At 50.9% G+C, this 140,183-nt stretch overlaps 5 protein-coding genes across 31 annotated transcripts in view; 3 read left to right on the top strand and 2 right to left on the bottom strand.

The window, feature by feature from the left end:
- ARID5A (AT-rich interaction domain 5A) overlaps positions 1-3,433 on the top strand; it is a 12,612-nt gene extending 9,179 nt beyond the window's left edge. For 2 of the 4 annotated variants that reach the window (XM_027967099.2, XM_060413971.1), the window contains 5 exons: positions 1-46; positions 353-405; positions 854-951; positions 1,360-1,519; positions 1,862-3,433. The exon at positions 1-46 is cut by the window's left edge and continues 87 nt beyond it. In XM_027967099.2, coding sequence (XP_027822900.1) covers positions 1-46; positions 353-405; positions 854-951; positions 1,360-1,519; positions 1,862-3,079 — 1,575 coding nt within the window. In that variant the 3' untranslated portion in view covers positions 3,080-3,433. Of the gene's footprint in view, positions 47-352; positions 406-853; positions 952-1,019; positions 1,087-1,359; positions 1,520-1,861 lie in introns of those variants that run through there. The other 2 variants (XM_060413973.1, XM_060413974.1) reach the window with 2 other exon arrangements.
- Positions 3,434-12,847: 9,414 nt separating this feature from the next.
- On the bottom strand, positions 12,848-57,649 carry KANSL3 (KAT8 regulatory NSL complex subunit 3). 13 transcript variants are annotated; one of them, XR_006059250.1, is made up of 23 exons: positions 57,608-57,649; positions 56,318-56,582; positions 51,323-51,493; positions 42,963-43,053; positions 42,627-42,812; positions 35,755-35,886; positions 35,397-35,513; positions 35,045-35,146; positions 34,879-34,950; positions 33,499-33,573; positions 33,163-33,320; positions 31,164-31,227; positions 30,530-30,730; positions 30,195-30,351; positions 28,776-28,853; positions 27,240-27,431; positions 26,701-26,785; positions 26,185-26,315; positions 25,094-25,203; positions 24,507-24,729; positions 24,049-24,182; positions 19,226-23,800; positions 16,812-19,138 (listed from the first exon to the last, which is right to left on the bottom strand). XR_006059250.1 is itself a non-coding variant. In XM_042246482.2 (22 exons), the coding sequence occupies exons 2-22, from the start codon at positions 56,530-56,532 to the stop codon at positions 13,699-13,701; spliced, it is 2,721 nt and encodes a 906-aa protein (XP_042102416.1). In that variant the 5' UTR covers positions 56,533-56,582; positions 57,608-57,649; the 3' UTR covers positions 12,848-13,698. The 13 variants fall into 13 exon arrangements, 10 of the variants coding, with proteins under 10 accessions (XP_042102416.1, XP_042102413.1, XP_042102415.1 ...); XR_006059251.1 differs by having other exon boundaries at positions 19,226-19,296; XM_042246482.2 differs by lacking the exons at positions 16,812-19,138; positions 19,226-23,800 and adding an exon at positions 12,848-13,725.
- Positions 57,650-62,595: 4,946 nt separating this feature from the next.
- Positions 62,596-116,560, top strand: FER1L5 (fer-1 like family member 5). The gene is made up of 53 exons (XM_042247289.1): positions 62,596-62,807; positions 63,876-63,928; positions 64,539-64,630; positions 65,322-65,430; positions 67,933-67,987; positions 68,389-68,498; positions 70,017-70,145; positions 71,928-71,990; positions 72,738-72,788; positions 75,581-75,611; positions 76,154-76,269; positions 76,488-76,611; positions 77,019-77,071; positions 78,283-78,351; positions 81,676-81,719; positions 81,813-81,895; positions 81,974-82,068; positions 83,281-83,409; positions 86,373-86,550; positions 93,608-93,732; positions 94,819-94,919; positions 95,721-95,898; positions 95,977-96,132; positions 97,242-97,373; positions 98,585-98,748; positions 99,049-99,163; positions 101,458-101,560; positions 102,319-102,482; positions 102,588-102,827; positions 102,995-103,139; positions 103,263-103,340; positions 104,402-104,583; positions 105,173-105,334; positions 105,658-105,759; positions 106,996-107,142; positions 107,223-107,385; positions 107,494-107,519; positions 108,359-108,409; positions 108,529-108,633; positions 108,956-109,075; positions 109,619-109,780; positions 110,005-110,096; positions 110,687-110,857; positions 111,086-111,234; positions 111,634-111,773; positions 113,099-113,187; positions 113,427-113,522; positions 114,121-114,262; positions 114,716-114,815; positions 114,892-115,085; positions 115,483-115,592; positions 115,897-116,044; positions 116,154-116,560. Exons 1-53 carry the CDS (start codon positions 62,714-62,716, stop codon positions 116,379-116,381), a joined length of 6,258 nt encoding a protein of 2,085 aa, XP_042103223.1. The 5' UTR covers positions 62,596-62,713; the 3' UTR covers positions 116,382-116,560.
- A 971-nt stretch (positions 116,561-117,531) lies between these two features.
- Positions 117,532-137,145, bottom strand: LMAN2L (lectin, mannose binding 2 like). 12 transcript variants are annotated; one of them, XM_004006158.4, is made up of 9 exons: positions 136,935-137,145; positions 135,638-135,756; positions 132,650-132,767; positions 131,763-131,845; positions 124,744-124,776; positions 123,174-123,335; positions 122,960-123,074; positions 119,295-119,414; positions 117,532-118,978 (listed from the first exon to the last, which is right to left on the bottom strand). In XM_004006158.4, the coding sequence occupies exons 1-9, from the start codon at positions 137,119-137,121 to the stop codon at positions 118,836-118,838; spliced, it is 1,080 nt and encodes a 359-aa protein (XP_004006207.2). In that variant the 5' UTR covers positions 137,122-137,145; the 3' UTR covers positions 117,532-118,835. The 12 variants fall into 12 exon arrangements, with proteins under 12 accessions (XP_004006207.2, XP_060269949.1, XP_027822895.1 ...); XM_060413966.1 differs by lacking the exon at positions 136,935-137,145 and adding an exon at positions 132,982-135,145 and having other exon boundaries at positions 135,638-136,874; XM_027967094.3 differs by lacking the exon at positions 136,935-137,145 and adding an exon at positions 135,065-135,145 and having other exon boundaries at positions 132,650-133,132; positions 135,638-136,874.
- On the top strand, positions 120,194-120,781 carry LOC106991069 (large ribosomal subunit protein uL22). The gene is given in 2 exon segments (XM_015094515.4): positions 120,194-120,608; positions 120,610-120,781. Coding segments are annotated over 2 exon segments (537 nt in total). The 5' UTR covers positions 120,194-120,228; the 3' UTR covers positions 120,767-120,781.
- Positions 137,146-140,183: the final 3,038 nt, after the last annotated feature.

Here is a 140,183-nt window from a genome sequence, read left to right as displayed (position 1 = left end):
CGACGCACGCCCATCGAGAGGGTGCCCCATCTCGGCTTCAAGCAGAGTGCGTCCCCGGGGTGCAGGCACGGGGGGGGCCGGCAGGGGACCTCCATCCGGGGCGACCCCGACGTGCCACAGGGGTTGCACACAGAAAGGTTGCCCCCTCCAGGCACCGGCCTGGCAGTGGGTGCGGCCAGATGTCCATCCTTACTGGCCCCCAGCACACAGGGTGCGGTCTGCCCAGCCATCCCGGTGGCCCTGTCTGGGTATGTGCTGGTTCTGTGCCAGCCTGACGGGGCCACGGGGACAGGCGGCTGGCTGCCCCCTCCTCCCACCAAGACTGACGGGGGCCGCGCCCTCTTGTCCCCAGTTAACCTGTGGAAGATCTACAAGGCCGTGGAGAAGCTAGGCGCCTATGAACTGGTAAGGATGGCTCCTCTGAGTCCTCACCCTGCTGCGTCTCCCGGCACATCAGCTGTGCCCCCGGGACCTCGGGAAAAGAGGGAGCCCAGCAGACCTGCCCTTTTCTGTCGGCGGGAGGATGAGGCAGTGTCCGAACCCTAGCCTTTCCTCAGCTCCCTGTGCGCCGCAGGGAGGAGGGACCTGCCCTACCCGCCCGTTCTTTGCTGTTCCAAGCAAGATCGTCACCCTTTTCATCTGTCCTGTCCTTGCACTCACAAAGGGCCAGTGCTCAGGCAGCCCCTGGGAGGGGGACTTGGCTGGCTGCTGGCCAGGGGAGCCCCCTCCAACCTCCCTGCCCCTGCTGGCGGAGAAGCAATTAGAAACAGCCTCTGAGTGGGGACCCCGAGCTGCAAGGACCCTGTGGGCAGGGGGCGCCCACCAGCTATACCCTGACGTGGCACCCTTGCAGGTGACTGGCCGCCGCCTCTGGAAGAACGTGTACGATGAGCTGGGAGGCAGCCCGGGCAGCACCAGTGCGGCCACATGCACGCGCCGCCACTACGAGAGGTGCGGGCCCTGGGCTGCCCCCCGGCAACTCCGACGGGCGGTGGGGTGGGGGCCGCCACTACGAGAGGTGCGGGGCCCTGGGCTGCCCCCCGGCAACTCCGACGGGCGGTGGGGTGGGGGCCGCCACTACGAGAGGTGCGGGGCCCTGGGCTGCCCCCCCGGCAACTCTGATGGGCGGTGGGGTGGGGGCCGCCACTACAAGAGGTGCGGGCCCCTGGGCTGCCCCCCGGCAACTCTGATGGGCGGTGGGCTGGGGGCGGGCGGCAGCCCCCACAGCTGGGGGGTGTCTGTGTGCTGGTCGGGCAGGGGTGTTGGCGGTCTGGGCCGGGGGGAAGCCGGGGTGGGCCTAGAAGGGTGGGAGCCTCCTGCTAGCCTGGCCCCCTGGCGACATGCCCGGCTCCTCCCCAGGCTGGTCCTCCCATACGTGCGGCACCTGAAGGGGGAGGATGACAAGCCCCTGCCCCCCTCCAAGCCCAGGAAGCAGTACAAGATGGCCAAGGAGCCTCGGGGGGATGATGGGGCCACTGAGAGACCAAAGAAGGTCAAGGAGGAGAAGCGGGTGGACCAGGTGAGCTCCAAGCCCCGTGCCATACCTCTCAAAGCGCCCCCTACCAGCTCACTGTGGCTGCAGAGCTCCCTGCCTGGAACCCCCAGAACACCTCTCTCCCCCAAGGGCAGCACCGGGGCGGGGGGGCAAGGGTCATGGAGTGGTTCATTACTTGAGGGCCCTCAAGTTGGGAGTGCACGTGGGGTCTGAGTCCTAGTCTGCACCCCATTTCACCAGGCCCCATGTCCTGACACCAAGCTGTGTCTGTTCAGCGGATGGGACGCCTTTTGACAGTTTTACACGAACGTGCTGGAAGAGCTGGCTCCCTCCTGTCCCCTGAGGCTTGGCCTTTTCTCATTCTAGCTGATGCCAGCAAAGACCAAAGCAGATGCCCCTGACCTGGCAAGGCTTCCTAGCCAGGAGACACCCAGGGATGGCATGGAGCAGCGAGGCCCAGCCGTGGGGCCCTCTCTGCCCTTTTTGGGTGCCAGTGGCTGCCCTGAGGCCTACAAACGGCTCCTGTCTAGCTTCTACTGCAGAGGGACACATGGTATCATGTCACCGCTGGCCAAAAAGAAGCTCCTGGCCCAGGTGAGCAAGGCAGAGGCCTTGCAGTGTCAGGAGGAGGGCTGTCGCCACGGGGCAGGTGGGGAGCCCCAGGGACCCCCAGCTGCCCCGCCCGTGGAGAGTCCCCAGAGCCCAGGAGGGCCGGCCGAGGACTCCAGGGACCGGCTGACACCCCTGGAAGGAAGGCAGGCCCCCGGGGGCGGCCTCTGGCGGGAGACACAGGCAGGCCCTCGCCCGTCGGCCCCCGTTGTCACCGGCTGCTTCCACGCCTACCCCAGCGAAGTGCTGAAGCCTGTCAGCCAGCGTCCCAGGGACCTTTTCCCCAGTCTTAAAGATAGGGTGTTGTTGGGGCCCCCTGCCAAGGAGGAGGGGCTGCCAGCCAAAGAGCCCCCGCTGGTGTGGGGTGGGGATGCCGGCCGCCCTTCTGCATTCCACAAGGGCAGCTCCAGAAAGGGCAGCCTCTACCCCAAACCCAAAGCCTGCTGGGTGTCCCCCATGACCAAGGTCCCTGCTGAGAGCCCCATGCCCCTGCCAACCTTCCCGAGCAGCCCAGGCCTGGGCCACAAGCGCAGCCTGGCGGAAGAGGGCTCGGTCCACGGTGGCAAAAAACTGCGGGCAGTGTCTCCCTTTCTGAAGGAGGCGAATGCCCAGGAGTGTGGGACCAAGCCCGGGGGCCCTGACTTGGCCGTCTCCTGCCTGCTGGGCCCCGCCCTCCCGGAGGCCTACAGGGGTACCATGCTGCACTGTCCACTGAACCTCGCTGGCACCCTGGGCCCCTTAAAGGGCCAGGCCACCCTCCCCTTCAGCCCCCTGGTCATCCCTGCCTTCCCAGCCCACCTGCTGGCCGCCACAGCGCCCTCGCCCATGACCGCTGGCCTGATGCACCTCCCACCGGCATCCTTTGATGGTGCCCTGTGCCACAGACTCTGCCCGGCCTCGTCTCCATGGCACGTGCCTCCTGCCACGGCCTACACGGCACCCCACTTCTCTTTCCACCTCAACACCAAGCTGTAGGTCTGGGCCTGCTGTGCTGTGCGCAGTCAGGGTCTGGCCTCAGCCTGGGGTGGGTGGGCACTGCCGGGAGCTCTGGCTCGGAGCCCCTCAGGAGAGCTCGCCTGTGCCTGACAGGGATGGGCCCCCGGCTGGGAAGCCTGGCCCAGAAGGCTCTGGGCAGACTGGGTTTCTCTCTCAAGATGGCAGCCTGAGCCCAGGGGCTGGGGCCCAGTGATGGCATGCCTCAGGAGAAGACATCGAGAGGTGGACAGCCCCCAGCCCGGGCCCCAGAGCAGGGATCGGGGCGGGTGAAGGGCCACGGGGCTGTCCATGCTGCCTGTGGAAAATCCAATAAAACACCAGTGAATCCACGCAGCCCTGAGGTGTGTGTGGTGTGGACCTTTGCAGGAGCAGTGAGGCGGGGGTGTTCTCATGGGCAGCGCCACCCATAGGGTGATGGGGAGCCAAGGAGAGGGACCTGCCCAGCACCCACTCCTGCCTGGGACGCTGTCACTGGACTAACGAGCAGGGCCAGGGCAAACCCAGCCTCCCGCTCATACTTCTGCACGCTGTGCCCTTCGTCCTGTGCCTTCAGCCCACTGGGCTGGTTGAGTCTGGGGACAGCCAGCTGTTACCTTCCTCATGGTGCAGATCGGAGTCTGAGGCTCAGAGAGGCTGGGACTTGCCCCGTTCCCCCGTGGGTACGTGGGGGAGCAGAGCTGTGCACTGGGCGTGATCCAGCACCCTGAGCTAAACCACGTGGGTGCCCTGCAGCTGTCGGCAGTGCTCCTGGGGCTGAGGGTGCAAGCAGGACGCTGGCGTCGCTTGCCCTGGTGCTGGATGCCGACTTGGGGGCTGCTGCCGAGTCTTCTTGGCGAGCCCTTCTACTAGCCTGCCACATGTGTGGGGTGGGAGAGCAGGTGGTTCCCACCGGGGGCACCTGGAGGGAAAAGGGGATGAAGGAGATCAGAATCTTCACCTGGGCATCTGCCTTTTTCCTGATGCGGTTGTTCCCAGGGCTCAGACCCTGCAGCCTAACGCCCTCCTTCCTGTGGGCTCTGCCTGTGAACAGTGTGCTCTCTCACCTGTCGCTGTGGGAGGGGTGCCCCGTCAGAGGCATTGCTCCCCTCCCCTCAGGCTGCCTGTTCTTAGAACCTGGGCACAGCCGCCGGCCAAGCTCCATACAGGTTTCTGGAAAGGCAGTGCCACTACTGGCCCCGGGTCCGGACTTCCGTTCTCAGATTATCAGCTGATGATGGGTGAACACGCAGGCTCTGAAGGGATTCCCCTGCTCCCTGCTGTGGGGAGACGCCAGCCCAAGTAGCCGCATGATCTCCAGCCCTGAGCTCCTCACCCCTGCAGGCAGCCACGTGCTCCCATCTCTGAGCGTATGGGGTCTCCGTGGTTGACAAGGAGTCAGGAAAGGACAGAACTCCCACCACCCTCCCTGCAAGTGTCCTGGGTGCTGGGCTGCAGGTCTTTTAGAGTCAGATCCCCTGGATATGGGCATCTGCTGTGTGCGGGGCCCTGCCTGATGTGGGGCAGGGTGGCTGGGGTCCCCTTCATTTGCAAAGCCACAGCGGCCTTTTGCCAGCACAGAAGTGGGCCGTTGGCCTGGCAACAGAATTTGAGCTCGGGCTGCACAGAGCTGCGACGCTGGCGCCCTCTGGAGGCTGCGCTGGGAACTACTCTGCACGGGCGTCTTCTGTCCTGAACTGGTACCCGGGAGTCGCGCTACGGCTCTGCTCCGGAATCAGCAAACGCTGCAGGCGAATGTGGACCTACTTCCTGGAAGACTTCTGTGCCCTGCAGCTCTGGCATGCCACCTTTCTGCGGTTTTTCTCACGCCCCGAGATTCCGAGGGGTGGGACCATCCTGAACCAGCAGCTCTGAGAGATTCTGCAGCTAAGACGCCAGGCTGGGCTGCGCGGAGCGCCGGCTCGCTGGCAGGGCACCCTGCACATTTCCTGGCGCTGCCACCCTAGGTGGACGGGTCACCCACGTCACTTTGCTTTTTACACTCGTTCCCTTGTGTTACCTGCCATGTCCCCTAACAGTCCCTGACTCTGCCTTGGGGACTTACAGGCCAGCATCTGCCTTTGAGGCATAAACTGTTTCAGGGTCATTTTTAGGAACCCCTCCAAATCATCTGTGGCGTTTGCACGGTTTTTGGTGGTGAGTGGAGGCAACTCTGGCAGGCCTGTCCCTACAGTCCTGGCCCTTTTCCTGGTGACAGTCTTTAAGTACAGGCCATTTGACAAATACTGAATGTCTATTTCCAGTGGGCGCCAGACACTGTTCTGGGTGTTGGATAGACATGTCAGTGGGCAAAACTTTCAAGTTTCTACCCTCGTGGAGCTGACATCTAACCATCTCATCCTCTGCCGCCCCTTTATCCTTTTGCCTTCAGTCTTTCCCAGCATCAGGGTCTTTTCCAGTGAGTCGGCTCTTCCCATCAGGTGGCCAAAGTATTGGAGCTGCAGCTTCAGCATCAGTCCTTCCAGTGCATATTCAGGGTTGATTTCCTTTAGGATTGACTGGTTGGATCTCCTTGCAGTCTAAAGGACTCTCAAGAGTCTTTCTTCAGCACCACAATTTGAAAGCATCAATTCTTCGGTGCTCAGTCTTCTTTATGGTCCAACTCTCACATCTATACATGACTACTGGAAAACCATAACTATATGGACCTTTGTTGGCAAAGTGATGTCTACTTTTAAAAACGCTGTCTAGGTTTGTCATAGCTTTTCTTCCAAGGAGCAAGTATCTTTTACTTTGATGTCTGCAGTCACTGTCCACAGTGATTCTGGAGCCCTAGAAAATAAAGTCTGTCACTGTTTCCACTTTTTCCCCTTCTATTTGCCATGAAGTGATGGGATCGGGTGCCATGGTCTTAGTTTTTTGAATGATGAGTTTTGAAGCCAGCTTTTTCAGTTCCCTCTTCCGTTCACCCTCATCAAGAAACTCTTTAGTTCCTCTTCACTTTCTGTCATTAGAGAGGTATCATCCACATATACCAGGTCGTTGATATTTCTCCTGGCAGTCTTGTGGCTGCCCTGAAATCAGCACAGATGGGATAGCAGCAGTTTGGGGCGAGGACTGTTGTCTGCAAGGACTGGGAGGAGGACTCGAGGGTCTGTGGGTGACTGCAGCAAGGACACGGTGGAGAAGGGATGTCTGTTTTCCTGGTGTGACCTTCAAAAGGGGGAGCCACAGGGTCTGGAAGCAGGGAGGTCTCTCAGTCCACTGTGGGTAGAGTAGGAGGGGGCCACCGGGGAGTGGGCTCTGGGTGGGCACAGACGCAGGCTGGCAGTTGCCAGGAAGGAGGTATTAGAAGGGGAGGCTGGGAAGACCCCACAGGTAAGGGAGTGATTTCCACGTAGGCTCAAAACTAGACACTGCAGACGATGGCCTGAAGGTGTGTTTCATTTGACTCATCCACGCGACTTTTTCCTAAATGTTTCTATAACTAGTTGCTAGCATTTAAAAATCAAGAAATTTTACATAAAAATGTGGGTACTGGGCTGCTCTTTAAAAATCAGAATTTCTGGACACATGGGGGCCACTGCTTGGCACTCAGTGGCGGCGGCTGCACCTCGGGCAGGATATACCCGCCTATCCACTATAGCCCTACTCGTCCCGGCCCGAGGGGCTTGGCCTGCCGGCCTCCAGGTCTCCCAGGCGGTTCAGCGCTCAGCCCTTCAGCAGGTCAGACACTAGGCGGCGCTTTTCGTCCAGCTGTCATCAGACCAGCCAGGCCAGCTTCCTAAGCAGGTGACTCCAGGAACGCCCTGCTGGGAAACAAGGTCTCCAGACAGGCAAGCAGGGCAGAAGTGGGTCATGGCAGTCGCCTTGCAGTGTCCCTGGCCACAGGGACGGGGGTGGGCTCCCCCGCCCAGCTCCTCAGGCATCAGAAGCCTCTGCCCCGTCCTGGGCTTCGTCTGCACATCTAGGAAATGAGTGCGGTCCCTTCCAGGTTCTGCGCTGTGGTCCAGTGTGAGGCCCAGACAGACAGGTCTAGTGACTGGAGAAGGGCAGGTCCCTTCCTCCCTGCCCACTGAACATACCCTGGTCCTGAGAGGACCATGCCTGCTCCCCTGGGCCCCTGGCCCTTCCTGGAGAACCAATACCACCTGCGACCAGCAAGTGGAGTCCCTGCCCAGCCCTGTCTGTGAGGCCGCCTGGGCAGCAAGGGGCCACTGGGGAAGAGCAGGGACGGGCGCCTCCCTGCCTCCGCCTGACTGTGAGGGTGCCGCCTTGGTTTGATCCCTACCACTTGCCTGGTCTGGTCACCTCTCTCTCTTGAGGGAGCAGGGGGCAGGGAGGGAAGATCCCCAGTCCTGAGACCGACTCCTCCATGGGTTCAGGGAGGAGTCTCAAGCCCTTTACTTGCCAACAACAGAAGCGAATCCCCACTCAGGCAACAAAGAGCCTGCGCAGCTCAGGGGACTGCAGGGAGAGCTCACCATCCAGGGTGTGGGCCCTGCCCTGGGGGAGCTGCAGCTGGCTGCCCCTGGCTCCGCTCTCCCAACCCTGCATGCAGTATTACACTGGCAGCCGGAACGAGGCCAAAGCGAGAGGACTGCGCCCTCCGGGAGCTGGTACTCCGGCAATCGTCAGCATGCCGCTGCCCTCTGGCTCAGCTCTGCTGCCCTCCCTCCTGGGGGTCTCAGTGCAAGGACAGACTTTTCAGGAAAAAGCCTGGTCTGAAAAAGCGTGGGCCTGTCACCTCACAGGAAGTGCTGTCAGGCAGACCAAAGCCGTAGCTGCCACACCGGCGGCGCTGGGAACAGGCACCCCTGGGCCTCCACTGCCTCTTCTCTAACACGGAAGCAATTTCCACCTTGGGATTCATGGGGGTTTGGCGAAAGTGCTTCGTGGACTGAGGTTCTGGGTGAAGGGGAATCATCAGCTCCTTCCCTGAATTTTGCTTGGCCAGCCCGACCATGCCCTGCCCTGCCTTTACCGCAGGGCTTTGAAATCCCTGGCATGCTGACCACTGCCCTCCGCCGTGGCTTCTGACTCAGAGTCACCCTGACCTTTGCATCCTGTCTGGTCTGGGACAAGGATGGCAGATCGGCAGGTACCAGCTCTGATTGATGGTTTGTCTGCAGCTGACTCAGTGTGAAGGTGACGTAATGGATTAGTAATGTCTGCCAAGGGCCGGGGAAGGCTTACCTGCCACAGAGCTGCTGTGTATACACATGAGGACTAGCTGGTGACCACCTGGTGAGGACTGCCTCACTTAAACGCAGGTCCCTGAGCTCACTGCCGCGTCTCAGCCGCAGGTCCTGTGCAGAGCTGTCTGGTTCCCCTCCCACATGAGCAAGGGTTGTGGGGGAGCAGGGTTTGGGCCAGGGAGCCAAAGCCTAGAAACCAGGGCTGGACATCACTTGCTCATGGGCTACTGAGTTCAACGCCTGGGTAGTGATCAGCAGGCAGCTTCTGGGGAGAAATCTAGGCAGGCTGCCTTCCACTCTGGGGAATAAAAAGGTCTACAAGGGCTGCATGCAGAAGGGTTAGCTATAGTCAGCATCAAGAGTAGGGGGCTTCCCCGGTGGCTCAGTGGTAAAGACTCTGCCTGCCAGTGCAGGAGACAGGGGTTCGATCCCTGATTAGGGAAGATCCCACCAGCTGCAGAGCAACTAAGCCCATGTGCCACAACTGCCAAGCCTGTGCCCTAGAGCCCGGGAACCGCAACTACGGAAGCCCGAGCACCCGAGAGCACTGCTCTGCAGCAAGGGAAGCCACCGCAACCAGAAGCCGGTGTGCTGCAATAGAGAAGCCCAGGTGCAGCAGTGAGGACCCAGCACAGCCAGAGATGAAAGCTCAGATGAAAACACCGAGGCTGGAGTGGAGGGACCGTAGCGCCTCTTGCAAAGTAGCTGCAGCGCATTTGAGATGGCCTTGTGTATTGAGGAAGTCAGACGGCAAATTAGGAGACTCATGCCCATCCCAGCTCTGCATAAACCTGGCCAATGCCCCCACCGCCCTCAAGTTAAACCTCAAATGTCTTAGTGTGAAAGGCTCCTTACTGGCCCTGCTTCCTCCGTTTCCTGACTCCACACCCCCATGGCATCCCCCTCCCCACCATGATGTCCCCACCCTCACAGCCTGTCTGGGCTGAGTCCCGAGGCCCCACTTCAGTTCCCCAGCTGCCTGGCCCTTCCTCGGACCGGGAAGCACAGAAAACACTGGCCTGGAACGCAATCCCTCCACGGCTCTGGCTCTTCCTCCAGCCCCTCAGAAGAATCTGGGGAAGCCTGACTGGCTCGGGCACCCCTCCCACGCGCCTTCAGGCACCCAGTGCCTCGCCCATCCTGCCACTGCCAGACCCATTCTCTATCTTCGCCCCAGAACGTAGGCTCCCTCAGGGCAGTCAGTGTTTCCTGCTCACCACCAATCCCCAGTTCTACCTGTCTCCACAGACAGTGGGCTTCCCTGCTGGCTCAGACGGTAAACAATCTGCCTGCAATGCTGGAGACCTGGGTTCAACCCCTGGGTCAGGAAGAGCCCCTGGAGAAGGGAATGGCAAACTACTCCAGTATTCTTGCCCAGAGAAACCCATGGGCAGAGGAGCCTGGCGGGCTATGCCCATGGGGTCACAGAGAGTTGGGCACAACTGAGAGACTATAGGCAGGCCATAGGACAGGTGTCCGGGACCCACCCAAATTCTTTTCCACCTCAATTATTACAGTGTTTGTACATATTAGTCAGCATCAGAACCCCCCTCCTGCCGGGGTCCAGCCCCCGCAGGATCCAGGGGAACCCTCGGGAGAAACGGCGTTGGTGAATGAATGAATGAATGAATGAGAGAGGAAAGAACAGAAGCTGACACTCCTTGGTTTACACAGAAAGCTAACGAAGCCCCAAGACAAGGGACTTGCTCTGTTTACGGAGGCCACAGGCGCCCTCCCGGTCTCCCGGGGGAGTGAAGACGCAGAGCGTCTTCCTGTTCAGGTCTTAGAAGCCCAGGCAGATACGTGAACGGAGAGAGCCTCTATGCTCCAAGGGATCAGCCTGAAAAGAGAGTAAGAGAGAGAAAAAACGAAAGAAAGACACGGGGTGACCAAGCTTCTTCGGTGAGCGAGGCCCATAACTTTATTTTCAAAAGGGACTTTTATACCTTGACTTGTACTTAGAGGGAAATGAAAGATGCAAGTTCATGAGGAATCAGCCCAAACACTCCAGCAGTTTTGCCCTTATCAAAACCAGGATTTTTTCTGCATACCTTTCCCACAAATGATGTTGTGTACATTATCTTCTGGCCTTGGAGGCCTGTGGACATTTTATGACCCTCTTTTGATAAAGGCTGCTCAACCAGAAAACTTACTTTCCCTTGAAGTGTTTTTTCTTTATATTTCTAATCTATGTCAGCCTCAGAAAGTATTAAACAGGGTTACATTTCTCACGGAGCAAAGGTGCAGTGAGTTACAAGAAAGAACCAATTAGCTCAAAGGTCTGATGTGGTTAATTTCAAGGCTACACTTGTTTTTCTTACTTTCCAACTATGTTAACTAATGTACTCCCAGGTGCACAGTGGATAAGAGATATGGGAACTTGGCAGCAAGCATTGGCTCAACAGTGAAATCCTACACCAGCGCTACTCTAATAACTTTTAACTCTTTGAAGGGCTCTATGTTTTAGGCTTCCCGTGCCTCTCACAGTTGGGAGGCTGTGAACAATCACATGCGTAGCTGCAAGAGTCTGGATAAACCTGCCAAGCAAGCGAGAATGCTAACAGAGGGGGTTTGATTTGAAATACTCCTCTCATGTCCAGGAGACTTATTAGCTAGAGCCCCAGTGGCAGCCCACTCCAGTACTCTTGCCTGGAAAATCCCATGGACAGAAAAGCCTGGTAGGCTGCAGTCCATGGGGTCGCTGAGGGTCGGACATAACTGAGCGACTTCACTTTCACTTTTCACTTTCATGCATTGGAGAAGGAAATGGCAACCCACTCCAGTGTTCTTGCCTGGAGAATCCCAGGGACGGGGGAGCCTGGTGGGCTGCCGTCTATGGGGTCGCACAGAGTTGGACACGACTGAAGTGACTTAGCAGCAGCAGTAATGTTGCTATTCTCCAGAGAAAGGTGGTCGGGGACAGCCCCCTGTTAATGTCAGGAGAGTTGGTGAAAGGCGCAAAATAGTAAGACAGACAGATTCTGGTTTTGGGGTAGATGCTCAAGCTGGTCCAGGGAGTCCCTCGAATTCTGATCTGCCTTTGCCCGTCAGATCTTCTCCGCATGACCTTTGTCATGGGTGGGATCTCCCGTGGTGGCTCCTGGCACCCTCCCCCTCAGAATTCCCCACCTGCCTCTGAGTGGCTCCCAGAGGGCTCTGACCCACACAGGAGCCATGCCCAGGTTCATTCTGGAGAAGTGGTTATCCCATCAGCCCCAGACGCTGGTGGGCCTGCAGAAGAGCAGCTCTTCCCGCCAGTGACCTGGGCCAATTTCCCACCCCACTTTGGAGAAGGGATAGAATCCACTCTTGACTACCAGGGCAGAGATATGGGCCAAGCCCATCTGCTTCCCCCTGCACACACACACACACACACACACACACACGCACACACTCCTGAGACTAAGCAAGGAGAGAAACAAAACTCTGTTAGGAAAAACAAAAGGGAGACACCACAGATACAAATCATAACTGCCTCTCGAAGCTGCTACTCAACGCCACCCATGTGGCAGGTGCCAGCCCTGGTTCCTGACATGGGTCTGTCAGAATCCAGACCTCTGTCACCATTCAGAGCTCTATCCAGGGGTTTAGCCAAACTCACTCACCATCTCAGAGAGGAGAGGAAGCCTTGCTTTCACCTTCTTCGGAGGCTTATGTCTCCAAACCCTCATTTCCCGTCCCAGAGTCAACCTCCGCTCCCAGACCCAGTGGTTAAGACTTTTGCAACTGGTAGTGGCGGGGACTTTGGGCAAGGATAAGGGAATAAAAGCCAGAGACAGACTCTGAGGACGCCCTGGCCATGCTGAGCCCCCTGCCCAGCCAGGGGCTCCGTGAGGGGTCTGCCACGGTCTCACGTCATGGCCTCCCAGCCCAACCCCAGTGTGACGGCGCAACGGGGGCAGGGCCTCCAGGAGGCGGTCAGGCCACGAGGGGAGAGCCCGTGTGGATGGGGTCAGTGCCCTGATGAAGGAGGCCGAGAAAGCTCCCTTGCCCCATTCTGCCAAGAGAGGTTACAGCTCAGGGACAGCCTAGGAAGGGCCCTCACCAGACGCTGAATTTGTAGGCATCTTGGTCTTAGAACTGCTAACCTCCAGAACTGTGAGAAATAAATTTCTCACTTACAAGCCTCCTAATTTGTGGCATTTTATTATAGCAGGCCAAACAGAATAAGACAAAACCTAGGAGTAAACTGGTGCGGGCACAAATGCTATTACTCATGTGTGATGTGCTTGTGAGGGTGTGAGGCACGGACGCCTGTACACACGTGTAATGTTCATGTGTGTGAGTTGAGTGCAGGTGTGAGTTCATGTATGTAAGCAGCTATGACATCAAATAAAAGATTACCCATTTCTCCATCTCCCTTCTTACCACATTCCCGTATGTCCCAAATTAGAACTTGGGATATGTGGTTCCTTCGACAGGAAATTTCTAATTTCAGAACTGAGCTGCAGAAAGAAAAAGGAAACATTTCCCACTGTTCCATTGTTCTAAATTAAACATATAAAGTGAGGTGAAGTTAAAAACAAACAAGCAGAATTATGCATTGCTGGTGAGGGCGTAATTTATCACAAGCTGCTTAGACAACAGTAAGTCACAAAAATTACTCACACCATTTGACTGTCTTATTTCTGGGAATTTATTGTAGAAAATAACTGGAGATGTTTAGCAATAGAAGAAAGGGTACAAAAAAGATAATCACGGGACTTCCCAGGTGGTCCAGGGATTAAGAATCTGCCTGTCAACACAGAAGACACGGATTCGACCTCTGGTCTAGAAGATCCCACATTCCACGGGGCAAATAAGCCCATGAGCCCCAGCTGCTGAAGTGCACGTGCCCTGGAGCCGGCACTCCACAGCAAGAAGCCACCGCAGTGAGAAGCCGTGCACTGCAGCACAGCCTCCCGAGCGTGCCACGACTACAGAAGGCCCACGCGCGGCGACGGCGGCCCAGGGCAGCCGAAAATAATGAAAGACAATTCTTAAAGCATAAAAAAACACCAAAACCAGAAACGGAATCAGATGTGACATGTGAATGTCTGTCAGAGAAAAGTAAACTTCAGGGCAAGGAAAATAACCAGGTACAGAGAGACATTCAATTCAGTTCAGTCGCTCAGTCTTGTCTATCTCTGCAACCCCATGGACCGTGACACGCCAGGCCTCCCTGTCCATCACCAACGCCTGCAATTTACTAACTCGTGTCCATTGAGTCGGTGATGCCATCCAACCATCTTATCCTGTCGTCCCCTTCTCCTGCCTTCAGTCTTTCCCAGCATCAGGGTCTTTCCAAATGAGTCAGTTCTTCACATCAGGTGGCCAAAGTATTGAGTTTCAGCTTCAGCATCAATCCTTCTGATGAATATTCAGGACTGATTTCCTTCAGGATGGACTGGCTGGATCTCCTTGCAGTCCGAGGGACATTACATAATGATAAAAAGGTCAATCCACCAAAGAGACACAGAAATCCTAAGTGGTATGCGCCAGATAACAGAACTGCAAAATATTTGAAGCAAAAACTTAAAGGAGACAGAGACAATTCCACAATTATTGTTGGAAATTTCAACAGCACTCTCTCAACCAACAGAACGTGACGAAAATCAGCAAGGGTATAAGCTATAAGAACTCAATACCATCAAGCAACAGAATTTTATCACCATTTACCCTCCACCCAACAGTATAATCTTTCAAGCACCTACAGAAAATATACCAAGAGGACAGAACCACCAGATCCTAGACCATATAAACCTCAACAAATTTTAAACAACATGAAATATCACCATATACCTAGAATGGCTCAAACAAAAAACAGACAGTATAAGGATGCAGGGAAAATGGATCTCTCCTACATTACTGTCCTGGGTGTTCACTGGAGCGACTGATGTTGAAGCTGAAACTCCAATACTCTGGGCATCTGATGTGGAGAGCTGACTCATTTGAAAAGACCCTGATGCTGGGAAAGATTGAGGGCAGGAGAAGAAGGGGACAACAGAGGATGAGATGGTTGGATGGCATCACTGACTCAATGGTCTTGGGTTTGGGTGGACTCCGGGAGTTGGTGATGGACAGAGAGGCCTGGCGTGCTGCGGTTCATGGGGTTGCAAAGAGTCGGACACGACTGAGCGACTGACTACATTACCGGTGGGACCATAAAATGGAAGAGCTACTTAGGAAAATGTTTGACAGTTTCTTCAAAAGGTAAAAATTTACCATACGACCTGACAATCACACTGCTGGGCATTTATGCCAGAGACATGAAAACGGAAGTTTATACAAACACCCCCTTAGAAATGCTCACAGCAGCCCTATCTGCAATAGTCCCAAACTGGAAACAGTCAAGATGCCACTCAACAGGGGAGCAGTTAACAAAAACCACGGTGCATTCAGCCCACACAACATTCATTTCTGCTGCTGTGGTACAGCTGCTCAGTCATGTCTGATTCTTTGCGACCTCACGGACTGTAGCCCGCCAGGCTTCTGTGTCCATGGGATTTCCCAGGCAAGAATACTGGAGTGGGTTGCCATTTCCTGCTCCAGGGGATCTTCCTGACCCACGGATAGAACCTACATCTCCTGCATTGGCAGGCGGGTTCTTTATTACTGAGCCACCTGGATATTAAAAGTAATATGTAGTCATAGCAAAAACTTGGAGCAACCCATTTGATGCTCCCACCAGTTATGTAGAAGAGATACATTTTCCCTGCATCCTTATTCTGTTTTTTGTTTTAGCCTTTCTCCTAGGTGTATTGTGATGCTTCAATATGTTGTTTAACATTTGTTGGGGTTTGTATATAGATATCTCTTTCCCTAATCCTTTTATCCTCTGCAGATTATCTGCCAACAGGTAGATATGTATATTTCCATTCTTTTCTGTTTTCTTTCACACACACACATACACAATTTATTTCACACTTTTAAAAAAGGTGTTTTTTTTTAAACCACAGCTTTAAATTTCTATGTAGTCAAATGTGTCAGTCTTTACTGACTCAGACTGAACTATGTTATGGGAACTTTAAGTACTGGAGGAAACTGGATGAAATGAACATGGGATGTCCCTATGCTCTCAATGTAAGTTAAACACACACACACACACACACACACACACACACCCGAAATAGCTCACACACACACACACACACACCCGAAATAGCTCAGGTAGTTTTGTTTTTTAATCCCTTAGGAAGGCAAAAACATGGGCCATATGACTTCATCCTCCGGATGTTACCAAACTGGGGTGAGAAAGGATATGAGAAGAACCAGCCTGCACGTGGGATTGAGCCAACCAGACTCACTGTGCTCAGAATATGGATGAAAGACAGACTGGCCACTCACAAAGGGATGGAAAACCCCGTGACGAGAGTCAAAACTGGCTCCTGGCCATGCCAGCTCAGTGGGCATCCTCAGGCGAGCAGCGGAGACTGGCAGGCTGCCTGTCAGTGAAGGCACCTTGTGAGAGTATCGCCTTTTAGAACTAATTTGGGTAGTGAAGAGTTTCCTGCTTCTTGCAGCCATCAACCCTAACTAAAACATAGGCTTTGGAAAGGGAGATGAAAAGGCAACAGAATTTCTTCTGCATCCTCATCTGCTATGGCCCTGTCCTTATTCTGCTCAAGTTTAAGACAGCTATCATTTAAACAACCTAATCTTCACTTCCCCTTCATCTGACACACCCAAGTCGGTGAGACTGGGGCTGAAGTGAGATGAGGTCTCTAGTAAGGAAGGGAACGAGAAGAGCTCGCATGTGAAGGCCTTTTCAGCGGTATACCAGAACCACAGTTTCCACCACGGGGGCTCCAAGGTTGAAGGCAGGCACCTGGGATTTAAGGGACTCCCTGGCGGCTCAGACAGCAAAGCATCTGCCTGCAGTGCAGGTGACCCAGGTGGGATCCCTGGGTTGGGAAGATCCCCTGGAGGAGGAAATGGCAACCCACTCCAGTATTCTTGTCTGGAGAGTCCCATGGACAGAGAAGTTGCAAAGTCCATGGGGCTGCAAAGAGTCGGACACGACTGAGCAACTAACACTTTCACTTTCCTTTCAGGAAGGTCCTCTTAGATACAAGTTCACAGATAACGCGGAGGTTGGAATTCTTTCATTCATCACTAAGTCGTTAATTACTGGAGGGCAGCAGAGGGATACGATATGAGAAGAGGTTTCCATCTCAGGATCAAGGGTGAGGGACCCCACCTACTGACTCAGGCCCAACCAAGAGCCCACCAGGGCAGCAGCAGTCACTCTAGGCCTGGTGGGCCTAGGGTCTAAACTGAAAGGAGTCACATGGAGGCCAAGCCACCATCCCCTCACCTCCTGCGCTAACTTCCACTTGCGGTCTCCCACTGCAGAATCCCAGCACAGGGCCGAGAACAGATACTGGTAGCAGCCTGTCCGGTTCAGTCCTGCTGTGTGGCTTCTCTGTGCCTCAGTCTCCTCATCTGTAAAAGGGGAGTTACAGCGCCCACCTCGTGGGTACTGCGGGCATCAGGAGGATGGGCAGCGGAATTACCCTAATACTGTAGCTTTTGTTTTCTGTGCCATTCCACTGGGTGGTCACCAGAATAAAAGGAAGAAGTTGACTGAAGACATGTTGAAGCAATCCAAAATCTGTTTTTATTTTTAATTGTTTTGCCTAATGGAAAAACAGAACTGTCACAGCAGCTCAGCTCGATACCCCATCCAGCCCAGGACTGTCCCAGCGCTGGAGCTGAGGACAGGTCTTCCTCCATCAGCGACCTCCTCTTCAAAGACTGTTTTCACAGGGCATCAACATGTACCTGTCACCCAAGAACTCAGCTAAAGCCCTCTGGATCCTCCTACACTTTTGGCCAGTAGTGTCACCTTCCGAGGTCAGGGACTCTAGGTCTGTTACGTGATTGGCAGAGGAAAGCTCCTTCTCCACTTCGAGAAATGTGGCTAGAGAAGTATGGAATTGGGGAGCATGATTCTAGGGACTTCAACTACTTCCCCCTTTAGCCCGTCCCTCCACAGTGCAGCAGAACCAAGGTTCTGACTATTCCCCTTCTCCAGCTTTGGCATCCTTCCCGGTGTATAAGCCAAGCCTCAGGAAATCATTCGTGGGAAGCTTACTAGGACTGAGACAAACGCGGGATGTTTTTTCAGCTTCTCCTTTGGCCCCAGCCCATGGGGGGTCAGCATCTTTCAGAGCAGCCCCCTAGTGCTGACTATAATGTACGCCTAAGTTGTGAATGGGCTGTTCAGGAACCTGCGCTGAGTGACTGCTAAAAGCTTCACACAGGCCTCACGGCCTCACTGTCCTCAGTTCCTCTTGGTATGTTATGATCTTACCTGTAAAGTCACCACACCCCTGACCCCAGATGTCTTCACATTTCATATCTTCCTCCAACTTACTGAATGCTGCCTGAATTTTAGAAAGCAGTTACCTGCCCATTCATGCAAGGATGCAGGCTAATTCTGTGTGAATCACTTCGGAGATAAGCTCGGCAGGAGGTCGGGGAGGGTACAGTGTATAACCTGCCCACTCCATGCCTGGGGTGTGCACTGCCCCGGGCCCTGCCTGGATCCCCAGTCTGCCTTGTCTGAGATTCCTCTATACCACAGGCTCCCTCCAGGCTGCCACTCAGACTGGACTGAGGCTCCTGGACTGAACATAGGTGGCTTGCTTTGGATACGCACTGCCCAGGTCAGGACCCTCATCACAGGTGCAGCCACGGTATGCTGTGGGTCCTCCCTGCCTACAGGTAACTGAAGAGTCATATGTGGGATGCCTTACACCTGGGTTGGAAACTTTCTAGAGTACAACAGGGAAAGAAGCCTGCTCTGGAGGATAGATTCTCAACCAAATCTAAAAATACTTTTGCACACAAGTGTCATGAGGAGGTAATGAAGGGCTCAGGGCTCCATCCTCAGTAATCGCTTCTCCAGGGACCTCCACCTCCAGGACTCAGGCTGGTACTGAGCGCCCTGCACAGGAGAGTCAATGCCGCTCATCCTCCCACGTCTGAGCAAGACGACGAGAATCACACAGAGCTGAAACGGGAACACCGAGGAACGGGATCTGTCGTCCTGCTGTCCAAGTTTCACGGGACGAACGGCCAAGATGTTCACTTAGCAGCTGTCCCTGCTCCACCACTGAGCACAGAAATTTCAGGGGCTGGGGCTTCTTTCCTCTAGCCCGGCAAATTCTCATCTCCGGTCGCATCCACAGTTCCTTAGGTGCCAGATGCAAAGCCTCAAGCCCACAACGTCTTCATCACTGACGGGCCCTCCAGGCCACTCTGTCTGCTGTCCCCTTCGTCCTCTTCAGCCTTTCGGAATACAAGAACTGCCCGAACACGATGGAAAAAAGAAAAGCTGGCTCTCTCCTCCCGGCAGCTGCTGTCCCCAGGTCTGGAAGCAGCCAAAGGGACTCAGAGAGGACAGTCGGCTCTCTGTGCCCTCTCACGGGTTGGGGGTGGAGTCCCCAGGCCTCCGCAGGCACCAGGTACCCAGTGGGACTCCCACAGTGAGTGCCGCCTGGAAAGACCTCTCCCACGACTGTTCGGTGGACAATGACGGACAGAGCAAGCCCCCTGGCACTGAGCCGCCAGCTGGGGGCCGGGATCATCCTTGCCCTCAGCACAGGGATCTTGACCTCAACTCCTACAGCCCCAGACCACAGAGATGCCTCCTCCTAACTTGGCGCGGGGAGGCACTGACTTCCAAGAGGTGCTCCTTTATCACGATGCAGTAAGCAGTCTGACACCGCTTCCTGGGTCAAGTGACAGCTACTGACGGGGAAGCAGTGCCTCAGATTCGTGCCCAGCCATGTCTGCTGAGGACCTGGAGATTCTGGGAATCAGATCTGTAGTGACTGGGGTACAGGGTCCTGTTGCTGGTGCTGTATCACCTTGCCTCATGATTACACAAGACCCGGAGGCCCAGCCCTGAAGACAGCTGACAGAGAGGCAAGAATGACTGTGTTAAAGAGGTCTCTGGACAAGTGGACAGCTCAGCAGGACCGCACCGCCGCCCAGGCCTCACCATGCAGCAGCCGTCACCAGCCTGGCAGAGGAAGACGTGGCACAGTGTCCTCAGGGGGCTGGAGGCAGACGCTGTGGCGGGAGAGGCAGTGAACAAGGTCAACAGCTTGCCAGGTTAGCACAACCGACCCTCTTCCTAAGCCAGTTACCCCGCCCTGAGAACTTATTCCAAAGCAATAATGCTCGGTGGGGGAAGGCAGAGGTACAAGGATGGGTGTTCCGGCAGCCACAGACTGCAGCCAGAGAGCCGCCGCCACCACTTCTCAGGGCCGTGGCCTCCGCGTTCTGGGGCCCCTTTCCCTCCTCTGTGAGCCAGACACCAGGGCACCCGCTCCCCAGGGCTGCTGCGAGGCTACACACGCCGACCTGCACAAAGCGCCTGTGTGTCAACCATAACCACTGGCTCCTATCATTATGTAAAAAAAAAGGGAAAGAATGCAGGAAAAAGGAAACAGGTGACTTGTTAAGGGTGATAGAGTTGAAGATAAGTTTTCCATGACTGCTCTGGCAGTATCATTGCTCTAGGTCATGTTCATTTTTTAAGTGCTGTGGAGGATGCCGTGAACTGTTGAGCCCTGCAGCTTGGGAAGAAGGAAGTAGAGGGAGCTGGCCTTTTTCCACAAAGGTTCTCCCTATTTCTCTAGTTCTGCCGTTGGAAAACTCCTAAGAGGTCTCTGAGGATGCGGTAAAGGCGGGGGCGGGGGGTGGGGGGCGGGGGGCGGGGAGGACACAGGTGAGGAGGAATCAAAACCTGAAAGGTTCCGTGGCCCACACGCTGGCCCGGCCCCAGGGCGGGCTGGAATGCACACAGATGAGCTCTGTCCAGACCAGGAGTGCTGGGAGCACGGACCCCGCTGGGGGGACAGCGGGAGGCTGCCTGCCAGCCTGACGAGGGCACTGTGATCACAGTCAAGGAGTCCATTCCCAGGACCCACACTGTCTCCCCTTTCTCCTGCAGCTTCCCAGCTGTAGGGCCGCATCATGGCCCAGTTTCATAAGGAAACACACAGGAAGTGTTCATCTCCACCGGGAACAGCAGAGATAAATAAGGGCGCAGACCTTAGAGAAGTCTATCCGTGTTCACAAGCTTTTCTTTTTTAAATTCGTTCTCTCCATAAATATTGTAGTCTATAACCTCCAAATTTAAAAGATTATTTTTCAAACTTAAAACTATTATCACACCTTAAAAAGATTAGCAATTTCTTAATAAACAATGATCCAGTCAGTGTTCAAATCTCCAACTGCCATATAAGCATCAGAAATGGGCAGCTGTTTCTCAGCTTTTAGAAATCCATCTTCCCAGAGCCAGAAGAGCTTTCTGAGACAGCCCCCACTAAGCCCACCACCACAACAGTCACTGACTTCTGCCAACCTCCTTGCTAGACCAGATGAGAAAATGCAGAGAGGCCAGGCAATCTGCCCAGGGTCACACAGCTAACTGAAGAGAGAAGGCCTGAGCTTTCCCTGAGGTCATTCTGTCTGGCAGTCTCAACACTGGAATAACTGGTAAACACTTTGGAATCAGCAAGCCTTAACCTAGAAACACCTCCTTTGTCTAAAAGAAAACAATCACCACTAGAACCCTCCTAGTAACTGACACACCCATTTTACTCAGCTAAAAAGTGAGCTTTCAAGTAAATACCATCAAGTAGAAGTCCTTCAATTTAGCCATGGAAAAGGATTCTTGCTGACCTCTGCTCTCTTCTCAACTCTAACTGGATCCCCCCACCTGCCCCCAGCCAGAGCAAGCTGGAGAGGACCATCTAAAAGAAAAGGAACATAACTGGTGATGTCTTCTAGTTGGACATCAACGTGTCATCAACAAAGGCTAAGACTGCCTGAAAACAGGCCCAAATGGCCTACAGGTCATTTCCATCCAACCATCAACAACTGGTAATTTTTGTGCTATATAAATGTTTTAGAATATGAGAAAGAAAATGTTTCCCATATTCTAAAACTGGACAAGCAAAGGACATACATCAAAAAGCAAGAGCAGAGAGGAAGAAAACCGTAGGCCAATCTTACTAATAGACATAGGCATCAAAACCCTGAGGAAAAGAAAAGTAAATCAAGACTAGACTTGCGTTACCTCTGAAGTTCTCGTTTCTTATATGTGTACAATAAAATTTAGGAATGTGCAAAAAATAAAAACAGAACAGGACATACTGAACAAATACCGAATCTGGAATTCAGACAGTTTGATATTAGGAAATGTTTGAAAGTAATTAATCATTTTAACTGACTTAAAAGAAATAGTTGTGCTCATTCAGTTCATTTGATTCCAAAATGGCAATGAACAAATCTTAAAACTCATTATTCATAAAAAGAAAAGAGTAAAGATGATCTTAGGGAACTAGAAACATAATTGATACTTAAGAACATGCATTATCAAACAATAATCCAGGAGTACAGAAACAGGTCAAGGGTACTAACAGGTCCCGTGTGGGCAGTAAGTAATAGAGAATGTGAGAGCAGCTCCCTCCAAATGAATGGAAGGTGAACGGATCAGTAAGTCAGATCCTTACCTCACTCAGAGTGAAAAATAAATTCCAAATGGCTGAAGGTAAGCAAATGAACACAAGCAATGTAAGAGAACAAAACAGAGTCGCAGCAAGGGATGATGGGCCAGTTCTGGAGGCGCATGGTGGTGACGGCTGTACAGCAACATGGCTATGGCATGGAACCGTCAGTTTAAAAAGGGTAAAATGGTAAACTGTCTGTAAGCAAATTTTACCACAGTTTTAGGCATTAAAATTTTAAAAACATAAAAAGATTATATCCTTACAATGGGAAGAGCTTTCTTAAGACACAAAACTTTAGAGTCATAAAGGGAAGAATTTGAAGATTTAACTACATAAACAATTTTTAATGTCTGTTTGATAAAAGACCCAGAAACAAAAATTAAAAGACAAGCAACTTAATACTTCAACAGAAAAAAAATATATATATATATAAAAGTAACTGACCGGAATAAAGCATATACAATTTGTATAATATATTTGCATATTTGTAAAAAGGATAAATATCTGCATATATAAAGTTTCTATGAATTGAGTAGATACAGAATATGGCAAGTAATTCATTAAAGACACAACCTCATAAGTAATCAGGAAAATGCACATTAAAAATTTTTTTTCATCTATCAAATTAGTAAAATTAAAAATACTGATTTTCATAATCAACAAGGTGGAGGAAAAGAGGTATTCTCATCTCTGTGGCTTGAACTGTAAATGAACAAACCCTTCTGAAGGACAATTAGTCAGCAGCTAGCCAGATGTTCTGGGAAGTCCCATGCAGAGAGGAGTCTGGCAGGCTACAGTCCATGGGGCCATGAGAAGGTCGGACACGATTTACCGACTACACAACAACAGCCACATGTTAGATGTGCAGGCCCCAGCTTACCGTCTCCAGCCTGTAGGAATCTCCCAGAGGTACACAGAAATTGTGAGCAAGGGGTAGTCACCATACCAATGTTTGCGCTACTGAGAAACAAAACATAGTTCTCTAACAGGAACTGGTGAGATGCACTTTAGTCCATCAGCCCAGGGAAGCAAGAGACAGCCACTGACAGGAAATAGACAAGTCCCCATGGAAAGGACAGGGAAAGAGTCCATGTGTTTCACAAACCAAGGTTAGCTACAAAATAGCCATATTCTGTGGTCCAATTTCTGTCAAAAGAGTAAAATAATGAATTTTGTAGAAAGAATAATCTAGAAAAATGCATATCAAGCTACCAACAGGGGCTATCATCCCTGGGAGTGGTATCATGGGAAATTTTCACTTTATAAATTATTTTATTTCTATAACTTTTGGATTATTTAAAGTAACTGCAATCACTTTCGTAATTAAAAAGAATATAGAATAAAATAAATCACCTGCACCTCTCTGCATGAAGCCAGGGTAACCACCTCTGAGTAGTACTTTCCCCTGGGGAGGCTCAGGTGGGAGGGCACCGGTACCCAGTCCCAGGGTGGGGCTGGCCTGGCAGCAGTCAGGGGACCGGCTAGGCCTCAGCTGTGGAAGCTGCACCCCAGGGCCCGCACAGGAGGCCTTGGCTGAAAACCGGACGCTCGAGGAGCGCGCGTGCCCTGCTGGAGTCAGGACTTTCTGTTGTTAACCTCTGATCTTTGGGTGGCCCTCAGATCGCAATTTGAAGTTAGAAACATTTTACTTGAAAAGGTCATAATGGAAATCAGGTCAGCTAAGAGAAACTAATGGTGTTTTCCTGTGTAAGAGCTATAAAAACCTAACTGTGCCCTGAAAAGACAACAACGAACACAAAGATCTGGGATGGCCCAAGGCTGACAGTCAAAGAAAGAACATTACCACTTTGCTCCTACGTAACCTCTGAACGGTGAAGCCAAGAGCAGAGCAGAAAAAGGCGGAGAGGGGAAGAAGACGAGCACTGACCCGGCGCCGAACACAGCTCATGTTTAATCCTCACCCAATCCAGGGGAGCTACAGAGAGGAAGCCGCCAAGAGGCCCACGACTCCCTCAGCCTCAGAGCTACAAGCTCCGACCAGCAAGGACCCACTGTACAGCACAGGGGACTGTGCTCAACAGTTTCATAACAACCTAAAAGGGAAAAGGATCTGAAAAAGGGTACAACTGAGTGCGCTGTACGCCTGAAACGAACACACTGTACATCAACTATACTTCTAAAACACAAAACCCAAAACCCAACCGCAGTAACAAAGCCACAAACTCCGAGAGTGGAGGTGCAGCGGGCCTGCCAACCAGCCCAGCTCCCCCAGCCAGCCAGCCAGCTGGGCCCCGCCACCCAAAGCTGGGCCCGTGTCCTCGGTCTCCCCAGACAGACTCACCTGTGAGTTGGAGGGCAGCACCTGGGAGGCGGGCTCCTCTGACGGGGCTGCTCCTGTGCCCACGGGGCTCAGCGTGGTGATCCGGCTGGGCTGGCCACGCAGGGTCAAAGTGATGGTGGTGGGGACCTTCAAGCCTGAGAGAGACAGAGAGTGGTAGGCTGTTTTGTCCCAGCCTCCACGTCCCTTTCCTGGAGCGTGCCCCTGACCTCCCATGTGACACTCCCCCACCCGGCCTCCCGCCGCGGTCCCCTCCCCAGCTGGGTCACCTAGGCCCTGTCAGTCAGTCCAAAAGCAGCAGGAACAGCCTGTGTACTCTCCCGTTCCCTGGGATTGGAACCACAGAGCTGAATCCCGAGAGGGCAAGGCCAGGACCCCGTGGGGCTGGGTTCAGCACCATACTTTGCCCATGCAAGGTGGGATGGTCTTGGGGGAAGATCCCCACAGTTCTCATGACTTACCTGATGCTTGGTTAGAGATCTGAGCCAGGCCAGGGAGGCTGCTTGCTAACTTAGCGAGACCCCCATTGGCCAGCAGCTGGTGGATGGCTGTGGGCTTCCCACCGGGAGTGGCGCCCAAGGAGGAGAGGGCGGTGGCCACAGGGACAGCGCGGACAATGCTGCCAGTGCCCGTGGTGACGGCGCCCAGGCTCTGTGCGGGGGTGGGCAGCTTCACACTGGCGGCCTGCAGGCACAAGCCCCGCCAGTCAGAAGCTGCAACAGTCCAGCGTGGCGGGCCCACGTGCGTGATACCTCCCCGGGCACTGAGCGCCTACCCCACGCAAGGTACTCTGCCAGGCATTTCCACATATTCTCTTATTTAATCCCCACATCAGCTCTGTGAGGGAGGTACTATCATTATCCTCATTTTACAAACAAGAAAGCAAAGATACAAAGAGATTTAGAAACCTGTCACTAGCCTCTGGTAGTGCCCCGCTGTGGAGTCAGAGGCTACCTGTCCCTGGCCCAGTGTCCCTGCCAGAACCAGCTAAGCTGAGGAGGCCTCCTCCCTTCCCGCCCTGTCCCGCCCAGGGGAGGCAGATGTGCACCTGCGGGGCTGGCCCAGGGGCGGGGCTGGCCGGGAGGCCAGGGGCCTTGCTGCTGATGTCCTGCAGGCTGAAGCTGAGGCCCTGGAGAAGGCTGCTGGCTGACGCGGTCCCTAAGGGAGGACACGGGGCGTCAGCGCGGGCTGGGGCACCTGCTCACGAGCAGCTGCGCCCGCCATCCTCAGGGACCAGCTGAGGCACCGGCACTCTTTCCCCTGGACAGTTCCGGTGCCACAGAGATGCCAGACGCCCACTGTTCCTGACACACTGTCTCGGATTCACTCTGCACATGCCAGCCAGCTCCAAACCACCTGGCCTGCAATTTGAATGGGTTCAGTAACACCAAGGAAAACATGGACCCACTTGCAAGCCAGAAGAATCCCCAATACCTGACTTAGACTTCACGCTGCACACAGTCCAGTGGCCCGAGAGCAAAGAGGAAGGTCCTCTGGAAGAACGGGGCACCCTGCTGGGCTCAAGCAACTAGCCTTTCAATGCAGGGTGAGGGGACCACGTCTCAGAAACATGTCTCATTCTGCTGATGCCCTATACAGTACCATTTCCAGCTTTATTCATCCAGACATGCTGAAAAACACCAGCACAGCTGGAAACCTACCTGCTATTTCTCCTCATAGTAGCAGTCCTCAACCTTTTTGGCGCCAGGGACTTTTCGTGGAAGACAACTGGAGCGGGGGCAGTGGGGATGGTTCAGGCAGTAATGTAAGCAATGGGAAGTGGCAGATGAAACTTGGGTCGCTAGCCAATAGCTCACCTCCTGCTGCGGGGCCCAGTTCCTACCAGGTCACTGACCAGGACTGCCAAGGCCTGTGGGTTAGGGACCCCTTCCTTACAGTACAACAGACATCACCTGCAAACTAGGACATTTACTCCCTGCAGATGTTAAGGCCCCAAACTCCCCCACCTCAAAGTTAATTCCCGCTCCATGCCAAGTCTCTACAATACGCCTGAGACCCAGAGGCGCACCCCGAGACCTGGCTCCACAGTGCTTTCCCAGGGCCACCCTCCAGCAGCAGACAGAGAGACTTGGCTGGGAGGTGAGGGTGGGGTGTTGGGGGTGCTGAGTTAGCAGGTACCTGGGAGGGAGCCGCCAGAAGACGGGGCCACCAGGCGGCTCTGGAGTGTGTGCAAGGCACTGGGCGAGGCGCTGCTGGAGACCACTGAGGACGCCTGGCTGGCTGAGACACCCCCTTCAGAAGCACTTGACCTGGAGACAAAGACAGGAGCTCCGTCACCTAAAGGTCCCTGGCAGTACCAGGAAGGTCCAGCAGGGGCCCAGCAAGGCTTTCAGCAATGGACGCAAGGCTAGAACTTCGGTGTCTTGTCTCACCTTCTCAATCCAGCCTCCAGTCCTTCAAAGTCAGGCCTAAAGGAAAGACTTCAGGTCTTGAAGCAAGAGCTACAGGACACTTTGTAAACTTTAAGTAAAAGTCAACTCTGAGTTGACCCAAAGGAAAAACACCCGACTCAGAAAGAAGTCACGTTCACAGGACAGACAGACTCCAGAATCCACTATCTTCCAAAGCACTCACTGGACCCTGAGAAGAGGTGAAGGGAAAGAAGGGGACAGACAGACCAGCAGACAGACTCACTTGGCTGTGGCGAGAAGCCCGGTGAGTTCTGTGGCCCCTGTGGACGCCTGTCCCAATGTCATGGTGAGGGGCTTCCCTCCTGTGGCTGCAAAACAGAAAACCCCAAGGCCGCCGGTCAGTCCAGACTGGTGCTGACCTTTCAGGGTCCCAGAGTCCAGGCTGAATGCAAAATATTATAGAAAAGACTGAAAGTCGAAAAAGGAAGGGTAACTCTACATTAGGGTGGGGAAGAGTTGGAGGTTATCTTTTCCTTCTGTTTTCTAAACTTCCTGGAATATTTTATCATCTTTAATTGAAAGCAAAAGGAAACAAAGAGTACGATGCTGTGAATGACCCCCAGCTCCCTCTGATCCCTGTCCTGCCTCCCTGATCCTAGCTCACTGCCCACTCTCCCCCACATGCAACCCGTGCTGTCTTTCTCTGGGCGCCTGCTGCGCCGAGGGAGAGGAGGAGCTACCCAGCAAGTAGCCACCAAGAGGGCAACACTGTGTCTCCGGGACGGTCCCGTCGGTTATTTAAGCAGGCGAAGAGACACGCACCTTCAGGAGCGGCCCCTGAGGAAGGGGTGCAAGGCCCTCCAGCTGCATCCCCTTGGGAGATGAGGGACACCTTGATCTTCGGCCGCTTGCAGGTCTTACTGCCAGCAAGAGGACTGGAGGGATGGTGCCGCTTCAGCTGGACCCTGAGCTCCTCTTTCTCAGCTTCCTCGGTTTGTTCTGATGAAATAGGAACTAAGACATGGAGCTGTGGTGAAGTTCTCCACGATCCAGAGAAGCCCGACAGACACTGATGAGCGGGACCAGCATCGGCATGGCCGCGTGGGAAGAACCGGCCCAGCGTGTCCACAAAGCAGGCCACTCCTTCAGGCCCACCTATGCTCATATCCACAATGGCCCTCTCCGGGGACAGTCCCCTCCCCTCCCCTGTCCTGGGCTTGGAAGGAAGGCGCTCTGAGTCGGTGGAAACAGAAAGGAAGGAGATGCCATCCCGACTCTGCTGAACAAATGGGACTCACCGCAGTGGACCTCAACAGGGCTTCCCGGACTCAGAATGTGGCAAGCCTCCCGCCCTCCCCCCTTGGCTGGAGGCCAGCCAATGTGTTCTGCACAAGCAATAGAGGAGCAGGCTATTCCATCCTCCCTACAAGGCAGATGTCCCCAGAGCTCTGAGTCCCCTCAAGGGCCCAAGGCTGAGGGTCTGCCTGTCAAACGCTGACCATGGGAAGGATTATCACCAGGACTCCAGGCTGGCTTTGAGTAACTACTAGGCACGGGGGCATCAGAGCTGAGAGGACTTTACAGTTCTGACCCTGAAGTAACAGGGCAACAGGGGCCCACGGCACAAGCTCGTCCCCAGGTCAGTGGTAACAGGACTAAGAAAGGCCACCCTGTCCACCAAATCCAACAGACACATCCTGCACAGAGCAAAGCCTCCCAGACGCTTAAGTTATCCTTCAGCCTTGCTCACAGGTCCCCTCCTCTTTCCACTCAGAAGCACGCCCCGTCCTTCTCAGCACAGGCAATCAGGGGCGGAAAGGCAGGAGGAAGGAGACAGAGGGCTGGACTCACACAAAAAACGGGAGGTGGGAGTGACAGGGGGAGGCTGGGGTGGGGCCACAGGGAACCAATCCAGACCACAGTGAGGCCACAATCAGCTGAAAGGAAGCACTGCTTAGGGGACGGACGCATTGACCAAAATCAGCACAGGAAGGAGGGCCAAGGGGAAAGGAGACACAGGGACGCTGCTCAGTGCTTGCAGAGGCCAGGACGGAAGCAGGAGATGAGGGGCAAGGGGAAAAACACAGGGAGACACAGGCGCGTAGGGAATGGCCCACAGGCACACACGGGAGAGGCAGAGCCAAGCACCACAGTGAGACCCAGAAGGGGAGAACCACCATGAAGGGCAGAGTGGACGGCGGAAAAGCAAAGACTATGGAGTGAGCCAAAGGACAGCAAAGAAAACAGGAAAATGCGGAGAGAAGGGAACAGGGGAATCAGAGACGAAAGAGAAGCAGGGCTGGGAGGAGGAGAGAAGCCGAGCGCGGAGGGTGCAGGCGCGGAGAGAGCGATACTCACCAAAGAGACAGGAGGAGGTGCCGGGAGGAAGAGCTTTCCTCACCAGCATATTTTGTTTCAGAAAAGCAGCAAACTGAGCTGGAATGAATCAGAAAGAATTACAGAATCACAGCCAGCCAGAGAAAGGAGAAAAGAGAGAGGGAGTAAGAAAAGGTATGAAAATGTTCTGAAAAATGGTCAACAGAGGCTTTTCCTGGGGTTACTGATGAATTTGAAACCTGATTCTGCCACTTACAGCTCCTTGGAGTCATCCATAAACTGAAAATAATGCATGTACCTGCCTCATGGGGCCACTGCCCGGATTCCATGAGCAACAGCAAGTCAAGTGCCAAGAGGAAGGCGAGGCGCCCGGCGAGGGCCCAGGAACCCCCGCTGTCCTCACCCACTGCCTGCGGGCTCTGCCCGTGCCCGGCGGCCGTGCTGCGGCTCTCCTCCGCGCCACTCTGGACCCTGTTCTGCACCCAGCTCCCAGTCAGCCTTGCAGAAGGCTTCCGGCCTTGACTAGTTGTTGCCTCCAGAAACACCACAAACTGCTGTCTCTCTCTTCATCAAAAGCCGAGGGGACAGCGCCCACGTGACTCTGGCCACCACTGGGGACAGTGCAGGTCACAGAGAATCCGTGTGGACCTCAGTGGGCTGGCCTCTTCTTGTGTCTCCGTCGATCCACTCACACTCACAGCTACCTCTGGGCAACCTTGGACGAGGCCTGGGTCCAAGTCTTGACCCTGTGGCTCCACTACAAGAAACGCAGCCGAAGAGTCTGGCTGCCGCCTCCTCCCCAGCCGGAGACTCTCGGATGATACCCGCTCCTGGCCCAGGCCTAAGAGGCGTCACCTCAGGACTGCTGACTGGATCAAAGTGGGCCAGGGCAGCATCTTACATCACGGTCACTGCTTTCTTAATTTTAACTGAACAAGTATTTCCCAGACTAATTGAAAACCTATCTCCAGAGATTCCTGAAAAACACCACTGGAAGTCCCACTGTAGGCAATCTTAACTCTCCAAGGGCAGGCACGAGGCTTTGGAGCTGCCCTGGTATCTGATGAGCACGGCCAGCCCCGTCTGCAGGACCCGGAGAGCTCCCAGACAGCAGGAAAGGCTGGGCCTGAAGAGAAGACACAGCTTCCCCAACTGGGAGTCAGAAAAAACATTTGAGGCCAGGACACATGGACCGGCTCATGAAGGAGAACTTGCCGAGCGCCAAGACGGGGCTATAATTAGTGGAGCACACAGTCACACCAGCACAGACCTTGTGTCATAGTTTATCCTTGAAAGCAGCCCTCAGTATTTATTCCAACCTAATTCTGCATGGACAGATACGTCTGGAAAAAGCGGCAGGTGCCAATACTTCCCAACTGCCACATGACGTCAACTGAGAAGGCAGAAGCCAAGAGAGGCCCCTGGGCCAGGCGGCCGCACCTTGGGCTTGTCTGTGGGTCAGCACAGCCTCTGTCCGCTGCACGTGTCTCTTCAGCAGCTGGGTGCCTCCAATCTGACTGGACTTCTGGGAAGAGGCCACCGTGCTCACTTTCGTCTTGGGACTGGAGGTGGGGCTGCTGGACACACTGGAGAGATCCTGAGTAGATTGAGAGGACAAGGGCCAAGCCAAGGTCACTTGGATGGAGTGTCAATCATCAAGTCCCCTTGGAGGCCCCCGGTCAGGGATCCCCCTGCAGGAACTCCGAGGCCTGGCAAGCACAGGAACCCACCCTGCTGACTCCCCAGCAACAGCGCCCCCTCTCTGCCTGCATTACCTCTGAGCCCGAGGGGGAGGCAGGCAGCTTGGCAGCTGGTGACGCAGGTCGACTGCCCCGCTCCGAGACCTCGAAGGCCAGGTCTCTGCGGGCCACGTCTCGGGGCTTCTTCTTCTTCTCGGCATCCTGATCCCGAGGCTCGGAGCCCACGTGCCCCTCGGTACGAGTAAGTACCCCGGTCAAGAAGTCTACGATCTCGTCCTGGGGAAAGGAGGAGCCCAGACCTCAGGAAGCTCCCCAGCAGTCCCTACTAAAATGGAGTCACCCCAGCTCTGAAACCAGTGTGCTGTCCCTCCTACCTCGCAAAGCCCGGCACAAGCCCTACACTCAGCCAGGGACCTGCAGGAGCCCAGGCCCTGTGCCCAGGGTGTGGGGTGGCATTCTGGGTGGCCACACTTCACCACTCCTCAGTGAACCCTTCCTCCCCACCCGCTGTGCTCACATCTTCGATCATTACTCTCCTCCCTCCCCTCCCTCTTTCCCCCTTTTCTTTGCCTATGACTCAGGTCCCCGAAAGGCCCCAGGGGATACCCAATCCTCCACAGAGTCGGGAGGATGCTGCCAAGGAGACCAAGCCTAAAGGGTCACAGACAGACAAGCCCAGCTGAGAGGCCCACGGAAAGCAGCTGTGTACCTGAATGCATCTGTCCACCATGCTCTGCGTCAACCCTTCCGATTTCTTCTTTGCTTTGCTTATTCTAAGAGACAAAAAAGAGAAATCTTTACTTTCCAAACATTTCACAGGAACAAATGTAAATAAGAACGGCTTTCTCTTCTGTGTTGGTTCTTTTCTAAGCCGAAGAAGGAAGATGATGGTAGCCCACAGGCAGGTCTGCAGCCTCTCTGAGCCTCAGTTTCCACATCTGCAAAATAAGGCACCCTCGTACCTCCCTCATGGAGCGGTGGGGAGGACACAAAGCAACATAGGTAACAAACCAGAGAAAACATGGAAGGTACTTGGGACTGTTCACTCCAGAAGTCCTACACCTACGGCTTCACAGGTGAACTCTATCTGATTGCTAAGACCTCATCTTGAGGTACCCCAATACAGTTCCAAACCCTGAGACTTCTAGGAGCTGTGAAATGGTATTACCAGGAAAGGTGGCCACAGGTTAGTTCTAAAGCCATCAGAGAAACCGACCACCGCTGGCTGCATTCTCCTCTTTGAAAGCCAGACTTAAATGCCCTGGCTTCTGCCTGGGGTCTCAGCAGGGACAGAAACAGAGGCAAGTGACAAGGCGGAGAGCGACACTTCGAGCCTCCACATCCCGAGGCCCCAGTTCACTACTGTTCGGCCTCTAGCCCTGTCGGGTAACCTGCTCCTATCACAGAAGAGGACACCAAGCCCCAGAAGTTAAGCAATTTACCCAAGCAAAGGAGCCAGGAGGTAAACTGAGGTCTCCTGACTCTCAGTCCAACGCCCTCAGCGCCGTGCAAATATGTCTCACAAGCAGCCTCATGATGCGACTCGAACGGAAGGCATGTTCACCCCTCCCACTCCCTCGCCACGACTCAACAGCCTATTCCCCTATAGGCAAGAATGACTGAATTAATAAGAAAGAATGTATTCACAAGCAAGCGTTGCCCTGAGCATCCAAGGATTAGACTCTAGGTCCACAAGAAGCTGTCAGATGACAAAGGCCAGGAAGGCTTCTCTCCAAAGGATCTGTGGGTGAGAAAGTGACAAGACAGGTGGGAACAGGCACTCACTCTAAGCTCTCCTGTAAAAACACTGATAGGAAGCTGATACATAAGACTGAGCATGTGAGAAAGGAGGCCGATAAAGGACACAATCCCTTTCCCAGTACATTTCATGAAAATGCAACTGAAGGCCCCGCTGGCAGACCCTGAAAGGGAAGAATGGCCATCTCAATGACTAAAGATGCCCCCTTAAAATCGCTTCCAAACTCTGGTGGCTTATACTCCAAATATAAAAGGATGCCTGTGACAAATAAAATCTTTGTTCAAATTCATCCTCAGTATTACTAGGAAGAAAATGTAAAGAAATGCCTACCCCAGTGAAAGCCCAATGGCAAAGACTATGATTACAGCATCTCGAGATATCTTCTCCCCACAAGAAGACTACTAACTACAAAGGGAAAAACAGTAACTGAAGAGAAGCCTGGCAGATACTACCCTAACGACGTGATCAACGGTGACCTTGCCGGTAACAGGACACAGCAACATCATGCAGCCCCGAGGCTGCACGCAGGGCACATGAGCTCCGTGGCATTCCTGCCAAAGGTGTGCCCGCAACCTAATCACGAGACAACGTCAAACCCTAAACTGAGGAACAGTCTACAGAACAGCACTCTTAGGAAGCGTCAAGGTCACGACAGATAGGCTGAGGAACAGCGTCACATTAAGAGGAGGCTGAGGAGACACAGCAACCGGCAGCCCTGCGCGGCCTGGACTCGGCCCGGGACTAGACGAGCGCAGAGACGACACAGTGCCGTCTGCGAGTCTGCAGACCAGGTTACAGTGTCACACCCACGTCAGCTTCCCAGCTTTGACAATTACTTTTGGTTACGCAAGATGTTAACACTTGGGAAATCTGGGTGAACAGTATATAGAATTTTTTGGTACAATCTTTCCAACATGGCACTCTGGCAGCACCCAGGGACCCTACCCACCTGAGATTGTCATCAGCTCCCCCAACCACCACCAAGCTGTTCTCCGCCCGAATCTTCTCCCGGAAGTCCTCCATGGCTTCGGGGTGGCACTGCAGGGAGTTCTGACCGATGACAAAGAGGACTGGAGTCTTCATATCCAAGAGGGGATCGTCTACATCCTGAGCAGGTCCGGTTTTACAGTCAGCCAATTGATGCTTGCTCAACACTGCCTGGCAAGCCCACTCAACAGAGCCCCCCGGGTAGCCGCGGCCTCCGAGCAGCAGCACGGGAGGGGCAGGCTGCTACTCCGGTCCTCCCACTGGCCAGTGGCCCGGCACCCACAGGCCCCACGCTTACCCCTCTGGGGCCGTCCACGGTAAGCAGAGGAAACCCAAGGCAGACGACAGCAGTGACGTATTCCATCACCGACACCTGCAAATAAGGGCATGGCCTGCCTCAAGGCCAACTGACCTCCCCACAGCTACAGCCTACCCAGAAGCCACCGGCCGGTCCCACCTCCTCCTCCTCAGTTGTAACTCCCAGGTGATGACACGACCCCGAGGTGATGACACAGGTGTACCAGCCACACAGTAGGGCAGTAAGAGGACAGACACAGGACGTCTGCTTACACCAGCAGCCCCCACCAAGAGAACCGGGGCCCTCAGGGGACCCCACCTAAACCTCTGCGAGGATGGGAAGTTTAATGCTTCCATCATGGGAATGTGCAAGGCTTGAGTCCTTTCTTTTTCCTCCACCAAGAACAAATGCAACCAAGAGAACACAAATGCTGCTCTTGTCCCTTATGTGAAGAAAACCTCTCCCTTTCGAAATTAATAGACAGTGCCCAGTTCAGTTCAGTTCAGTCGCTCAGTCGTGTCTGACTCTGCAACCCCATGGACTGCAGCACACCAGGCCTCCCTGTCCATCACCAGCTCCCGGAGTTTACTCAAACTCATGTCCATTGAGTCAGTGATGCCATTCAACCATCTCATCTGCTGTCATCCCCTTCTCCTCCCGCCTTCAATCTTTCCCAGCATCGGGGTCTTTTCTAATGAGTCAGTTCCTCACATCAGGTGGCCAAAGTATTGGAGTTTCAGCTTTAACATCAATCCTTCCAATGAATATTCAGGGCTGATTTCCTTTAGCATAGACTGGTTGGATCTCCTTGCAGTCCAAGGGACTCTCAAGAGTCTTCTCCAACACCACAGTTCAAAAGCATCAATTCTTTGGCGCTCAGCTTTCTTTATAGTCCAGCTCTCACATCCATACATGATTACTGGGAAAACCATAGCCTTGACTAGACGGACCTTTGTTGTCAAAGTAATGTCTGCTTTTTAACATGCTGTCTAGCTTGGTCATAACTTTTCTTCCAAGGAGTAACTGTCTTTTAACTACACACTAAAATATATAAACAAAATACCTGGTGTTTTTTTCCAAAGTAACTGGAGGGAGCTGAACGTGGGCAGAGGTAAGATGAAAAAGACTTTGGCTCTGAGCCGATTACTGGTAGGGCTTAATGAGGAGCCCAAGGGGTTTATTACACTAGTCTATCCTCCCTTTAAATTTCTGCTTAACATTTTCCACAATAAAGTTAAAAAACAAAGCTTGCTTCCCACAGTTTAAAATCCAAGTACGGAGGCAAAGCATTCGGCACAGTGCCTGGCTCAACAGTAGCCCTCTGCAGCAGCAGCACCAGCTGATCCCCAGACAACCTCCGAAAAAGACGGGGTTACTTACGTGACAGGCCACCAGAGCTCCTGTATTCCAGCCAATCAAGACGATGGGCTTGTGGGGGAAATGGCTGTGAATCTTTGCGGGGAGAGAAAGCAGACAGTGAGCCAGCAGGCCGCAGACGGGTGCGGATGCGGGAAGAGCGGCGGTGGGTGACAGGGGGCAGCCTCACCTCCAGCACTTTGCTCCTCAGAGCCCCGACCATGTGCTCCAGGCACTGCAGCACTCCCGCTCCACTCCCACCGGGCAGCAGGTGGGTGGCGACGGGGACGACCTGGAGGAGACAGGGGCTGCCGTGCCGTGAGCTCAGTCCCCGCTCTTCTCTCCAGTCCGCCTGGCCTCCCCCGACCCCTCCAGCCCCGGATGAGCACCTTCAGCAGTCCAGAGACTTGGAGGGTGCACCACGTTCAAGTCCACCCATCTCGCATCTCGGCCCCCGCCTCTCGAACACAAGGGAGTGTGCTAAGTGCACTGAGCACTGAGCATCTGTCTGCCTCTCGAGCCGGCCCCCGCCCCCCACATACCTTGCCTAAGCAGGACAGCTGAGACTGCCAGAAGCGGTGGCGGCGTGAGGTGGGGAACACGGAGCTGGAAGGCCCGGAGGAGGCGATGAGGATGAGAGGAGAGCCGGGGAGTTTGCTCTACAGAGTAAGACCCCATCAGGAAGCCAGTGAGGGAGGGAGGCTCCCCCACGGAACCTCATGTACCCCATGACCTATCTTATCCTCACCAATGCTGCTTTGCTCAGGAAACTATGTTAAGCATGACACACAGCCAGTTATTAGTGAACACAGGTAAACACGCCATTTATTATCCTCTTGCCAAGGTTCTGAGACTGGAATCTAAATTAAACTTTACGGGTCATAGTGAAGTCCGACTTACTGGTTTGTTATGAGAAAGCACCCCCACGGCAGGGTCCCAGGGCCTCTTCAGTAATAGGGACAAGGCCTCAGCTCCTGCAGCCCCAGTCTTTGTGTTGGAGGACACAAGCATCCGGTCAATCAACGTGGGGATCTAGAAGCAAGGGAGAGTGAAGACGCTTCCAGAGTGAGGCAGGAGACTGCACTGCCAGGGCCAGGCGGGAGGACACAGCCCCACCGTGAGCCAAGAGCAGATTCCAATGACGCCTCTCAGACTCTCCTCGCAAGAAAAAGTACAAACAAGTGGATGGCCAAAAATACATCCTCCATCATTAAAGGGAAATGGATACAGTCCTTTGGAAACCAATCTGGTGATATGCATCAAGAGACTTAAACTTATTCCTATCCCTTTCCTAAAACTGTATCAGAAACACACATGCACGCACGTACACACACTCACACACTCACACACACTCACACACACACTCACACACACATACTCACACACACACACTCACACACACACACTCACACACTCACACACACTCACACACACTCTCACACACACACTCACACACACTCACACACACTCTCACACACTCACACACACTCACACACCTCACTCACACACACACTCACACACACACTCACACACACTCACAGCGGGTAGGGGGTAGGCAAAAGATAAATTCATTCTCAGTAACAGTCGAAGAGTAGAAGCAACATCGAGGCACGCACAAGTGGCTAAGCACATTATCTACATAATCAGATCTTATGGACTAAGTTAAAATGCTTAAAACAGTTTGCAATAATATAGGAAAGTCCCCTGCTAAAATGTTAAAGGTAAAAGAGAAAAAATAAAAATCATCTCTAATTAAGAAAAATATAATAAGAGAATATGCGAAAATTGTTATAATAAACTTTATGGAGATATGAAGAAGCTTTTTCCTTTCCTTCTATATTTTCTAAATTTTCTCAACAAACTTCAGTTGATTTTGTAAGTTAAAACAAAATAAAATTCTGCATTTTCTTCTAGTACACTGCCTTCAAGCTCTGCAATGTTAAAGAAATTTGTTACTATGCTCCAAGTAATATAGCCTACTATACAGTGTATACAGTTGACCCTTGAAAAACATGGGCCTGGGACTCTAACCACCCCCAATGAAGCTGAAAAATCTGAGTAATTTTAGTTTGCTCTCCGTATCAGTGGTTCCACATTATACCATTACAATTTACCAAAAATGTGACCTCAAAGATATGTAAATACAGATTACAGACTTGCTGATGCTTCCACTGAAAAGAAACGTCTGTGTGAACCTCATACTGCCCGCAGAAAGTCAAAATGTCCACAATTAAGAGAAGGCCCCGCTCACCACAACTACAGAAAAGCCCACGCAGCGAGAGAGACCCGGCACTGCCGGAAACCGGGAAAGTTTTGAGAAATAAGAATAAAGACTCTATGGTGATGCAGGTGGGGAAAGTTCAGTCCATAGCTAACATCAAACGCAACGGTGAAAGCTGAAAGCTTTTCCTCTAGGATGAGAACAAGACAAGGATGCCCACTCTCACCATTTTTATTCAACACAGTACTGAAAGTCCCAGCTAGAGCAATCAGGCAAGAAACAGAACTGAAAGGCATTCAAATTAGAGAGGAAGAAGTGAGACTACAGATTCGCAGGTGACATCATAGCACACACAGCAAACCCCAGACACCAGAAGAACATCAGAATGCATGAATGCAGAGAATCTGCAGGATGCAAAATCAATATGCAAAAATCTGTTGCATTTCTAAATAATAATGGAGAACATGCTCATTTACAATGCATCAAAAAGAATTAAATAGCTAGGAATAAATTTAACTAGGGCTTCCCAGGTTAAATTTAACTAAGGAGGTAAAAGGAATGGGAACATCTTACCTGAAAACTCTAAGACATTAACTGAAGAAACTGAGTAAGACACAAACAAATGGAGATACTCTATGCTCACAGATTGGAAGAATTAATATTGTTAAAATGTCCATTCTACCCAAGGAGCAATATACTGTACAAATTCAATGCAATCTCTATCAAAATTCCAAAGGCATTTTTCACAGAAATAGAACAAATTATCCTAACATTTGTATGGACCCACAAAAGGCCCTAAATAGCCAAAACAATCTTAAGAAAAAGGAACAAAGCTAGAGGCATCATGCTTCTTGATTTCTAACTATCTGACAAAGTTACAGTAATCAAAACAGTACGGTACCAGCACAAGAACAGACGCACAGAAGAATGGAAGAGAACAGTGAGCCCAGAACTAAACCCACGCATGTACGGTCAATCAACTTACGGCCAAGGAGCCAAGCAAACACAGCAAGGGAAGGACAGTCTCTCCAATAAATGTACTGAGAAAACTGGATAGCTACATGCAGAAGAAGGAACGGGACCATCGTATTACCTTATACACAAGAATTAACTCAGAATGGATTAAAGATTCTGAATGAAGATCTGAAACCATAAAACTTCTACAGGAAAACACAGGCAGTAAGCTCCTTGATGTCAGTCTGACACCAAAAGCAAAGGCAGCAACAGCAAAAATAAACAAGTGGAACTATAAACTAAAAAGCTCCTGCAAAACAAAGGAAAACATCAACAGAAGGGACAGGCAACTTACTGAAGGGAGAAAACACTTTCAGGTCATGTATCTGATAACAGGTTAATATCTAAGACACACAAAGAACTCATGCAACTCAACACCAGTAAGACAATCTGATTAAAAAGTGGGAGATTTGAATAGACATTTTTCCAAAGAAGATATACAGATCTTATACACTGTACATGAAAAGACGCTCAACATTACTAATCATCAGGGAAATACAAACCAAAACCACAAGGAGATATCATCTCAAACCTGTTAGAGCAGCTATTATCGAAAAAGACAGGCATTAACAAATGCTGGCAAGGATGTGGAGAAAAGGAAATCCTTGTACATTTTGGTGAGAAGGTAAATTGGTACAACTTTTATGAAAAACACTAATAGACATTTGTCCTAAAATTAAAAAGAGAACTACCACATAATCCAGGAATTCCAATTCTGGGTATTTACCTGAAGAAAAAAACCCCACTAACTCAAAAAGATATATGCACCCCCATATTCACTGGATTATTTACAATAGGCAAGATAGGAAGACAACGCAAGTGCCCACTGATGGATGAATGGATAAAGAAATTGTGGAATATTATGCAGCCACAAAAAGGAAATCTTGCCACGTGCAAAAGCATGGATGGACCCTGAGGGCACTGTGCTAAATGAAGTAAGTCAGATGGAAGAAGACAAATATCGAATCATCTAATGTGTATCTGGAATATGGAAAAACAAAACAAAACAAAAACCAAACTCATAGATACAAACAGACTGGTGGTTGTCAGAGGGATGGGATGGGAGATTAGTTAAATCGGTAAAAGGGATCAAAAAGTATGAAACAAATAAAGTCAAGGGATGTAACATACAGCACGATGACTATAGTTAACAATACTATACTCCATATGTAAAAGCTGCTACAAGAATAAATCTTAAAAATTCTCATCAAAAGAAAAAAAAATTCTTTAACTATGTACAGTGACAGGTGTCAACTAGGCTTACTGTGGTAATCATTTTACCATAATACACATTTGAAACATATTGTATACTTGTCAATAAATGTCAATTGTATGTGTGCACGTGTGTTAGTCACTCAGTTGTGTCCGACTCTGAGATTTCATGGACTGTAGCCCGCCAGGCTCCTCTGCCCATAGAATTCTCCAGGCAAGAATACTGGAGTGTGCTGCCATTTCCTTCTCCAAGGGATCTTCCTGACCCAGGGATCGAACACTGCATTGCAGGCAGGCTCTTTACCATCTGAGCCAACAGGGAAATCCTATATGTCAATTATATTTCAATTAAAACTAAAAGTTCGAAGATAGCACAAGAAGATAAGTTATTCCTGGAAATGACAAGAAAGGACAGTGTTCTTAATTTTAAAAGAGCAAGACTAAAAAAGAGCTCTGCACAAAAAATGAGGGGAGTATCTTAACCATGAGGCTGTCTCGGTTTAACTCAGGAAACAAACATTTATGCAACACTGCTGTTACAAGGCACCAGGCTAGTGCTGACTACAAAGGAATTTAATCTACAATCTATGAAGGCAAGCACACAAATAACCAGAGAGGAGCGGCTGGGAAGTACCATAAAGAAACGGAAGCCTCACTGCTGGGATCTGAGCCATCCAACAGAGAAGAGGGAAGTGAAGACACAGCATGCGAAGGGAGACGCACTCTGAAGAATCCCAACAGAAGACACCAGATAGAGACAAGAACGTCCAGGGCTCACTCTAGGCACAGATGGCCTGGAGTCAAGAATTCAAGCAAGGAAATAGGAGGATATAAGGCTAGTAACAAAGGACAGTGTCAAACTGCAAAGGATCGTCACCCTCAACTGGCTGTTTCTTCAAAAGTAATTGATGTTTTGTCACTGTGAGCCACTCGACACCTAGAGGTAGAGGATCTGACTGAATATTAGATTTTAAAACCTTTTATCTGGCAGTTTCCCCAGTGGCTCGGTGGTAGAGCATCCACCTGCCACTGCAAGAGACGCAGGGTCAGCCCCTGGGTCGGGAAGATCCCTGGAGGAGGAAATGCAACCCACTCCAGTGCTCCTGCCTGGAGAATCCCATGGACAGAGGAGCCTGGCGGGCCACAGCCCGTGGGATGGCAGAGTCAGACGCGACTGAGCACACAGCCTGCGTGCGTGCACGCGCACACACGCACACACGCTGTTCTCTCCAGCACAGGATCACTCTCAGCAGACAGTGAAGAGGATGGGGCCCATACCTTCTCTGCTCCCTTTACAACAGTTCTGATGGTGAAAGTCACTGGGCCTAGAGCATGACCCCATTCACTGACAATTCCGTCCAGCTGGTACACTGGAAGTTTTGGGAACAGCTTAAATATTGGCTGTGAATCTGACAGTCATGGGAAAACAAGAGCCTGATGGGAGAGATGCCACTGAGGGCAGAACAGCACCTGGCGGTCTGGGCCCTTGCTAGCTGCGCTCCCTCTGCCATCCCAGCCAGCCCACACTGTGACTCAGCTGCACGCACCGGGCACACCTGCAGGGTGCCACCAGCGGTCCGTGACACTCAGTCAATCTGAACACTCCTTCACTCACTCGAGAACACCCAGACAATAGCTTCAGTTGGAAAGCAGTGCCAACTTCATTGAGGGAAATGACCTCCAAGGCATACTGGGCATGCAAAGAAAAGCCGAGAAGCGGACTCTGGGCACCACTACTGGGCCCCCAGAGCAGACTCACCAGCGCCATTGTCTTCCCACAGGCGGAACGCTGCAGAGGGCAGCGGAGACGCCTGGCTACAAGCCACTGCTCTCTGGCAGGGGCCGGTCTCGGCCCCATATCCACTCTGTGCCCTCGCTGCCCCCTATTCGCACTTGAGCCAGGGGGACCACTGCAGAGGAGCAGCACAGGGGGGCGTCTGGGGCCATCTTTTCATTTGTCTCTTTCTCCACTAGAAAATCAGCTCCATCAGAGGACAGAGAATTTGTTTTGCTCATCCCAACACCCGGCATACTGGAGACACAAAACACGTATTTGTTGGGAACATCCAGACAGTAACTTCAGTTGGAAAGCAGTGCCAACTTCATTATGAGGAGAAAGACCTCCAAGGCCTACTGGGCACACAGAGAGAAGCAGGGATGTGGACTCGGGGCATGACCACACTGGTCCCCTAGGGTAGATCACTAATGCCATTCTCTTTCCAAAGGCAGAATGTATAAATTAATGTCAAATTCCTACCATGCATTTCATTAATACATCTAGTCCTGAGTTTTATTTCCAGAAGCTAAACCAGTCTTCTTTTGCTTTCAAACAAACTCAGCATCCTTCAACCTACAAACAGATAGGAAACAGTAAGTCTGGAAATTTGGGGAATATGGCTGGGGAAAGTTGCTGGCCAGCTGCTTGCAAAGGAGAAAAAAACCCCACAAAAGTAAAAAACTGAATTAATCCAAGTTATCTGAGGCCATGCTGGAGCAAAACACACTAAATATAATGGTACCACTTATAAATCACTAACAGTTACCCTGGGTTTCCTACGTGCCAAACTTTGTGCCAAGCATTCTATCCAGATTAACAAATTATCACAAAAATCCTAGGCAGGTATTGTTATAATCAGCCATTTTTTAGAGATGAGTAAACTGAGGTGTTAACCCAAGACTACACAGCTAATTAGTGATGAAAGGATCAGCCAGGCAGTCTGCGTCCAGAACCAGAACTCTATCACACTGAACACAGTCCAGTGCAGTACCTACGACCGCAGTGAACTCCAGCCACAAAGGGCAACAGCGTGGCTGCAAGACTACGTCAGGAAGCGGGGAAGTGCAGCGGCGCTCTGCTAGCACGATCACAGCCAGAGCGCTGCCACTGAAGGCGTGTCATCATGAGCAGGGGCTGAGGCGTCGGCCCTGCGCGCCCTGCTCCGGACACCTCCCGTGCCCCACCCCACTCTCAGCTCCGTGAGTGTCTGCTTCTTACTCCTCTCTCAACACTCCTCCCTGGTAAACCCTTCATCTATCTTCTCCCTTCTCACCTCACCTCAAACCACAAGTGGCAGGGCTGTAGAGGCTAAACATGTTCTCTGGTTTGGGGGCGCCACACCTCATCCTAGAGACAGGAGGGCTGAAGACATTTATGCCGAATGAGAACGTGAAATGACACCATGTCTCCTATTTTTACTAGTAAGCACATTAGCTTCAGTCACGTCCTCCAGACTGACCAGGCAATGACCCGGTCCAGTCCCGTTTCCTGAACCCACAGCAGAGGCTGGCTACTCCAGGACAGGGCAGACACGCATCCCAGCCTTACCTTCCCTTTCAGCGTCTGCAGAGCATCCAGGTAGGCTGCCAGCATGGGCAGACTCAGGGTCTCCACCAGGGTGGTGTGCAGCCACTGGATCAGCTTGGTGTCCCAGCTCACACTTGCCAGAGCCTGCCGCACTCTCCTCGCACACTTGTCCACGGCAACACGACGCAGCACGGGCTCATTACAAGCCTGAACGGAGGAAGTAGAGGGAAAAGTCTGAGGGTCACCTTGTTAGCAACTGGGGCTGGGGGATGGTGGAGGATAGCACCCAACAAGTGAGTCAGTCAGAGAGGCCTGAGCTAGCGAGGGTCCGCTGGGGGCAGATTTCTGGAGTCTTACCCCTTCATTGGCCAAGCGGGCAAGCCGGTCAGACTGCAGGGCTTTGAGGATCTTGTTGAATAGCTTGTTCTGGGCCAGGGTCCAGCCAGTCCTGTAAGAGACACTCTGAGGAATTAGAGTCAAACTCTGGGGACACTCCCCGCACCAGTACACTGCAAAGAAGATTATGTCATGATTTCTGTTCCCACTGTGAAACAGTGTAACTCCAAGTAGCTGAGTGCCAAGCTAAAGCACAACACCCAGATTCCGGCCCCAGTCCTGCCAGCGAAGCACCTCAGCACGTGTGTCAACACACACACACACGTCTTGGTGGGGCTTTGCTGTTCGTTGTCTAGTTGCCCAGTCACGTCCACTCTGTAGCCTGTCAGGCTCCTCTGTCCATAGGGTTTTCCAGTTAAGAATACTGGAGTGGATTGCCATTTCCTTCTCCAGGGGCTCTTCCCACCCCAGGGACTGAACCTGTGTCTCCTGCATTGGCAGAAAGATTCTGTACTGCTGAGCCACAGGAATTACGCCCCTGTGGTGCTAGCAGAGCTCAGTCATTACCCAGCAGCTAAAATAACCCATTAGTGAGCAGAAGCAAGGCAGCACTGCACAGGCGCATCTGAATTTCACAAGCCACTCGAAAAAGGTAGACAGGGTGAGGAAGCACTCAGTGCACTAAAGCCTCACGCTGAGACAAGAGGCCTGCTTACCCAGTGTCAGGGGCAAAAACACAACAGCAGCAAGCGCTGGTCTCCCACGCCTAAATAATCCACCCCTCATTAACCTGCCTTCTTTCTCCATGTTTTTTCTGTATATCCCACAATTGACAAATTTACTTTGTAAAATGTTTAAATAGGTTATGTATTTCTAATTCATCTTTAATCGGAGGATAACTGCTTTACAGTGTGCCCGTTTCCGCCATACAACTGTCCCATGTAAGTCAGCTCTGTGCATCCAGTCTATGACCCTGGTTGACACACTTTGACCTTGCTTATGGGAGGCTTTATGGCTCTTCCTCCAACTCAGCTATAAATTCCCTGCTATTAGAAAACTACCCTATTGCTCGTCCCAACCTCATGAAAGGCCGCACAGCAGTGTGGAGCTGACTAAAGCTTTACCCTCTCCACCCAACTCCTGACAACCTTAGTTACTCTGAGACTCCGACTCTGGCCAGTAATCTTCCTACAGATACCAAGAAAAAGGTAACAGAAGATGCCCAATTTATTTCAGTATTTGTTTACCAGCTCTCCCTGCCATAAAAATAAACTGGTGATTAAATCTCATTTTAAAAACTTAGGTGGATGCCAGACCCAAATGAGAGCCTGGAATGACATCAAGGTAGCACTCCACATCAGTTGGGACAAAGTGAGTAGGACTGTGACAACTGCGAGCCAAGCCCATTTAAGTCAGTTGAGAGTCAAAGTCCTCGCCATGGGCTGTGTGGACCCCTGGCTCTCCAACCTCACCCTCCATGGCAGCCCCCAGCTTACTATGCTGCCCTGCATCGCCCCTTCCCTTATCTCCCATACAGCCTGCCTGCTCCCGCCGCACAGACTGGGCCCTAGCCACCTGCTCCCTCTGCCTGAAACGATGGCGCCCTCTCCAACCGCCAGGTTCTTGCTCAGATGTCGCCTTCTACTGAGGGTTCCCCGACACACCCCTGCTTAAAACTGCCAACACAAAGACTCTCACCTCGGGACTCCCTACCCCCCCTCACCTCCCATCCATTTCATTTACGTCTGGTTTGTCTCCCTCTGCTAGGATGGAAAGGCCAAGACAGCAAAGATTTGTCTGTTTTAAAAGTATCTGACACAGAGCAGGGACTTCAACCATCTGCTGGATAAGGACATGGAGGAGCTGTGCACACACTGCATTCTGAACCCGGTGGACAGTGGAGGACAAATTCAAACCCTCGCACTCCCTTCCACAGCAGGCGCTCAGGTCCTGAGGAGCAGCGCAACAGACACATCCCGGGGGGGCAACTGTAAACAGAGCCCTTCGCCAGATCAGGGTGCCTGGACCACAAGGACATTGCTTCCAACCTCAAGCATCATCTCACTGTCCTTGAAATGAGTAAATACCCTCCAGAAAGGAGGAAAATAACAGTCCAACTTCCTTTCCTTCTGTAAAATACAATCTCCACCTACCACGTTACAGCTCTAGTTTTACAACTTACCACGGTCACAAAGTCCAGGGAAACACTAGCTATGAGCCGGGAGCTGGCGGTGTACCTTTAGTCTCCTTGACTACAGAACAGATGGGCAAGATGATCTATGAAACTCAGGCTAGCCGCGACTACTGATGGGAGCAAAAGTTCTATGACAGCAGCCCAAGTCCCCGGTCACAGAACTTTTTCTTTACAAGTGCCCTCTGTCTTTAGTAGCTTTTGCTGCCACAGCTAATGCCTATCTCAACCTCCAAAGCCGCTCATCCTTTTATAAACCTCTTGTGGGGTTCCAGCAGCCATCTCAGGTTTCTTGACATTTTCTTATCTTCCCACAGCTCTCCTGGCTTAATTTCTGCTACCGCATCAGGATCTAGTCAGTTTTTGTTGTGGTTTGATATTCAGAGAGACTTTGGACTTGGAAGATGGGGGAGTAGAAGCTTTAACTCAAGGCTGGGGCTCAAGACATCTCGGGACAAGGCAGGCTTGTGGGAACTAGCATCACCAGTCCACTGGTTCACAATCTTGCCTTCCTTTACGTTATTTAAAGTATCACACTCCAACATGAGTAGCACTTCTCCTACGTACAGTGATTCTTCGGTGGGCTTGAGTTTTGGTGGTGGTGGTAGGAGAAAAAGGATGTCCACAAGTACTTATAAAAAGCTCTCTGGAGATACATGGATATTTCCTTATTAATAAACTTCCTTGCTTTTAATGGCTGGTTCCACCCTACTGGTGGACACTGAGGTTCTGTCCCTTTTATTACTATTATAAACAGTCGCAGTGACAACCCCACCTCTCCCAGTACACTCATATACATATCCCTCTGCATCTTCACATGGTCATGCAAATCTCTCTGCAGGATAAATCTCTTGAAGTGGAAATGAAAGATCTGTGTTAAAATTTTAGAATTTCCAGTTCTGTGTGAATAATATGCATAAAGAACCTGTAAAATCTTGAAAGCAGTATTACACTGCAGCCTTAACCCCAGCCCCTGGAGGTGCACATGGCAACCCACTCCAGTATTCTTGCCTGGAAAATCCCATGGACATAGCAGCCTGGCGGGCTACAGTCCATGGGGTCGCAAAGAGTCAGACAAGACAGAGCGACTGAGCGCTTAACCCCAGCAATAATGCTCAGTGATAATCAAACAGGTTAAACAACGAATACAATTTCCTTATGTTCAAGATCTCTTGAGCTTTCTCAAAGCCTATCAATCAGGTTGCAAACCCTAATCCCAAGGAAAGAGAATGAGGTGTATATAATTTTTACTTATGAGGTACTGACAGCATTTCCAAAATTATCTTGTTCTTTATCATACAACAGGATGTTTTCTCTATTTGTTTTTCTTACCCTGTATTTATTCTGAAACCCAAAATGATGGGAGCAAGGAAAATGATGTGAACAAAACGGGAGGGGGACTAGAAAGCTATTTAGAAATTACTATCATACACCACTGACAGCTGAAATTAAACTGAAAAACCACGAGTCTAAAACCCCCAGAAAAAGTTCTTAGGATTCTTGCTGGATATATAACAAAATGATTCCAAGAACTGAAACATATTCTCTGTATTTTGTGTGCTTCATGGGAGGCTAGAAAATTAAATGGGCAGAAAAAAATGATCTAACCGAAGATTAAGAGTATGCAAAAGATATAATTAAGGAAAAATTTAAAAACAGGAGACAGAATTTTAGATACAAGTCTAAACAGTCAAACAGCTGATGGGAACTGTGGTGAGTCAATACACTCCCCCATCTAAACCTATTCAATTTTCATGGGTATAAAAATGTCTTCTCTCCATTGCTTAGATGAGATCAGACAATTTTATGTTCTCCACACTCCCACTGAAACCGAATGACATTCTGGCTGCTGGCTTCTCTTATTCAAAGCAGCCAAGAAGTCACACCAATTCTAGACGAGCCTGATATTTTCAAAGATAATTCTTTCTCTGACACTAATTCAATATTAAAATGTCTAAAGGGTTTTTTTTTCTCTTTAACCAGAAGTCAAGCAGAGAGAAACAAAGAACATCAGAGAGAAGAAAAAGGTCACACTTACTTTTTCAGATCATAAAATTCTTTGCTTAAACACCAGGAGAAAGGAAGAGAAATGACGGGGAAAGAGGGAGGGAAAATAAACAACTCAAAGGTCTTGAATCGAAATTTCAAACATCTGTCTGAGATTAACACATAGATATTATACGTACAATACTGAGAGATACAGTTAGAGCAAATTCAGAGAATATTTTTTAATTGAATTCAGAAGTTCTGATTTCTAAGACAGACAATCTGCTGTAGGACACTAGATGCTTTTACTGAAATACTGGCAATGTCCTCGAATCCATTTGAGCAAGGCCCTGAAGTGCCATAAGTCAGGAGTGTTTTGTTACATGTCTTTGAACAGCTGTGCATCTAATTAAATTTGGTATCTGACAAACATCTGGGGAAAAAAGCTGGTCCAACTTCTTTGGGAAACATTACCATACCTGCAAATATATATCATTTTCAAAAGTTCACCAAGCCGCACAATTTTGGCATGCAGACACAAATCTAGACCAGGAGTCAGCAAACTTTTTCTATAAATGGACTGGATACTAAATATTTTAGAGTTTCCGTCACAACTATTTCACTCCACAATTGTAGTGCAAAAGCAGCCACAGACAATACCTAAATGAGTGGGCATGACTGTGTTCCAATAACACTGTGTTTACGTACCCTGAATTTTGATTTTCTTGTGTCTTCTTGTGATTTTTTTTCAACCACTCAAAAATGTAAAATCCATTCTTAGCTCATGGGTCATAGAAAAACAAGCAATGGGCCGGATTTGGCGCACAGGCCATAGTTTGCCAACCCCCGATCCAGACAATTAAATCGAGAAGAGAGCGATATTTAAAATCATGTTTCATGGAATATGAGGCATTACTAGAGAAACCCAGAATCAGCTGGGGTCGGGGATGCATTTTCTAAATACAGCAAGTTATCTGGGGACTTCCCTGGTGGCCTAGTAGCTAGGACTCCGTGCTCCCAGCGCAGGGGGCATGAGCTTGGTCCCTGGTTAGGGAACTAAGATCCTGATGTTGCGTGGCTCAGACAAAAAAAAAAAGAAGAAGTGATCTGAAGCTATCTGCTACTGAAATAATTCAGGAGGGCAAAATGGGGCACTAAAAAAGAAAAGTAAGTTTCTGACTCCCTGATAGATCAGTCATCTCTCTGAGGAAAAATACGTTTCTAGGGAGCTGTCCTATATGAGTTCTTGATGTAGCAAACTGTAATTTTACATGATTTTATACATGGAAGAAAAGAAGCAGCAATTTAACAATAAAATCAAGTGAAAGAATGGCAACAGATGATTATAATCAGAGCAGAGAGAACTAACTACAACCTCCAAACAGGCTACAGATTCAGAATTTGGGGACGCGGTCATAAAAATGGTGACCTCTGAGACTGAAGCCAGTAAGTATCATCAAATAATGAAATTAGCTGTGTGCAATAATGACGTACCTGAAGATGTAAGCCTGTTGCTAATGAGAGAAGGACGCCTCCAAATCTCATCAGACACTAAAAAACAAATAATCTGAGATCAACTGAGAGCTAATTAATCATATCAATCTGTGGCAATGGCATAGCACAGGTGTGGAGGGCCACCTGGAGAAAGAGGAGCAAAGAGTAGAGCCTGTCAGTGTTCCCTGCAGGACTGGGCAGGTGTGCCTTGGCCTCTCTGCCATCCAGCTGCCATGTTGGAGGAGGGCACCCCCTGTGCAGATGGTCTGCTAGCCACCCACTTCTGGAAGAGAACAGCGTCCAAAACTCTTCTGCTGAGCATCGCGGCTCGGGGCCAGGCTGCCCCAATATCTCGTCTGCCCTGCAGCTGTACCTCTCCTTGTACATGAAGAAACTTGCCTTCATGCGTATTATTAAGTCTCTGATGACTTTGGTAAGCATGACGAGTGCACCCAAAACCCTTTGTCCAAGACCAAGGGTGAACTGACAGAAAAATTCATGCAATTCTTCTATGCGCTTTCTGAAACTGCAGAAAAGGCAACGAATAACACAATGGGGACACATATCTGCGAGAAGTCACCTGGTCCAGCCATCACTGGCCTCTTTCCACTGCCCTTAAAGAAAAGGTACAGCCGCCGACAACACTGGGCTCCAGGGTCAGACTGTGTGCTCTGAACAAACCCCTGCTCCACGACTTCCTAAGCTTTCTTCAACTTCCGAGTTTAGTTTCTTCATTTTTAAAACAGAGATAAAGAAGGGGCATGCCTAGGAGAGTTGTGAGGTTTAAAAGAGACAGTGCATGGGAAGCTCTTGGTACAATGCCTGGCACCCAGAATGCACTCAACAAATGGGAGTCCTTTTTTGTTGCTACCACTGTCAGTATTTTCAGTGTTATTACCTTTAACAAGGGTGATAAACAATTTTGCTGAACTCACTGACCCCAGCAATATTCTAGTAGTTGATCTTCATTCACAGCAATTTTCCTCTTTATCTGAAGCTCTAGAGAGCATTTCCCCTTCTTAGGGCACAAGACTAATTCCAATTCAAGACCCCGAAGAACTTCTCCACAAGATCTTCAACCAGGGTGCAGAACTGCTCCACCTTCACCAGCCACCACCTGATCACACAAGCACACCAGCTCGATCTCATTCCCTGCTTCCAACCACACTCATGAGCCATTCCAACGAGCCTCGAACTTTCCTGCCCTTCTTCCTACCAAATTACTTCTTTCTCCTCCGTTATCATTAAGTTAGAACCCTCCAACATTACGGAAGTTTACCACTTTCCAACTCCTGATGTAAAGACCTTAACATTCCCTTAGGAGATAAATACATATGGAGAGAGCCACGAGGGAAATGTAAATTAAAACCACAATGAGATGTCATTTCACACTCACTAGAATGGTCATAATAAGAAAAAGACAGATGAAAAACAAATGTTGGCAAAGATGTGGAGAAACGGGAACCCTCATACGCTGCCGGGGGGAATGCAAAATGATGCAGTCCTTTCGGAGAAGAACCTGAAGATTCTGCACAAGTTTATCATATGACACAGCAATTCCACTCTTAGGTATATATTCAAGAGAAATGAGAATGTATGCCCACACAAAAACACGTAAATGAATATTCATAGTGATATTATTCATATGCAGTAGCCAAAAAGCATCAGCAACCAAATATCCATCGACAGATCAATGGATAAACAAAATGTGGCACTTCCGTACTGTGGAATATTATTTAGCGCTAAAAAGGAATGGACTACTGACACACGCTTCAGCATGGATAAACCCTGAAGACATTATGCTGTGTGAAAGAATCCAGTCACAGAAGACCATGTTCTGGATGAGCCTATGAAATGTTTCGAGAAGGTAAGTTTAGAGAGACAGAAAGTAGACTGGTTGCCAGGGGTTGGAGGGGTTGGCAGGAGATGGGAAGTGACCATTAGTGAGTAAGGAGTTCCTTTTGGGGGTAAGGAAAACGTTCACCAAATTGATTGCAGTGATGAATATACTAAAAATCACTGGTTGTACGTATTATATAAGTGAATTGTACGCTATGTAAATTTTACTTTCATAAAGTTTTACGCAACAAATAAAGATAAATAAACGTTTGCCAAATAAACAACAACGAATGACCTAAAGAGTCCCCAGGTCAGTAGGATATGAGAGAGCAAAACCAGCCAGCAAACTCATGAGAACAGGCTGAGGTGCTCCCCCAAAACCACAGACTACAGATCTACCTTTAAAAGCCACTCAAGTCAAACATCTGTTAGCCTTTCATACGACTCCAAAACATTTTCACTACCCTAGTTATAGACACTACAAGCACAGTATCGTACAAACGGACATTTAATTTTTTTGGTAGTCTGGCTAACTCCTGTATCCTAACGTGTACTATCTACACTACAGAGCAAGTCACACCTATCAAATTTGACTCATTTACGCATTCAGCTAACACTTACTACTTGCCTACTATGTGCCAGGCAATGTCCGAGGTGTCAGGGATGCAAAGATGGCTGAGACACAAGCTCTCCTCCCAGGGAGCCCACTGCAGAATGAGCTGAGACTTACAAAGACAGGAGAGCATTCTGACTCCTATGGCTGCAAATGAAATAAACTCCTAAAAATATGTTTCAATGACAACGATCTAAGATATTCACAACGCACTGACCATGAACCCTGTGGTGCCCAGGCCTCTCAGAAGCAACCTACCTGTTGACATGCTCCTCCCAGTCCTCTGGAGGGGGAGGGGCATCCGCATCGGTCCTGGCGAAGATGACGTGCCGTTCACACTCATTCATCACACTGCGTGCCTTCTGATTGTCATAGAGCGGCACAGGGGTGGATATGACTGTCTCCACATCTATTGGGACATCTGATTCACTGTAAAAGTGAAAACATAGGATCAGCCACACATACTTCACACAACATAAGTATTTAATGATTGTTCCATTGCCAAAAATGTCTCTCTACTATAATCAGCTTTTTATGTATTTTTTGTGGCTGTACCATGCAGCTTGTGGGATCTTAACTCCCTGACCAGGGATAGAACTTGTGGCCCCTGCACTGGGTGGGCAGAGTCTTAACCACTGGACTGCCTGGTAGGTCCTTAATCAGCTTTAAAGTATACATAAGCACACTATGTCCACAGAAAATTATGGTCCAAAGTTGCCTTTCCCACACGTATCTAGATCTCTGTGACATGCTGGTATATGAAGGGGAAACACAAAGTTGTTTTAAATGAGCTTATGTAAAACTGACACAGAGCTATTTTTTAAAAAGACAAGTATATTCCATAAGCATACAGTTGATTGCCTAAAGGTGCTTTTCAATACCGTAGCTATAAGCCATATGCAAATGTTTAACTTAATAGCAACTAAATAAAATAAAAAATTCATTTCCTCAGTCACACAAGCCATATTTCAAGAGCTCAAAAGACATGTCTGCCTCAGTTCAGTTCAGGTGCTAAGCCGTGTCCGACTCTTTGCGAACCCATGGACTGTAGCACCAGGCCTCCCTGTCCATCACCAACTCCTGGAGTTGACTCAAACTCATGTCCACTGAGTTGGTGATGCCATCCAACCATCTCATTCTCTGTCATCCTCTTCTCCTCTGCCTTCAATCTTTCCCAGCATGAGGGTCTTTTCAAACGAGTCAGTTCTTTGCATCAGATGGCCAAAGTAATGGAGCTTCAGCTTCAGTATCAGATCCTCCAAAGAATATTCAGGACTGATTTCCTTTAGGATTGACTAGTTGGATCTTCGTGCAGTCCAAGGGACTCTGAAGAGCTTTCTCCAACACCACAGTCCAAAAGCATCAATTTTTCGGTGCTCAGCTTTCTTTATAGTCCAACTTTCACATCCATACATGACTACTGGAAAAACCGTAACTTTGATTAGACAGACCTTTGTTGGCAAAGTATAGTCTCTGCTTTTCAATACATTGTCTATGTTGGTCATAACTTTTCTTCCAGGGAGCAAGCATCTTTTAATTTCATGCCTACAGTCACCATGATCTGCAGTGACTTTGGAGACCAAGAAAATAAAGTCTCTCACTGTTCCCAGTTTCCCCATCTACTGGCCATGAAGTGATGGGACCAGATGCCATGATCTTAGTTTTCCGAATGTTGAGCTTTAAGCCAACATTTTCACTCTCCTCTTTCACTTTCATCAAGAGGTTCTTTAGTTTTTCTTCGCTTTCTGCCAGAAGGGTAGTGTCATCTGCATATTTGAGGTTATTGATATTTCTCCTGGCAATCTTGTTTCCAGCTTGTGCTTCATCCAGCCCTGGAACTTTGCATGATGTACTCTGCACATAAGTTAAATAAGTAGGATGACAACATACAGCCTTGACGTACTCCTTTCCCAATTTGGAACCAGTCTATTGTTCCATGTCCAGTTCTAACTGTTGCTTCTTGACCTGCATACAGGTTTCTCAGGAGACAGATCAGGTGGTCTGGTATTCCCATCTCTTGAAGAATTTTCCAGTTTGTTGTGATCCACACAGTCAAAGGCTCTGGCATAGTCAATAAAGCAGCAGCAGATGTTTCTCTGGAACTCTCTTGCTTTTTCGATGATCCAACGGATGCTTGCAATTTGATCTCTGGTTCCTCTGTCTTTTCTGAATCCAGCTTGAACATCTGGAAGTTCATAGTTCATGTACTGTTGAAGCCTGGCTTGGAGAATTTTGAGCATTGCTTTGCTAGCATGTGAGATGAGTGCAATTGTGGGGTAGTTTGAGCATTCTTTGGCATTGCCTTTCTTTGGGATTGGAATGAGAACTGACCTTTTCCAGTCCTGTGGCAACTGCTGAGTTTTCCAAATTTGCTGGCACACTGAGTGAAGCACTTTCAAAGCATCATCTTTCAGGATTTGAAATAGCTCTACTGGAATTCCATCACCTCCACTAGCTTTGTTCATAGTGATGCTTCCTAAGGCCCATTTGACTTCACATTCCAGGATGTCTGGCTCTAGGTGGGTGATCACACCATCGTGATTATCTGGGTCATGAAGATCTTTTTTGTACAGTTCTGCTGTGTATTCTTGCCACCTCTTCTTGATATCTTCTGCTTCTGTTAGGTCCATACCATTTCTGTCGTTTATTGTGCCCATCTTTGCATGAAATGTTCCCTTGGTATTTCTAATTTTCTTGAAGAGATTTCTAGTCTTTTCCCATTCTATTGTTTTCCTCTATTTCTTTGCACTGATCGCTGAGGAAGGCTTTCTTATCTCCTCTTGCTATTCTTTGGAACTCTGCATTCAAATGGGTATATCTTTCCTTTTCTCCTTTGCCTTCAGATTCTCTTCTTTTCACAGCTATTTGTAAGGCCTCCTCAGATAACCATTTTGCCTTTTTGCATTTCTTTTTCTCTCCAAGAAAAAAAAAAAGAGATGTCTGCCTAAGGCTACCATATTCGAGGAAGCAGGTACTGAACATTTCTGTTACCACAGAGAGTCTATCAGGCAATGTTGGTCTAAAGTTCTAAATTATTCATACAAATTTTCCTTTCCTTACCAAGTCAACTGATAGCTAATGATATGCTGTAAAAGCCCATGACTGTCTAAGACAGATCGCTAGGAATGCAGACAGACACCTTAGCTTACTCACTCTGTAAGGAGCCCACAACAGAAACAAACACAAGTGGATACCTGAAAGGTCTTTCGTATTTTAAAACATTAATGAAAAAAATAAATAAAATGTTAATGAAATCCTAGTGCTGTGTTTTTCAGTTCAATAACTCTGTCACCCAAAATATGATGTCAATCACACTGGTCTACTGGCTATCCAGCAAATGGCACTTTAACTTTTTGACCTTAATGATGCTACTGTATACACTCCCAATGGCTAGAATAATTACACCATTATAAAATGAAGTGAAATAATGTGCAGCTGGATTTGGTGGTGGGTGAAAGAGCTGACTATCTTTTGTGGACCAGACTTTGGGCAAGGTACTTAGACTTGGATGCCTGAAAAAGAAGTCCTGATGTCACAATTCCAATCCTATCTTCCCAGGGTCCCTCCCAACTAATGGCACTACTGAGCCAGAAACATGAGAGTCATCCTCCTTTCCTTTCCCCTTAATCCTGGCCACTCTTGCCAACTCACCACAGCAGGTCATGTTGGATCTACCCAAGAAGTACACCTCAAGGCCATCCCTTTTTCCCCACTTATAATATGCCTGTCCCATCAAGGCTCATGATCTCTGACCCTGACCACTCTGCAATGGTGTCCTAGCCAGGTCTTATCTATTCTACTTCAGCACTATCATCTATTAAACAAAAATTCAAAGTGATCTTTTTAAATATAAATTTAATCTCTAGCTTAAAATCCTTCAATGACTTCTTACCAACTCTGAGAATCAAATTCCTACATGAGGTAGCCCCTGCCAGCTTCTCCCCTAGCTCCCACTTACACTCCCATTGCAACCACCTTCCAGATCCAGTGGCCTAAAAAGAGCTCCTAAAATACGCCAAACTCCCACTTATAGGGCTCATATATGGAGCCAGTCTATAAGAGGAAGTAATTTTCTGAGTGCTGAAATGACCAAGTCCACAAAATCTCACTTTAAGAAAATAATCATGAGATTTAAATACAGGAGTTTCAATGCTTGCAAGAAGCTATTACATAACTAAAAGAGAGACTTGCAATTCTATTCAAAAGAGCTCTTCAGTGATGCCCTTGATCAGAAGCATCAGGATTATGCTCAATTATTCTCTAAAATCACAGATCCTGTGACCTGTACATCCAAAATAGGCCAACAAAATGAGGCTCTCGCTGGGAAATGAAATAAAAACCACTATTCTACATGTGTTACACACACATGTCATGGCACTTATAGCTCATTAAGGCTCACTGGTGGATCTAAAGAAGCAAAGCACAAGATCTCTGTTTTCCAGCAAACCTAAAACCTGTGCTAGAGATTAAACATCAGGTCAGATTGAGACAAACAAAAACAAACTCCTCCCCCAAAAAGTTTATAAAATTATTAAGGGCATGATTTTATCATCAAAATAGAATATATCACTAAATCTTGAAATACCTTGTGTTCCAACGTAATCAGAATGCCTTAAAGTTCCAAAGAATTGCTAAACAAGTTTGCACAGACCAAATGTAACTGTATCACATATTACATGGTAAGTTTATGAAAAAATTCCCGACCCTATTACGTAGGCAAGCTGAAAATACAACCAGATCTCAGAAGGATTAAGATCAACCCATGGTGACAGTTCCATAACAAGTTAAGAGGGAAAGAAAAGTCGTGGGCATGTGCTCCTAAGCTTTGCAGGTGAATGGAGAAAAAACAAACCAAATTACCATGAAAAGGTTATTCCCCAGTGTTGGAGCCAGAACACTGGGCTATTTTAGGAATGAGTCTAATCCTATGTGACAATTTTTAAAAGTCAACTCTTCCATCTTTTTCTTCCGTTTAAATAATCATCTTCAATTCCTCTTTCCACACAAGTCCTCTTATCCTAAATGTAATCAGCTGTTCGCTTTCCTTTGAACATCCTGCCTTCCTAACTCATTAGATGTCTTGAATCCAGATGTTCACCAAGAGGCCTGACATCCTCAGGATGGTTAACAAGGATGCTAAATTAAACATCCCACCCCATCCCTAATCTCCCACAATAAAATACACTCTAATCCCCAACTGATTACTGCCCAGTTAGGGTGACAGCAGCCCATAGGAGAGAAGGCCAAACTCACATGGTACTTTCGTGCTGCCTCCGAGGAGTAACAAAGAGCATGCGGGTGGGGCGGGCACTACTGGCATCGGGGTGGGCACTCCACGGCTTAGCATAGCTGTGATCCAGAAACACCAGGTCCAGTTCCCGCTCATGCACCGAGAGCTGGAAGAGCAAAGAGGTGCCCATGCGCCGCGCTGAAGTCTGGAAGTCCCTGTCCCCACCGCGGTGGGCCATGTCAGAAGAGGGGCAGCAGGTCAGAGAACGGTTATCTGCATGCTAGTCACCTGCGGCGAAAAGTTTCAGTTCAAGTCAATTCAAATGCTCTGAATTTCTTCCAACCTAGAACATCTTAATAGGCTTATGTTAGTGACTTTCTACCATTGGCAGTTGCGTATTACATAATTACATAATATCTGTCACACTGCAGACCCTTGCCCGCGTCGGGAGGGTTCCTGAGTTCCCACTCCACCACCCAAAATGGCTATGGCGCCCCCTCCATCCTCAGTCTCTACAATTCGGTCCATTGGGAAGCTGGAGGACTGCCTCACGTGGACAGATACTAGACTTGCTTGGCCAGCGCCACAGTTTCCCAGGTGGGCGCAACGGGTTTTGGCAAACGAGGAATCACAAATAGTACTAATTCCACAGCTAAGGGTCTCGACGGCTGCGAACCATTCTCACTGAGCCGTCTCCGGCCGGAGCGTGAGCATTGCTGAAACAGTTGCGCAACGTGGGCCTCGGGGAAGCCCTGACCTCTCTCCTTTGTGTTAAACAAGTTTTGTAACTACTTCATAATGCTCTGGAGTTTTAAAAATCTACAGATGAGCGGTCCTTCCCAAAGCCTGTAACAAAATGCTACGCCCGGAAGGCCCCTCTCCCTCACCCAAGGCCCGGGTGGTCCCCGGGGAACCGCCCTCTACCGCAGGTACCCTCGGGGGTCCCGCCCCCGAGCCTCAAAACCGCTCCAGCAGGCAGGCAGGGCTCATAATTCGCACTTCACAGACGCAGGCGCCGGCTCAAGGGGATGGAGTGACTTGGCCAAGGTCACAGAGAGTTCGCGACAAGAAGGAGCCGCCTCGCACCCGCCTCCCGCCCGCCCCGGCCAGGCTGAGCGCCCGCGTCACGGCGGCCCGAGCCCGCCCCCGGCCCTACACGATCGTCCGACCCAGATCGCCAGGACCCGGGCTCTAGCGCCCGGCCCCCGCATGCCCCGGGAGCCAGGAGATCCTAGCCGAGACCCCCCGCCCGCTCCGACCCGAACCACGACCCCTCAGGCCCGCCATCCCGGCCAGGGCCGACTCTCCCTCACCCGCAATCGTCCGGCCGCGCGCTCGGCCCGGGCCGGATCCCTGTGCGCGTGCGCGCTACCGCCTCCACGCCCCGGCGCCCAGGGCACGGAGCAAAGTGCGGAAGTGGATTCCAGCTGGGAAGGGAGGGGCGGTGAGCCGCAAAACCCGGAAACGATGCAGCTGCAAGGGAGCCCGTGCTGCTGCCGCTGCTGCCAAGTCGCTTCAGTCGTGCCCGACTCTGTGAGACCCCACAGACGGCAGCCCACCAGGCTCCCCCGTCCCTGGGATTCTCCAGGCAAGAACACTGGAGTGGGTTGCCATTTCCTTCTCCAGTGCATGAAAGTGAGGAGTGAAAGTGAAGTCGCTCAGTCGTGTCCGACTCTTCATGACCCCATGGACTGCAACCCACCAGGCTCCTCCGCCCATGGGATTTTCCAGGCAAGAGTACTGGAGTGGGTTGTCATTGCCTTCTCCAAGGGAACCTCTACTTCCGCTTTATTGACTACGCCAAAGCCTTTGACTGTGGAAAATTCTTCAAAAGATGGGAATTACCAGACCACCTTACCGCCCTCCTGAGAAATCTGTATTCAGATCAAGAAGCAACAGTTAGAACTGGACATGGAACAACAGACTGGTTCCAAATCAGGAAAGGAGTACGTCAAGTATGTTGTCACCCTACTTATTTAACTTATATGCAGAGTACATCATGCAAAATGCCGGGCTGGATAAAGCACAAGCTGGAATCAAGATAGCCAGGAGAAATATCAATAACCTCAAATATGCAGATGACACCACCCTTTTGGCAGAAAGCTAAGAAAAGCTAAAGAGCCTCTTGATGGAAGTGAAAGAGGAGAGTGAAAATGTTGGCTTAAAACTCAACACTCAGAAAACTAAGATCATGGCATTTGGTCCCATCACTTCATGGCAAATAGATGGGAAAACAATGGAAACAGTGAGAGACTTTTTCTTGGGCTCCAAAATCACTGCAGACGGTGACTGTAGCCATGAAATTAAAAGACGCTTCTTGGAAGAAAAGTTATGTCCAACCTAGACAGCATATTAAAAAGCAGAGACATTACTTTGCCAACAAAGGTCTGTCTAATCAAAGTTATGTTTTTTAAGTAGCCATGTATGGATGTGAGAGTTGGACTGTAAAGGAGGCTGAGCGCCGAAGAATTGATGCTTTTGGACTGTGTTGGAGAAGACGCTTGAGAGTCCCTTAGACTGCAAGGAGATCCATCTAGCCAATCAGGAGGAGAAGGGGAGGACAGAGGATGAGATGGTTGGATGGCATCACCGACTCAATGGACATGCGTTTGAGTAAGCTCCAGGAGTTGGTAATGGACAGGGAAGGCTGATGTGCTGCAGTTCATGGGATCGCATGACTGAGCTACTGAACTGAACTGAATTGAGAAAGCACATGGCTTTGCTTGCAGACAGCACGGGGTCTGGTGTATGGGTTCTTGCATCTTCAGCAAGAAAAGTGAGGGTGAGGGAGGAGGCTGGCTCCTGCAGCCCCTATTCTTGCTGTCCCCCACTGTTGCTTTGTAGGTTGTCTGGCCAGGGCCGGGAGGCAGGGCAACCTACTTTCCACTCCGCAAAGCTCATCCCTTACCTACCAGGTTGTGTTCCTTAGGAATTTACTTCTTATGCTGCATGCCTGAAACTAACACAATACTGTTAAGCAACAATACTTAAATTAAAAAAAAAAAAAGAATTTACTTGAGAAACAGCCACAATAAAAATACATGTAAAAATTAAAAGTTGCTGTGAGCCTAAAACTGCTCTGAAAAAAAAAACTGTTAAAAATAAATAATTTGTGCAGTGCTGCTTTCTGGTCTCTGCAAAGATGTGTCAAGATGGCCCTACCCTTAAGAAGTTAAAGCGAGACAGTGCCGCCCTCAAGGCAGTGATTAGACTTCGTGGTTGTACTTAGTTGCTTCAGTGGTGTCCATCTCTTTGCAACCCCACGGACTGTAGCCTGCCAGGTTCCTCTGTCCATGGAATTCTCCCGGCAAGAACACTGGAGTGAGTTGCCGTGCCCTCCTCCAGGGGAGCTTCCCCACCCAGGGATTGAACCTGCATCTGTTGAGTCTCCTGCATTGGCAGGCAGATTCTTTACCTCTGAGTCACCTGGGAAGCCCGGTGAAAAAAATTCATTATCATAAAAATAAAATACTGAATACAGTATAGATTTAGCCTCCAAATGAGATATGAATGAAAACAGGTTGCAGAAAAGGCAGGTGTACTAAACCTGTCATCGTGTGTGATAAACAACAGTTCAGTTCAGCAGCTCAGTCGTGTCTGACACTTTGCAACCCCATGGAAAGTCACTTCTTCACATCAGGTGGCCAAAGTATTGGATTTTCAGCTTCAGCAACCAATGAATATTCAGGACTGATTTCCTTTAGGATAGACTGGTTGGACCTCCTTGCTGTCCAAGGGACTCTCGAAACTCTTCTCCAACACCACAGTTCAAAAGCATCAATTCTTCAGTGCTCAGCTTTCTTTATGGTCCAACTTTCACATCCATACATGATTACTGGAAAAACCATAGCTTTGACTAGACAGACCTTTGTTGGCAAAGTAATGTCTCTGCTTTTTAATGTGCTGTCTAGGTTGGTCATAACTTTTCTTCCAGGGAGCAAGCGTTTTTTAATTTCACGGCTACAGTCATTGTGATCTGCAGTGATTTTGGAGCCCCCCAAAATAAAAAGTCTGTCACTGTTTCCCCATCTATTTGCCATGAAGTGATGGGACCAAATGCCATGATCTTAGTTTTCTGAATGTTGAGTTTTAAGCCAACATTTTCACTCTCCTCTTCCACTTTCACCAAGAAGCTCTTCAGTTCTTCACTTTCTGCCATAAGAGTGGTGTCATCTGCATATCTGAGGTTATTGATATTTCTCCTGGCAATCTTGATTCCAGCTTGTGTTTCTTCACCCAGTCCAGTGTTTTTCATGGTGTACTCTGCATATAAGTTAAATATGCAGATAAACAACGGTGCCTGCCTGGCAAGTCAGTTGTTTCTGACTCTTTGTGACCCCATAGGCTGTATGTTAGCCCGCTAGGCTTCTCTGTTTATGAAATTCTCCAGGCAAGAATACTGGAGTGGGTTGCCATGCCCTCCTCCAGGGTAGATAAGGTCTAAAAGTGATGAGTTGGAAAGTTTGGAAGAGAAAAGCTGGGAGATGGGAAAGGAGTGAAAAATGATGTAAAAGAACTGACTTGGTAGATAATCTCTTAGAGTGAAAAATTCAAGAGATGTTATTTAAATATACTATTTAGAGGTATAGAGGTTAATATTATTAGGATGACAGGAAAAGAGCAGCCTTTGGTTCATCTTTCACCACCCTTAATTCTCCTGCCCTGGCACTTATTTTCCTCCAGCATTCTGCTGCTTTTTTCTCTTTATGTCTGATCAGCACAGTGTATGAACTGGTATGTTTTCTCTGCCCTTCCTTCCTTAGCACACCAAGTTAATCATTTTTTTTTCAATCTTTGCCAATCAGGGAGGTGATACATGGTATCTTATTGTATTTCTTTGCTTATTAATGAGCTTGAATTTTTTTTTTACATATTTTTCTTGTTTGGGGGGCTTCTGAGTCCACTTTGGCAAAATGACAAACAGTATCTCATTGCATTTCTTTGATTAGTAAATAGGTTGAATTTGTTTTGCATCTTTTTAAAAAAATCTGTTTGGGCAATGTTCCCTCTGGAGTATTCATCCTTTTCTTATTGAATTCTAAGAACTGTTGCAGATGTTTCCTGCCTTGATACTTGTCTTTTAAGGTACATTTTTCTATACAAGCATCTTAAATTTTATGTGACCAAATCTATCAACCTCTTCCTTTACTGAGTTTGCCTTTTGTGTCATGATTAGTTTGGAAAATCTTTCACAAAGCAACAAGCATTGTGTCATTGTTAGATTTCAAGAAAAACTGTCAGGAAGACTAAAAGAATCGTAGCACCATAATCACACATCCAGTTTATTTTTTTTTAATTGTTGTTCTTTGAATGCTATGCATGTTTTAGAATGCGCAGTAAGCTTAGTGCTAAATTGTTTCATCAATTAATACACATTTTTAAAACATTCATTAATTTTTATGCTAATGGGACTTCCCTGGGGGTCCAGTGGCTAAGACTCCCCATTCCCAATGCAAAGGGTGCAGGTTCCATCCCCGATCAGGAAACTAAGACCCCACACGCCCTGTGGCCAGAAAACCGAAACATAAAACAAATTCAGTGAAGACTTTAAAAATGGTCCACATCAAAAAATAACCAAAAAAGTCTTGATAAGTTCACATGCCGCAACTAAGACCCGGCACAGCCAAATAAATTGACAAAAAAATTTTTTCATGCTAACTCTTGGATGTAGTTAGATGTAGGTTATATAATGATCAACCTTCTAAAGTAGAAAAGGCTTAGGGACAACAAGAGCAATGACCTGCTCCATTCTCATTCTGAGAGGTCTTGAGAGCAAGCAAGATACCACAAGATTATATTGTCAGTGAGATTTTTCTTTCGAGAGCTTCTTTAACCTTACAAACCCAGCTGGCTGGCATAGGAATTTGTTAATGAGTAAGCTTCTTTGGTTAAAGAAAGACTCATTATCTAAACTCATGTCGTCTTTAGAAAAAGGGAGGCCTTGATGTTTGCTTCCACGTTAGGAAGGACTTCTGAAACACCACTGAAATCATCTTTGAGTTCCCTATTCCTTTCCTCAGCTCACTTCCCTTCTCTATTTTCTTATGGAAACAGTGTGACTTTGGCAAGGATTCAGTCCAGATATCTTGCTTGTATAAAGAGAACGTATTCCCCTTTTTCCTGATCTTGAAATTAGGAGAACAGTAAAAACAAGAGAGCAAAGAAATTGGGAAGGGGAAATGAACTTTAGCCAAGCTGTTTTGCTTCTACAGCCCGGGTCACCTCAAGCCACTGGCTCCATCATGCCCTATGACTTCTTCCTCTTTCCATTCTCTTCCTTCCTCTCCAGAATCAAGAACCACCGGCCTTTGTGACATCACCTCTGTTGCTAAGCAACAGACTTTACTCACCCTAGGAGAAGCCCTGGACTAAGGTGCTCCAAGCAGGAAGTTTTGCCTGAGAAGGACATTGAGAAGTAGATGGGGAAGATGCTGCGGCTTATCGTGCAGTCGGCCAAGATTAGCCCACCCCTAAGCCCCCCACCCAGACCCTGCGTGTCCGTGTACTTCAGAGGTAAGAGCCAGGACCCCCCAAGAGGCAACACGTGTCCAGTGCTAACTAGACCCATTGGTGCCCTACTATGTAAAAGATGCCGTGTGACCAAAAGGCGAGGTAGACGTCATCCGGGTCTTTCAAATTTATCATCCTCATTGCTGTGATTTCTCTTAGTATGACTCCTCTGCCTTCATTTTTTCCGTTGAACAGCTACATGTCCAACTCTTTGCAACCCCATGAACTGTAGGCCGCCAAGCTCCTCTGCCCATGGAATTCTCCAGGCAAGCATGCTGGAGTGGGCTGCCGTGCCCTCACACGCGTATTCATCCCCTGGGAAGAATCTCAGAGTTACCAATTTAGGGGTTCTTTGCGGGGCTATGGACTGTTCTTTGTTAAAGATGTTTCTGGAGAAGACAAATTGTAGTGGATAAAGACCTTTCAACCCATTAGAGATGTTTTAGGATGTCTCAGGGTACACTGGCTTTACCGTTGGTTGTTACCCAACGGTAACAACAGAACCCTTAAATCCCGGTGCCTTAACACAGCAGAAGTTCACCTCTTGCTTACAACCAAGTCTAACGTTGACGGTACAGATCAGGCAGCAAACCTGAATGACTCCTCCAAACAGTAGACTGGGGACCAGCTGCCTGTTGCTGGTGGCTGCAGAGTCTCCAGGCATTGCTCTGCCCGCAGACGGTGAGAGTGGACACGGGAGTGGGGAGGGGAATGGACACTCTCGTGGGAAGCTTCGGGAGCCAATCCAGGCAGCAGTTAAGTATCGCTCCCACACTCCATTGGCCAGGACGAGTTACCCGGCCCCAACCTGGTGTGAGATGACTGGGAACTGTGTACCCAGGAGGAAAATGAAATGAACACATAACGTTATTTGTCACATGGGGGTGATGTCACTCTTAACAAAAGGTGAGAAGTTTAGAAAACTCCAAAGTTAGAAAGAATCAGTGCCACATCGCACCTGCCAATGTAGACTGGATGTTTTCTTAGAGAGTCTGACCTCTCTTTGCTCACTCGAACCTAGACTTTGAAACATGTCGTATCGCATATGCTGGCCCCTTGGTGTCTTTTCAGATGTCAAGAGGACAACTCGTGAGGTGGAAGGCAATCACCCCGTGTGGAATGAGGTAAGACACATTAGGACAAGCCCAGATGAGACCATGACAAGCCCAGCCTTTCAGGCTGGGTCCAGGCTGACTGTGCTCAGAAGTCTAGGGAGGGGACAGAGGCCTCCTCAGCCTTCCCATGGCTGGAGCATCTTGCCCTGTGAGCAGCCTCTGTGCTGAGAAGGCTGTGTGGGGTCTCAGGGCCACTGTAACCACAGCTGCTTAGAGCTCTTGGCCTTCCACCTCACCCTAGCGAGGGACTCAGCTTGTCCAACCAGCCATCCTGCTGTTCCCAGAGACAGGGCTCCCTCTGCAGGATCCCCTCTCATCTCCCATCCATCCTTGTCCCACCACCTGATTCCTAAGCCCCTTAACTACTAACAAGCCCCCAGTACTGCAGCTAAGCTCTAGGAGCTCAGGTGGGATGCCCAGCTCCTGGGTGAAGGTAACAAATGCCTCCTCTTAGGAAACTGGACTTGAGGGAGAGTCCTCAGTTCAAGTCCTCACTTCAAGTCCTCAAGTCCTCAGTTCAACAGTGCCAGAGCTTTACCTGCCTCTTTTCTCGTTTCCTAGAGGGATGGGAAGGGGGCGGGGTAGAGGGAGGGTACTGACTTCTCCGTGGCTCCCCCAGACGCTCATCTGGCACCTCTGGAACCACCCCCTGCAGAAGGACTCTTTCCTGCAAATCGCCCTTCGAGACATGGGCTCAATGAAGAAGGAAAGGTAAGGCTCCCCCAGAGAGAGAGGCAGGAGGAGCCTGATTCTCTTACCAAATCTACAGCAGATGCTGTGTCTCCAGTCTCTCATCCATAACTCACTCAGATGCAAGGACTAGAACCCACTCTAGACAGCTAATACCAAAAAAAAAAAAAAAAAAAAGGTATCAAGGCTAGAATTATAGATAGACAGATCAAACAGAATTAGGAAACTGGGGACTCAGGAGCTTTCTGTCTCTTTCGAAGACACAGGATCTCAAACCTGTTTCTTTCTGCCCAACACTGGTTTCTCATCACAGCCCCATGCTGAAACTGAGCTATGGCATCCCAGGTCAAAATTCCTAGGACAGAGAATTTGATTGGCCCAGCTTTGGTCAGATGCCCACCTCCTGGTCCAATCAGCTGTTCCTTAGCACAGGTCCTGTTCCAGAGGAGCGTGGGAGCAGAGCTTCTAGAAAGGGGCTGGGCACAGCAGGGCAGAGCCAGTAACTAGAGTGCCCACTGGCAAGGAAGCCCCCAAGCCAGTTCCCAGAGAGTTGAGAGTCCTGCGCCCTCTAGTGGATGCTCTGCATCACCGCATCCTTCCTTCTGTCTGGACAGCACAGCCTCCAGGAGGGAAAAGACATCCCTGGATAAAGCTCTGCCTGAGACAGAGGACACCTGGCTCAGGATCTCACACCTGCTCCCTGTCTCCCCAGGTTCATTGGCATGGCCACAGTACTGCTCAAGCCCTTGGTGAAAAAACCAAGAAAGATCCTTTTTGTGAATGACCTAACCCTGCTCAACCATTCCATGATGCCCACAGAGGTGAGTCAGGCCCCAGGGAGGGGGGCTGCAGGAGTGGGGGGCCGCTGATGAAGCTGGGCCATGCACTGCAGCAGTGTCTCAGGGGCCCCCCTAACCCAGAGAACATTTTCTACCCTGGGGGACCCCATCACACTTGTCATCATCTCCCCAAGTTCCATGACGCTCTCCATCTACTGACTCACCCCTCTACCCTTCACCCACCCATTGAGATCAGAACTCAGTCAATTGTCTGCTGGTGTCAGCAACTGCGCTAGGCCTGGGATACAAACTGGAACAAAGCCCACATCTATCGTCACTCACCTGGCAAGCACTCCCGCACATGTGTACTGGGGTCTGTAAAGCTACTTCACTGAGGTCAGGGGGGAATGAATGGCTTCACTTGAGAGAAAATGAAAGGCTTCACAGAGGAGGTGATGAGGACCAACCAGATGAGAAAAAGCAAAGGCAATTTATTCAGAGCTTGCTATTAATATATAACAAGGGGCTTCCCTGGTGGCTCAGTGGTAACAAATCTGCCTACAATGGAGGAGACACGGATTCGATCCTTGGGTCAGGAAGATCCCCTAGAGAAAGAAATGGCAATCCACTCCAGTATTCTTGCCTGGGAAATCCCATGGACAGAGGAGCCTGGGTGGGCTACAATCCATGGGGTCGCAAAAGAGTCGGACGTGTCTTCGCGACTAAACAACAACAGATATAACAAGGGAGTCAGCCACCACCACTTGGATCTGACAGAGACGCAAAGGTAGGCAGAGGAGTGAGAAAACTCAATGGTAGAAAAAAGGGAAGACTTCAGGTAAGTCCTGATGGGAGGCTGTTGATGTGAGGGGAGCTGTAAGTGGACCAACCAGAAGCTGAGCACCCTATGTGATTGCTTGCTGCTGCTGCTGCTGCTAAGTCGCTTCAGTCGTGTCCGACTCTGTGCAATCCCTTAGACGGCAGCCCACCAGGCTCCTCTGTCCCCGGGATTCTCCAGGCAAGAATACTGGAGTGGGTTGCCATTTCCTTCTCCATGTGATTGCTTAAGGGTATATATTTGGCTTTCTCCCGTTGGCCCTGAGCTAAAAGTGGGAACAAAATTAAGGGATTCATCAGTTATTAATCAAGTCCTGGCTGTTTGTCGCCAGAGCTGGCGGTCTGACTTTCTATAGGTCGGACTCACAGCAAACTGACTTCCTGGGCTGGTGACTGTAAGTATCAGGTTCATTTCCCGAGCTGATTGCTACAGAGGGTAGGTCAGAGTTCCACTTTTATAGATTAAAAAACATTTTTTTATGTGGTTTTATTCCTGGCTGTTCTGGGTCTTGGCTGCTATGCAGGCTTTTTCTCTACCTGTGGCAAGCAAGGGCTGCTCTAGTTGCAGCGTGCAGGCTTCTCATTGCAATGGCTCCGTAGTTGCAGAGCAGCAGCTCTAGGCCACGCGCATTTCAGCAGTTGCAGCTCCCGCCTCTGGAGCACAGGCTCAATAGCTGTGGCGCACTGGCTTAGTTGCTTTTTGGCATGTGGGATCTTCCTGGACCAGGGGTCAAACCTGTGTCTCCTGCTTTGGCAGGAGGATTCTTAACCACTGACCCACCAGGGAAGCCCTATAGATGGTTTTTAAGGAGAGGCGGGGTGGCTCAGATGGTGAAGAATCCGCCTGAAATTCAGGAGACACAAGTTCAATCCCCGGGTTGGGAAGATCCCCTGAAAGAGGGCGTGGCAACCCGCTCCGATATTCTTGCCTGGAAAATCCCCGCGGACAGAGGAGCCCGGCGGGCTATATAGTCCATGCAGTCGCAAAGAGTCGGACATGATGGAGCGACGAAGCACAGCAGCACATGAGTTTGCCCAACGGATAGGAAAGAAAGACAGCCCCTGGCAGGAATATAAGGTGCTTGTGTGGAGGCTGCAGGGACAAAAGGCGGCCCTGCATGTTCAGGAGGGTGGGCTGCCTGCTCTGCCAGCACTGGGGGAGGGGCGGGGAGGGCTTGACTATGGGAGGGCCGAGATTGGGCAGTGGCCAGGGGCCAGAAGGGAAGGGCCTTGCGGGGTCTACGCAGATACGCTGATAGTTTAGGGCACTTAGGGAGTTCAGTGGTCAATTCTGACGATGGCTGAGCAGTGAGGGCGCTTGGAGGCAAGAGGTCAGTTGGTGTTTGCTGGAGTTCCCACAGGGCGTCATGAGATGTTGGGCGAGGAGCTTAGCATCAGTGGTTCTAGACTGGTCCCAAGTCACCTCTCTCTCCTCCCCACCCTGCGGCGTTCTATTCTGTCGCCACCATGGCCACGCGCCTCCTCTGTTCTTCAGCCCTGTCCGCAGTGACCCGTTGCTCTCTCCCCATCAGTTCATAGCCCCCTCCACCCCAGACTGCACAGTCCCCCCAGTGGGGCCCTGTGCTGTGGCCAGCATCACTCCACCCAGGAGGGCTGGGTGCGACTCCTGCCACGATGGGCCAGGTGCCAGTGCCACGATCTTGCCGGGATTGCCGGATCTTACAGCCCCCTGCCTTTGCCTTGCAGTGCACTGTCACGTTACAGGCGGCCCTTATGACCTACAAGGACATCGAGAAGATCGGTATGTACTTCCATGGGGCTGAGCCCTGCCCTTCTCCAGCCATAGCTGGAACGGCTCTTGGGGCTCTTGGAGACCCAACCCTTGAGGCCTATAGGATTGTGAGCTCTCCAGACACCTCCCCGTAGACGTAAGACTCAGCCTGCAATGGGCTGCAGAGGGAGGCAAGGATGACCGTTCCCCAGAGCGTGCCCCGCCCATGTATAGAGAGTGAGGCCCAGGGGTACCGAGGGTAGGTGGGGACCATGGAGGGTTCTGGGAGGACATGTGCCCTTACCAGGGCCTCTTGGCTGTGATTTTAGTTAGCACTGGGGTCACTGGGGGACAGAACGATGAAATGGGGGATGTGCCCCCAAGTATCCTGCTCTCCCCCCACGAGAGCCGACCCTGGGCTGTTTCCCCAGGCGATGAAGACCTCCTGGCCATAACAGCTCAAGAGGTGGCCAAGCAGAAGCTGATGTTTCCCAGTGCCACAGTGCACAAGGCTCTGTCCCCAAAGCCTCAGCACTTCCAGGTGAGGCCCTTTACTGAGTCTCAGGAGAGCAGAAGAAACACAGATCATAGATTCAACTGCACAGAAGCTTAAAATGTTCAGTTCCTACCAACACAGCATTGTAAAGCAACTATACTCCAATAAACACTGAAAAAGTAACATAAATTAATACCATTATGGTTAAAAAAAAAGCAAACCATAACCTGAATGATTATTTTTTAATTTATTGAAGCATGTTTTATGTACCAGAATATGGTGTTTCTTGGTAAATATTCTGTGCACACTTAACAATAATTTGCATTCTGCCACTGTTGGATCAAATAGGCTATAAATGTCCATCAGGTCACGTTGATTGATTGTTGTTGTTTAGTCTCTAAGTCATGTCCAATTCTTTTGCAACCCCATGGACTGTAGCCCACCAGCCTCCTCTGTTCATGGGATTCTCTAGGCAAGAACACTGGAGTGGGTTGCCACACCTTCTCCAGGGGATCTTCCCAACCCAGGGATGGAACCCAGTCTCCTGCCCTTGTCTGGTGGGTTCTTTACCGCTGAGCCACTGGGAAAGCCAAGTTGATTGATAGTGCTATTCAAATGTATTATGCCATGATGATTTTCTGCCTACCTGTTATGTCAATGGGGAGAAGAGTTTTTCTTTCTTTTTCTTTATACTTCTTGCCTGGAAAATCCCATGGATGGAGGAGCCTGGTAGGCTGCAGTCCATGGGGTCGCGAAGAGTCGTACATGACTGAGCGACTTCATTTTCACTTTTCACTTTCCTGCATTGGAGAAGGAAATGGCAACCCACTCCAGTGTTCTTGCCTGGAGAATCCCAGGGACGGGGGAGCCTGGTGGGCTGCCGTCTCTGGGGTCACACAGAATCAGACACGATTAAAGTGACTTAGCAGCAGCAGCATTGTGAAGATCTGTTGTCAAGGTATAAACAAAAATGTTTATAATCTTTATATGTCCTCTTCATTAACTGGTCCTTTTATCACTATGAAATAAACTTCTTTATCTCTGGTAAAAAATAAATAATTAGATAACAATGAATAAAGTGTTCAATTCCGTAAACAGATTCACGAGTAGAAAAGACAATATACTGGGACTTCCCTGGTGGTCCAGTGGCTAAGACTCCGCACTCCCAGTGCAGGGGTCCCAGGCTCAATCCCTGGTCGGGGAACTAGACCCGCATGCTGCAAGTAAAGATCCCACATGCCGTGACTGAGCCTGGATGCTGTCAAATAACTATTTAAAGCAAACAAACAACACAACAGCAACTGAGAAATGGTGGGCCCTCTTCTGTAACAAGTCCCCCCACTCAGTAAACCCTGTGTGCACCCGAAATGAAAAGGCAAAGCGGGGGCGACAGTCGCACAGGAAGAATCAGAAGGAGCCAGGGCCTGCTCAGGGCTTTGGGGCCACTTTCTATCGGCAGTAGATGCTTCTTACCAGAACATATTGTTCTTTCAGAGAAGAGTCCTCTTGACAAAGAGGAGCCTGGACCCCCAAAGGCAGTTTCCCCTGGTCTCTCCCCTGCAGGTCCGCGTGCAGCTGTTTGAAGCCCGGCAGCTGATGGGCAACGACATCAAGCCAGTGGTGAAGGTGGTCATTGGGGGCCACCAGCACCACTCACGGATCAAGATGGGGAACAACCCTTTCTTCAATGAGGTGGGCGGCCTGTGCCCTTCGGAGCTGACTGGGGGCACTTGGGTCACAGGGGCCAGCTGAGGGCTAGGCATCTCCTGCTGGTAGACGGTAAGCTTACTCCCCGACTCTGCTGCTTTCATCTGTTCGTTCCACAAAACTGGGCACAGATGGTCAAACACCATGGAGACCAGAGCATGTGAACACATACGTGATGACGATGGGGCAAGACTGCAGTGGGCAGGAGTGGGAGGGGACAGAGATCTGGGGAAACGGCAATCTGGGGGGACAGGGCTGGGATGAAGATCTGGGAGGGCCGCTGATACAGCCAGAAAGTGCAGGCCCCGTGTAGAATGATAGCAATCCGGCCCTATCACTTCACAGCAAATAGGAGGGGAAAAGTGGCCGCAGTGACAGACTTTCTTTTCTTGGGCTCCAGAATCACTGCTGATGGTGTCTACCGCCATTAAATTAAAAGACACTTGTTCCTTGGAAGAAGAGCTATGACAAACCCAGACAACTTCATTGTCTCTGTATTAAAAAGCAGAGGCATCACTTTGCTGACAAAAGTTTGCCTAGCTGAAAGCTATGGTTTTTCTAGTAGTCAGGTATGGATATGAGAGTTGGACCATAAAGAAAGCTGAGTGCTGAAGAATTGATGCTTCCAAACTATGGTGCTGGAGAAGACTCTCGAGAATCCTTTGGACTGCAAGAGGATCAAACCAGTCAGTCGTAAAGGAGATGAGTCCTGAATATTCATTGGAAGGGTTGATGCTGAAGCTGAAGCTCCGATACTTTGGCCATCTGATGCAAAGAACTGACTCATTGGAAAAGACCCCGATGCTGGGAAAGATTGAAGGCAGGAGGAGAAGGGGACAACAGAGGATGAGATGGTTGGATGACATCACCAACTCCATGGACGGGTTTGAGCAAGCTCTGGGAGTTGGTGAGGGACAGGGAAGCCTGGCGTGCTGCTGTCCATGGGGTCACAAAAAGTCGGACACGACCGAGCGACTGAACAATGCTGACTTTGCCACCGCTGGGGCCTCCCCTCCTGGCATCATGACTGATGCAGTAAGAACTCCACAAATAGGCACTGAATTAATTTGTGACTAGACCACCAAAGAAAAGAGAGAAGCACAGTGGGGACAGGAAACAGAGGGTGGAGAGGGCTCAGAAAAGTCTCCTGCAACCTTGAAGGAGGAGTCTACCAAGGAAAGAGGGACAAGATGGAGAAAGATAATTCAGGAAAAAGGCATTGTGTTCTCAGAGACCTGGAAGGAAGAAACAGTAGGGCCGGTTGGCAAAACTAGACGTGGGTGGAGCTGGGACGGGCGTGGCCGTAGGTAAGCCTGCAAAATGTGCTGGGCCCTCATCTTGGATGGGACTTGAGAGCCATGGAGGGACTCAAGCAGGAGAGTGACAGGGCCAGGTCCGCTCTGAGGGGAGGAGGTTCTGGCTGCAGCAGGGAGTGGGGGTGTGGTGGACAGACAGGGCAATCTAGAAAGAGGCGGACACTTTCGTCTCCATCCCAGGGCAGTTTGATAGGCTCTGAGCTGCTCCCAGGCCCTCCAGGGATCCCCTACACCACCCTTTTCTGGATAAAAAATCGTTTAGGACCTGGCGGGCCTCTGCTTCTGCAAGCAGAGCATGCGGGTGGTAAGGAGCTGAAGGTCACCGAAATGGACAAATGACAGGCAGAAGCCTCTTAGTTGGAGGCTTCAGGCTTGCTCAGTCCCTGGGGGATGGGATGGAGACACATTTCCTACCCTCACCCCCGCCCCCCTCCCATTCTCTCTACTTCAGCTCTTCTTCCAGAATTTTTTTGAGGCTCCCATGAAGTTCTTCGATGAGATTATCTTAATCCAGGTGAGGAGCCAGGCAAGACAGCTTCGCCTTTCTTGCCCCGCCTCAGTTCTGAAAAGTGCGTCCCTCCCCTCCAGCCCCATCCGTAGAGCTAGAGTCACGTCCGATGGTTTTTCTGACCCCAAGGCAGCACCTCTGCCACCTTCCTCACCCTAGCAGCCAGACACCGCCCGATCCATCCATCCATCCATCCATTTATTCGTTCATTCAATGAATGTTATGAAATGCCAAGTGATAGGCCCTGAGCTTAGCTCCAAGGTGAACAAAGCAACCCTTTCCCATGTGCCAGGATTTTCATGCCACCAAAGGACCCCCCAAATGTCCCCTCCAAATGAGACATTCCATTCTCCGACCACAGGGAGCCCAGTAACAATGGGGAACTTGTGTTTATCAAATGCCTCCTCTGTGCTCAGCACAGGGCTAGTGAGAGCAAGGCTTCTCCCTTGGAGAGGTCTTAGGAGACAGCCAAGGCAGGATGCAGAGGAGAAAGCTGAGAGCAAGTGTGCTTTGTGGAGACCGAGGGAATTGACCTCTCGGATCAATTTCCTCATCCTGAAAGTGGGACTGAAAATCTGAACTTCTCAGGGCTCCTCTGAGAATTAAATGAGGAATGCTGCTTGGAAGTGTCCGTCATTAGGAAGTTGAGTCAGTCCCGGAGAGCCCACATGTACCCTGCCGATTCCTCCCATGGGGTTGGGGAAATCAGGGTTAGGGTTGTGAATAACAAATCTTTCTGGGAACTCCCTGCAGGTGATGAATTCCTCAGTGATGAGATTCAATGCAGAGATCGGGAGATTCCAAGTGAGCACTGGATGGAGGAGGAGGTTTGGTGAAATAGTTAGAGACCCACCCAGGGCTACTTGCCCCAGGCTAGGGAAAAGGACTTGGATTTCCAGCTGTGGATCCACCTACCCACTGGGTGATTTAGACAAGTTATTCGGACCCTTACTTCCTTATCTGTAAAATGGGGATAATAACATACTCAACCCACAGGATTTTTGTGAGGATTAACGTAGGTAACATTTATGAGAGTGCTGGGTGCCACCTTAACTCCCCCGCACTTAGCATATTTATGGACACAGCTCACATCTCTGTCTCCAGAAATGGAAACAGAGGATCCAAAAGGTCAACCAGGTTGTTGGAAAACCTGGAGAAAGACTGCCCCTGAAGACAGAGTGAAAAGATTTGCTTTGGGAAAGACCCAGGTTGAGAAATGAGGAACGTTCACACAATCATGAAGGGCTAACCAAAAGGTAGGGTTGCCAGGTTAAATCCAGGAGGCCCTGGAAATTTTTAATCTTAAACAACAGGTACTTTTTAAATGTAAATATGTCCCCAATATTTCATGGCTCTTCATGAAATATTGCTGGGGACCTACGTTTACTAAAAAAAAAGGTCATTATTTATCTGTAATCCTAATTTAAACTGGCATCTGTATTTATATTTGCTAAATCTGGCAACTCTTGGGAAAGGGCCCTACCCTTGGGAAAGGCAAATTTAGGACAAGTCAAAGGAAGGTTTCTTTCTCACAACTTGTAATAAGCATGTGAGTGTTCATAACCTGCCCCTCCCCCAACTAACTCTCAAAGAAGCTGCACAGGCTTAGGAATTAAGAGATTCTGGAATGGTAGGGGATCTCTGAGTTGGGCAGATCTCCTGGAGTAGAAAATGGCCACCCACTCCAGTGCTCTTGCCTGGAGACTCTCTTGAACAACAGAGCCTGGTGGGCTACGGTCCATGGGGTTGCAAAGAGTCTGACATGACTGATTTAACATGGAAGGTCCGAAACGGCAATTGCTTTGTACCAACCTAAACATTTTGAATCAAATCTCAGACATATCATTATACTTTAAAATATTTCATTACCTATTTCAAAAACATTCAGACTTTATTATGCATAATTGAATACTATGACAACATCTAAACACCTTTATAATTCTTGGCCAGCACTAAATATCTAGTCAGTGTTCAAACATCCCTAATTGTCTCATGAATCCCTTCTACAGTTTATTCTGATTTGAATAATTATAAATATTCTGATTTGGATCCAAACCAAGTGCACATATTGCAGTTGATTAAGATGTCTTTTTAGGTGTATTTTATTCAGTTGGTCCTGCACCCTAGTTTTCTTTGCATTTCTTTTTCTTTTTTTAATATTTATTTGTTTAGCCGCCTTAGGTCTCAGTTTTGGCACTCAGGATGTTCACTGTGTCGTGCAAGCACTTCCAGAGTAGCTTGCAGACTCTCACTGTGATACGAGGGCTCAGTAGTTGTGGCTCATGGGCTCGGTTGCCCCACGGCACATGAGATCTTAGTTCCCCAACCAGAGATCAAACCCGTGTTCCCTGTATTGTAAGGCGGATTCTTCAGCACTGGATCACTAGGGAAGTCTGGCCGTTTATTTCTTGAAGCAACTGTATAGTTTGTCCTGCAGAGTTTTCCCTCAGTCTGGATTTTGCTGACTGTACCTCCAGCGGCTCACATCTCATGATCCTCCGCCCAGGTATTTGCTATCTAGAGGCTGGATCAGACTTAGGTCAATTATTTGGCAAGATGACATCACCTACAGGCACAGAATGACTGCCGGTCTCTTTCTTTGTTGTTAACAGCTATTGATGATCACTGCCTAGATCTATTGCCCGTTAGAGGTGAATAAGTTTTGTTTCGGTTTGTTTTCTTCCAGCTTTATTGAGATATAATTGACATACAATAATATATAAACATTTTAAATGTATAATTTGATACATTTTTGAAACCATTGTATTTGAAACCATTATCACCATCAAGGTGATGAACATAGTGACTTTCCTGGCGGTCCACTGGTTAAGACTCTGCACTTCCATTGCAGGGAATGCAGGTTAGACCCCTAGTTGGAGAGCTAGGATTCCACAGGCTTCACTGTCAAAAAACCAAACCCAAAACTGAAGCAGTGTTGTTGCAAATTCAGTAAAGACCTTAAAAGTGGTCCACATCAAAACAAACAAACAGAACATCTATCTCCCAGGGAAAGAGGAAAACCCCTAGTCAGTTGGCCAGCTCCTCAACTGTCCTCTTCCCCAGGATGGGATGAACACTTTCCTCCACACAGGCATAGGGAAGAACAAGGCTGTGTCTGTTAGCAGTGCTGGTGGTGATCAAGGGTCCTTTCAATCCAAACCTTACTTACTAGTTGTTAAGATTTGGGGCTCTTGGCTCAAATTCAACATTTGCCTCTGTAGAGTAGAGATTACAATGGGCCAACTTCCAGGTTGCTGTAAAGATGGAAGGAGCTAGGGCGGGACAAGTCCATGAGAGCCGACTCATTGGAAAAGACCCTGATGCTGGGAAAGACTGAGGGCAAGAGGAGAAGGGGGCAGCAGAGGCTGAGATGATTAGATAGCTTCATTGCCTCAATGGACATAAGTTTGAGCAAACTTTGGGCGATAGTGAAGGACCCGGAAGCCTGGCATGCTGCAGTTTCATGGGGTCACAAACAGTCAGACACGACTTAGCAATGCAACAACAAAGTACATGAATTGTCATCAAGTTGGTTGGTCATTACAGATCTTGGCTGGAGGCCCTAACGAATCCTTTCTCTACTCCTGTGTTTTCAGACAGATATTGGGTTCATCTACAACTGTCCAGGTAGGTAACCGTTGTTGGAACTGTGAGTGTCTTCCGGGAAAAACCAGTCAGCTGCTGAAATCATCTCACAATTCCTGTGTATTCAACACACGGTGGGGGGGTAGGGTGTGAGTTAGTTTCTGTACTTGACAACATTTCACTGTACTTCACGGCTTTTGCTTAATGATACTGTGCTTTACGGGTTCCCCAACGGTTCCTCGGGTAAAGAATCCGCCTGCCAGTGCAGGAGGTGCAGTTTTGATCCCTGGGTTGGGAAGATTCCCTGGAGTAGGAAATGGCTTCCCACTCCAGTATTCTTGCCTGGAAAATTGCATGGACAGAGGAGCCTGGCGGGCTACAGTCCAAAGGGTTGCAAAGAGTCGGACACAACTGAATGGCTAAGCACAAAGAAGTGAGTCCCATTTCCCTCTGCCCCTGGGTGGAAACCAGAATATATGAGAGACTTTCCCACACACCTGCGCCCACTGCAGAAGCAAAGACTGGTTCCAGGGAAGACAGGGGGAACTGGAGGCTCGTCTCCCACAGGCCCTCTGCCTCTCCAGGTCACACACTCCTGAGGAAATGGCTTGGCCTCTGCCAGCCAAACGAACCCAACAGTGGTGTGAGAGGCTACCTGAAAGTCACCATCTGTGCCCTCGGTGTGGGAGACCAGGCCCCGGTGAGGCTGCCCCCCGACACCTCAGGAACACTTCTTACCCTGGCTGCTTCCGTGGGTGACCGCCCCCCAGCCCGCAAGCAGCCGCTGCTCTTCACATGCTTTCCTCTGTCCACTGTGTCACTCCCAGGCTGCCCACCCCCACCCCAACCAGCCAGCCAAATCTGGTGGCCTGTGACCTCCTTGTGACTCTAACCCTATCAGCTCTCTGGTCTCTCCAGGTCGATAAAAAACTGATCTATAGGGTTGAGGACACGGACACCCGGATCTTCAAGTCGTCGGTGGTGCCCATCAGCATAGCCTACTTACAGTTCTTCATCTACTGTGCCGAGGACCTCCACCTCAGTCAGTCGGGGCGGGGGAGGGAGTGGGCCTGAGTTTCCCTACCGGGGACCACCTTGGTTTCTCACTGGGCTCCCCAGTTCCATTTTGACCTGAAGATTTGGGGTGGGGAGAGGGGAAGACTGAAACCCACTGAGAATGGTTTTATGAAGGCGCCTTTAAAATGGGCCACGTGCCCCTGACCTGTCCTTAATGCCCATAGTCCAGGTTCCTTGTGCCAGCCCCCACCCCCGTTGTGTGCCAGGGCACACGGTGGCTCAGGGGAACAGAGTGAAAGTGGGAGGGGTCTGCCCAGGGGGCACGAAACAATTATGAGGGAGGGTCTTCATTAGGAGGTCCTGTCTCTTCTCCATCTCTTCCTCCTGAAAAAATAATGCTGCCGCAGAAATCTTGTAACTTCTTATTCTTAGAGAAACACTACTCTGTGAGTCCTGCGTTGGAGGTGGAACTAATTGGGGAAAAGGTAAGCATAACAACGATCTGAAGCTTAGAGACATTGGCACCTAGAAAAAAATAGCAAGGAGGAAACGACTGGGTCGGAGGCCAGGATGCCAGGAGTCACGTCCCATTTATGAGCGATGAGATCTCGTGGGACCAGGGAGGGTCTCTGTGAAGGTGGAGGCTGTGGCTTAGTCGGCCCGTGTCCCAGAGCTGTACCCAGTGCCTTGAGGGGAGAAGACGCCCACCGAAAACCAAACATCGAAATGCACGGATGAGTGGACCAGTGAACGAGACGAGTCCCCAAGTGCCCCCATTGAAACTGGCACTGAGCCCCTTGAACCTCAGTCTCTGCATCTAGACATGGGAGGTTCTGGGCCAGGGCAACATTCCCTGAAGCTCTCCGAACACACAGTAGCATTTTCCAAAGTGTGCTGATGGATGTCATGGGCAAAAGAAAAAATAAAGGACCCTGTCTTCAAATTTGGGGAATTCTGGGCTGAAATGAAGTAGATTTGTCTCAAGATTCATCGAGCATCGTTTCTACCATATCTTACCTGTTAGAAGAAGTCATTAAATCTAGCCCAGACAAATGGGGAGGGAGATTAGTGTCCACCTTTTGAAGGGGAGCATACCAAAGAGTGTGTGGACGTATTTTAAGAGCACCATACTGAGTACCTATTTCCCAGTGAGTGGTTTGGTACTCTGGAAATAGGTGAGATACTGTTGGGTGGGAGAGGCACACAGATTTTCAGAAATGTTAATATTTCTATATTTTTCTTAGAGTGTATGAAAAAGTTTAACCAGTCCAATTAACCCTTGATTTTACCGACATGATTGCTCAGAATAAGGCTAGGGTTAAAAATTAAGTCAAGTGATACTTTGAAAAGGAGTATGCCATCAATATCATTGTTGCTGACTTTTTGTTGGGATTTTAGAATTTCTCTAACAAAAGCAACATGTTTGCACTCATAATAGAGTTAGTAACCCTCTATTTCAAAGTTAAATCAATTGAAAGCTGATTTGAGGGAAAATGTGAAGGAGTCTGGATCTAGATAGCTACTCAAAGGACTGAAGTTGTAGCTGATGAGAAGTTGTCAAAGTGTCTTTGGACCAGGGACTCCCATGACCAGCTCTGTGCTGCAATCAGGGTCCACCCATGGGCTGGACCAGAAGGGCTGGGAGGTGAGGCCAGTGGAGGGAGGCTGGACTGATATTTCTTTGGGATATTCCCAGCTCAAGACAAATGTGCAGACCCAAACCGAGAGCCCGATATGGAACCAGATCCTGACCTTCCGGATTCAGGTATTGCTTTTTCATCACGCTTTCTCTTCCTCACCCCCCCCACAAACTGAAGGGGTCTTTGTAAAGGGCATGAGATGGAAGTTAGGGGTGGGAGGGGCAAGGGGTTCTGCTTTATAGGGGCACGAGGAAGCCCAGGACATATGAGAGTGAACCTTACTTGAAATGAATGGGGGACTTCCCTGGTGGTCCAGTGGTTAGGACTCCACGCTTTCACTGCTGATGGTCTGGGTTCGATTCCTCATCAGGGAAGGAAGATCCTGCAAGTGCAAGCTGTGCTGTGAAGCCAAAAATAAAGGGAAACCAATAAATGACCCAGATTTCAACTAGTGATCAAGTTCAGGTTAGAAAAAAAGTGAAATGAATGGGCCCTAAGACTAAATTTTCCAGAGAGCTTAAACATGCCCTTTCAGTTAAAAAAAAAAAAAACTTTCAAGACTCATTCTAAATTGTACTATGCATTTTCTTATCTTCTAAGCAAAGTGCCCTGAATATAATTATATCTCTTTGTTGATGGCTTTAGAGGCACTACAAGAGCATAGTTATGTACTGGGATATGTGCAGTGTGGGGCTGTTTGTTACTATATAAATGATCTCAACATGGTGGGGCTTTTAGTCTGATTTCTACAGCTTTTTAGCCCTTCTCAGTCACCTGTCAGCAGTGTGGATGCCAGTTTTCTCCAAGCCCTGAGAGAGCTTTGACTGACTTTTGACTCCATGCCAGGCTTGTAAAAACTGTGTGTGAAATAAGAGTCAGCAATCTGAGAGAGGACTCGAGCACCCTGGTGTGAGTGTGTAGAACTTTGTGTGGCACTCGCTTGGCCACCCAGAGAGTGTTTCGCTGCCCTTAAACCTTACATTGGAAAAGCCCCTGATGCTGGGAAAGACTGAAGGCAGGAGAGAGGGTGGCAGAGGGAACCCGGCGCGCTGCGGTCCCTGGGGTCACAAAGAGCTGGACGCCGCTCAGCGACTCAACACCACCGCCACCACCAACTTACCTTACGTTTGTGTGATGTGGCGTTAGCAAAGGAGATTCCCCTCTGCCTTTCTGTGGCTCCTTCGCCCTGCTTCTCCCAGAAGCGTCTCCATCTACCTCTCTGTGAGTCAGCATTTTTAACCATTTCTCTCCATCCCTAGCTTCTTGGGTGATTCTCTAGACTCTTAAAGAAGGACCTAGTCCTTCCTGTGCCCTTGCTCTCTCCCCCTGTGCTGGCTGTGATGAGGCTCAGGACAGGAATCCTCGGATGCTCTGTGGATGCTCAGGCCTTGGACGTCCTCTCTCATGTTCAGCTTCCTCCGGGCTCAGAAAACAGTGGGGAAGGGGCAGGCCTCCCCATCCCTGAAAAAGGCCTTCCCATGTTTGAAGATGTCCAAATACCCCCAGACTCTCACCCATTTCCTGTAGATGCAGTCTCTCTCTAGAGCTGGGGCTGTTTGGGGGGCGGCCTGACCATTGCAGGCAGTTCAGTCACTAAGTCATGTCCAACTCTTTGCAGCCCCATAGCCTGTAGCCCACCAGGCTCCTCTCTCCATGGGTTCTCCAGGCAAGAATACTGGAGTGGGCTGCCATGCCCCTCCTCCAGGAGATCTTCCTGACCCAGGGATCGAACCTGGGTCTCCTGCATTGCAGGCAGTCTCCTGCATGGCAGGCGAATTCTTTACCAACTGGACCACCAGAGAAGCCCTTGTGCCTGTCGCCAGGCTTCTGGACCTCCCTGTGAAGTGGCAAGATGACCACCTGCACAGTCAGTGGCATCTGAGACCAGCTGGTCAGGGCCCGAGCAAGGCAGGCTGCAGGGGGCACTGCTGACAATGGTCTGTTCCAGTTAGCAGTTCCGGGGCCCGCAGACAGAAGGGGAATCAAAACAAAGAACTGGGAAAGGGGAAGAGAATTCTCAAAGATGGATGAAAATATGGTTCCATCAATTTGTAGGGTTGGGTGCTTTGGAAGACCTGGGTGCCCAAGGGCCCCCCTCTCTCCACTTCCAGTGTCCTTCCTTAAGCAGGGTGATCTCATGGCTTACTAAGCAGCTGCTCAGTGGGAAAGCCCTTTCTCTTTATATGTATTTTAAAATATTTGTTTATTTGTCCACACTGGATCTTAGTTGTGGCATGCGGGATCTAGTACCCTGACCAGGGGTTGAGCCCGGGCCCCCTGCATCAGGAGCATGGAGTCCTAGCCACTGGGCCACCAGGGAAGTCCCTGGAAAGGCCTTTATTTCCCCTGCTCCCCTGACCCTCAGCCTCCACGGCAAGGGGCAAAGGACAAGGGGAGTGGAGAACAGAGGACCCCCCAGCCACGCCCCAAGAACAAGGGATGTGCAAGGATGCAGGGCCCACTCAGGCCTCAACCCCAACAGCTGTGTTTTCTACATCGACTTTTTGTTTTTATAATTGAGGACAGAGCAGAGATAAGACTCAGAAGCTTGGGTTCCATCCTGATTCTGTCCCTCTCTGGGCCTCAGTCCCCCTCAGTCAAGGACAGTCATACCTTGCTGGGTTATGGCAGAGTGGGCAGGGCTCTGCACAGCACACAGGAACTTCAGGGATGTGGCCTCTCTGTGCCTCGGCGTTCCTGGCTGAAAATGGGAATGATTACAGCTCCTGGCTTCTGGAGTTGTTGGGGCTGGGGGTAAGGGTCACTGAGGTGATCCGCAGAGACTTTCAGGACAGTCTGGGGACAATGGAAACCCTCCCCAGAGTGGCAGCTATTGTTACTCCCTGAAGAGACAGATGTCCTGCTGTTTAGAGATGAATTGCCGGGGAATTCTGTGGTGGTCCAGCAGTTGGGACTCTGTGCTGTCACTGCTTCGGGCCCTGGGTTCAATCCCTGGTTGGGGAACTAAGATCTGACAAGCCACCCTGAGTGGCCAAAAAAAATTTTTTTTGATTTAAATAGTAAATAAAGGTTAACTGCTAAATGTGAGGAAGTCTTTCAAGGCCCACAATGTCCCCATGAGATGGCTTGGTAAACCTGCCTCCAGACTGAAGGGCCATGTAAGGACCGCAGTCATGGACTCCACAGTTGGGTAGACCCACACCTTGCAGACCCTGGAGCTGATACAATGAGGGACCATGTTTAAGAATGAGAATATAAAATGATTGTGGGACACAGTTCAAGGCCTTCCCCAGGCCCTTGCAAAGGGCCTATACAGTGGGGAGCCCCCAGCTAAAGGTCTGTAAGCCTCAGTGGTCAGTCCCTCTGGGCTCCCTGGTAACAAAGCCAAACCTTGACCCAGACTCAGGACTTCCCAACTGCTCCCAGTCTCAGCAAAGACCAGGCCATCTGGGCAGGCACCCACTGCCCCTCTCACTTGCCCTTTGCAGCTTCCCTGCCTCTCCAGCTACGTCAAGTTCAGAGTCTTGGACTGGTGAGCAACTGGGTGGAGACCGGAAAACCCAGCAGGGGGGAGGACATTAGAACCGGGCTGGGGACTCCACCTGCAGGGTGTGTTTCTCTCCAGCCCCAGGAACAGGTGCAATGATGAGATCGGGACGGTCAGCCTGTCCCTCAACCAGATCTCGTCCACTGGAGCTGAAATAGAAGGCAAGCAAGCCCCCCATGCCCTGCCTTCTGCATCGCTCCCACCCAGGCCCGCCCTCTCTCACCCCTTTCCCCTTGCAGGAATGTACTCTGGTTTCCTACCCTGCTTTGGCCCCAGCTTCTTGACTCTCCATGGGGGTAAAAAGGCCCCTTTCAGGATGAAGGAAGAAGACCCTGTAAGCTTCTTATGTCGGCTCTAGGGAATAGTGGAGGTGAAATCAACCACGTGTCAGGCACCAGGGCCTGGGAGATGCCGGGGGAGGGCCAGGCCCTGGTTTCTGTCCATGACGCTCCAGTAGAGGACTCGAAGCCTGTACACAAAGGGCCACATAAGCCCGGGGCATGTGCTGTGACCCAAGAAAGGAGCAGATGGAGTGCTCTGGGCATTCACTAAGGAAGGGGCATTGAGATGAGACCTCAGGTAAGAGATTGGGCAGGTGGAAAGGCCATGGGCAGCAAAAGAAGCAGCGCAGGTAAGTGTGGAAAAGCACTGGGTTACTCAACGCTGGTGATAAGGGGGGCGGGATGGATTGGGATTTTGAGATTGGTGTATCTACACTGCCGTGTATGAGTTAGGTAACTAATGAGACCCTACTGTATAGCACAGGGAACTCTACCCAGTGCTTTGTGGTAACCTAATTGGGGAGGAAAGCCAGAAAAGAGGGGATATATAGTTTGCCTACAGCATAAAATAATACGATATTGTAAAGCAACCATCCTCCAGTAAAAATTTTTAAAAAAGGGAGAGGATGGCACTAAACACCAGAAAGCCAATTGGCAAAAGAAGAGAATGGGGCTGGGAAGGCCTCTGAGTGAGGAAGAGCCTCGGAAACCAGGACCTCAGTGCCTTTAGGAGCCTCTCCCACACTCACTCCATCTCTCATCTCTGCTGCTCTTTCCTGGGCCTCATTCATTTCTACCACAGTCTGGCCTCCCTGATGGGGACAGGGCCATGGTAGCCTCTAACTGGGAAGGCCAAGCAAGCATTCTGATTGGCCTTCCTGGGTCATGTGTGCTCCCCTTGGACCAATCACTGTTGCCAAGGGGGCAGGGCCTCTCCTGATTGGCCAGCCTGGGATAATTTAATAGTTACCACAGGCCCCTCCAAGCTAAAAGAGTTTACAGGACCAGGGCACTTTTGGTGGGCCTGGAGATAGAATGAATGAAGAGGAAGAGGAGGCCTCAGGTATGGAAGAGGGCTCAGGGCCCAGAGGTTTCCAGGCATGGCCGTGACTGGAGTTTCTGGAATTCCTCCCTGGGACTGTGGTCAGCCCAAGGCAGAAAGTTACAGAACAACCCTGTCTTTGCCACAAAGGTTTCAGAAAAGACTTTTCCTGCCTTTTCTTCTCTCATTCCTTTTCCTACTGTTTTCCTTCCTGTTACCCTAGAATATTCCCAACATTGTCAAGGACGGTTTAGCTTATCGAGGCCGGGTCTTCCTGGAGTTAATCACCCATGTCAAATCCCGTCAAGAAGCTAAGATGAAGGATCTTTCCCTAGATGTGATCAGCGTAGAGGTAACCACAGGAGACAGGTAACCCAGGAAGAAAGACCCCTTGTACCTGCCTCTAGTCTCCTGTGGGTCCCATCTCTGACATTGCAAGAAGCCCTTGGTCAGGAGTGGAATGCACTTTTTGGATGTATGGGATGTTTCCTCAATCCAGCTGAGTCTTTTTTTAAAGAATTTTTTGATGTGGACCATTTTTAAAGTGTTTATTGAATTTGTATAATATTACTTCTGTTTCACATTTTGATGTTTTGGCCACAGAGCATGTGGGATCTTAGCTCCCACTCAGGGGTTGAACCCACACCCCCTGCATGGGAAAGTGAGGTCTTAACCACTGGACCACCAGGGAAGCCCCTCTACCTGAGTCTTTACTAAGCCCCAGTGGGGGCTTCCTGCTGTGCCAAATCCCAGGAGGTCAAGGGACCCAGTAAAGAAAAGGTTTAGATTTAAGAGATATGCAATCTAGTTAAGGAGAAATGATGTTCTAAGGAGTCTGCATTTCTTCCTGAAGGCCAAGGAGGACCACTGAGGCAGGAAGGGACAGGAGGAGCCATGTCAGAAATAGATATATTGTTGTTCAGTCGCTAAGTTGTATCTGACTCTTTGTGACCCCATGGACTGCAGCACGCCAGGCTTCCCTGTCCATCACTATCTTCTGGAGTTTGCTCAGACTCATGTCCATTGAATTGGTGATGCCACCCAACCTTCTCATCCTCTGTCGCCCCCTTCTCCTCCTGCCCTCAGTCTTTCCCAGCATCAGAGTCTTTTCCAGTGAGCTGGCTCTTCCCATCAGGTGGCCAAAGTATTGGAGCTTCAGCTTCAGCATCAGTCCTTTCAATGAATATTCAGGGTTGATTTCCTTTAGAATTGATTGGTCTGATCTTTTTGTAGTCCAACAGACTCTTGAGAGTCTTCTCCAGCACCACATTTCAAAAGCATCAGTTCTTTGGAGCTCAGCCTTGTTTATGATCCAACTCTCACATCTGTACATGACTACTGGGAAAACCATAGCTTTAAATGAAAGTAAAATTGGGCCACCCACTTACTCAGGAGAAATGGGGACACAGTCACAGGGGAGCTGGAGAGGAGAGAGCTGTCACCAGAGACCCTTTGGAAACAATGATCAAAGTCACTGACCAACAGGACAAAAGAAGTGAGGCCAGTACCCATCTTCTGCCTCAGGTGGGGAGGTGGGGTTGGACATCAACATGGGCTCCCTGAAGGAAAAGAAGGTCTGGGGAGATGATTGTGGACTTAAAAAAATATTCACAATCTAAAAGTTGAGAGTTATATTTTATTCAGGGGAATGTTTAGGACTTCAGGCCCTGGAGGCAGCATCTCAACCCTGAGAGAACAGCTCTGAGGAGGCAAGAGGGGAGCCAGGTCATGTAGGACTATTACAACAAAGAGCAGGTGGTCTGAACCTCGAAAGATCATTGTTAAAGGAAAACCAGACATCTCAAGTTAAGGACTTTAGGTACTTTCTGTGTATGGGAAGATGCAAGAGTCTGGCCTCATTCCTTTGATATGCACCTCACCTGTCTGGGGCCGGTGTGTCAGTGTTTTCACATCCTGAGTTTCCTCAGGGTTCACCATCGGGAGTGGCTGCAGTCTGGTAGGCGCTAGATGGCAGATAGCCTTTCCTTCCTGAGTTCCCTCAGGGCTCACCAGCTCACCATCAGGGGTGGCTGCAATTACTGATGACTGTGATGTGTTTTGTTTATCAGTATGGCTGGAAATATTCCATTTATCATGATGAATCCCACCTTTGACCTGTGCTTGTGAGACACCCACGAGGACCGGTCCCTAAGCCTGCTAGACATAGACATTTGTCATCAGCACACCAGGATCTACCCAAGATTATGGAGGAATTGCCCTGGGGGAGTAGATGAAATGAAAGGAGAAGGGACCTGAGGTTGGATCCCGTTGAGAATCACAGCCTATGAGATTGCAGGGAGAAGCGGTGGGTGGAGGCGGGGTCGGTGTTGCAGGGAGATGAAGGAGCTAGCAAAGGGGAGCACTGGGGCAGCCTCTGGAGGGGAGAGTTGCAGAAAGGAGAGAGCAGAGCAGTCCGAATGTGGCAGACAGAAATGCTGAGGACCCAAAAGTGTGTGCTGGTAATGAGGAAGGCACCAGCAGCCTTGGGTCAGGAGAGAAGCTGAAGGCGGGAGGGAGCAGTTATTTATGGTGCGTAGAGGCAAGGCTATAGAAAGCTGGCTGCAGGGACTTTCCTGGCAGTCCAGTGGTTAGGACTCCGTGCTTCCACTGCAGGGGGCATGGTTCGATTTCTGGTCCTGATCGGGGACCTAAAATCTTGCGTGCCATGCAGCACCACCAAAAAAATAAAACTTGGCTGTAAAGTTAAAGGAGACAAGATCAGGTCCTAGATAAATAGGGGCTCAGAGGAGAGAGGGAGGGTTATTTATTAAGGCAGGAGAGATTTGAGTTAGTGAACAGAATGGGAGAATGCAAAGGTAGGGCAGAGGTTGGCAACAGAAATGAGAGCGGGGCTCACGTTACGGACAGAGGACCTGAGGAGGTGGGCTCCTGGTGGGGGGACGGGGCTTGAGAAAAGCCAAGAGCAGGTGTGTGCGTGTACGCACCCTCTACCACACAGTCCCGCCCACTCAGTCTCATCCAAGGCAGGCGTTTAGACCAGAAGAAGAGGGGTGGGGCGGGCCAATTCAGAGCCTAGACGGACCAGGAGAAGACCTTCCTGCCTGGCTTCAGGAAGAGAAGACCAGGGCTGGTTGGGTGGAGGGGCCAGGTGATGGAGGTCATGGGAGGAACTTCCCTTGATCAGCCACCTGAGTGGGAGTCAAGGCAGAATTTCGAGAGGGACAGGAGTTCAGGGATGGCCTGGCTCACACTGAATGAAAGAAACAGGGCTCCTTATGCTTGCCTCCCTGCCTGTCTCTATAGCTTTGTTCATCTCTTGACTCATGCTGGGGATGTTGGGGGTTATTGTTTTAGAAACACCAGAACCGACAGAAGTATGGGCTGTGCGTCATCTTCCTTTCCTGTACCATGATGCCTGACTTTAAGGACCTGATCCAATTTGAAGTCAGCATTGGTCACTATGGAAACAAGACGGACCTGAGTTACAAGCCTCTCGTCTCAACCACACAGTACAGCCCAGCGATATACGATGGTAAGAGTCAGATCCAGCTGAAGGGTAGGGAGAAATCACCGCGTGTCGGGCTCTGGGTTGGCCCGTTTAAGGTTTTTAGCCCAAGGGACATTCGTAGACATTGTTAACCCACATTAGATGTGAGGAAAGTGAGCCTCAGGGAGGTAAAGTCACCTGTCAAACAGCTAGTAGGTGGTGAGTCCATACCAAGAGCTGTGACTAGGTTTTGATTTCAAGTCCTTCTCTACCATGCTTTCCACACCACAGCTTCTCAGTCCCATCTTCTTTCCTGCTACTCTGAACCACCCTCATCCAGCCACGCATGGATTAGTTGCATGGTGTGTGAATTGTATTTCCCCCAAAAGAGCTGCCCGCCTTCTATCTATCCATGAATCCACTTATCCATGCATTCATCCATTCAACTGCCAACCATCCACTGTCCCGAACACCCAACCAACCACCCATCCACCCACCCATCTTTTCATCTAATATATGCTCACTGGACACTTTTACTGGACACTGTAAGGTTCCCAAAGTGCGGTCCCTGGGCCAGCAGCATCACCTGGGAACTGATAGAAATGCACATTCTTGGCCTCGCCCCAGATCTACAGAATCTGAAAACAGAACAGCAATCTGTGTTTCAACAAGTTGTCCAGGGAAGGGGCGGCATGCTGAAGTTTGAGGACCATGGCTCTAGACGCTATCTCTTCTCTGTCAGCTTCACCTCTCATCACTCGAGAGCTTTTCTGTGCATCCCACTTGTCTGCCTGTTTTTTTAAGAACAGCTATTTTGGGGAAAATACAATTCACACACCATACAATTAATCCACGAAAAGTATACAATTCAATAGTTTTTAGTATATTCACAGAATTGTGCCATTATCACTGTGATTAGTTTTATATTTTCATCAGTCCAAAAAAGAAACCCTGTACCCACTAGCAGTCATCTGCTATTTCTTCTCTAATTCCCCAACCTTCAGTTCAGTTCAGTTCAGTTGCTCAGTCGTGTCCGACTCTGCGACCCCATGAATCGCAGCATGCCAGGCCTCCCTGTCCATCACCAACTCCCGGGAGTTCACTCAAACTCATGTCCATTGAGTCGGTGATGCCATCCAGCCATCTCATCCTCGGTCGTCCCCTTCTCCTCCTGCCCCCAATCCCTCCCAGCATCAGAGTCTTTTCCAATGAGTCAGCTCTTTGCATGAGGTGGCCAAAGTATTGGAGTTTCAGCTTTAGCATCAGACTTTGAATGAACACCCAGGACTGATCTCCTTCAGAATGGACTGGTTGGATCTCCTTGCAGTCCAAGGGACTCTCAAGAGTCTTCTCCAACACCACAGTTCAAGAGCATCAATTCTTCGGCGCTCAGCCTTCTTCACAGTCCAACTCTCAATCCATACATGACCACAGGAAAAACCATAGCCTTGACTAGACGGACTTTAGTCGGCAAAGTAACGTCTCTGCTTTTGAATATGCTATCTAGGTTGGTCATAAAGAGTAGTTCAAAACAAATAATAAAATATGAACTCATGAGGTCATACCCAGATTAAAAGGCAGAACATTTTTTTAGAAAGGAAGAAAATTATCTCAGCATCTTAGAAGCTCTCTGTATGCTCTTCCCAGATCCACTTACCCAAGAAATAACCACAACCCTGAGTCTCATGTTAATCGCATCCTTGCTTCTCTTCGTTATTTTTACCACCTATGCATGCTACCTGAAAGAGCATACTATTTTTGCATTTTTATATAAATGGAAACTTTCAGTCTATATTCATCTGTTCTGCATTTCTTCTCAATATTAAATTTTTAATTGGTATGTATAACTGAAGATCATTTTCATATCTGCATATATTCCATTGTATGATTATGCCACAAGTTAAGTGGTATATGTAGACATTGAGGTTTTATCTTTTATCTACAATAATAATGTTGCTGTGAACATTCTTGTACATATCTGTTGGTCACAAGTGTAAGACTTCCTCTAAATTATATACCCAGGAGTGGAAGAGAAATTCAAAGCAAAAGTAATTATATCCAATTACACTCTAATCAGCGTGGCATGAGAGTTCTGATTACTCTGTGTTCTCACCAGTACTTGACCTTGCCTAGCCTTTTCATTCCTGCCAGTCTGGTGGGTATGTTATAAGATCGTGGTCTACAATTTCCTGATTATAAGTGGAGGTTGAGCAGCTTTTCATATGTTTACAAACATCTGTCTTTCCTCATCTGCAAAAAGTCCATTGATATCTTTTATCTATTATCCTCAGTTGTCTAACTCTTTGTGACCCCATGGACTATATATAATCCATGGAATTCTCTAGACCAGAATCCTGTAGTGGGTAGCCTTTCCCTTCTCCAGGGGACCTTCCCAACCCAGGGATCGAACCCAGGTGTCCCGCATTGCAGGCTGACTCTTTACCAGCTGAGCCACGAGGGAAGCCCAACTATTAACTATTGGCTCTATTTTTTCGTATTGATTTGTACGTTATTTTTTCTGGGAATAATCTTTTGTCTGATGTGAGTATGTTCTAAATATCTTCTCTAGGTTTGAAGCTTTTCATTCTCTTAGTGGTGGCTTTACATTTTTAATTGAGGTATTGTGAAATATAAAATGCACAGACTTTCGGTGAGTTGGATGAATTTTGGCTCAATCAAGTTCATTTGGGTTTTTCTGTAACATCTTATGGAAAACCTCAAACTTTTTGACCAGCCCAATGCATCCACATTCGCATCATGGACAGAAATTTCCATCATCCCACAGAACTGCCACGTGCCTTCTTTCAGGTAATCTCCCCAGCCGCTGGGGGCAATCAATGCTTCGTTTTCTATCACTATAGATCTGTTCCGCTTGTTCTGCAGCTTCATGTAAAGGAGATCATACACACGGTACCCTTTCTTTTCTTATAGCTTCTTTAGCTCAGCCTAGTGTTTTAGGTGGTGGCTCAGAGGGAAAGAATCCGCCTGCCAACGCAGGAGATGCAGGTTCCAGCCCTAGTCTAGGAGGATCTCCTGGAAGAGGAAATGGCTACGCATTCCAGTATTCTTGCCTGAGAAATCCCGTGGACAGAGAGCCTAGCGGCTACAGTCCATGGGGTCACAAGAGAGTCGGACATTACTCAGCGACTAAAAAACAGCAACAAGTGTTTTAAATATTCATCTGTGTGGTTGCATATATCATATTTGGCTCTATTTTATATCTGATAGCATTCTGTTATATGACTATGACAGTTTATCCATTCTCCTGTTTATGGACATTTGGATTGATTCAAGTTTTGGAGTATTATGAGCAAAGCTGCTGTAAACATTCTGGTACAAGTCTTTTGGTGGAAATGAGCTTGCACTTCTCTCGGGTAAATAGCAATGGAATTGGTTTTAAAATACCTAACATTTTCCCCAGGTGGTTGTAGCACTTTACATGCTCACAGCAATGTGTTCCCTTGTTCAAAGTCCTTGTCAACTTTTGGTATGGTCAGCCTTTACCATTTGAAACATTCTGATGGGTGTGAAATTGTACCTAATCATAATTTTTGTTTTTTTGGCCACTCTAAGTGGCTTGTGGGATCTTAGTTTTCTGACCAGGGGCGGGACTTGGCCCCTGCAAGTGAAAGCACCAAATCCTAACCACTGGAGCACCAGGGAATTCCCCTTCATTTTAATTTCCATTTCTTTAATCACTAATAATACTGAGCATCTTTTCATGCTCACATATCTTTCTTTAGTGAAGGGGCTGTTCAGGTTTTTGCCTATCTTTCATCCTTTGTCTTTTTATATTATTACATTGCAGGAGTTCTTTTACAAGGATACAATTCCTTTATCAGATAGGTTCTGCTAATATTTTCTTCCTCTCTGTGGTTTATTTATTTATTTATTATTATGGCCAGGTATCTTACTGTGGCTTTAATTTGAATTTCCTTAACATCAAATGACACTGAGCATCTTTTCATATGCTCTTAGCCATTCATGTGTCTTCTTTGTTTATATGTTTAATTCAAGTCTTTGCCCATTTTTTCCATTGGGTTGTTTGTCTTATTATTGAGTTGTAAGAGTCCTTTATATGTTCTGGATACAAATACTTATCAGATATAGGATTTGCAAATAGTCTGTGGCTTGTCTTTTCATTTTTTTAATGGTATCTTTTGAACAGCAAACATTTTCAACTGACGGAAGTTCAGTTTTTTTTTTCTTTCATGGTGTCATGTCTAAGAACTCTGCCCAACTCAAGGTCATAAAGATTTTCTACTTTTTCTTCTAAAAATTTTACAGGTTTCATTCTTACGTTGAGCTGTATGGTTCTTATTTTGGCCCTGGCACAGCATATGGGATCTTAGTTCCCTGATCAGGGATCGAACTCTGACTCCTGCAGTGGAATTGCAGAGTCTTAAGCACTGGACCTCCAGGGAAGGTCCCTATGTTTCCTTCTGAATTATCAATAATTTTCATATGAGTACTCAGTTTTTCAATCATTTGTTAAGAAGATTATCCTTTTTCCAGGTGGGTTTTCTTAAATTGCGTTTTTAAATACTGTTCCATCGTTCAGGGTTTCTACTACTGGGGTCCCATTTATGGGCTTAATTCTCCTTACTTTCTTCTGCATCCGTCTTGTTCTTCTGCATCCGTCATTTTCTCCCTGATCCTTTTTGGCTCTTTATTTCTATCTTATTTTGGCCATTTTCCTTTTTTTTTCTATGTCTACTTTTGTTTATTTGGCTGCACTGGGTTTTAGTTGCAGCATATGGGATTTTCAGTCTTCACTGAGGTATGCTGAATGTTTAATTGTGGCATGTGGGATCTAGTTCCCTGATCAGGGGTTGAATCCTGGGCCCCCAACATCAGGAGCACAGAGTATTAGCCGCTGGGCCACCAGGGAGGTCCCCTGGGTGCCCTTCTTATTTCTTTGCCTCCCGCTGGATTGTCTGCTGAGTCTAACCCCTGTTGGGCTTCCTTTCATGCCGTCTTCCTTCCTGTAATGGTTTGGTTTTCTCTTCGATTCCTGTTGTGAGTTTTGCCAGCTCGCGCACCCTCGTCTGAGTCCTGGCTTCGTTCCGGGGGTGTTTCTTAGCTGCGCTCTGCCCCCATCCAGCCGTGGCTCCCGCTGTCTGTCTTGCCGTTCAGCCCCACCCCCAGGTGACTTCTGTCACCCTTCAACCCTCACAGCTCCGCAGGCACCCACAGCTGGTTCTGGCAGCCCTTATGTATATTTTGAGCCTGCAGACTGTATCTGCCTCCTTGTTTTGCTGAAAATGGAGTTCTTTCCCTTCTCCTTGTTGCTTTTGTCTGCTGTCCAGGAGCAGCAGAAGGAAATTGCCATTGAGAGCCCCAGTCCTAGATCTGTTTATTCATCATCCCTGTGATTCACGCAGTGCGAGGGTCTGAAACTGGCGTCCTTCCAACAATTCAGGAAAATTATAAGATGCTTTCCCTTTGAAAATGACCTCTTACCCTTCTCTCTTCTAGCTCCTTCTCAAATTTACTCTGTCCTCTGTGGAACTTCTCATGCTGTTCCACACATTTGTAAGTCTTCCTTCTGTATTTTTCATCTCTCTGGGCTGCATTCTGCGTAATTTCTTCCAGATCTTCTAGGAAAAGCCGTAGGTAACTATTCTATTAAAAACTTCTGGCAGCTCCCTCGCTCTCTCCCACATCATCCTTCTCCATAGCATTTTCCACCACTGACACACTGTATTTTATGTATTTTGTCTTTTTTGATCCCAGTGTTGTTTCTTTTTTATAATTCTTGAATAGACTTTTGATTCAAACATAACACATCTATGGAAAAGTACACAAGCCAAAGTATTCAGCTCAATGAATTATTGCAAAGCAAACATAGCCACATAAAAGCATTCAGACTGTGAAACAAAATCCCAACATCCCAGGGGCCCCTTGAACCTGCCAGCCCCCACCCACACCAAGGGCTGCTGTCCTCCTAACTGACAATTAGTTTTGTCTGGTTTTTAACTTTTTATTTTTTAACCTTTCTTTCGTTTTCTTTTGATTTCTGGATTTAAAAAGATATTTATTTATTTGGCTGTGTCGGGTCTTTGTCGAGACACGTAGGGTCTCTTGTTGTGGTGCAGGGACTCTCTAGTTCCTCCGAGTCATGTGCGATCTTAGTTCCCCCACCAGGGATCAAACCCAAGTCCCCTGCATTGCAAGGCAGATTCTTAACCACTGGACCACAGGGAAATCCCCAACATAGCTTCATAGGGGACGCAATTCAACCTGTTTCACAGGGGTGTCCTGTTGGACCGCCCACCTCAGATGGTGCTCAGCTGTCTCTCCTGACCTCTGGGCCCTGGCAGTTGTCACAGAGAACAGCCAATTCTCCAAGATTTTCCAGAAACTCAGAGGACAAATGTCTACTTTGCTTCCACTTGCCTCACAGACTTTCTGCTTTGACTTTATTTTCGGTTTCTTGTGGATTTTATTTCAACTCAGCAAAATGTTTCAGAAAAAGAATACCATGTGTTTCATCTAGCTTTCCCTGCCCTTGTTTCAATAAGAATCATGGCCAGGGGACCTAGTCTCCCAGGCCCATCACTGGCCTTTGACCACGCCTGCGCCTCCACCCCACTCCTCTGCACCAGCAGGCCCTTTATGTCAGGTGTCTGCTCAGCCTAACCAAACTCTGGGTCTCTGAACCCAGGGCCCACTCCTCCTCTGCCTCCTGACACCCAAGGAAGACCCCACCTCAAGGCAGACCTGGGCCTTGGCATCTCGCCTGAGTTAGGGGCACAGGCTCTGGAACTGAATGCCTGCATCACACTACCTGGCTGAGCCATCGCAGGGAAACCACTTCCCATCACTAGCTTGGGTTTTCCCACCTGTGAACTGGGGACTTTGTGAGCCCAAGTGACATGGAGCACCGTGAGGGCCCCGTTAGGCCAGCTGTGCTCATCAAAGCATATCCATCCTGAACTGGCCCTCAGCCTACCCTCCAGCGGGAGGGGTCCAGTTGGGATGCTTTAGCAGATCACCCTGTAGAGGAATGGAATGGCCCAGGGAAGGTCCTCTGAGAGCGGACACGGCAAGGGATGTCCCTCAGACACCCCCTCCCCACACACGTGGCTCTGTGTTTCAGGGAACATCTACCATTACGTGCCCTGGTACAACACCAAGCCCGTCGTGGCCGTGACCTCCTTTTGGGAGGACGTCAGCTTCCGTATGAACTGCCTCAACCTCCTCCAATTCACGCGGGATCGCCTGGTGAGTCGTGTGGGCAGGGGAGTGAGGGGGCCAGGGAAGGACCCCTGGTTTTTTGGTTTTTAAATTTGTCTACACCGGGTCTTTGGTTGTAGCATGTGAACTCTTAGTTGCGGCATATGGGATCTAGTTCCCTGATCAAGGATGGAACCCGGGCCACCTGCCTTGGGAGCATGGAGTCTTAGCCACTGGACCACCAGGGAAGTCCCAGGACCCAGGCCATTGATGGGAGATGAGGGAAAATGAGCCGCAGCCTTAGGAATCCGGTCACTCCACTCTCTCATGCATTCCACACCAGTTGAGGGGCCAGACAGAAGCACCAAAGACACGAAGATGCGTAGACCCCAGCAGGGAAGTCGGACATGCAATAGTTAGGGCACAGAGCAGCAGGGCTGCAGTGGAGATTCAGGTGCTAAGAGCCACAGGGGCAGACAGACTCAGGTGGGACAGGTAAGATGAAGAGGGGAGAGTCAGAGGAGCTGTTGGAAAAGATGACATTTAAACAGAGTCTTTCTGGGGTCAGTGGTGGGGGTGCAGAGAAAGGAACACTGGGCAAAGCCGTAGTGATAGGAAGTTCATGGTTGGCTGGGGTATGGAGGTGATGAGGAAATAAGACCAGCGGAGCTGGGAAGGGTCAGATAACAAAAGGTGATCTGAGGGGGGAAGCCGCTGAGCAGTTTTAGGCAGCAGAGCCCCCTGACTCCCCCACCTTAGATGTGACTTTCTCGCACCAACAGAAGGGAAGCCTGAGGTCAAGACCCTGTGACCCCTTCCCTGTGACCCATGGTCCTGCTACATCCTGGCTTCTTCCTGCCACCCATTTTTTCTGTAGGGTAGTCGGGAGGGAATCCTAGCCTTCAATGGTATGTGACAGTTTTGGATATGGACACCTCCAGGGTACCCCTACGTTCAGTTCAGTCGCTCAGTCATGTCCGACTCTCTGTGACCATCCATGGACTGCAGCACGCCAGGCTTCCCTGTCTGTCACCAACTCAAAGGTCCCCAAGCCCTGGCTGAAAGCATCCTAGGCCAATCAGCCTGTCCCAGGGGAGCCCCACACTCACACACTGCTTCTCTCCTGCTGGGCAGAAGGCCAATCTGGACACCCTGAAGTCCATGAGGAATCCGAGAGACCCGGCTCTGCTTCCCCAGTGGGAGAGACTGCTGAGGGAGCTGGTGGAAGACTGCAAGTAGGGGCAGGGGGCACCCACCCCTGGGGCTAGGGCTGAGCTAGACCGAGTCCACACAAGGCCTGGGGCGCAGACCAGACCCTGCAGAACAGCTACCCTCCCGCCTCCCTCCCGCACCCCTGCCTCCACAGGAAACATAAGCTCAGATCCCTCTCCAAACGACAGAGCTGCTCCTCTGCCATTCAGGGACCCCCAAAAGGAGAGGAGAGGACCTCTCCTCTCATCACTGTCCCCTCTACATCCACGCCTGATGCTCCTATCAAACCAAGCTTCTCTCCATTGTCCAGACAAGCCCTGCACATCCCAGCCCACACCTTCTCCTCCATCACTCCTCGCCTCAAGGCCCTCGTCAGGCTTCTGCCTGTTCTGGAAGAGCCCTTGTAAGGCTTCTCTTGGGCCTGCAGCCCACTTAGATCACCTCCTCCCTGGGTTTGGTTGGCCCTCCTCTCACAGCTCACACCTCTGTCCACGAGGAGGTCCTGAGCATGGGCCTGGCACACCGTGGGGGCTGGGGGGACCAGAGCAGGAGGTATGGGAACCCAGGGCCAGGCCCACAGTGAGCGTGCTTCCTGAGGAGGGCGGGCAGGGCTCCCTACCCCTCGCCATGCCTGCACTCTGTGTCTGCGGGCCGGTCCACCAGGTCGACCAGCTGTTCCGGCTGACTTGGTCTCAGAGGAGCAGTCAGCTGGGTCAACCAGTAGGGAAAGCTCTCCGGTCCAGGGAGGACACTGAGGGTGGGTGGGTGGTGAGCAGGTGAGATGGGACAGAGACCAGCCCCCGCTCCTCCGGTTCTGGCCACAGGCGGCCGCTGCCCTGCATGACCAGTCAGCCCAAAGCCACCGACCTGGACAAGAACAGGTGGAAGCTCCGCCGCCTCCTTCTGCAGGAACTGGCCCAGAAGGCCAAGCAGGCACCCCCCAGGGACATGGTGGCCACCGCAGAGGGCTGGCTGTACCGCCTCAACGCCGTGCTCCCCGAGGTGGGCGCTGGGCGCTCCGGCCGGGAGCAGGCCCTGGTGCTGGCTCCTCAGGCGGGCCTGACGCTCTCGCGCCCGCAGCCACAGATGAACCTCCCAGACGTGATGATCTGGCTGATGTCCCGGGAGCAGCGGGTGGCCTACGCTCAGGTGCCCGCCCACAGCGTCCTGTTTTCCCCAGATGGGGCCCAGCATTCCGGCAGGTTCTGTGGGAAGACACAGACCCTATTCCTGCAGGTGGGGAGGTCAGGGGTCCTCAGGGGAGGAGAGGGCCCAGGACACCCCAAGGGAGAAGCCCTGAGCCCCCCAGCCCCACCCCAGGGAGCCCCCATGAGCCTCTGGAGGGCATGCCCATTTCCTCTCTGCCGGGCCCTTTACCAGGAGAAATGGGGTTTAAACAAAGGGAGGCGGGAGCCTGGGGCCATCGGCATGTAGCCGATGCCAAGTCCATGCCCATCACAAATGTTCCTCAAGTTTGTCCCCTCCATCGTCCTCAAGCCTCACTTGGTCCTGTCCCTGTCCGCTCTCCCCTGGTCCATGATTGGCTGCTATCTACAGTCCTGGCGTGCTGCAGTCCATGGAAACAGAGGAACTGGAAACGGGGTAGTTTCCCTCAGAACCGTAAACCCAGGGGGGTGGGCGAGCAGCTGGCCAGAGGTTTTGCTCTACATATTTAGTGCCTTTAAGGTTTGGGCTCCAGCCCTTCCTATCAGATACAATCCATAAATAAGGCTGACTGAACGCGAGTCTCCAGTCCTAAAGACAGTCCTAACTTCCAGCCTTCTCCCTCCTGCCCCCGGGGAGGCAGGTGGGAGACCCTGCCTCCCTCTCAGAGACTCCCTGGCTCCGCATTGCCCTTCCCGCCGTCATGGAAGGCTCCGTCCCAACGGTGCCCAGCTGAGTCCTTCTTTTCTTACAAGAACACTGAGACTTGAATCCTGGTTCTGTGGCTCACTGGCTTGTGTGAGTTGGGGCCAGCCGTGTCTGGCCTCAGCCTGCTCCTCTGTGAAATGGGCCTGTGATGAAGGTGCCCACTTTGTAGTGGTGTGTGCGCACTGAGCATACGTGACACCTGGTGCTCAGCACAGAGCCTGGCACATCACACAGCAGGTGCCACTGCCAGTGTCGCCATCAGCGCCGCCACTCCCTCGGGCACTCCCAGCCTCCCCAGTGGCCCCTCCACACTCCACACTCCTGCCTCTGTTATGCCCGTCACCCAGCTCAGTGTGAAGCCCCTGCTCCCGGGGCTTAGGGTGAAGGGGCAGGTGTGTGTGCCCCTCCCTAACCCATGCCCCTGCCCCCGGGGGGACCGAACTCCTGCGCTTGCTGACCTGCCTCTGGCTCAGTACCCAGAGGGAGAAGGAGAGAAGGACACCCTCCCCGGCCAGCTCCGGGTCTGCATGTGGCTGGGCAACGTAACTGACAGCAGGGACCTGGAGCTGCTCCGCCAGGGCGAAGTGGTCGTGTATGCAGAGACGGTGAGTGGGGGTGCGGCGGGGGCTGGTGGGGGTGTGACGTGGCACCTGCCCAACTCCGAAGGTGGAGGAAGGTTCGCTGGCAGAATCTGAGAACCGTAAAAGGAGCTAGAGGGAAGTGACTAAAGGAGTCCCTTGTTGACAAGCGATGGTCTTGGTAACAGGAGGGCAACTGAGTGGTCCCCTGGGGCTGGTCACTTTCACAGGGATGGAGGCTTATGGGGAATTTCTCCCAGTTAGCTCAGGGCACATGAGGGGAGTAAGGCTCAGACGGCTTGCAGCGTCCTTGTCCATCATTAACATGACAGCCTGGGACCCCTACCCACCTCAGCTGGGGAGGGGCAGTTCTGAAACAGAGGAACTGGAAACGGGGTAGCTTCCCTCAGAACCGTAAATCCAGGGGGGTGGGCGAGCAGCTGGCCAGAGGTTTTGCTTTACAATCAGAAGGGGAGGACGTGGCTCACGAGAAGGTCCTGAGAGTAGAGGGGAAATAAGTTTTGAGTTTCAGACTTCCCAGGTGGCTCAGTGGTAAAGAATCTGCCTGCAATGTAGGAGACCTGGCTTCAGTCCCTGGGTCAGGAAGATCCCCTGCAGAAGGCTACCCACTCCAGTATTCTTGCCTGGAGAGTTCCATGGACAGAGGAGGTTGGCAGGCTACAGTCCATGGCTCGCAGAGTCAGACACGACTGAGCAACTAACACTTCAGACTTAACTGAGTTAAAACCTGTTTTCATGGATCCTATGTTGCATGCTGTGGATGGAGAGACGGCAGGACTTGGAGGGGCTGAGACAGACGGGGGTTAGGATGAGTACAGGGAGCAGGGGCTCAGTGTCCCTCAGGGGAATGTGGAAGAAAGTTCCAGACCCAGTGGCAGTGGTGGAGCAGGATGGGGTTCCCCAGTGACGTGGGGAGGACAGGTCACGTGGCAGGCAACCAGCAGGCTCTAACGCAGGCATCCACCCACTCCACTCCTCCATAGCTGAGCCACCTGGGGTAGAGGTGACCTCTGAGCCTCAGCCTCATCGCCTGTGAAATGGGAGAGTGTGGCTGAAAGGGGCCTGAGCATGAGCACTTGATTCGTGGCAAGGTCCCATGCCCTTTCTTGCCCGGCTTCATGTTTCTAGGAGGCGCGTACAGCCTAGTGTAGGGGGCTTTGGGCAGGTGCCGGGTATGAGGAGGGGGCTGTAGGCGCTGGCGTTTTCCCCTCTCCCAGTACGAGAACCAGGCCAAGTTTAAGGGCCAGTGGGGACAACAGTTCCTGCAACACTGCCCCAACTTCTCGGATGTCTTGGGGCACAAGGCCCTTCCCAAGGAAGATTTCAAAGAGCCCCATGGATGGCACTGGGACGGTCCATGGACAGTGGAGCCTCAGAGGAGGTGAGGCTGGGGTGTGGGGCTGGAGCCTGCATGCCCCTGGACAGGCAGCCTTGGCACTGGCACTTCATCTTACCCAGGAGGGGCAGTAGGCCCCAACTCAGGGAGGCAGGCATGCAGCCACTGGAGCCTGGTCCCGGGGCCCTGCCCACCCCCTTCCCTGCACGCTAGGCCCCGCTGCCCAGCCTTGCCCAGAGCAGGTGCTGCTGCCAGGTGTGGCAGTGTTTGGCCAGCAAAGGAGGACCCCAGAGGTCCGTAAGCTCAGGGAGGTGTGCTGGGAACTTGGGGTCTCGCCACCTCCAGGCTGCTCCTGGACACGGACATCAACAAGAGCCAGGTGCTGGAGGAGGTGTATGAGAACCAGCGCCGGGATGCAATGGGGGCCTGGGTGCCTGCCGCCATCCCCAACACGGATGTGGTGAGCAGGGGGCATGGCGGACAATTCATGCTCCTAGTGGGGGCGGGTTCTTGGAAGCTGGGAGCACTGGATTAGTGGGACCCTGGTGAGCACTGATGGGGTTTGTATCCCAAGGTGGCAGGAAGAGGTGCCCTAAGTGGGAGGGAAGAACGACAGGGTATCTCCGTCCCCCGTGCAAAGGCAGTGCTTTAACCCAGAATGGGAGACTCTGGGGCTGCTCTAAACCAACACTGCCTGAGATAACTTTTTTTTTTTTTTTTGAACTTTTTATTTTTTATTGCAGTAAAGCCAATTAACAATGTTGTGAGTTTCAGATGGACAGCAAAGTAACTCAGCCATACACATACATATATCTGTTCTCCCCCAAACTCCCCTCCCATCCAGCTGGCACATAATGTTAAGCAGATTTCCCTGTGCTAGCCAGTAGGTCCTTGTCGATCATCCGTTTTCAGTTCAGCGGTGTGTACGTGTCCATGCCAAGCTCCCTAACTATCCCTTCTCCCTTAGCAACCATAAGTTCACTTTCTAAGACTGTGAGTCCAAGAGAACTTTCTGTGATGCTAGAAATGTTCTGGATCACCACTGTCCACATGTGGCTACTGAGTGCCTGAAATGTGACCCTTGTGAGAGTGAGGAACTGAACTTTAAATTTTATTTCTTTTCTATTTGGCCACACTGCACAGCTTGTGGGATCTTAGTTCTGTGGCCAAGGATCAAACCTGGGCCTCCGGCAGTAGAAACTCAGAGTTTTAACCATTGGACCACGAGGGAATTCCCAAATTTTGTTTCATTTTAGTGAACTTACATAGAAGGAGCCCCAGGAGGCTGGTGGGCTTCTCAGGTGGCTCTGTGGTAAAGAATCCACCTGTCAATGCAGGAGACACAAGTTCAATCCCTGGGTTCGGAAGATCGCTTGGAGGAGGAAATGGCAACCCACTCCAGAGTTCTTGCCTGGAGAATCCCACTGATGGAGGAGCCTGGTGGGTTTCAGTCTATAGGGTTGCAAAGAGTCCAACACAACTGCACAGCTGAGCACACACACATGGAGGCTGGTGGCTGCTGACTGGATCAGTTCAGTTCAGTTGCTCAGTCGTGTCCGACTCTTTGTGACCCCATGAGCTACAGCAGGCCAGCCTTCCCTGTCCATCAGCAACTCCCAGAGCTTGCTCAAACTCATGTCCATTGAGTCGGTGATGTCATCCGATCATCTCATCCTCTGTCATCCCCTTCTCCTTCCACCTTCAATCTTTCCCAGCATCAGGGTCTTTTCCAAGGAATCAGTTCTTTCGCATTAGGTGGCCAAAGTATTGGAGTTTCAGCTTCAGTGTCAGTCCTTCCAATGAATATTCAGGACTGATCTCCTTTAGGATGGACTGGTTGGATCTCCTTGCAGTCCAAGGGACTCTCAAGAGTCTTCTCCAACACCACAGTTCAAAAGCATCAATTCTTCAGTGCTCAGCTTTCTTTGTAGTCCAACCCTCACATCCATACAAGACCACTGGGAAAACCACAGCCTCGACTAGACGGACCTTTGTTGGCAAAGTAATGTCTCTGCTTTTTGGTCTGCTGTCTAGGTTGGTCATAACTTTTCTTCCAGGGAGCAAGCGTCGTTCAATTTCATGGCTGCAGTCATCTGGATAAAAATAGAGTAAATAAAGTCTGTCACTGTTCCCATTGCTTTCCCATCTGTTGGATCTTAGTTTTCTGAATGTTGAGTTTTAAGCCAGTTTTTTCACTCTCTTCTTTCACTTTCATCAAGAGGCTCTTTAGTTCCTTTTGTGCTTTCTGCCATAAGGATGGTGTCATCTGCATATCTGGGATTATTGTTTCTCCCGGCAATCTTGATTCCAGCTTGTGCTTCATCCAGCCTGGTATTTTGCATGATGTACTCTGCATATAAGTTAAATAAACAGGGTGACAATATACAGCCTTGACGTACTCCTGACTGGGCAGCGAGGTTAACTCACGTCTCATAGGCTGGTCTCCTCTGCACATGGGCAGAGCTGGCTTGAGTGTGGGCAGGTAGCAGCATCCACCTGAGATTCAGTCATGCTATTTTACTTTCATAGTCATACATATGGTTATTTCCTATTTGTGTTGAGTGGTTCTATAAAGTTTATATAAAACTGATAGTGCTTATATAAAGTTTCCTTTTAAAAATACATGTATAGTTCAGAAAGGCAAACCCATAAAAGTGAACACACAGATGGCACTAGACGCAACAAGCACTGTCTGCTCCTGGGGTGGGAGGCCACGACGGCTGCCGTAGGCCCGCCCTGTCTGTCTGCCCACAGAATGGAGAGCCCGTGGAGGCCCGGGAGATTGTGGAGTGCCCCCAAGGCTGGCATGTGAAGCAAACCTGGGCTGTGGAGCTGAACCATGCAGTGGACAATGAGGGTCAGTCCTCTGGATGCTGAGGGCGGAAGGGCCTGGAGCTGAAAACCGCCAAGCTCTCGGGTGGAGTGGGCCTGTGTCCCTGGGGTCCCCAGCCTTCAGAGAGTGGGGCCTCCCTACTTGCCACAGACATGGGCCCCAGCTTTAGGACAGGTGTGTGCATGTGTGCTAAGCCACTTCAGTCGTGTCTGATGCTTTGCAACCCCATGGGCTGCCAGGCTCCTCTGTCCGTGGGGATTCTCCAGGCAAGAATCCTGCAGTTGGTTGCCACGCCTCCAGGGGATCTTCCCAGGACAGGGATTGAACTCGAGTGTCTTCTGTCTAACCTGCTTTGGCAGGCGAATTCTTTACCACTACCTCCATCTGGGAAGCCCATGTGCTGAATGCCTCCTGGGCACATGAGCTGAGGTCAAGTCCAGAGCTTGGTTCACCCTAGTGGCCCCAGGGAAGGACAAATGAATGGGCTAGGAGTCGGAAGACCAGGGCTCAGGATGCAGGCTCTGCTACTTATGAACTGGGTGATGTGTGCGCGTCCCGGGACATCGGCGAGCTCACCTTCCTCATCTGTCAGACGGGCTGCTGGGCTTGGGCCACTGGGGGTTGCTGGGTGACCACACCTTTCCCTGTGGCCAGACAGACCTGGACCTGAGGGACTGCACTGCCCCCTTGGCCTGCCCTTCCCAGGTCCTGTGTCTCAGGCCCATCCAAGCCCCTGAGCCCGTGGCGCCTGGGCACCCACGGGCCGTGTCCTGGCCCCGCAGGGTGGGAGTATGGCGTGGGCATCCCGCCCTCGGGGCTGCCCAAGGTCTGGAACTCGGTGGAAAAGACCTACTACTCACGCCGGCGCCGGCGCTGGGCACGAGTGCGCTACCGGGACCACGGGCAGCTGAGCCACGAACAGGAGACCCTCTCCTTCCTGCAGCTGGTGAGGGGCCTCCAGACAGTGACCGCTGGGACCACAGGGTGGGAGGGGGGCCCACCCACTCCCACACCCACGCTGGGTGAGAGGGAGCCTCTACTCTCCTTGCAGCACCACCCTGGCCTGGCTGAGGACGAGGCAGGCTGGGAGTACGGTGTCTTCGGCTCCAAGTTCCACCTGAACCCTGAGCCCCAGAGCCGCTTCCGCCGCCGCTGCTGGCACCGCAGGCTGGCCCCCAACAAGGTCAAGGGCATTGCACCCATATTCCTCCTGGAGGGATCCTTGGTAAAGCCCCAGTGGTCCAGGGGTCTCCCCCCCCGCAACCCTGCCTCCAGAGCCAGGGCACACCTGGTGCGGCAGGCAGCCCGAGGGTCCTCATGTGGCTAGATGCAGTGACTGCTCTGGGGTGGTGGAGGGGACATGCCCGGGCTTTGGCTGGGGAGAAGGGTGACCTGGGCCTGGGCTGGAGGCGACAAGAAAGGCACCCAAGCGCCTCAGGGAGTCTGTCCCGGGCACAGAGCACAGATATGAAAGAGCAGGCGAGGAGGGAGGTGGACATGGTGTCGTCCACACGGAGGCTGGACAGAGTCATGAGTTCTCGGAGGGCGCCCCCAGGGATCACCCAGACGCCCAGCCTGCCTTTCATCTACTGCGTCTTCAACAGTGAGCGTGCAGCGAGAGTCTGCCTGGGCGGCCCCAGAGGCCCCCGGTGCCTGAGGGCAGGGAGCAGGGGGCCTGGGGGGGGGGCCTGAAGGCAGGTGCAGACATGGCCCCTCTCTCCCCCAGAGCCCCACTACTACCAGCTCTTCTGCTACATCTACCAGGCCCGGGACCTGATGGCCGGCCGCGTCCAGACATTCCAGGGTAGGCAAGGGCACCCCTTCTCCGCCAGCCTCTCAGGGCCCCCCCATCTGACCCCTCAGCAGTACAAAGGATGGCAAGGAAGGGGACGACAAACACGCAGACCCCTGCCCCCAGCAGCTCATGACCCTGGTTTGCGGAAAAGACACGAGAAGAGGGGACACAGGATGGGCGTGGTCTGTGTGTCCCCAACACCGTGAGATCAAGAAGGGGAGGCTTCACCCGGAGGAGACCACTTAGCTGGGCCTTGAAGAAGGTGGGGGAGGGGGAGACACGCAGGCCAGATAGAGGGCAACAGGCTTGGGCCCCACTTGTCCCTTGCATGGGACAGATGACAGGTGGGGATGAGATTTGGCAATTCCCAGCCCCACATGGAGATTTCAGGTGCCCTGGGCTGGCAGTGGCCATCTTTGTCAGGGGCCAGAGTGCTGAACGGGGTCTAGCCAGGGCAGTGGGTGCCCGCTGGGAACTGTGTCCATTGGGAACATCGAGAGGGCTTCCCTGGTAGCTCAGCAGTAAAAAAAATGCACCTGGAGTGCAGAAGATTCAAGAGACGCAGGTTTGATCCCTGGCTGGGGAAGATCTCCTGGAGGAGGAAACGGCTACCCACTCCAGTACTCCTGCCTAGAGAATCCCATGGACATAGGAGCCTGGCGGGCTACATAGTCCATGGGATCACAGAGTCAGACACCACTGAGTAGCTAAACTACCACCACCCTCTTCCAAAGGGCCTTGTGTTGTCCCCTGATGCCAAGGCCACTTGCTGATAATGAGGAAGAGCAGCCGCATACATGTAGCCTGGCCCCCAGAACCCCTCCAGAGAAGCCACTGGGCGCTCTGAGTCTGTGACGCCTGGACCCCAGCCATGACCGTTTAAAGTGGCCTGTGGCTACCAGCCCACGGGCTCTGCACCTAACGCTGAGGTGGCCTTCTGAGGGAGCTGGAATGGCTGCGGCTGGCGGGCCCGAGCCTCCCTGGGCTCTGGGTCCGATGGTGCCAGTCGGAAGAGAGGAGGGCTTCACTCAGTAGCTCCAAGGCACCACCTCCTCAACTTCTGCCCCCAGGGCCCTTCATCAGGCTGGTCTTCTTGAACCACAGCCAGTGCACCCAAACCCTGAAGAGCTCTGCAGCCCCCACATGGGCCCAGACGCTCATCTTTCAGCACCTCCTTTTGTACGAGAGCCCTCAGGACACCAGAGACAGCCCGCCATGCGTGGTGTTGGAATTGTGGCAGCGGGACCCCCAGGTGAGGCGGGCTGGGCTGGGCAGAGCTCTGAGGAGACTGTATTTTACTCGTCTTATTCTATCTGCTTCTTTGTGCAGCATGATTGGGGCTTCCCAGGTGTGGCCAGTGGTAAAGAACCCGCCTGCCAGTGCAGGAGACATAAGAGATACTGGTTCGATCCCTGGGTGGGGAAGATCCCCTGGAGGAGGAAGGCGTGGCAAGGCACTCCAGTCTTCTTGCCTGGAGAATCCCATGGACAGAGGAGCCTGGCGGGCTGTAGTCCGTGGGGTTGAAAGAGTCGGACATGACTGAGCGCCAGCGTGTATGCATGCACGTGGCATGAAGGGATCTTGGTGCTCTGGCCAGGGATGGAATTCGTGCCCCTTGCAGTGAGAGTGAGGAGTCCTAGCCACAGGGCCACCGGGGAATTCCTGCGAGGAGGCATTCCTGTAGAGGAGAATATTCAGAAAGTGCTCAGTGAGGCTGATTCGCCGAGCACTTCCTGAGAACATAAATGCCAGCCCTGACCCTGGCGTCGTCGGAATCCCGGGAGGAGCCGGAATGCTGCCAGCCTGGCCCCCAGGTTCTGTGACTTCCCTCTTCCCTCCAGGGCAGTGAGACACTGTGGGGACGGAGCATGTGGCACCCGGTGGTCTGGCTGGACGCCCAAGACCGGATCCTGCCCCCCATGAGGTGGCACCCCCTTGTAAAAGGGCTGGAGGATGAAGAGGGTGAAATCTTGGCGTCCTGTGAGCTGATCCTTGAGACTGAGGTGCTAGAAGAGGGGACCAGCTGGGAGGTGGGGTGCTTAGCACCCCAACCCTGCCCCGCTCCTCTGCCATGGGGTCCCACAACCGGCAGCCCCCAAGCCCAGTCCCTCAAGAAAGCCCTGGGGGGCCCTGGCTTAGACACCACTGGGCTGGGTGGTGCCGACCTGCCCAGCCTCTCCATGACTCCACCACTAGCTTCTGCCCAAAGGGCTCCAGGGCTGCCTCAGCTAAGCGCTCTCAGGGTCCTGCTTGAGTTGGGGAGGGGCACAATAGGACCAGACCAGTGGGGCCTTATGGTCCCTGCTCCCCTGCCTCATCCCTTCAGAGCCTCAGACAGCAGCTGCCCATGTTAAGTGTGCCCTGGAAGAACGGCATCTACATCCTCCCCAAGAGCATCCAGCCCACGCTCCGGAAAATGGCTATTGAGGTGACCAAGTGTGGAGCGGGGCAGGCGGGCGGGTGGGGCACAAGCTGTCCCCAGAGCAGCTGAGCGTTGCGGAGCACTCTCTGCTGACCCTCTTGTGCCTTCTGCCGACCTGATCCAAAGCTTGGACCCCGAGAAGATACCCTGTGAGAGACACAGGGAGACAGGAGAGACGTGAAGGGCAGAAGCTCTGAATATTTTGCAGTATTTTAATGCAAATCTCTGCAGCAGCAAAATATCATGAGGTAGCGCTAGTGGTAAAGAACCCGCCGGCTAATACGGGAGATGTAAGAGACACGGGTTCATCCCCGGGTGGGGAAGATCCTCTGGAGAAGGAAAGGGCAACCCACGCCAGTATTCTTGCCTGGAGAATCTCACGGACAGAGGAGCCTGGTGGGCTACCGTCCGGGGGGCCGCAAAGAGTCGGACGCGACTGCTTGGCACCCAGCAGGTCGTAGACCAAGGGCTTCAGCATTCATTACCTACTGTGTGTGAGCCTCACGTGGCCCCTGAGCAAAAATTAGGGACTACTGCCTTCCAAAGAAGGAAATTCAGGCTCTGAGAAATAACACAGCCACGCACAGCGATGCCAGGGCTCAGTGGCAGCAGCAGAGCTTAGGCCCGGCCCTGCCAGACTCCAAATGCCAGGACGATTCTCACCTCTTCTGAGAGTAGCAGGGAAGGCCCCATGTCAGAACCCACGTGCCCGCAGCAGACCCGGCCGAGAGTGGACAATGGCCAGGTCTTCCCAGCACCACAGCCTGAGTCAGGCCCGGTGGGTGGTCCCATGCTGCCCCGAGGCAGCTCTGTGAGGAGGGTGTGGACCACTCGTGGGGTGCCCTGTGTGGGTCCACTGAGAGCGAGTTCTCAGGGCACTATCCCGCTGACTGGCCACGGAGTTCTGTGGGGCCCAAGTCAGCCATGAGCTAGAGGGCACAGCCATGCCTAGGAGCCCGGGGGCCACACCAGCTGCTGTAGGCCTGGGAGGCAGCCAGCGTCAGGAACTCACCCCCCAGAGAAATGATTAGAGGCCAGACGGGCAGCAAGGGAGGAAGGAGGAGAGAGGACAGTGCCGGGCCTGGGCGCCAGCACTCCTCCTCACAGGAGAGGGGCCCCGGGTGCACCGTCACTCTCCAGCACCCAGCCTCGTGCCCTGGCCCTGCAGGCCCCCACCCAGGCCGGGCCCCCGAAGCAGAGGCGCCTCCTGTGCCCGTCCCCACCTGCTCTCCATCCCGCCAGATGCTGGTCTGGGGCCTTCGCAACATGAAACAGGCGCGCTCGCCCCGGCTCCTGGTGGAGTGCTGGGAGGAGCGCCTGCAGACGGAGCCCATCAGGGACTTCCAGACCAATCCCAACTTCGCCCAGTCCGCCCTCCTCCTCACGCTGGTAAGGACGCCCTGGGCGAGGGCTGGGACAGTGCCCTGCGCGTGGGAAGCCTCACGCCCTGGCCTGTCTGGGGGCTGCAGTACATGCCTACGGAGGAGACCTTTGTGCTGCCCCTGGTGCTGAAGGTGGTGGACAATCAGGACTTCGGCCAGGAGACCGTGGTGGGTCAGGCCAACGTTCACTCTCTGCAGCCCTACTTCTGTGACCCCTGGGCCGAGGACTACGTGCCTCCGCGGCCCCCAAGTATGACCCTCTCTCCCTGCCCCTCCCCCGGCCTCACCCACAGGGGTGCCCCTCCTCCTCCCCCTCGTCCCTTCTCCCGAAACTCACGACTGCGCTTTCTCCACGCAGCGCTGTCGGTGAAAAGGTACCAGGAGGTGAGTGAAGGGCCGGAGGCCCTGTGCGATTTCAGGAAATGGCCCTTGTGCCTGAGGGGGGGTGGATTAAACAGAGCTCTGATGTCTGTGCCTCCTGGGTGAGGCCTACTTGAGGAAACTCAAGGACAGCGATTCTCAACCTGGGCTGCACATTAGAATTGCTCAAGAATTTTAAAAAGCCCAGATGGCCAGACTACCAACCAATTGCTGGGGGTAGGACCCAGGTGGCATCAATCTCTTTCTTTTTTTCAAGGGCTTCCATGGTGGTTCAGATGGTTAAAAATCCTGCCATGTAGGAGATCTGGGTTTGACCCCTGGGTGGGGAAGATCCCCTGGAGAAGATCCCCTGGAGTGGCTACTCACTCCAGTATTCTTGCCTGGAGAATTCCACGGACAGAGGAGCCTGGCGGGCCACAGTCCATGGGGTCACAAAGAGCAGGACACGACTGAGTGACGAACACTTTCATCCCTCACCCCACCTCAAGTGACTCCAGAGTTTCCGAACTTCAGAACTGCTGCCCCGGAGCAGCACCTGTCGACTTTGAATGCACAGGAATCCTCGGGACATCCTGAACAAATGCAGATTCAGATCCAGGCGCCTGGGGTGGGGCTTAAGGCCCGCTTCTGAGCCTTCCGGAGCTCAATCTGGGCTGCGAACAACGAGAACCTAGAACAAACCTTCCCCTCCTTCTCGGCCCCCATCCTGTGTCTGAGGACCCCTGAACGAAGAGGCCTCTGTGAATGGGAAGGGAGCCATGACCTCGAGCCCGTTCTCCCCTGGGCAGTGGGAGGCGATGGGCAGCTGGGCCTTGCTCTGCTCATGTGCAGCCATTTTTCAGCTCCTAGGTTACCTCTGTGAGAAGTTCTGGTTCAAGTCCAGCAAAGCTGAGGTGATGGAGGCTCAGCCTCGGGAAAAAAGCAACAACCCTGGGCAGCTCAGGGAGGGGTGGGGGCAGAGGAAGCCATCGTGCCCCTTCCCCAGGGCCAAAATGCCCCCTCTCCCTGCCAGGACGAATATGACCAGGAAGTAGACTGGTGGAGCAAGCTGTTCTGGGCCACGGGAGACGCTCCCCAGACCTTGAAGTACAAGTACAAAGACTATCACACCCTGAAGGTTCGCAGGCCCCTGAGAGCGAGGACCGCCGAGGGATGGGGAGAGGCCGGGGGGAGGCCAGCACACGGGTACCGAGGCCTCAGGGAACGGCCAAGCTGGTGGAGACGGGGAGAGGGGCAGCAGGCGGTGTTCCCGCACCATTTTCACAAGATTCTGGACCACACGACCCCTGGCCACACTCTTTCAGGAACCAGCGCTCCCACTGGCAGCAGCTGTGCTGACCCCAGGGGTCCCTCCACCCGCCCCATCCTAGGAATGGTCCCCTCTGGCCGGGCCCTGGCCGGCTGCCCCCACCAGCGGGGTCCTCCGTGCCCTCCCACAGGTGTATGACTGTGAGCTGGAGGCTGTGCCAGCCTTCCAAGGCTTGCAGGACTTCTGCCAGACCTTCAAACTCTACCAGGAACGGCCCAGGCTGGACAGCCCTGTGGTAGGGGAGTTCAAGGTGTGTGTCCTGCCCTGCGTGGCTGCACCCATCACCCTGGGCCCCTTCCGCCTGGGGGAACACTCTGATAGGAGCCCTGGTTCTATATGTTCATTGTGAGGACGGGCATGGAGGGCTTGACAGTCTTGGGAGTGGGGGGCAGAGACTGACCTCTGCAGAGACTCAGGGTTGCCTCCCCTGATGCAAGAAGGGCTAGGGCTTTTCAATCCCCGCTCAGGCTCAAGCTTTTGAAAAGAAGTGTGGACCTGGAGGGGTGGATGGGGGTGGAAAGAGAGCTCCCTTCAGCAGAACCGGGAGCTCAGTTCCTGCATTAACACCCCTCTGAATGCCCTTCCTGATCAGCCCTCCTGAACATCGTGGTCCTGGCTGAGCATCTCTGCAGCACTTGCCCCCATCGGTCCTTGTGGGTTTCAGGTCCTGCTATTCTCAACACAATCCACTCTTCTGACCTGGGACCCGGGGCCCCTCCTGGAGGGAGTTGCACAGCCAGGCCGCTGCTGCCAGGCTGGCGGCCAAGACCTTCCCTCCCTGACACACGCACAGGGCCAGTTCCGCGTCTACCCCTTTCCTGAGAACCCGGAAGCTCCCAAGCCCCCTCGCCAGTTCCCGCTTTGGCCTAAGAAAGAGGACTTCCCCCAGCAGTGCCTGGTGCGGGTGTACATGGTGCGAGCCTTCCACCTGCAGCCCCAAGACCTCAACGGCCTGGTAACCAGCACCCCCGAGCCGCGGGGCCTCCCCGCCCTGCCCACCCCTACACCTCACTCTGCACTGCAGCATCTCGGAGCTCCCTCAGGCTGACGCCCAGACTACCGACTTCCCAAAGGCCTCCTCTGTACAAGGGGCTCCTCTCTGACCCACTCCTGCGCTCCCTCACCAACCCGGGCTGATTCCTCTTTCCTGTCCTCCCCTCCCTTCTCTCTGAACCCCAGTGTGACCCTTACGTGATCCTGAAACTGGGACAGACGATGCTTGGCAACCGGGACAAGTACCAGCCCAACACTCTGGACCCCATCTTTGGCGTGTGAGCCACCCAGTGCGCCGGGTCCCACGCCCCTGCTCTCATCCCCCGTGAGTCAGGAGCAGTCCTGGAGGCAGAGCATTCTTCTTCTGGCTTCTGCGTTCCTAGCACCATGTTCAACGGATGGACAAAGCACCAGCACCAACGGGCAGCCCAGCTCTCCCCTCCCTCTCTAACACGCTGCCCTGGAAGGGAGCTCAGAGTCCTGCACCCCAGGCCTATCAAAAATTACTCCCAGCATTTCCCTGGTGGTCCGGTGGCTAAGACTCTGCACTCCCTAGGCAGTGGGCCTAGGTTTGACCCGGCTCAGGGAACTAGATCCCACATGCTGCAACTAAGAGTTCTCACACCACAGCTAAAGATCCTGCGTGCCACAACTAAGACCCAGAGCAGCCAAAAAAAAAAAAAAGTTGCTCCCACCAGGACTGGGGGCTGGTTATTGGCAGAGGACAGTCATGCCAGGCTCTGCTCTCTATATTCACTGGGACCAAATAGAGGGGCGCATAGGCACATGGGGCCAGGATGCTGGAGAAACGGAGGCAGGTGGATAAACACGGTCCTCGGTCTCTGTGTCTCCAACACCCTCCCCCTAGGATGTTTGAACTGAGCTGCACCATCCCCCTGGAGAAAGACCTAGAGATCCAGCTCTATGACTTCGACCTATTCTCACCTGATGATATGATTGGAACCACAGTCATTGACCTGGAGGACCGACTCCTGTCTGGCTTTGGAGCTCGTTGTGGGCTCTCCAAATCCTATTGCCAGTGAGGACCTGAGTTGTGGCAGGGGTGGAGGGGTGGAGGAGTGGTGGGTGGTGGGTGGTGGGCAAGGGAGCAGGTGAGGGTGGAGGAGGGAACCCACAGCTCCCCTTGAAGACACCTGCATCCCAAGCCGGGGAGCTGGGGCCCAAAGCCATCTGCATGCCCACTCCCAGCACCGGTCAGCCTGCAGCGGGTAGCAAGGGCTTCTCCAGGACTCGGGTCTCCCCACAGGTCAGGGCCCTTCAGGTGGCGGGATCAGATGCCCCCAAGCTTGCTCTTGGAGCACCATGCCAAGCGAAAGGGACTACCGCCGCCTCTCTTCAGCCCTGAGGGTGACTCTGTTTATTACAACGGGAAAAAATTCGAACTGCAAAGCTTTGGTGAGAAGCGTACACACCTGCCAGCAAGCGCAGGGCCAGGCCTCTGCCTCCAGTGGTGCTCAGCATGGAGGCGTTGCCAGAGGGCATTGCCCCCCACCCTGTCCCCTGCACACATGCCAAATCGCTTCAGTTGTGTCCGACTGTGTGACCTATGGACTGCAGCCTGCCAGGCTCCTCTGTCCATGGGGTTCTCCAGGCATGGAGTCAGTTGCCATTTCCTGTTCCAGGGGATCTTCCCAACCCAGGGATTGAACCCACACCTGTCTACCTGCATCGGCAGGAGGGTCCCCTACCCTCCTATAATGGACAACCAAGTCCGCCTCCCAGGCTGAGCGTGAAGGCGGGGCCCACATGGGGCATGGGAAGGCCCCTGACTTCCTGATACCTCCTCTGATATAGAACTCAAGCCCCCTAGAGCACGCTTCCTGGGATCTAAGAAAGAGCGCCTGGCTCTGTACCTTCTGCACACCCAGGGGCTGGTACCCGAGCATGTGGAGACCCGCACTCTGCACAGTGACAGCCAGCCGGGCATTGACCAGGTATGAGACTGAGGGGCGCGGGAGGCGGGAAGGCCCACCATCTGGGATGAGAGGGGCAGGAAAGGCCAGGCATGCACAGGTGTGACTGCAAAGATGACGAATGTGTTCTGGGTGTGTTAATAAGAAGCTGCAGTGATGTCATGCAGAGTGGAGAGTCAGAGCTGGAAAAGCTGCTGATGAAAAACCGAGGCCCTGTGTCTGCTGTGGAAGCATTTGGGGGCCCCACCCGCCAGGGTCAGACATCATAACCCTGACTTGGCTGTGAAATGCAGGCTTTTTCTGCACAGCAAGGAACCCCAAAAAAGGAATAAAAATCCCCACAGGCACCCCAGTGATCCCCCATCCTCCAGGCACCAGAACGGCTCAGCTCATTCTCCCCATCTCTCAACCTGACAGCACGTTCTGCGTAACAAACTTCTCTGCTGATTGCTTTTTAAAACCACCCTCACTGGACTTGTCTTCTCATTCAGTGGGGCCGGTTTCAGAAGAATAAAACTAGGTCACGTGGTTTGAAGGACTCTCACCGCTGGCAGCTCTTTTTGTTGCTGTCGTCCAGTTGCCCAGTCGTGTCCGACTCTGTGACCCCATGGAGTGCAGCACCCAGTCTTCCCTGTCTTTCACCATCTTCCGGAGTTTGCTCCGGCTCACGTCCATTGAGTCAGTGATGCTGTATAATCATCTCACCCTCTGTTGCCCCCTTCTCCTCCTGCCCTCAATCTTTCCCAGCATCAGGGTCTTTTCCGATGAGTCGGCGCTTCACATCAGGTGGCCGAAGTACTGGCGACTCTGCTTTCTTGCTCTCTTCTCTCCTCTTTCCTCACTGGTTCTGCCCCTTCTTGCCTAGACCTCTGTGCGTGGTGAAAGCTTGACATCCTTAGGATGTGGTTCCATTAACATGAAATGACCTGGAGATCACCAAGCTTACCCTTATTCAGGGCCACTAGGTGGTTAATCAACACAGCCCCCGTCCCATTCGTAACCCTGTGCAGAGAGGCTGTCAGGCAGGGCCCGTTAAATGGCACCCCCCTCCAGACCCCAGTGACATGTGATGCCCTGGCACCACAGCCCCCAGCTTCACAGCCATCACACGCCACCAGCGTGTTCTCCCCGCCAAAAAAAGACAGTGGAAGCTGGTGCATGGTGCGCCGACTTCCTGTCTGAAGTCCATTGACCTCCCAGATCCCCCAATGCTTAGTGCTAGAAACACAGCCTCAGCAGGCCTAGACCCTGGGACGGGGACCCCCGCCAGACCAGCATGCCGAGTGTGGGGAGTAGCGGCGTGGGCGGGGGGGTGGCCAAGCCCAGCTTATCCTTGTCCACTCTAGGGAAAGGTGCAAATGTGGGTGGACATCTTCCCCAAGAAGCTTGGGCCTCCCGGCCCCCCAGTCAACATTGGGCCCAGGAAACCTAAAAGGTGAGTGACACCGGGCAGGGCGGCCCAGCCAGTGTGCGGGGCACCAGCAGGCGCCAACCCTGAGTCACGTGACATTTCCCTCTGCTGGGGCTCTAGGGCGCCGCCGCCTCGTGCGGCCCCCCAAGCCCAGGCCGACTTGGGTGGGCACAGAGCACAGCGCCCCCCCAGGCCTGCTCCCTCGCTGAGGCTGCGGTTGGGGAGCTATTCCTCCACAAAGCTTCAGACAACCGTGGCTGCAGGTATGAGCTCCGCTGCGTTATCTGGAAAACCACCCTCGTGGACCCGAAGGAAAAGAGTTTAAGTTACGACAGGATAAACGACATCTATGTCAAAGGGTGAGGGAGGGCACAGGGTGCCTCCGGTGTGCCTAGTTCTGTCATTCCTGGGGGTGCTCCCGGTCTCGGGGTGTGCTGGGCGGCCCTCCCCCCTGGGCTCCAGCTCAGGGAGTGGGGGTGCTCCCGGTCTCGGGGTGTGCTGGGCGGCCCTCCCCCCTGGGCTCCAGCTCAGGGAGTGGGGGTGCTCCCGGTCTCAGGGTGTGCTGGGCGGCCCTCCAGCTCAGGGAGTCAGGGTGCTCCCGGTCTCGGGGTGTGCTGGGCGGCCCTCCAGCTCAGGGAATCGGGGTGCTCCCGGTCTCGGGGTGTGCTGGGCGGCCCTCCAGCTCAGGGAGTCGGGGTGCTCCTGGTCTCGGGGTGTGCTGGGCGGCCCTCCAGCTCAGGGAGTGGGGGTGCTCCCGGTCTCGGGGTGTGCTGGGCGGCCCTCCAGCTCAGGGAGTGGGGGTGCTCCTGGTCTCAGGGTGTGCTGGGCGGCCCTCCCCCCAGCCCTCCAGCTCAGGGAGTGGGGGTGCTCCCGGTCTCGGGGTGTGCTGGGCGGCCCTCCAGCTCAGGGGGTGGGACAATCGACCGAGAACCCCAGGTGAGAGGACTCTGGCCGCAGGTGGCTATTCGGGCTGGAGAAGGACATGCAGAAGACGGACATCCACTACCGCTCCGTGACGGGGGAGGGCATCTTCAACTGGCGGTTCACCTTCACCTTGGACTACCTGGCAGCAGAGCACGTGTGTGTCTTGAGTGAGAAGGTAACATGCCCAGGCTCCCCTGGTGGCACAGTGGTAAAGAACCCTCCTGCTGATGCAGGAGACACAGGTTCGATCCCTGGGGTTGGGAAGATCCCCTGGAGGAGGAAATGGCAAACCTCTCCAGTATTCTTGCCTGGAGGATCTCATGGACAGAGGAGCCTGGCGGGCAGTGCATGGGGTTGCAAAGAGTGGGACACGACTGAGGGACCAAGCACACAGCCGACAGGCCCGAGGTGGGGCTGAGACACTCCTCCCCCCGCCCGCCACCCCCCCACACCCCGCCCCGAGCCTGCAAGCTGCACGGAGACACTTGGAATGTGGCCTTGGGTAGAAACCCTCCTGCCACTCGTCCTCCTCCACGGCTGTGCCATCGCTGCTGTGTGGTGAGCGGCTCAGTGGCCGTGAACTCTCAAGAAGAGCCAGGCCGGTAACACACGCTCTGCCACCCTCCAGGACTACATATGGAGCCTGGACCCCACGGTGACGAAGTTCCCAGCCCGGCTCATCATCCAGGTCTGGGACAACAACATCATCTCCATGGATGACTTTCTAGGTGAGACCCTGCCACAGGGCCCGCAGCCACGGGGCAGGGAAGTGCCTTCTCACTGACCACCTTTCTCTGGGTTCAGGGGTCCTGGAGCTGGACTTGTCGGACATGCCCCTCCCGGCCCCGCACTCCAGGCTGTGCTCTGTGAGGATGCTGGAGGCTGACCCCAAGTGGCCCCACTTCCTCCAGCACAAGCACTCGAATCTCTTTAAGATGAAGAATGTGGCTGGCTGGTGGCCTTGCCAGGTTCTCGATGGTGGCAAATGGCGCTTGTCGGTAGGAGCTGGGGCAGGTGCCTGTTGCCTGGGTTACAGGGCTGACTGCTGAGCCACACTGTTTGGTCGCTAAGTCCTGTCCAACTGTTTGCGACCCCATGGACTACAGCCCACCAGGCTCCTCTGTCCATGGGATTTCCCAGCAAGAATACTGGAGAGGGTTGCCATTTCCTTCTTCAGAGGATCTTCCCGACCCAGGGGTTGCACCCAAGTCTCCTGCCTTGGCGGGTGAATTCTTTACCTCTGAGCCACCTGGGAAGCCCACCGTGCCACATAAGCTGGCTCTAACAGACTTCTAGGGGCCTGAGCTGAACCCCTTTTCCCTTCTGAACCCTGGAAGAGGCAGGTTCTTGTTCCTGCCGTCTGAATTCAGTGCCCCCACAACCCATGGTTTCTAGGGTAAAGTGAAGATGACCCTGGAGATACTGACAGAGAAGGAAGCCTTAATCAAGGCGGCAGGACGAGGCCAGTCAGAACCCAACCAATACCCTACACTCCATCCTCCCTTGTAAGGGTCCCGCAGGGTAAAGGCACTGAGGCTGTCTTCCTGGTTCAGAAAGCTGAGTTGCTGGGCCTGGCAGTTTGTGTCGGGTGGTGCTGGGGAGGGGGCTGAGAAGTAAAGAGGGATACCTAACCCACCCCCCAACTCCAACTCAATGCTCAGTTATAACCAGGGGAGTGCAGCTGCAGGGAGAGAGGGGTGGGCAGAAGCAGAGCTTTTTTCCCACTGAAAGCCCTTCTGCTCTGGGTTACTTGACCTGAAAGGTTCCCTCTGCCCTCTTCCCTTCTCTGCCAACCCTGCTCCTGGACAGACGCACCCACACCCTGTTCATGTGGTTCCGGTCGCCCATTGGGAAATTCATCCGTGTAGTCTGGAGACGCTACCGCTTCAGAATCATAGCCACCGCCATCATACTGCTCATAGGGCTTCTGCTGTTCAACTTTATCTATTCGGCTCCGGTGAGGGACAAGCCTGGGGGGCAGGGGCGAAGGTGCCATGCCTCTTGGATGATGTGAGAGCGCGTTTTTGGGCTGCTACTTCAGGCTGACTGTTGCTCGTTCTCTCTAGAACTATTTGGCCATGAGCTGGATCAAACCGGAACTTCGGCTGAATGCCCCCATTCAAATATACGCCAATATCATCAACGCGCCCAACACCAGTAGTGCCAACTCTTCCAACCTCACCACTCCCCAGCAGAGCCTGAAACGTACAACGGCCCTTAGGCTGAAACACCTCCAGGGACACGTGACGCACCTGCGGGATATTCTTCCAGAACTTCTGGCCCCACAGAACTAATCCCCCACCACCCGCCAGGCTGGGCTCCTGGCCCACTGGCAGCCATACCCCTCAGCTTCCTACCAGTTCCTTGTTTCTGGGGACCTGGAATAGTCTGGCCATTCTGTTCAGAAACCACTTCCAACAAGCAGGGCAGAGCTGTAATTTTCCACTGAAATAAAGAGCATTTGTAACAGAGAGGCACCTCGTATCTGGGTGGTTGACACCACCACAGGCAAGGCCAGCCTCTGGGACGAGACCTAGAAGGGCGGGAGGCACCTCTTTGAGCCTCCAGGGCTCATCCACTGTGTGGGCCTCAGGTTGGAGGAAACAGAAGGCCAGAGCATCCGTGAGGAGAGATGGCTCCTGGAGGGTAAGGCCGCTGCCCTCCCCCGTCACGTGGCCAGGTGGCCCCTTCGCCCTGGGACACAGCTGGGACTCCAGGGCCCAGAGCGATGTTGGGCCCCACTCATGACAGGAAGGCTGCCCTGGGGGCTCAGCTGGTAAAGAATCTGCCTGCAGTATGGGAGACCTGGGTGCGATCCCTGGGTTGGGAAGATCCCCTGGAGAAGGGAACTGGCGTGTTTCTAGAACAGAAGGCAAGAACCAAAGCAAAAGCTACACTAGTCAGACCTCACACATGTTGCTCTGAGGCTGGCCCCGAGTCAGGGGCTGGGGGTAGTATACCATCTTTCACGTCTTCTCGCCTTCCTCAGAGCCTCGAAACATTCCTGAGCTAGAATCACACAAAAGACACAAGTGCGGTCTCCTCAATGAGGAGATCTCCCTCCTGCACCCCAGTTCGGGCCAGTTCATGAGCCCAGCCTTGTGCCCCCAACACAGGCGTCTATCCAATCTCCCCTGGAGCTCAAAAACACAAAACAGCCATCAGCTTCCTCAGTTTCAAAGAAACTGGTCTGAAGGCCAAGCCCTGGCGCATGGGGGAGGTCGGGAGGGCCCCACTGTCACCCCACCTGCAGGAGAGACCTACAGCTCATGGGAAGGATGCGAGAAAGCCAAAGACAACAGAAATCACCGCCCCTCCCACCGGCCAAGGGGACCCCCCTTGCCTTCTGCACTGAGCAGAGGGCTCTCCCATCCCAGAAGGGCAAGGGTGGATGGGCTGAAGGTTTAGCCAAACCCACCCCTAGAAGGAAGGCCACACAGAAGGTCACGTTTGGTTTTCATCAGCCACATTAAGACTTTCCCTCGGACTACAGAAGCGCAGGGCTCGGAGAGCTGAGTCCAGACCCTCCAAGGAGAGCCCCACCTGTCAGCAACAGAATCACAGGGCACACAGGCGAGCAGTGCCCGACTCCTCGCCAGGTAAGGCAGTGGCATCAGGGCTGACCCAGAGAGGAGGATGCTCAGGCTCTGCTGCTCAAACAACATTGAACTCTTCCAGGCACAGGTGACGGGGATCCACTGCTCCCAGATTTACAACCACCATTTCCAATCACTTAAGAAAGGGAGGCAAGAGTTCCTCTTTGGGGAGCATCCAAACTGAGGCTATAGTAGAAAGGTTCCTTACATCTTGACACTTTAAGTAGGATTCCAAAAGTTATGAACACAAAACATGCAGCGAAGCAGGCTCTGGAGCATCCAGAAACATTTCCACGTCCTCAGGTCACATGGTAGAGGTTGCATTCGGTGTCAAAACGTGAAGCAGTTTCACAGTTAGTCCCACAGCACCCGTGACATCTCCCAAGCGTCTCTCGACTTCACACATCTGACCGGGGGCCTAAAGAGGCCTAACTGGGAGTGTCACAAACACACCAACAGAACCAAGATCCACCCTCAAGAACAAACGCCAGAGTGGCAAGCCCCTGCAGAATGCCCCTTCCCCATGGCCACCTAACGAGGGTCAGTAACACCCGAGTGTGTCCTGCAGTCCCAGGCCCTAACGGACAGGCAGCCAGGTGTCTTTTCCAGCTCAGCTTGCATCTGCAGAGAATGATGGAAGGAGGGAGAGGCAGGGAAGAGATTGCCATCCAGATCTCCAAGGAAAGTGCCTCAGGTGGACAGGGGCTTGGACAAAAAGCAAAAACCAGTGGCTGGCTGGCCAGAAGGTGTGAGGCGTCACCAGTTTCTAGTCCTTGAAGACTTACAAGTGAAGCCCAAGGGCCCTGTGAGCCCAACAGCAAGGCAGCCTGGGCTCGGTAACTCCTTCCAGTGGTTCTGGCATCACGGCGGCCCAGGTTCTCGCCAGCCCTCTTCACTCCCAAGTGGCGGGACCTTGGGAAAAGGCACATCGCAGTAGCGTCACCCGGGGGAGGCTTCCTGAGCCAGAGCTGGCTGTCCTCACAGGTGACGGGGGAGCCAGCGTCCCTGCCCGCACAGCTCCAGTGACAGAGCCGCATCCCTGACCAGGTGCTGGCAACAGGAGAAGGCCCACCCGGCCGGGTGGGTAGGTCAGCGCGGCTGCTCCCACACCACCCAGGGCACAGTCACACAGGTCGCGGGTGCGGGGGGCACTCAGTAGAAACGCTTCCGACTCTGGTCCTGCCATTTGTTGTAGAGTATGATCCCGATGACAATGGCAAAGACGGAAAACACCAGGGAGAAAAAGACGATGAGAAAGAGGGCCAGGCCGCTGAGGGGAGGCAGCGGGGCTGTCACTGAGGAAGCAATAGAGAAACAGATCAGAAGGAGGGGGACGCTCGGGGAGGGAAGGACCGAGAGCTGTTCCAGTTTCTGGGAGCCGGAGCTCCGGTATACCCTTTCCACACGCCAAAATCTAAACCTAAGCAGCCCTGAACTGCTCATTGGTAACGTGGAGACCAGTGAGAGAGCAGGGGCCAGTGCCCCAGGTGCCCCGGAGAAGAACAGAGGCAAGTCAGGCCCCACTGCTGGGCTGCACGGCCCCCCGAGCCCCCAGCAGCCTTCAACCCCCTGGCCGGTCATGGGGCCCTCTCCCGGGACCTCTGTGCTCACTCTCAGGCAGCTTCATGTTGTCCACTGAGGGCAGGAACACGTCCCGATGCAGCTTCTCCTCTTCCGGGGTCCTCTCCACCGTCAGCTCAAACAGCTTCAGGGAAATGACATCATGGTTGTCTAAAGACAGGCAGAATAACAAAGGGATGACTCAAGACACCCTGAGAAGAATGTCTTGGTTCAAGCTTCTAGTCCACAGTGACCTGAAAAAAAAAACAACCCACCACAAACCTCTTGTTTCTCATCTAAAACTAAGGTCAGGTAACAGGGGATATTCTACATTATCCTATGTATACAGTTTTCATCAACAAGCACGCATCACCTACACACATTTGTCTATTTTATTTTTGGCTGCGCTGGGTCTTTGCCGCAGCACGGGCTTCTCGCGGCAGCGGCTTCTCCTGTTTCGGAGCACGGGCTCTGGAGCACAGGCTTCAGTCGTTGTGGCGTACGGGTTTAAGACGCTCCACAGCACGTGGGATCTTCCTGGATCAGGGCTGAAGCTGTGTCTCCTGCATTGGCAGGCGGATTCTTTACCACTGAGCCACAAGGGAAGCCCCCTATATAATTTCAAAATTGAGAGATAATACAAGAGCTAAGCCCCAATCACAGGTAAGACCTTTCAGGAGACACAGCAGCCCCACAGCTTCCTTTTAACATGGGCTACACACGTGACCGAAAGAGGAGCGGGCCGCACAGCAGCTGTTTAACGGGCCATGAGCAGGGCACAGCTACTGGCCTGGAGCACACTTCCCTTCTGGACTGTGGCTAGCTCTTACCAGTTCCTGTGACTATGACCCTGAATCTCACCACTAATTACCAGAGAAGGATGAAGGAGTTAGGGGCTCATTTTTTTTTCTCTCCCCTTTTAAAGTAACATTATAAACTCACAGATTTTCCTTTTCCGGTAAGCGGCCTGAGGTGACTCCTAAAAATGGTGCGCTATTCACTTGACCCAGAAAACCCCACAAAATCATGCAAATCAAGAGGCTCAAATCTTCGTGTACACTTTAAGAACACTCGTGAAACCGCCCAGGCCATAAAGGGTATGCATATCCGGAAAGCCACCAAGTACCTGAAGGACGTCACGTTAAAGAAGCAGTGTGTGCCGCTCCGCCGCTACAACGGTGGAGTTGGCAGGTGTGCACAGGCCAAACAGTGGGGCCGGACTCAGGGTTGATGGCCCAAAAAGAGTGCTGAATTTTCACTACACATGCTCAAAAATGCAGAGAGTAATGCTGAACTTATGGGCTTTGATGTAGATTCTCTGGTCATTGAGCACATCCAAGTGAACAAAGCCCCCAAGATGCGACGCAGGTCGGATCAACCCCTACATGAGCTCTCCCTGCCACATTGAGATGATCCTTACTGAAAAAGAACAGATTGTTCCTAGACCAGAAGAGGAGGTTGCACAGAAGAAAAAGATATCCCAGAAGAAACTGAAGAAACAAAAACTAATGGCCAGGGAATAAATGCTGCAAAAAATAAATGCAAATAAAAGTAAAATTGTTGGTTGTCTTAATTAGTAAATGTATTTCAAGCGTTAGCAAAAAAAAATAATAATAAAAAAATTAAAAAAATAAACTCACAGATTCAAACATATTTGATGTGTTTCAATCACTGTGTTTCAATCATGACTGCAGCCATGAAATCAAAAGACGTTTGCTCTTTGGAAGAAAAGCTATGACAAACCTGGACAGCTTATTAAAAAGCAGAGACACCATTTTGCCAACAAAGGTCCATATAGTCAAAGCTATGGTTTTTCCAGCAATCCTGTACGGATGTAAGAGCTGGACCATAAGGAAGGCTGAGCACCAAAGAATTGTTGCTTTTGAACTGTGGTGCTGGAGAAGACTCTTGAGAGTCCCTTGGACAACAAGGAGATCAAACCAGTCAATCCTAAAGGAAAACAGTCCTGAGTATTCATTGTAAGAACTGACACTGAAGTTCCAATCCTTTGGCCACGTGATGTGAAGCGCCGACTCACTGGAAAAGACTCTGATACTGGGAAAGATTGAGGGCAGGAGAAGGGGGCAGCCAAGGATGAGATGGTTGGATGGCATCACTGACTCAATGGACATGAGTTTGAGAAAACTTTGAGACAGTGAAGGTCAGGGAAGCCTAGCGTGCTACAATCCATGGGGTGGCAAAGAATCGGACATGACTGGACAACTGAGCAACAAGATACACTGAAGCTGAACCTCTTACTGATGCTCAACTCAAACCAACCTTACCCAGGGGAAGCCTATTCAAGTGGACTCCTGAGTCCTTTAACGTGAACCGACAAGTTTTTGATATCTTCTTTGCTTTTCTGGGAAGTTTTTAGCTTGTATCTGCTACCTTATACCTGGCATCAGACACATTCTCCAGGAAGCTTTTATTCCTGTTAGTGGGAACTGGTATTAACAGGCCACAGATATGAGTGCAGAGGTGCTCAGTGCTCCTAGGTTGTTACTGCGGACGGGACTTCTTGCCATCTCTATTATTAGGATGACGTTTACGGCTGTTTGGGCTCTTAGAATCTTTAGCAGGTGAAACCAGGTTAAAAACAAACAAACAAACTGGATTTACCTTCAATTAGGAAAAATGTTTTCTGTGCCAGGACTGAGATTGAACAACAGGACAGCCCACAGTTTCTCCTGGCAACAACGAGCTGAGACCGAGTAGATGCTGCCCGTTTCAGGTGGGCATTTGCCTTTCTGTTTTGACACAAGAAAGTTCCATTTCATACCAGCTTCATTCACAATACACTATATTAATCAAAAGAACCAAAAGTTTCTTTACCTCAAAAGACGTCATGATTGAGGCTTAGGGACATAAAAGAGAAACTTTGGAAACAAGCAGGTAGAAAATCCAGAGAAGATACAAGAGCCTGGTTCTGCTCATGTCACGTAAGTCAAGTAAGGCAGGAGTTTCAGGGTAACCGGTCAAATGAGCTCAAGAGAAGACAAAGAGCAAACACGCAGAGCCAAGAAACAGAGGGGGCTTTCATGAGAGCAGGGCCGTGGTAGAGACACGGGTCCGAATGCAGCGTTCGCCACGCTGGTAATTTACAGAGGCGTCTGCACACCCGACACGGCCAAAGTCGAGCACACGGTCAAGACTCTGTACTCCCAGTGCAGAGGACTGATTGGGGAACTGAAATCCCACATGTCTTTGGGCAACTAAGCCCAAGAGCCACAGCTACCGAGCTTGCAAGCTCTGCAGTCCACACGCCACATCAAGAGAAGCCCCAGTGCAGCCCAACTATAAATAAATAAATAAAATGTAGGTTTTATTAAAAAAAAAAAAAGAAGAAATCTGAGCACAAAAGAGTTTGGGGGTCAGTCAAGGAGAAGCTTTGCGAGGAGAAGGGGAAGTCAGCGTATCGGGTGAAGGGACCTGCCTGCAGAAACAGGCACAAGAAAAAGGAGAGCACAGACTGGAAGCACCGGCTTGATGAAGAGGCGAGCACTGCCTGCTGTTAGCAGCAAACCTCTCCCAGATACAACTGTGCGAGACGACTCCAGGCCTGGGCAATCTGGGCTCTACGCACAAGAATGCAAGAAGGGGAGCCCTCGTGGGCACCTGCTTGCCAGAGCTCTGCCCCGCTGGCTCTCACGCCCGGGCCTGTCTTGTGAGACATGACCTGAGTTAGGGCCAGTAAGGAGCGCGCAGGGCAGTACCTGAGAGATCGCCCGTGATGGACGAGGTGCCAAAGTAGTAGCCCCGGGGCAGGCGGACCCCCGGCACCTCGATGCAGTCCCTCCACTCGTGCTTGCCGTCGATGTCCATCATGATCTACAACACAGAGGCGGTGGGGGCAAGTCAGGGCTGGGCCCCGGCAGCGGAGCGAGACAGCCGCACTGCCGACGGGCGACACCCGGGACGGGGACTCACCGTCAGGTGCCTCTTGACATAGCGGATCACAAGGAAGGTGTCGTAATGGAGGTTGCGGACGATGGCTGTGCAGCCCCCCAGCTCTGTAGGCCGCCCATCCCGCTCGTGATCGTAGCTGAGAGAGCCGTTGTTCACCATGGCTGAGATGTAGGGGAACACCCGCTGGGAAGGCAGGGGAGGCAAAGCAGAGGGCGGTGAGGAAGAGCTCGCAGGAACGCCTGTGCCAACAGTGACAGGACTTCTGCACACAAAGCTGAGCTGTTCACGACAGGCCGGACGACCACTCTGCCTTGTCACTAGCAGCCTCGGAGAGCCCACGCTCAGAGGGTCACTCGAGGAACAAGGCCCGGAAGTGACTGGCCTCAGCACCTGCCTCCAGGAATCCTTCTCCATCTGGGGTGGGTCCGAAATGGCCCCTCTGACGCCCTGGGGTCTGACTAGAATCCTGCCAGAGATCAGCACTTGGCACTGACATTCCACCCAAGACTGGTTTCCTCCTTCTTTGTACATGCACGTGTGCTAAGCTGTTAGTCATGTCCAACTCTTTCCAATCCTCTGGACTGTAGCCCAGAGGTTCCTCTGTCCACAGATTTCTCCAGGCATGAATACTGGAGTGGGTTAATATGCCCTTTTCCAGGGGATCTTCCTGACCCAGGGACTGAACCCGAGTCTCCTGTGACTCCTGCATCACAGGCTAATTTTTCACCACTGAGCCCCTGGGGAAGCCCCTCTGTGTATGTGTGTATATATACACAGACATACAAACACGTTATCACCAACTGCCATGTAAACTTCTTGAAAAATCACTTATTATGCGTCTTTGTATGTGTCCATGTCCACCATAGCTCTACCTCTTCCCCTACAAGGGCAAGTACTAGGTTGGCCAAAAAGTTTTAATTTTCCATTAACAGCTTATGGACAAACTCAAATGAACTTTTTGGCCAACCTAATATTTGGTGCACCCAAGTATTCTGTTCGAAAATACCTGTTCGCTCAGGGAACTCTTTCCATTTAGGATAGCACCTTTCAAATTCTAACATTCTATAAGCATATGATGAGAAGTGGATCAGGACTCAGAAAGGACAGTGCCAGAACCAAGTGGCCTGGTGGTATTCTCCAGCCACAGGTGACTCTCTTCAGTCAAAAGACCTTCCGGGCCTTCACTACACACACCTTCTCCCAATACTACTCAGTGGGCAAGGTTCTCCTACTACAAGTCTCCCCGGAGCCCACCCATCTTCCCACCTACTTCGGAGACCCTCTCTCTCCAGCAGCCCTTGCGGAGCAAATTCTTCCTTAGAAATGACAAGCTAACCATTTCATAACAAGCCTGGGGCTAAGGCAGTGAAGAGAGAGACAGGGTGATGAGAGGACAGGACACACGAGACATGCCACTTCTCTGGGGAGTTCCTCGTCGCTCTAGACAATCAACATGCAAGATGAAGATGCAGGCGGAACTGGAGACTGGTGACTCTGGAGACAATGGCCACACGGACTGTGAACAGTCGCAAATGCTGGATGGGCACACAAGGGGATCGGGGACGGCCACAGTGAGTCAAGAATCGAGTACCTGGACTCCTGGAGAATACCGCCTCTTCTGGGCCTGAGAGGGTCCAGCAGGTTATTATAAAAACAAGACAGGGCACAGAAGACAGGAGACCAAGTCAGAAAGAAACATCTGTGCAAGAGCTATGACCCAGCTGCAGTGGAAGAGCACCAATCTCAATCCCCAAACTAATCTCAATCCCCAAATAGAATTTCAGGGTCCACGGAGGGCATTCCATAAGTCCTCAGACCCCTCAAAATTATAGGCAAAAATAATTGTAGGCAAAAACACTACGCAAGCAGGTGCTTGTACATTTTCTAAGGGGAAGGTCTGGTGCTGTCATCAGAGTCTCAAGGGGGCCTGTTAGGAAGACCTCTCTAACACGCACAGGGTCCTAAACTTTCACAACTTACAAAAACACCCAGCACCACCTTCTGTAAGCAGCCCTCACTTATGTCTCTGACAGTCCAAAGGTCAGGCCATGAGTTTGTCTATGCCCAGATGACAGTACTTCTGCAGCAAGGAGAGAGACGAGGGTGATAAATATGGCTAGATTCTTCCAAACTCAAGGTGTCCTTGACTGCCCAGCATCTCAGGCTATAGCTCTTGCCCAGAAGACAAAAATCCCACCACTTCAGAGACTATCAAATTAACTCTAATCCAAAGGGGTCATTTACCCTCTAATTGAGCCTTATGGCATATGTCTCCAAACAGTTATTGTTATTCTAACCTACAACATGTGGGCAAGAAAGAGCTCCGTGGGAACGCTGCAGCAGGACAGACGTAGCAAAGTCACGAGGTTCAAGGGTGCTTAGCTTTGCTCCAAAAAAACTGCTACAGTTCTCAGCACCAGCAACAAGAGACGCCTACACAAGCTCAGTTTAGCTCTGCCCTACTGTGGGCCAAGGGGTAGAACCCACAGCATTCCTTTCTCTAATACTCGGTATGTACCTAGTAGGAGCCAGGCACTGTCCCCGACACTGGATGCTCAATGGGAAATAAGACAGGCAGATGTCTGCTCTCATGGAGCTGACATTACAGGGGAGGAGACATACAATCAGTCTTGTTGTTCAATTGCTCAGTCAGGTCCGACTCTTTGCGACCCCATGGACTGCAGCACACCAGGCTTCCCTGTCCTTCTGTATCTCCCAGAGTTCGCTCAAACCCATGTCCATTGAGTTGACGATGCCATCCAACCACCTCATCCTCTGTCGCCCTCTTCTCCTCTTGCTCTCAATCTTTCCCAGCATCAGGGTCTTTTCCAGTGAGTCGGTTCTTCACATTACATGGCCAAAGGATTGGAGCTTTAGCATCAGTCCTTCCAGTGAATATTCAGGGTTGATTTCCTTTAGGGTGGACAGGTTTAATCTCCTTGCTGTCCAAGGGACTCTCAAGAGCCTTCTCCAGCACCACAGTTCGAAAGCATCAATTCTTTGCCACTCAGCTTTCTTTATGGTCCAACTATCACATCCATACATGACTACTGGAAAAACCACAGCTTTGACTATATGGACCTTTGTTGACAAAGTGATGTCTCTGCTTTTTAAAATGCTGTCTAGGTTGGTCATAGCTTTTCTTCCAAGGAGTAATCATCTTTTAATTTCATGGCTGCAGTCACCATCTGCAGTGATTTTGGAGCCCAAGAAAATAAAGTCTATCACTGTTTGAGACAGTGATAAATACTGATGAAAATAGAATAGGTAATATAATACAGAGGAGAAATATACCTGAGGAGACAACATCTGAACTGAGACCAAGCAGTCAGAAGGAATCTACCAAGAAATCTGAGGGCTGAAGAAGCATGAAGTTAGCATCTTCAGAACTAGGAGTGTCTGCAATTCAATGAGTGAGGAACAGGCTGGTGGGAGCTGAGGCGGGAGCCAGACCATGCTGGGTCTTACAGTAAGGGTCTTGGGGGAGCCTCAGACCAGCTCCCCAAGCTGTTCTCTTATACCACTGGTGGCCTATGTACAGGACTACACAAGCAATGAAATGAATCACTGGATGATTAAACTGCTGCCAAACTACTCTTCTACAACTATCATTTAGGACAAGGGAATTATGAATGTGTTGTCAGCAGTTTACAGAAATGGGTTTCGGACGAAGTGCATAACTTCAATGAACAATGAGGGAAAAGAAGGGATTGAAAATGCACTCGGGAGCTCTGGTGATCCCAAGGCTTGTGTGATGTATCAACCCCAGTATCTGGGATCAGAAGTTTAAGTTGTAACTTTTGAGGGAGTGCTGAGAACAGTGATCCTTAACCTAAGGGTCCCAAGGCTGGTGAGGCACCCTTTTTTTAGCACCAGCCAGAGGTCAGCTGGGCCTCACCATGACCTGGGGGAGCTTTTCAACTGCGCATACATGAGGGAACTACAGTCAGAGAGCCTCATTCAGCAGGTTTAGAATGGGGCATGGGACTACGTCTTTTTTAAAAGGCAGGACTTCCCTCGTGGTCCAGCGGTTGAGAAGCTGCCTCCCAAAACACGGGACACAGGTTTGATCTCTGGTTGGGGAACTAAGATCCCACAGCCTTGGGGTAACAACTAGAGAGGTGTGTGCCGCTACTAAGACCTGATGTAGTTAATTAAAAAAAAAAAAAAAGGCACTATGGATGATTGGGATGTGCCAGGCGAATTTAAGAAATATAGCACTAGACAGAGGCCTACAGCTTCAAAGCTGGAATCTGTCCACTTCAGCAACTCATGGCTTGGCCTTCAACTTGACACCTCACATTAACCATAAGTCTTTAAATGCCACTTTAACTTCTATGCCCAGTCAGGAGTTCTTGAAGGGTTTCCTGGGTACCCACTAATTTCACACAGAAGCTAAGTTTCCTTCCTTGGAAAGCAGCCTATATTCAGCCAGAACCAAAGGCAGGAGAGTCACCCTGACTGGGCAAAGGTAGCGGTTTCATTCCTCTTTGAAGAGCCACCAAAAATTAGGAGCTTCTGCCTGCTGTCCAAATCGTGGTTGTCTGAAGAGTGGGGACGTGCTTTTAACCTTTTGTGCTACAAGGTACTATTGTACCTTCAGCACACCTTGAATGAAAAGAGACTCATGAACTTGTGAACCCTATGCTAAAACCCCACAGGTGCAGAGCACACTCGCTGTGACTCACTAGGTAGAGGAAGGGGCATACACAGCCCTCTGGAGTCGGGGAGGCCTGGGTTCTCACTGCAGGCGCCGACTCCTGCCTGTGTGACCTCGGAGATCCTGTTTCCGCACTGTACGCAGGCAGGCCAACACGCAGCTCCCAGGGCTCACATGAAGATGATGTGAGACACGCAGCACGTTTAGCACAGTGCCCGGCACTCAAACGGGGGTCAACAGACATTCATTCAAAGACTAAGTGAATTTCTAGACCTAAACACTGTTTACAGGTGCTCATATGTAAACACAAAACCAAACATATGTTTTTTAGAGCAGGAATTCCCAGACCACTGGCTGTTATGGACCACTAAAAATCTCCAAACACATAACACATTCTGGGGATTAATAGGTTTGCTTTTCCTTGATTTTTTTTTTTTTGCCTATTAAATATGTTAAAATACAATTAAAATACAATAACTGTATTAAAATACAATGACAAGACAGCCATCTAAAATAAACACCAGTTTTAAAAAGAACATTTTAAATGAAAAAAAAAGAAATATTTCATAATAAATAAATAATAAAACATTTCACATTTATGAGAAGTCACTTCACTGTTCCTACTGTCAAACCAGGGAAGCTCTGTTACCAACCAACACAAGTCTATGAACCAGCATCCAGGAGTCACTCTCAGAGCAGGTTTACCAACGTAAACCACACTGCACTTGAGCAAGCTGACCAGGTCTGCTCTCTGGAACCCAGGTGTGAAGACAAGGAGCATGGGAGGGGAGAGGGAGAGCACGCAGCCACGGCAGCACTGCCGAGATGTCTGCAAACGTCCCCGGGGACATCACTCAGCGCTGCGAACACAAACAGCCAGCACTTTCTGCGAGCTTACCCTGTGCTAAGAGGCACGTCTGAGCCTTCACTGCCACACACGGGAATGCTGCGCTGTGCTGTGCACTCTCCGTGCAGCCAACTCTCTGCAACCCCATGAACAGACTAGAGCCCACCAGGCTCCCCTGTCCATGGGATTTCCCAGGCAGGAATACTGGAGTGGGTTGCCATTTCCACCTCCAGAGGATCTTCCCAGCCCACAGATCGAACTCGTCTCCTTCGTCCCCTGCACTGAAGGCGGATTCTTTACCACTGAACCACTGGGAAAGCTCAGTATGTGAATGCTCTTGTTAATAAGAACATAGTTCAACTCTGTGGAAGAGGAGATCTTGTCTACAGTTCTACTTCGGGGAACCCAGGAACCTCCTGAAATTGCATGTAAAATCTTATTGTATTCAACTGTAGCAGAAATACATTTCTACTTCTCAGCCTCAATCCCTAATGACATCTGAGAGCTGGCCAATATTCCTGGGACCTAATTTCCAAAGGAGTGTCTCTTAGAAAACACTGCCTCACCAAGGACTGAGAAAAAACAAACAAACCCCACTAAATCACATCCAAATAGTATAATGAGAGAATTTACAAAGTTATAGAGTTCTTTTAATAATGTAAAAATTCTTTCCACCAACAACGAAGAGAGAAAGAAGGATCAGTGTTTTCATCAACATAAAGGTTGGAGGGAATGTGTTGTTAAATTCACGGCACATTATTGCTTATTCCAGTTTCAAAAGAGGAAAAACAATCATTACGTTAAAAAAATATGGGAAGCACCTCAAACTCAACTTCCAAGCCGGCCTGATCTGAGAAGAGCAGTGAGCTGCTCACGCCACTCGCCAACCAGCTGTTTCTGCGTCCAGGGGTCCTTTATGCCAGCTATATATGGGACTCACCTAGAGATGTTTGAAAAGGTTAAGCTGCCCATCAGACTCTCTGAGCTTGGGGTCTGGAGAGCAGTAGCTTTAAATGCTTTGCAGATAATTCCGAGGGCAGTTGCAGCTGAGGCAGAAAAGAAGTCCCAATTTTAACCACCTGAAACTGATATTTTTGGTTAACATCTACTCTCCTTACAAAACAAGGCCCATCAGATCTGCCCTCTTAAGCAGAATGACTCCTGACTGATGGTGAAATGGAAGCTGAGAGCGTGAATGATTTATTTCTGGGAGAAACAGAGAGCCATGTGTAAAACTCTAGTCAAGCCCTAAAGCCCATGCGTGCTTCAGATACATTTCTAACCACCACTATTTCCTCAGCGGGACTGCAAACCCTTCTCACGACATCCCCCTCATTAAGATCCTTTAGTGCACTTACCCCCTAAAATACTTTTAGCTCCAGACTCCCTGATAGGCACACCACCCTTCAGAACTCGCCCCACCGTGTGCATGGTGAGGGCGAGTCACCTACACTCAAATAGCTCTGCTGCTGGTCTAAACAGTCAGGTCACCTGCCACCCGAGGAGACGCCGCTCAGTCACAGTGGCCCAGGAATGCGCTTGGGACAGAAGAGCGTCAGCAGCAAAGAACGCAAGGTGAAGGGCGGCCTTGGAACACGGGGAGACTGAGGGCCCTCTTTCTCTCTAGCCTCAACTCTCTCTCACCCCGCCTTGTCCCCGTCACTTTCACTGTCCCTTCTCTAACTTCAACACATTAACATACGCTTTTCTATCTGCATCTAATCTGATCTAATTCTGCAGATTTCAAAGTCAATATCACTTCCTGGAGGAAGGCCCCCCACCAGTGAGATGCTCCTGCCAGGTCTTCCAAGAGGACCTCCGCAGAGCCCCCATTAGCACGCTCACATGCCAGAGCTACCGAGCGCAAGGGCCACGCAGACCTCGCTCACTGATTCCCGGGCCAGGCACCTCAACAGTGGCTGATGTCGGGCAGGCTGAAGAAGAGCCCAGAAGCGACACTGAGAAGCAAGTCTCTAACTGACCCACAACGAAAGGTTCCCCTTGTAACTCAGGTCTCACTTTCTACCCCCTTTAAGCCAAACTCTCTATGGAAATGTGAAAAACTGCTGAATCTGGGTGTTGCATAGACAATGATCTGTTCACCCAATTTTTTTTTATACGTTTGAAATTCTTCATAAAGAACTTTTTGGGGAAAAACTAAGTTCTGCTTCCATTTCTAATCGTGCCTTTCTTGCTAAATATTATTTGGTGATAGGATACCCAGCAACAACATGTCCTAATCATTTTCCCACCATCTGCTGGCAGAGTCACCAGGCGGAGAGAGCACACAGGCCTGCAGCTGGTATAAGCAAGTACTAGAGAACCCTATGGTCAGCGAACAAAGCACAGGATGCTTCTGCTAACAGCCAGACTGCTGTTGCTGTTGCTGGTTAGTCACTAAGTCGTTTCTGACTCTAAGTCTTCACTAAGTCTTTCTGACTGTAGTCCGCCAGGCTCCTCTGTCCATGTGATTTCCCAGACAAGAATACTGGAGTAGGCTGCCTCTTCTGGGTGGTCTTTCCAACCCAGGGACTGAACCCGTGTCTCCTGCGCTGGCAGGCGGATTCTTTACCACTGAGCTACCAGAGAAGTCGACTGGATCCTCTACCAGGTTTCAACGAAATGCTGAGATTTCATCAGTTTCTTTTACAGCCTTTCCTAGAGGAAAGGTCTGAGAAGAGGAAGAAGGAAAGGATACGGGTGACGGGGGAGCAGCTGCAGAAGCGAGCTCAGCAGCGACACAGGAAGTCAGGGGAGCGGAGGCACACAGTTCAGCCCGCCTGGCCTAGGAGCCACAGCACCACCTGGCCACGCATGCTCGAGTCTAGTGGCTCCCAATGAGCGCGAGGGAGGACACTGATTAACACCGAAAAGCCCTCATCACGAGGACCACTCCCAAGACTGTGCACCATGAACAACTCTCTTCTAGAAAAAAAAAAAAAAAACTGACACAGACATTAACTCTTGAAGTGCAACAGACTAAGAAAATAGAACCAAACCCCTCACGTCCTCTTCCGTGTTCCCGCCTGAACAACATTCCTAAGGCAAAGGGCTGTGGGGTCAGTTCAGTGTGGCTGACCTAAGCTAGGACACTGGCCATTACCTCTTGCTGCTTCTCCTCATTGGGATAGGTGTCTACAAATACTCCCAGCCCCACAAATTTGTCCATGTTTCCAAACACAGGCCCTAGAGAGAGAGAACAGATGATGAACAACAGTGAAACCAAGCCAAGAGTTGATAAAGGAATAATACATCACTGTGATGGAGGAAAAAGTGAGATTCAAAGGACCCCCAGGCGTCCCTTTAAGATGAGGACACAGCTGTAGAAACGCCCCGTGAAGGGCTCAGCCTGTAACAAGCGTTCAGTAAGCACCTGCAGTTGTTTGTCATTAAAGGGAAAGAGAGAAGGCCAGCGTCTCCTTGCTTAGCACTCCAGCTGCTCCCTGATTTGACCTGGTTGCTAAGGTGCCCCTGAAGAATTCTGCTTCACAAACACTTGTTGATAACTATGCCCCCGAGTGAACCGAATTCCCAAGTTTCTGCTTCTAATTGCAGAAGAGACCAAGTCAGATCAAGCTCAGTTTGTCATATACTTGCAGCAGAGCCTCCCATACAAAAAGGAAAAACAGCTAACTCTTCTTCTTTCTCCTGACTCAGGAGTTCTGAGATGGGTCTCTACTCGGGCCCAGGAGAAACCAGTATGCCCAGCGTCAGTATTTGGAAGGGCCAGTGCTTTCCTTCAGCCAATTGGGCCGCGAAGTTTCAAAGAGAAAGCGGAAGTAAGCAATACACAAGAAACCATCCCAGGATGAGTCAAGGTCAGCTGCTTTTAGGACTCAGACCCCATCCTAGAGACTAGCCAGGCCAGTGTTCATCCAAACATCCAGGGAGAGGGAACACGCTGGCACTGTGAAGTCGTGCCCGTCTCACGAAGAGGGCGTGAAAAAGCAGGCCTGTCACCCCCCCAAGAGCAGCCCAGGGTCCCAGTACCTGGCTGCATCCGATCCTTGGTGTACCAGATGGCCAAGCCATCCCCGTGCAGGTTCTTCTTCCCCTGCCCATGGATTCGGAAGTGCACCTGCAACTCCCAGTCTCTCAGGAAACACGGCTAGAGGGAAAGAGACACCGCAGTCAGAGAGGAGCCTGAGACACCAGGCCTCGGGCCCTCATCCACGGCCTACGGACTTGGAAACACAAACGCGGGGCACGCGAGGCTAAGATGCAGAACCAAAATTTAAGACTTGCTAAGGGTTTGTGTAGTAAAATTAAACAGATTGAGCCATTTATCTGTATGCGGTATTTAATATGAAAAGTGAACACACCTCCCGATCAGTCACCATCTCCCAACAGAAACAGGATAGCATCCCAAGGTTTGAAAAGACGAGAGCACTTCATGTTAGCTTGCTGTGATCCTGTACCCGCCCAGCAAAAGATCTCAGCGTCCAGGGTAGAGGTGGCTGAATTAATACTCATCTGCAATTATGATCACCCCTGTGAGAGAACGACTCTAACAAGCTGGGATCTCAAGAAAGGTCAAAGCCTCATTCATTACAAAAGAAAAAGATAACCTTAGTCATCATGCAAAGGTCTCCAGGAATAATTAACATCTGCTACAAACAACTCTAATTAGCTAGACTTGGCCCTATGCCAAGCTGAGGGGCAACCCAGAGTTCCCACGAGAAGGGATAAGCTATGCCCCCACCAGTGTCAGGCCCTCAGCCAAGGAGCAGAAATCCACCGAAGAAGACACCCCCAGCCCCAGAGACAGCCTCTGGTGGAAAAACACGAAGGAGGTGGGCACTAAACAGACTCCTGTTTTTCTTTTGAACTTTGTATCAAAACCTTGGGGGGAAAAAAAAAGTAGAGACAGAAGTAAGTGGATAATTCAGTGTTCTAAACAGTTGAACACTTTCAAAGAGAAACTAGAGTAAGTATTTGGTTTAGAGAGGCTCCTAGTTAGGCTTCAGCGTGAAAAACGAGGGGAATGAAGAGCAGATAGGCCAGTTCAGGCAGAGGCCCTCCACGTAGATTGTTCAAAAACAAACAAAAAAACCCAGTAGATTGCTCTGGCTCTTGAGCAACAATTATTTTCAGCTTCCATTTTCAATTTCTGGGACTAGTATTAGTACATAGTCAAAAGAAAAGGGGTGTGGACACTTCTGAGTTCACCAAAGAACCCTGAAATCTCCAATAGCTTCCCCTCCTCTGATAAGCCAAGCCCCCAGTTGTCATCTTGGGTTCTCATCTTTCCGCTATTTCGTTTTGATTTCAGGGCAAGAGTGAAATTCAGTGGCAGGAAGCTGCCCCCATAGCCAGTGCTTAAGTATTACGCCTCTGGGAAGACACTGAGCCAAGAAGGGTCCGACGCTCTTGCCCTTGGCCTCGTGTAGTTCAATGCTATACAGCCCTGCTCGGGGTTATGTCTAACAGTGGGTCTCAAACTTTGCTGCACGTCAGATTCACCGAGGGAGCTTTTAAAAATCCAAGCGTCCAAGATGTACCCATTCTAATTAAATTAGCATCTCTGGGGGTGGGACCCAGCCACCAACCCCAAAGGACAACCAAATTGGAGCACTACTGCTCAAACAAATCCATCCTATTCAAGTAACTCAGGAACAATGCTAAGGCTCACTCTGACAGTCAGGTAACACAAAATGTAGGTGACAGAGCATCTGAAGAAGAGCAAGATAACTAGATCCTAGACTAGAATCACTGCTACATAAAAGTGTTGCACAGAGACAGCTAGCAAGATAACAGCAAAGCATCAAGCCTTGGACAGAATCATTGATAATCCATAGACCTGTATCAGTGACTCCTGTAACAGACATGTAACAAACAACAGCGCATTTCTGTAACCATCTTAACTTTCCAGGGCTTTTTCACGTCTATTGCCTTATTTTATTCTCACAGTGACCCTAGTGGGCAAGTAGAAGCAATATGATGAAGCTCATTTGACAGCTGGAGAAACTGAAAACTGAGAGAGGATAAATAACTGCCAGGGCTCACAGAGGGTCTGTGAGACCGCTAGGTTGAGAACCCAAGTCTTTCAGCTGCCAGCCCTCCACCTCTTCTATCCGAACACACTGCCCTGCATTCCGTCCAAGAATGAGCTCAGCACTGCAATCTGGGTTAAGGGGCCAGGGTGTACAAACAGCTCACACAGAAACTTCTCGTCTCTCTGCTTCAGAATTCTCTGCCACATAAAATAAGCAGGAACAAGAAACTGTTCCTTCTTCTGAGATGCACTTATCCACAACCAATGATAAAAACCATGGGAAAGTAAGTTCTTAGCCTCTGAGAACCCAAAAGAGAGTATTCAAGAATGCCAAGGTCACTCCCCAAAGTAAAGTGATCATAAAAGATTTGCAAAGAGCCCTGGAAACCGAAAAGAAAGCATCATCTTACACTTGTACCAAATCACAGTGCAGCCACACCAGGAATACTGCATTCACTTCTTGCCGCCATACCTCAAGGAAGACAATGTCGCTAGAAAAGGCCCAGAGAAGGACAAATAAAATGACCAAGGGCTCAAAGTGGCTTTTACATGAAAATAAAATTTAAAATTCAACTCAAAAGGAAATAACAAGGGGGGGGGGGCGGGAAGGGGGTCAGGGATACTGGGATGAAGCATAGGATAAATTTAAGAGTAGTTTTTCATTTTATAAAGCAAAGTAATTAAATGTGAGTTGACTTATTATCCTCCAAAGTAACACTATCAGGTCAATCAGGAACTAAAGACATTTCAGAAAACTGAATCAAAACCAATTATTTGCTATAATTACGGGAAGAGAGATCATCTCCCTAAATATCTGATTTCAATATGAATGTCATCATAATCTCTGAAATGAAAATACTTCATATTCACAGAGGACAGAATATGCGGGGGTGGGGGCGGGGACTGAGAATAAGTCAGTATGCCACTGAACTTTTTTTTAGTACTTTCTGGGTCGCCAACACAGGAGGGAGAAAGATTCTTACCACCCGGTTCCACAGGGCACCCTGTTTACTTTGCATATCCGGGGTAAGGCGGATATACTGGGTCATCACCATGGCATTGCCCATCAGATTCCACAGGGAGGAACTGCTTGTGCCCACACCTACGGGGAGGAAGTAGATCAGTTCATTCTCTTCAACCCCAAGCCATCTGGAAAACCGCCATGGACCCTCTGAAAGCTGGAGTCATCCTCCGCCCTGCTTCAGGTCCCACCTCCTGTCACTCATCAAATCTTAACTCCTTACCACCTTCCTTCTTTTCACAAATACTGTCTCAGGTGAAGACCCTAGAGCACATCAGAGCCGTCACTTCATCCATGCCACAGTAACCACTGCTCAGATTCATTGTTCCCCATTTTATATGTGAGTAAACTTTAGCACCATGAAAGAAAAAATTTCCCCAGTTATACCAAAAAGAGCCTGACTCTCTGGGGCTCTAGGGCTTAACCACATTCTTTCTTTGAAGGAGAAGCTACTTTCCCCCTTACCTCAGATTATCAGCCCCTTGCAAGTGAGAACTCTGTGTCTGTTACCCACAGTATTAGCAAGGAGAAGGCACTGGAGACATCCTCTAAGGGAATAAGCGATCCCCCTTAGCAGCAGAGTATACTCTCTTATGCTTTGTGTTTTTGTTTGTATACTGTCCCCATATCCTCCAGTAGGGAAACAAATTAAGCCATCTGCACCGATTTGGTCCTCTTTGCAGCTAACCATGTAAATTTGCTGGTTGATGAGTTGTGCCTAGTGGCCTATGTACACTAAACACACCAAAGCTAGGTGTGTTTCATCAGTAGGGCTCCCGGACTGGAGAAGAACAGGTGTCCTCATTGACAACAGAATTTTATCTTCTCAGTGCGGCCAAGTTCTACCCCAGTTCTGCCTCATGCTTTATTTCTCGCACATCCGCAGCTCCATCAGGAGCCCAGCTCACTGCTAGTGGCCCTCAATCATGGTCCACCGTTCGCAGTTCTCTCCCCTGCCCACATTCCACCTGTCCATCTCTAAATCCCCTTCATCCACGCCGGGCGCCAGTGGCATCTGAGAACCCTGCTTCGACCTGCTGGAAACTTCCAGGACTAATTCCGAGGGGTGGAGAGAGAGAAAGCTGACCCCTGCTCTTAGGATCCGTGGCTCCCGAACACAGCCAGAGTCCCCACGGGCTCCCACCCACCGCCGCCAGCTTCCTCGGGGTCACGAAGCCCTTCGCCGCCCCCGCCTCTACGGACAAGCTCCGGTCCCGAAGCCCTCCCCGTGCACGACCACCTCGCCCCCGGCGCCTCACCCTGGTAGGGCTTCGACAGCGAGTGCTCCCGTTTCAAGTACTCGAACGTTTGACCCGCCCCGACTTGCCGTGGCCCCTGCCCAGACCCTAGCAAAAGGAGAAGGAGCAACATCCTGGAAACTTCCCGTGCCGACAAACGCCGCCGCCACCGCCGCCACCACCCAAAGGGTCCCAGGGCCACCGCCATCTTTCCCACCGCCGTCCCTTCATTAAAAGCCCGCCCCGTCCTCCAAGCCATTGGTCCGTGGGACCATCTGCTTCACGTCCTATTGGCTCTCATATAATCCCCGCCCCCGCAGGTGAGACTTTCACCGATTGGCTGGCTTGAGTACCAGTTGCCTTGCCAACTCGCCTGGACTCCCTTACGTTTTTGCATTTATCCTGAGTGCCACTAGGCCTCCTGGCATACATAGCGATTTCCATTTTGTGTCTGCGTTCTAGAGTAAATTTAAGGAGAAAAAACGTTTCTTTCAGCCCCCACGCAAACCTTCTAGCCTCACTGCCACTCACTCACTCACTCCTGACTGTACAGAGGTACCAATCAAGAGACTATAAAACTGAAAGGAGAAATAGAGAACTTTACAACTCAAGGAGCTGGAAAATTATCAAATTTATAAGAGGCTTGAAGAGTACTTATCAAACAACTTGACCTGATGACATTTATAAAACCAGCCAACAATGGCAGAAGACACATTCTCTTCTGTGAAAAAGAAACATTTACCAAGATAATCTGAGCCAAAAAACTCCAAACCTCCACAAATTTAAAAGAATTGAAAGCACACGAAGGATATTCTCCTATCGTGACGGTATTATACTAGAAATCTGTAACAGAAAGATTTCTGAGAAATCCCCAAATGTTTGGAGAGTAAACTCACTTCTGTATAATCTGTGAGAGAGTAGGGGGCTCTGGGGGACTTCAGCAGGTCCTCTGAGAAAGGAAAACAGAGTAATCAGTCCTTTACCTGTTAGTATATTCATATCTCCAGCCCTGAAGCCAAAAAGCTGAGATTCATACCAGCTTCCATTCTCTTCTGCACCAATTCCATTACCCAACCAATAAATAACTGATGGTTTTAGTCTTAATCATTTCTCAGAGCCACCACAGCCTTTCCATCCCTCCCTTTGTCTTTCTGCTGAACAACAGCAACAAGTGTCCCAACCGTTGTTCTGGCCACCATCATCAACATGGCCATCCAAGTGATCTAAACCATGTAGCCATGCTCTTTCCCGAGTGTCAGGGTTAAGCCAGTCCGTATTGATAAAGCTATTAGAGTAGTGTCTGGCAAGTTGTAAGCACTGCTTCTGTTTAGTCCCTAAGTCTTGTCCCACTCTTTGCGACCCCATGGACTGCAGCACGCCAGGCTTCCCTGTCCTTCACTGCCTCCCAGAGTTTGCTCAAACTCATGTCTGTTGAGTCGGCAATGCTATCTCACCATCTCATCCTCTGCCACCTTCTTCTCCTTTTGTCTTCAATCTTTCCCAGCATCAGGGTCATTTTCAGTGAGTGGGCTCTTCACATCAGGTGGCCAAAGTGCTGAAGCTTCAGCTTCAGCATCAGTCCTTCCAATGAATATCCAGTGGATTTCCTTTAGGGCTGACTGGTTTGATCTCCCTGCAGTCCAAGAATCATCCTTATTAACGGAGCCCATGATGGTTCCCAGGTGGCGCTAGTGATAAAGAATCTGTCTGCCAGTGCAGGAGATGCAAGAGGTGCAAGTTCAGTCCCTGGGTTGGTAAGTTCCCCTGGAGGAGGAAAATTGCAACTCGCTCCAGCATTCTTCCCTGAAAATTTTCATGGACATGAGGAGCTTGGCGGGCTACAGTTCATGGGGCCGAAAAGAGCCGGACCCAACTGAGCACACACACAAATGAGGGTTCACCATCACCCGTGAGGAGGAGATTCAGGCCCCTCAACTTAGCACACAAAGCCCTCTGGCATCTGACCCACAGCCCCCGTCCTTCATCTATATGCTCCAGTTTCCCTGTTTCCTCTTCTTTCCCTTAATCCACTTCCTCTGAAAGCCTTCCCTGACTCTCTCAGGCACTCTGAGCTTTCCGTGTTCCAAGAACATTTCTTACACAGCATTTGCTTGTCTTCCTGATAGACTTAATCAAAGTTAAATCTTTCTTTCTTGAGCATAAATATATTTAATAGGAGATACATGATTGTGAGGGCTTCCTAGGTGGCTCAGTGGTAAAGAATCCACCTACACCAATGCAGGAGCCGCAGGAGACTTGGATTCAATCCTTAGATTAGGAAGAGCCCCTGTAGTAGGGAGTCGCAGTCCACTTCAGAAGGGAATGGCTGGCTACCCACTCCAGTATTCTGGCCTGGGAAATTTCATGGACTGTATAGTCCATGGGGTCGTAAAGAGTCAGACACGACTGAGTGACATTCACTTTCACTTCACTTTTGAGTATTCTTGCCAAGATAATCCCACGGACAGAGAAGCCGGGCAGGCTATAGTCATGGTATCGAAAAGATTCAGATGTGACTGAGGCGATTGAGCACACAAACACATGAATATGAGCCTGTTCTGTGCGGAATCAATTTTTTAAAATTAAAGTTGTCACAGCCATTGATCTTTACACAAAGCAGATGACGGGGTGATAAAACCTTAGGAACTGAATGAATCTGTTTGTGTCATATCCTGGCTTTAAAATCATTCATGCCTCCAATTACCAGGAGTTAAAATTCAAACTCCCTAGTATAACGTTCAAGGCCCTGCTCAGCCTGCATCAAGTCAGTCTACATGTGTCTATTACAACGTGTGTCATCCTGAATTACGGAGCTCAATTAGTAGAGTATGTGTTTGCTGCCCCAGCAAGTCTGGGTGCTCCTGGACGGCAGGGAACACATCTTACTCATTTTCTAGCCCAGGCCCCACCCACTTCCTGACTCTTTAACCCATCACCCAGCACATAGTAGGGATTCTAATTGTTTGTAATAAACAATGTCCATTGTATTTCTCTGTCAGCTGGAAATTTTTTATGGTAGTAAAATAGACATAAAATAAGATTTTCCATTTTAACCATCGTTAAGTATATGGTTCAGAGGCATTAAGTACATTCACATTGTTGGGCAGCCTGTCAGCTGGATTTTTTGTAGATTATGTCAGGAGATCTCTCATTTTAAAATTCATTACAATGAATAAAAAGGGAATAAAAGAAGGGTGTGAAAGACAAAATGCACAGGACCATAAATCAGACTGTTGCAAAAAGGAGAATGCTCACGAGTGAGGAATGTAT

Source organism: Ovis aries, chromosome 3 (genome assembly GCF_016772045.2).
Source record: "Ovis aries strain OAR_USU_Benz2616 breed Rambouillet chromosome 3, ARS-UI_Ramb_v3.0, whole genome shotgun sequence".
Classification (NCBI taxonomy): domain Eukaryota; kingdom Metazoa; phylum Chordata; class Mammalia; order Artiodactyla; family Bovidae; genus Ovis; species Ovis aries.
Note: the sequence above shows the minus strand (reverse complement) of the source record. Positions and strands in the feature narration are given on the sequence as shown.

Coding starts and splice junctions, on each gene's coding strand:
- KANSL3 (XM_042246479.1), bottom strand. CDS start 56,532: ATGGCCCACCGCGGTGGGGACAGGGACTTCCAGACTTCAGCGCGGCGC. Junction 35,514..35,754: donor TGCTTTCTCATAACAAACCA/GTAAGTCGGACT, acceptor CTTACTCTGTAG/AGCAAACTCCCCGGCTCTCC. Junction 27,432..28,775: donor CACCTCCTCCTGTCTCTTTG/GTGAGTATCGCT, acceptor TCCATGTCTTAG/TTCCTATTTCATCAGAACAA.
- FER1L5 (XM_042247289.1), top strand. CDS start 62,714: ATGGGGAAGATGCTGCGGCTTATCGTGCAGTCGGCCAAGATTAGCCCA. Junction 96,133..97,241: donor CACAGACCCTATTCCTGCAG/GTGGGGAGGTCA, acceptor CCTCTGGCTCAG/TACCCAGAGGGAGAAGGAGA. Junction 105,760..106,995: donor TCCGGAAAATGGCTATTGAG/GTGACCAAGTGT, acceptor CCATCCCGCCAG/ATGCTGGTCTGGGGCCTTCG.
- LMAN2L (XM_004006158.4), bottom strand. CDS start 137,121: ATGGCGGTGGCCCTGGGACCCTTTGGGTGGTGGCGGCGGTGGCGGCGG. Junction 123,075..123,173: donor ATGTCAAGAGGCACCTGACG/GTGAGTCCCCGT, acceptor TCTGTGTTGTAG/ATCATGATGGACATCGACGG. Junction 118,979..119,294: donor CAACATGAAGCTGCCTGAGA/GTGAGCACAGAG, acceptor TTGCTTCCTCAG/TGACAGCCCCGCTGCCTCCC.